The 144,179-nt window shown below is 31.2% G+C and overlaps 10 protein-coding genes, 1 non-coding gene and 1 pseudogene across 16 annotated transcripts in view; 8 read left to right on the forward strand and 4 right to left on the reverse strand.

Annotated features, from left to right (window-relative positions):
- Positions 1 to 15,710: 15,710 nt before the first annotated feature.
- On the forward strand, positions 15,711 to 19,171 carry LOC100803787 (CBL-interacting protein kinase 2). 2 transcript variants are annotated; one of them, XM_003552258.5, is made up of 2 exons: positions 15,711 to 15,867; positions 17,151 to 19,171. In XM_003552258.5, exon 2 carries the CDS (start codon positions 17,595 to 17,597, stop codon positions 18,981 to 18,983), a length of 1,389 nt encoding a protein of 462 aa, XP_003552306.1. In that variant the 5' UTR covers positions 15,711 to 15,867; positions 17,151 to 17,594; the 3' UTR covers positions 18,984 to 19,171. The 2 variants fall into 2 exon arrangements, with proteins under 2 accessions (XP_003552306.1, XP_014626652.1); XM_014771166.2 differs by having other exon boundaries at positions 15,718 to 15,867; positions 17,222 to 19,171.
- Positions 19,172 to 24,121: 4,950 nt separating this feature from the next.
- On the forward strand, positions 24,122 to 28,826 carry LOC100804848 (TATA-box-binding protein). Its single transcript, XM_003552260.5, has 10 exons — positions 24,122 to 24,391; positions 24,743 to 24,867; positions 25,622 to 25,709; positions 26,048 to 26,119; positions 26,765 to 26,815; positions 27,076 to 27,120; positions 27,219 to 27,311; positions 28,044 to 28,145; positions 28,228 to 28,301; positions 28,685 to 28,826. Coding segments are annotated over exons 2-10 (603 nt in total). The 5' UTR covers positions 24,122 to 24,391; positions 24,743 to 24,790; the 3' UTR covers positions 28,686 to 28,826.
- Positions 28,827 to 29,851: 1,025 nt separating this feature from the next.
- TRNAY-GUA (transfer RNA tyrosine (anticodon GUA)) lies at positions 29,852 to 29,945 on the forward strand. Its single transcript has 2 exons — positions 29,852 to 29,888; positions 29,910 to 29,945. It is a non-coding gene; the product is annotated as a tRNA-Tyr (tRNA).
- Positions 29,946 to 32,021: 2,076 nt separating this feature from the next.
- On the reverse strand, positions 32,022 to 38,380 carry LOC100804316 (stress response protein nst1). Of its 2 annotated transcripts, XM_003552259.5 has the most exons (4): positions 38,139 to 38,380; positions 36,285 to 37,912; positions 34,663 to 35,708; positions 32,022 to 32,346 (listed from the first exon to the last, which is right to left on the reverse strand). In XM_003552259.5, the coding sequence occupies exons 2-4, from the start codon at positions 37,758 to 37,760 to the stop codon at positions 32,229 to 32,231; spliced, it is 2,640 nt and encodes an 879-aa protein (XP_003552307.1). In that variant the 5' UTR covers positions 37,761 to 37,912; positions 38,139 to 38,380; the 3' UTR covers positions 32,022 to 32,228. The 2 variants fall into 2 exon arrangements, with proteins under 2 accessions (XP_003552307.1, XP_040867660.1); XM_041011726.1 differs by having other exon boundaries at positions 36,285 to 38,380.
- A 22,585-nt stretch (positions 38,381 to 60,965) lies between these two features.
- LOC100786625 (adenine/guanine permease AZG1) lies at positions 60,966 to 63,400 on the forward strand. Its single transcript, XM_003551555.5, has 2 exons — positions 60,966 to 62,277; positions 62,590 to 63,400. The coding sequence occupies exons 1-2, from the start codon at positions 61,083 to 61,085 to the stop codon at positions 63,153 to 63,155; spliced, it is 1,761 nt and encodes a 586-aa protein (XP_003551603.1). The 5' UTR covers positions 60,966 to 61,082; the 3' UTR covers positions 63,156 to 63,400.
- A 2,132-nt stretch (positions 63,401 to 65,532) lies between these two features.
- LOC106797129 (uncharacterized) lies at positions 65,533 to 66,360 on the reverse strand (annotated as a pseudogene).
- A 1,852-nt stretch (positions 66,361 to 68,212) lies between these two features.
- Positions 68,213 to 74,288, forward strand: LOC100805383 (uncharacterized). Its single transcript, XM_003552261.5, has 10 exons — positions 68,213 to 68,420; positions 69,187 to 69,405; positions 69,929 to 70,309; positions 70,418 to 70,558; positions 70,641 to 70,744; positions 70,826 to 71,050; positions 71,606 to 72,097; positions 72,697 to 73,124; positions 73,626 to 73,719; positions 73,850 to 74,288. Exons 2-10 carry the CDS (start codon positions 69,235 to 69,237, stop codon positions 73,959 to 73,961), a joined length of 2,148 nt encoding a protein of 715 aa, XP_003552309.1. The 5' UTR covers positions 68,213 to 68,420; positions 69,187 to 69,234; the 3' UTR covers positions 73,962 to 74,288.
- An 11,520-nt stretch (positions 74,289 to 85,808) lies between these two features.
- On the reverse strand, positions 85,809 to 87,691 carry LOC100788245 (CBL-interacting serine/threonine-protein kinase 14). The gene has a single exon (XM_006602639.3). It carries the CDS (start codon positions 87,334 to 87,336, stop codon positions 86,005 to 86,007), a length of 1,332 nt encoding a protein of 443 aa, XP_006602702.1. The 5' UTR covers positions 87,337 to 87,691; the 3' UTR covers positions 85,809 to 86,004.
- A 16,552-nt stretch (positions 87,692 to 104,243) lies between these two features.
- Positions 104,244 to 108,167, reverse strand: S6K1B (S6 Kinase 1). The gene is made up of 7 exons (NM_001255082.3): positions 108,091 to 108,167; positions 106,638 to 107,580; positions 106,236 to 106,318; positions 106,026 to 106,146; positions 105,766 to 105,939; positions 105,313 to 105,420; positions 104,244 to 104,871 (listed from the first exon to the last, which is right to left on the reverse strand). The coding sequence occupies exons 2-7, from the start codon at positions 107,289 to 107,291 to the stop codon at positions 104,572 to 104,574; spliced, it is 1,440 nt and encodes a 479-aa protein (NP_001242011.2). The 5' UTR covers positions 107,292 to 107,580; positions 108,091 to 108,167; the 3' UTR covers positions 104,244 to 104,571.
- Positions 108,168 to 111,742: 3,575 nt separating this feature from the next.
- On the forward strand, positions 111,743 to 117,464 carry LOC100806448 (uncharacterized). 2 transcript variants are annotated; one of them, XM_003552263.5, is made up of 7 exons: positions 111,743 to 112,527; positions 112,735 to 112,815; positions 113,184 to 113,258; positions 114,934 to 114,978; positions 115,064 to 115,153; positions 115,979 to 116,080; positions 117,054 to 117,464. In XM_003552263.5, exons 1-7 carry the CDS (start codon positions 111,952 to 111,954, stop codon positions 117,231 to 117,233), a joined length of 1,149 nt encoding a protein of 382 aa, XP_003552311.1. In that variant the 5' UTR covers positions 111,743 to 111,951; the 3' UTR covers positions 117,234 to 117,464. The 2 variants fall into 2 exon arrangements, with proteins under 2 accessions (XP_003552311.1, XP_014626587.1); XM_014771101.3 differs by lacking the exon at positions 117,054 to 117,464 and having other exon boundaries at positions 115,064 to 115,176; positions 115,979 to 116,068.
- Positions 117,465 to 119,020: 1,556 nt separating this feature from the next.
- On the forward strand, positions 119,021 to 120,417 carry LOC100788775 (uncharacterized). Its single transcript, XM_006602640.4, has 3 exons — positions 119,021 to 119,701; positions 119,790 to 119,864; positions 119,968 to 120,417. Exons 1-3 carry the CDS (start codon positions 119,288 to 119,290, stop codon positions 120,106 to 120,108), a joined length of 630 nt encoding a protein of 209 aa, XP_006602703.1. The 5' UTR covers positions 119,021 to 119,287; the 3' UTR covers positions 120,109 to 120,417.
- Positions 120,418 to 136,663: 16,246 nt separating this feature from the next.
- LOC100789830 (phospholipid-transporting ATPase 1) overlaps positions 136,664 to 144,179 on the forward strand; it is a 9,526-nt gene continuing 2,010 nt past the window's right edge. The window contains exons 1-8 of one of the 3 annotated variants that reach the window (XM_006602642.3): positions 136,664 to 136,940; positions 137,055 to 139,033; positions 139,676 to 140,024; positions 140,217 to 141,000; positions 141,178 to 141,301; positions 141,485 to 141,704; positions 142,138 to 142,596; positions 142,702 to 143,015. In XM_006602642.3, the coding sequence (XP_006602705.1) occupies positions 137,278 to 139,033; positions 139,676 to 140,024; positions 140,217 to 141,000; positions 141,178 to 141,301; positions 141,485 to 141,704; positions 142,138 to 142,596; positions 142,702 to 142,900 (3,891 nt within the window). In that variant the 5' untranslated portion in view covers positions 136,664 to 136,940; positions 137,055 to 137,277 and the 3' untranslated portion in view covers positions 142,901 to 143,015. The remainder of the gene's footprint in view (positions 136,941 to 137,054; positions 139,034 to 139,675; positions 140,025 to 140,216; positions 141,001 to 141,177; positions 141,302 to 141,484; positions 141,705 to 142,137; positions 142,597 to 142,701; positions 143,016 to 144,179) is intronic. The other 2 variants (XM_006602641.3, XM_006602643.3) reach the window with 2 other exon arrangements.

Genomic DNA, 144,179 nt, shown 5'->3' on the forward strand with positions numbered 1-144,179 from the left:
ATAAAAATTAGTTTTTGGACTTAGTGAATTCATTTAAGTTTGTCAAGGTGGTCACTTTTTGCTCATTATGGCCTCTGTTTAAATTGTTTTTTAGTTCCACCAATACTTTTTATCTAGATGAGTCCAATAATACAACTATTACAAGTTGAAACTTCCTAAAAAAACCTTCAAAGTCGAGACAAAAAAAACTACAATGTTTTGTCTTGTAGATAAATGAATGATCTTGATTACATCGTGTTTTTTACAACTTGAATTATTTAAAATGTCATTATTAATAGTATTATTTTGCATTGTTTAAGAGGTAGTTATAATTATGTGTTAAGAAAATCAAGAAAGGATTTTGTTTGTGATAGAAAAGCCATATATTGCAAAAGTTTATGTAGCACATTAACAAGAGCAAATTGACATTCATAGTACACAACATTATATTTTACGTACAAAAAATTTGATGTCATTTGTGTCCACCAGTTCCACATCTAAGAGCTTGTTTGTTTCTTATTGGATTTCGACAAACTCGTCCATGTTCAAGTGGTTGAAGTTGTTCATTGGGAGCAACAAGTTGTTCTTTCTAGACAAACTCATTATAATTAGGATTAAAATTTGTTTGATTTGTTGATTGAGAATTAAGATCATTTATAATAGATGTTGAAGAAATTCCAGCAATAGCTAGGTGAAAGGATGCAAATGAAGGAATGTGCATACTTTGCATGTAAGCATAAGCAAATTCCAGTGTTAAGAAATTTGTACCTATGAGGTTGTTCATAAAGTCTTTTCTGTTAACATCAAATAAGTGTGGATTGTACCCAGTCTTGCTGAGGTTGTTGTGGACTAAATTCAAATGATTGAGGAGGTGATTCTAGTCCTTCAGCTTGCATGTTAGCAACAACTAGTGGGCTTTATGGGGGAGGTGTATTGTGATGGAAAGGACGTTGTTTTGTTGTCATCCCTGGATTTGCACGAGATGTGTCAACAACGTGTGAATTACTTGTAAATCGTCTGGGTTGTAATTGTTGTTGGATAGCTAGGCAAACTTTTGAATTTGTTTGGTACCATTTCATGTATTCACTCATTTGTTCAAGATGTCTTTGAATAGATTGGCTAATTTGTGTCATTATGTTCTCCCATGTCCATTTGATGATATTTGTCAAGATTATGTGGTGGATTTGATGTGTCCTACCAAAATCCAAATTGGAGTTTGATCTTGTCGGTTAGATTTCATACTACCACCGACAAACAAATTAAAACGACACGAGCACTCCATATTTTGAAATCCTTGAATGCATGTTTTGGCAAAATTGACTCAAACCCTTGGCAAGGCATCCAATGGAACTGAAAAATAATCTGAGTCAATAATTTATAAAACAATGTAATTGGTGTTTGAATATATAACATAAAAATATAATTTTGAACCTCACATTACACATGTTATCCAATCTTGATCTATAGCCTATAACATCACCACATTAGGTTCCAAAAAATTGTAGCCCTTTGTCACTCCATCTAATAAAATATGTAATACATTAGTGTCAAATACTTGACCTACAAATTTGAGTGAGCAATCTTTATTTACCTAATTACAAGTGGATATGATGGTTAACGCTCGACCTTTAGTCGAATGAATGGCATGCGATACCATGCCCAAGACTACAACAACAATGTACATTCGTCCATTTTAATGTTAATCCAACTAGCACAACCATTTATGGGGGAATGACACCTAGATATTTTGTGCTTTGTTCCCAATCAAAATAAGTTGGGTCACTAATTATTTTTCTATCGACTCATAAACCCAAATGAAGAACAACATCTTCCAAAGTTATTGTGTATTCACCGATTGGAAGATGAAACATGTGTCACTCAGGTCTCCACCTTGCTACCAAAGCATCATCGATTTTAAGTTATCTAAGCTTTGCAACATCAAAAAACCCTGCTTGAACCAACAAAGATTCAATTTTGGGATCTGGAGTAGGCATAGTTTGAGCATATGATTGGATAACATCATTTTGTTGCATGTAGAAATGAAAATAACAAGATATACACTAATATTATGGTATTAATATTTTAAATCATAACATAATTAACATTCAATAAGGCTTAACGTATTACAAATTTGTCTAGATCTATGAATATGTTGTTTTCAAAGAAAATGAGCATTTGCAGATTCCGTGGTTATTGATTGGTACTAACATTAAAAGGATGTTAAAAAGAGATATATCATAACAAATTTAAGTGAGTCTATATATGTATGTAGGACCATTACATGTATTGTATTTATAAGAAAAATTCATGAACAGTAAAACAATTTATATCAAAATGATCATAACAATTTAATTTGTTAGTTTGATCTCAACTGTTCTTTATTAGTGTGCTCCAATCGGTGTTATCATAGGCGTTGATTTTGTCGGTTAGATCTTGACCGTAGCTTTTTAAAGTGTATGTGACAAGTTATTAAACATTATCACATCAATGAATAGGGACTGACATATTAACCGACAAATTAACATGTACCATTGAAAGTGGGAATATCTTAGTGGGTTTTTATTTATTTATGTGATGTACACCACTAGTTTGTCAATATAATCTATAAATATAGTTTGCACTAAGATAGTTTGAAACATCATCTTAATCACAAATACTTTATCGTAAACCTTACTATTACCCAAAACATGGCTTCATCATTAATTATTGTGATTGTGTATTAGAATGGCACCATCACACAACTCAACATGAATCAACATTTGTAAGTAGTGAACTAATGATAATTCAATTTAACAACAACATGTCCCTTGAAGTAAGCTATTGAAAACAAGATTAGTTTATCATATGGTAAAGTGGTGGTGCATATCCACTATTGATGCCCTATATCATTTGTTGATGATTGTTTTCAATATAAGGCATGCATACTGCAAGATGTTAAGAACATAATAATTATGTTTTTTGTATTCAGGAAACTCCACAACCTCACATACAATGAGTTATATGTTACCACTGAGGATACACCCACATAAACATTTGCACAACCACCATCAATTTCTGTAAGCTCTTGGAATCGATGGTTTGGATCAATACCTTGATGAAGCAATGAACCTTGAATCGAGTTTTGAAGAAAAATCCCCCAAATTATTTGATCACTATGTATATTATTTCATGATTTATAGTCTTCATGTGTGTTGCTCATTGTTGTATTACTAAGTGTTGTTAGAGAGTTATGTCAATGTTGTTATTTTCGTTGTTGTTAATTTCTTAAAATGTCATTTTTTTTGTTTTATAAAAAAATAGTTGTCATATTTAAAAAAAAAATTATTTTATAAGTCCGTTAAAGAATTCTTTGCTTTATGTTAGTGATTCAGGGAAATCTCTGCTTTGCTTCAGTGCGTCAGGGAATCTTATGTTTTATGTCAGTGCATTAGCAAATCTTATGCTTTAAGTCAATGCGTTAGGGAACCTTTTGCTTTATGTTGGTGATTCAAGGGATCTTTTGTTTTGTGTTAGGGCATCAGAGAATCTTATGCTTTCTGTCAGTGCATTAGGGAATCCATTACTTTGTGTCAATGTGTCAGGGAATCCTTCACTTTATGTCAATGCGTCAGCAAATCTTATGCTTTGTGTCAGGAAATCCTTTGATTTACATCAATGCATCAAGGAATCCTATGCTTTAATTAAAATTCTAAAATGAAGGATGCAGATTGTATCTTAAAAATAAATGATTCAAATCAAGTCGAAGATTTTCCTTACATATACAAGTCATATTCATCTTCATTTACACATCCCCCAACATTTTCTTTCCCAATTAATTACTTCCAAATTTGTAAACACAATACATGACATGTCTTCCTCATCTGCCAATTGGTTTTTGCACTACAACGGTCATATTATCAAATCAGATGAAGGGGATAGATTTGAATGTCTTAACTCAGTATTCTTTCAGACAAAGTGAGACGTCACGCTTAAGCCTTGAAAAGCAAGATCCACCAAGGCTCAAACTTCGACCACTTGATCGAGTCGATAATATCTTCTTTTAATACCCACAACTAATTGGACGCATAATGCTCAAGTATACAATAGTGAATCTTGTTGACAATGACAACATTACAAGCATGATTGTTGTTTTTCAACAACATAAGGTTCTTACATTCATTAAATTGTATGCAAAATTGAGCTAGATACGCTTCCCACCCAATTCCCCAGCCAATATCTCATAAACACCATTATTATTCATATCTCCAATCCTATTTTTCACATGTATCAGATGCAACCCCATCATATACTTATGTCGATTTGTACCAGCCGACATTAGATTTAACTTAACCACAAGTAAATGAATGACATCCAACCACATTATTTTTTGCACAACTTCTTTCCACACCATTTTCCATCAATCTGTTAGCCTCACAATCATTTGGTCTTATTAAGGATCAACCTCATGCATACTGGAGCAGAGGCTATCCCATCAACTCAACCAAATGAGCCTGAATTTACAAAGTTTGACTTACCCAACAAAGAACTCGATCCCTTTAGTGAGGATTAAGAAGAAATTTTATGCAACCAACCCCATGAAGATCGTGATGAAATGCCCGATCCTATAGCTCCATCAACAACTACACCAACATACTACATGACAATTGTTGACCTAGAATCTAATTTTCAAGATTTTGAATATGGTCATATGTTGGATCGCGAAAAGGTCCAACATGCAGTGGGCACCCTCTTTCAAAGGATGCGTTTGGAAACCAAAGTTCAACATGCTTTGCAACGGTATCATGTGAACAAATGAGCTAATTACAGTACCAAACTATCAAACTCAACATAGCTAATTGTCAAATGTGATGATGATGGATGTGTTTGGAGGTGCAGGACAACATACATCCTTGCAAACAAGAAATGGGAAATCAGAAAGCTCCATGAACCCTATACATGTTCAAATTTTGTCATATCACAAGATTATGCGAAGTTATCTTATATGCTCATCAGTAAAAGTATCCACATGTTGATCGATAATGATTCATCAATTTCAGTGTCAACCTTGATAGCACATGTCGAAAGTACAAAAGGATACACTACGACGTACAGGAAAGTATGATTGACAAAGTAAAAGGTCATTGAAAACATCTATGGCAACTGGGCAAAATCATATCATGATTTACCAAGATTATTGTAAGCTATGCAAAAATATCTTCCTAGTATGGTCATAGAGAAGAAAACACTATCAATGCCCTCTCAACAAGGTCAAATAATAAAGGGTGTCGTGAAATTCCACCGACTTTTTTGGAGTTTCAAACCACATATTGATGGGTTTCAATATTGCAAGCTTGTTGTTCAAGTCGATGGAACTTGGTTGTACAGAAAATACAAAGGGACTTTTCTTGTGGCAATTACATAAGATGGGAACAACAAAATACTTCCAATAACCTTCGTCGTTGTCGAAGGTGAAACAATGAAAGCCTAATTCTTCTTCCTTAACAATTTGAGAAGGCATGTCACACTAGAAAATGGTCTTTGCTTGATTTCAAACAGGCACGAGTCAATCAAAAGTGCCAATCAAGACGGGATGGTGGAAGGACGCCAAAAAATTATGTGCATGTGTTCTACATTTGACATATTATACAAAATTTCATGAGAAAGTTCAAGAATAATGACATAAAAAAACTAATTATTATTATAAGTGAGTGTTAAACTTTTTTCTCTTCACAATAAATATCAATTAATTTTGTATTATTCATAATATTAAAATTTTGTTTATAACTACTCAACATCATATGTAAAAACAATTCCTACGTTATGTTGTTTGTAATTTTAATTGTTAGTCAAAACTATGGTAATTTAAATATTATGTTGTATTTTTTGTAATTCTATTATATTTTATATTAACTTAATCTCTTTTTAGTTCAATTAAAGTTATTGGTTAAATACAATTTTATTAACAACAAATTAATTTAATTTTTTTATAGAAAGACTGAAATAATTTTATAAAAAATATGTAAATGAAAAAAAACAAAAAATATAGAATTAAAAAAACAAATCAAAAACCATAAATAAGTAAATGGCACAATTGAAAACATTAAATAAATAAATAAATAAGTATACAATTAAAAAAAGCAAAAATAAAAACAAAAAGTAAAAAAGCAAAAAATGATAAGATTATAAAAATTAAAAAAAAAACATGTTAAGAAATCATGGGACACCCATTTCCCAACATTGAAAAAAAAATCAATTAGCACTTTGTTTGTGAAATCTGGATGTGGATAAACGATTTCTCACACAAATAATATTTTATATTATTTATGTAAATAATTTAATACTTGTATTAATTGAGTAAATTTTATTTGTTTTACTTTTGGGGTCAAAAACTGGTAGTATTCACTTTCCATTCAAGCCGCTAAAATGCATAAGTAATGCCGAAATTCATGATGCTTATCTAACTTTTTAAAAAAAATGTATTATTTATTCAACAATTTATGCAATAAAGTTATACAATTGAGAATTATGAAATATAATAAATAATTAATAGAGAGAGATTGAAACAATTTAGAGGTCTCTCATCCAAAATAATGTAGTGCGGGCCAATGTCATTAGAAAAACTATATTTCTACATATGTGTGTCTTGTTTTAAAAGAAAATGACATTGTTGTACAAATATGTCGTGTTTTTTTTAAATATTTTTTAGTGCAACTTTACTAAGCCTTCTTTTGACTTATTTTTGTTGTCTAATTTTGGCATTATGAGAATTACAAAGAAGGATTTAGTAGAAATTATTACATGATGATTTTTTTTCCTTTTCTTTAGAAACTAGATAAAGAAAAAAGCTAGTCAAAGAATTTAGATGGAATTATAAAATTATAGCAAGTAATTTACTTTCTATTAATAGCTCCTATCAAATAGCAAATGAATCGTTCATTTGCTGTGTAAAATAGTCAGAACACAATCAACACAGATTGCCATTGTTTTTTTCCAAAGCCATGCATAAAGCGATAAAGTAATAAATCCAACGGTACGATCGCAATATTTTTAATTCATATTGTTTTTAAAAATAAAAAATTAGAATAACCGCGGAGACCTTCATTTTATTTTTAAGAAAAAGTAACCCATCAATCTTATGAAGGGTCACATTAAAATAATGAATATTTTACCAACAAACATCTTGGATTTTAATCCACGACTTATAATTATAAGGAAGGAAAAGCTGACGAGATTAATTAGCTACCATCAGACTTTAGGGTGAAATTGAATAAATAATTATAAAATTTATCAAATAAAAATATTCATATGTTAAATTATAAGTTTTTTTAGAAAAATTTATTAAAATTAATTCAAAACAAGAGTTATATAAACATCATAAATCACTTTCATAGCTTTCAAAAAAAAAATCACTTTCGTGAGTTTAAATAAATTCTTCTAAACATGCACATCATTACTTCCTTTCAAATTTGACACTTGTTTGTCCCATTTTACGGATAAAGATCACTAGGGAGCCTTTTGTTGCCGTCACCAAAGAGATATTTCCGGAAATTAACAATTTCCTTATTCATTCGTTCATATAACATGTTATTAAATTTCACTTAAATAATTTGTCAAGAATATAATGATAGTGAAGTCAACGAGTATTTCTTTACAGAACATGCCAATATTTGGTGTTCATTATGTAATGGTCAGTTTAAGAGGAAGATAAGATTGAATGTTATATATGGTCTTTTAAGATAACAAATATTTTTGGTGTGAAGGGAGCTCTGCATTAATTGTCGTTCTTGTTAAGGAAAATATACTTTTCAGTCCAATGAAGTGGGGTATTCTACAGCATAGAGATAATTACAATAAATAAAACCAATTTGCACGTAAAGAAAATTACAATATCTTATTCGTGACACAACAGCATTCAAAATTTGATCCTAGCTAGTGATCATCCATTATCCACCTTGTCTGATTTGTTTCATAGTGTTTATCCATTAATCGTTTACTATTTATACTAACACAATAATATATTTGAAATGTCTATATATAGTTAAGGTTTAATTTCTATTAACAAATATTATAGCAATGGTGATTAATCTAGCACCCAACCATTAATATATATAACTTTCTTTTTATAATTTCAACACCTTCATACTTTATCAATTCTTTTTTCTAGATCAAAGAACACTAATGTCTAATAATTCACTTCCCTTAAAGACTAATTGGTATATGATGACAGTTGATCTAAGAAAATTTGAAAAACAGAGGAAATTAAATATTAATTTTTTTATTAAATTGATTATTTTTATGCATGTGAATACGTTGGAACCTTATACTAATGTGTATGATTTCACTTTATCAATTCAATAACCAATTTGATTTAAAAATCATCATGTAATCTTGGTTTACCAAATAGAATATATGTAACCTAGCCTGTACGTCCTTTTATGCTAGTGGAACTTTTCCCTTTTATTTAAAAAAATGGGAGATTTTTTTTAAATAAATTTATTTGCATATAATAATTTTTTTTTTTTTTTGCTTTTGAAAGTAAGATAATAACTTTCTTTCTCATATATATAGCCAGTGTTTTTCTCATATATAGCTTGTGTCTTCCTCAATTTGCCATACGTGACTTTTGAGTTCTTTATATCAACTTAGATAAATATTTTGTCTTGAATTATTATTCTTTCAAAAGAAATCTTTACTTTCCTCAATTTCTTTAATTAATGTAAAGTTTTCAATCAATAGTGAAAAATAAGATATTTGCAAATTACTAGTGTAAAATCGTTTTGTCAATTAAATCAATTTTTGATATTTTACAAAACTTAAAGTTACTTTTTAATAATATTATAATTTACGTTTCATTTATTGATAAAAAAAATCTTCTTAAAAAATATCTTATACATATCGCCTAAAAATTGCCTATATATTGATTAAGTTTTTTTTACTGCAAAGTAATTAAGTTATATATGGTTTAAAGTTAACTTAGCATAATTTGATGAGAACACTCATCTACAAACTCATTTGATTGGGAAATATGTACTGAATTTCATTTGATCGTGAGACGGGAAAAAAATTGTGCACAAAACTCAGTACATTTTTGTCATCAACTATTTCTCATATCAGCTAAATCATTATTAAAAGATCCCAATTTTTTGTATTTTTCTATTCTATTTTGTTCTTGCTAATTAACTTCTTGAGTTTCATACAAAACTCTGTTTTCTCCTTCGCACATTAATTATTCTCTGAGAAGCTTCCGCGTACCACTTCGTGCGACATCGAATTTGAATGAATTGTTGATCGGGACACTATAAACATAATCAGGCAAATACTTCACTAAGCAAGCATTATAGGTACATAGTATGTTGTCTTGTTTAAGAATTGTATTGTGTATTCTTAACTTACATAAATAAATAAATAAATATTTATGTTATTTTGTTTAATCAAATAACATTTTGTTTTATGATTTTGAAATGATTTTTATATTACCTGTCAAATATATCAAAACACAACAAAATATAACAAAGATATTAGAATTTTTTAAAGGGCATCATTGTCTATTTAAAGAAGTTAGTTTTTATTTTATATTTAATCAAATAAGTGGAGAGAAAATATAAATTTTCTTTTTCCTCACTTTTTTTATATTTCTTTTATACTATTAAACTTCATAAACTTCTACCTATTTTTTCTTCACCTTGTTTTTACTTAAATTATTTTCTGCATTTTCTTTATCAGACCAATCAGAATGTTTAATGCGCATTTCTTTTAAAATAAAAGGCAAGCATCCTGTATATTATCAGATATTTACAAATATATATATATATATATATATATATTAAATTTTAAAATTTTAAATATTAATTTAATTAATATTTTATTATTATAATCATTAGTCACAAATATGTTATTTAACATTAATTAAACGTATGAGCATTAATTAAATAAACAAGGATACAATTAATTAAAAAACTGATCTTTTTTACTGGAATTAAAAAGCTGACTTGATTTAATATGAAAACTTATAAAACATGAATTATAAAATAAGAATGATACATATTATATGAAAAGAAGAGTATATATAAAATTTTCACCAATGAAGAGTATATATAAAATTTTCACTAATAAACCCCCCATTTTTAAATAGAGGAAACTCATATAATAACTTATCTCTTGCAAATATTATTTCTACAAAGCTTTAATATTAAAAAGTGAATTTACATGTAGTTATTATTGTATATAATTCTTTTTCACTACTTCATATTAGACTACGTCTTGAATCAAATTATAATACAGAAATAATATTTTTGTAATTTTTGAAATTTTAAAAATACATATTTTTAGTAAAGAATATATTCTGGTGCAGAAAAAATATAATAAAAATATTATTATTTAATATAGCTACATTAATTTTGAACTGTCAATTACAAAGTCCAAACAAAACAAAAAATGTCAATTACGAATTTTGAATATTTTTTGAATGATGTGCGTGGGTCACACTTTAACAAACAGCAACTTACGTGTCAACTGTTGCGTGGCATTACCATAAATTGCTACATGAAACGTGACACAACGTAATGTCGTAATCCCAGTAAGTGTAACGTAACTAACGAACAATGTACCTGCATCTGCATCATTGTTCGAGTGATTGACATTTTGAGTTAATTTCGTAAACAAAATATTAATATAATTTATTTTTTAAAAAACAATTCATCGGTATGGGTCTTTTTAACTATTGATCCGTCAAAACGTTACGTTTCGATACATGTTATATTTTCTATCAATTTATTGGTCATACATGTTATTTTGATTGGTTAATAATCAACAATGACCTATATCAATTAATTATTTTTTTTAAAAGAAATACTCATAATGATATTTTGCTTATAAAAATATTCAAAATATCAATCACTCTCATTGTTCAGCTGGGACGAAGCTGCACTGCCACGAGGCGCCTTGTCATGTGTTGTTTTCGTGAATCACAATGCTTCTAGGCATGGCAATACGATCCAAACTAGCTGGATCCCTCTCGGACCCGTCCCAAAAAAAAATTTGAGTTGATTAGGGTTAGAGTCGGGGTTGAGACGGAAAAATCCGATCCCGTCAGAAGTGAGGATGAGATAAATCTACACTTCCGTCGGGTTTCGAGAGCGAGGATATAAAAAATGAAGAGTTGGAGTGGGGATAAGATAAGCAAAACTCAACCTCAACCTGTCTCGTTAATTGATTAATAATAACGGTGGTTTGATGGTTGTAACACGGTTCTAAGTTGGCAAATTAAGGGATTGGTGTGTCCCTAGATAGACCTTTGTTCTTTTTGGTACCATTGCTTCTAAGAATACTATATAGAATACTATAGTACTGCGTTTGATGGTTGTTGCGCAGTGCTCGATCCACTTGCAGCAATTTTATATGGTTTGAAACAAAATATCTTTGCTTGAGCATTATGCACCTAAATTTTTTTAAAGACCCAATAGGCAACAACAACTTGGTCGTTCAGCCACCATTTAAAGGATTTGTACTAATTAATCCTCATCTTTTTTCTAGCCCGCTTTACTTTTGAATTTTTTTAAACTACTTGTTTATTTTAAACTTGACTATAATTAATTTGTGTGCAATTGATTTTGAATCATTAAATATAATTTAGATATTCGTCTATATTAATTTAATAATAAATTTATATTAAAATGAGTATACAATGGAAATAATTGATTTTACAAATAGTAAAGTAAACATTTTAAGTAATTTAACCCTAATTGTGTTATTTGAACGTAATTTAAGTAATCAAAAGATTACTTGTTAGGAGTTATATATAAATTTTCTTCAAAATTTATTAGTAACTTGTTTTGATTCCTTAATTTATGATGTTATTGGGTCAAAAATTATTTAAATTAAAACTAGTTTGAATGATAATGAATTAAAGTTATATATTTATATATATATATATATATATATATATATTATAAATTATAATACACAATCTGAAATTCCCACTTTTGCCACTTTCTCAATTAGAGAAATATTCTTATACTATTTTCTTTATTCTCTCTTTTTGACATGTATTTCAAATATCACACTTACAAATATCAAAAAACAAAAAAAAACAAAAAGTTGTCCCTTAATCATTTCAATCTATCATTTTATTTTTATTTTTATTCATGTACTTGATATTCTTAATCATATATCTCTTTTAATCAACATTTTTCATCTTTGTATCTAAATTAAATTTTTTAAGCAACCTTATATGAAAATTTAAATTATTTATTATAAATTCAAAATATAATTTATATATTTTGAATTTCAATTATATAAAAGTAAACATTTACCTTGAGCAATGCACAAATTGAAATGCTAATTACTTTTAAATTTTTTTAGTGAGAAAAGATCACCATAATTTAATTTAATTTAATTTTACCTTGAGCAATGCATAATTTATCGTATAAATTAAAATACATAACTTAGAAAGTGAGACTCCACTCTCCTCGCCATCAATTAGACATCCTCAATATTTTCTCTTTTCTCTACTTAATTTGGAAGTTCATTTACTACCCTGCTACAACTAGTCCAAAAAAATTATTTTTCAAAAATTTCAAACTACTATTCTTTTACTTTTTACATGTATATTTGATATTTTTAATCATCTATCCATTTTCAATCTACTCTTTTGCATCCTTATCTCAATTTTGAATTTCAATTAATTGTTTTAAAATAAATTATCAATTATTAAAAATAACTTTATCTCACAATTTAAATAATTCATTGTAAATATAAAATATAATTTATATATTACAAAATTTTATGTATTATGAAATTTAATTTCATTAAAATAAACATTTGTCTTGTATAATGCATGGGCTAATTAAAAGAATAATTTATTAAAATTTGCAAAAAGTATATTTGTCATTCTGTATATAATGAATTTTCACAAATGAAATTTTAATTTTTAATTAGTTTTAGCCTGTGATAAAGAATACATTGAAATTAATGTATTAAAAAATGTCCTCTAATTCTAAATTAACATTTATTATTACAAAAAAAATACCCTAAATGTTAATAACAACAAAACCATAATTGCACACATGTTCATTCATTGTAAAAGAAGGAAGAGTGTTTGCTAAAACCCTTGCGACAAAACCAAACCATAGTGTCACAAATTCGTCAATTACTGGCCCCTAAGACTACCAATATTACCCCTGCTTCCTATTCACTCCAACCTGACTGATGTGTCATTGTTACGGACATAATAAGATGAGTCTTATTATTACTTTTTAATAAGAAGATGAGTCTTATTATTACTTTTTCTCCAAATATGAGTGTCAAAGAAATACATAAACTCCAATTAACTATAATAAGATGAGTCTTATTATTACTTTTTAATACTTTTTCTAACACATTTTTTATTGATTAAAATTTATTTGAGTTTTTATTTTACTTATGTTTGATACATTGTTAAGCTCCTTCTTGTGAGAAAGAATTATCCCCCTTCATATCCCCATAATTAGAGCCATAAACGGAGGAGATGACTCTAATCCTTTGAAGATATCATTTCATGATAAACTTCTTGGATCCGAGCATTCGTTGACTTGTCTTAAACATGTGAAACTTATTGGAAGTATTTTGTTTAAAATAGCACTTGGATAGAGATAGGGTGAAGCTTCAATGGTATATTGATGATAACATAATGTTAGAACTTTTCCTCATCATGAAAGATTGACTGAAAGCAATTTGGAGACCATTGAGAGGCATTGATGTGGTTGATATGGGGAAGAATTTTTATATGGTCAAATTTGATTTAACCAAAGATAAAAATTAGGTCATCGGTAAGGATTCTTGGATTATTTTTTTTATTGTTATTTAAGAGAACAAACTTCTCTTTTATGGTTTTTATTCGGTGACTTTAATCATTTATCCATCAAATGCGATGATTAAGAACAATTTTAATGCATTGTTCCGCAAGCATGTGAGCTTTGCAAGCAACGTTGTCTAATAAGCATTTCCCACTACACACACATTAATTACTTTTCTCTTTAACCACCGGTTGCTTACTGTAGCACGAGTGTTATTTATTTTTAAGATATTAAAAAAAATAAAAAATAAACATAAATGAGTGAATGATGTGTATTGGGAAAAGTAAAAGTGAGTGATGTGTATTGTTTTTAATAATAAAATATTTTTTTTGTGGATCCCATTGAAAGCAACGTTGTCTAATAAGCATTTTCCACTACACACACATTAATTACTTTTCTCTTTAACCACCGGTAGCTTACTGTAGCACGAGTGTTATTTATTTTTAAGATATTAAAAAAATAAAAAATAAACATAAATGAGTGAATGATGTGTATTGGAAAAAGTAAAAGTGAGTGATGTGTATTGTTTTTAATAATAAAATAATTTTTTGTGGATCCCATTGAAAGCACTCAAAGAGAGTTGTTTCATTGTGAGAATTAAATGTTCAAAGGTACTTGTATTGGAAAGAGTAAAAGTGAGTGATGTGTACATATGAGTCCCATTTTAAGCACCCTAAGTGAGTTGCTAGGTTGGAGATACTCTAACCCTCTTTAGAGTAGCTTCATCTCAAACGGGGTGTTAGATGCAATTGTTCTTTAAGAGATTATCTATCACATGAATAAATCCCCGAGAAAGAAAGATGATGTTATTTTTAAATTAGATTTAAAAAAGGTCTACAAAAGGGTCAATTGGGAATTTCTACAACACACCCTGAGATTTTTTGGCACCTCATTCACTATTTCCCTCATCATGCATAGTATATCTTCCACGTCAATATCTCTTTTATGGAATGGTAGTAAAAATCATAATTTTACACCAATGAATGAAGAGATCTCATGCAAGGAGTTCCTTTTTCTTTCTACCTTTTTCGTTGTGTATAGAATGTTTAGGTGGAAAGATAACATGAGAAGTTAAACAAAGGTGATGATGACTCATTTTTCATTTCTCAAAAAATTGTCTACACATTTTGCATCTCATGTTCATACATGACGTTCTCATTCGCCAAGGCGAAAGCCTTCTAGGGCTCACCTTACTAATCTATCAAAATAAATTAAATTTGATTGAATATAAGCAATGAGTTTGAATATAAATATATTGATATTTATTGAAAATGAATATTAAAAGAGATATAAATCCTAAAATATTTTTCTTCTTCTTAAATACAAGTATAAAAATAATTACTATAATACTTTAATTCTCATGTTTTTTTAATAAACATGGTATAACAACATTTACATGTACATTTCACTATAATGATTAGTTTAAAATAAGTTTAACAATATGGATTTACGTAGTTTAGCTTATATTATGATTTTATTCAACCTACACACCTTGCTCTTGTGTACTTAAACTCTATCTTATTTGAGTCGAATTGTACTTGAATTAAAAAATTTACTTGATAAAAAAAAAAATCAAGCTGAGTGAAGGATAAGTATTACTCGTTCAAAGGCGTTCCCTCACATGCGCTACTAATCCACTTTCAGCTAGAAGTAGTCCATTCTAACGATATATACTTCTAAATATATATTTTATAAAAATAAGTAATATATTATATTTATGTGATGAGTGCTAATATGTTCCACTATAATATTATACTTTTAAATTTTCTAAAAAAAAATTATAACTTATTAACGTATTAATTAACAAACTAAAATGAAAATGTACCAAAAAAAAATTAAAATGAATACGTAACGTAGCAATCAGATCAAGGGGGAGGGGCCACAGAGAAGAGACAAAGAATTCAAAGTTTATAAGAATCTGCTAAGAGAGAATTCGAGTCTCCCCAAATTTTCTCATCTAACGTTAAAGTGACAACACATGTTGTTTCTCTCATTCGTTGCTGAATTCTCCTTCATCTTCTTCACTGCAATTTGCAGCCACTAACAGATAAACAATCATTCTCAAACCCCTTCACAGGTAAACACCCTTCTCAGTTTTTTTTTCTGCATCATTTTTCTGAGTTTTAAGAAGTAAAAGGATCCTTACTCTTTTTTCTGCATGAAAGTTTGAAGCTTTACTTGGTTGGCTTCAGGTTTGAGATCATTTTTTTAGAGTTTTAACTACATTTTGTTGATTATTTCTCTCTTCATACCCTTTTATGTTCTTATTTATGGGGTGGTGTTGAAGGTGTGCTATTTTCCTTCTTTTTTTTGTATGGGGGTGATGTGTGTGTGGATCGTTTATTTGTTATTACTGGTTTTGTTCTTAGTATATCTCTTGTGTAGAGGGCGTGCTATTTTTATTTTTTTTATTTATGGTGTTGATGGCGGGTGGGAATAGTTTACTTGTTATTACTGATTGACAGTTTCTTAGTTTCTTTGATCATTTTCTGTAAGTTTTTTCCTTTTGTTTTTGCTTCTACTTTGTCTCTTTTCTTCGATTGAATTGTTGTATGTGGTGATAGTTTTGCCAATCTTAAAGCGTGGATACAATTTTTCTCTGCTTCATTGCTACCCTTCAAAACAGGATGTGGCAAGGACCATTGACATGTGAAACAAACACAAAATTAGGTAGACAGGGAGGAATATTATGGAAGTTAGGCCACGATATGATGGAAAATGGAAACACATCCTTGTAGTGCTTATTTACAACCTTGTGGAATTTCCTTTCCCTCTGAAGTTCCACCAAATTCTCCCTACTTTAAGAAAATCCACATGGATATGTGAGCACTGTTTTTATTTGTTTGATTCGCTTGCTTTGGTATAAAATCACTGGTGATCACAGGTTACACGAGTCTTGTTCAAGTCTCAAGCCCATCAGTGTGTGTTGTATTGAAAAATGTCAGTGTGCTTATCTAACTAGTTGAATGATTATTTGATTAAACTGCTTGGGTGGATCTATCAAATTTTGACACCATATAGGCATGTACTTCTTTAGTTGTTCAAACCTGTTTTCTTCTTGTCTGTCAACCACTTATTCCTAATAATTATAGAGGAATCTGTAATTAATCAATTGCCAATTTGTTGTCGAGTCAAATCCTGTAAATTTATGATTAAAAGTCACCTGTTGCTGTTTTGTTTTGGGATTTGATTTCCTTGTCCCTTTTCTTAGTTTGTTTTGCATACATCCAGATTGTTAAACGCTAAAATCTGAAAGATGTAAGTATTGGTGGAAAAAGATTAATTTTTACCTAGCATTTTATAATTCTTAGCTCGATTGGATTGTTTAATGTTGCCTACTAAATTTTGTCTTTTTTTCAGGTGTGCCTTCATTAAATGTTTTGCTCTTGGGAAGTTGAAAGCTAACCAGGTGCTGCTTTATTCCTTGACAGTTCTAGAAGATTTCTAAGGAGTTCATCTTCAATATTCTCCAGTGTCCTTTACCAAAACCAGGGAATGCTGAAAGATGTGGTTGAAAGTAAAGAGTTCCCTCTCTCAAGTTAATGAGGTTGTAGCTCCATCTGAGCTAGCCTTAGAAATCCTTGATGAGATTGGATGTTTAGATCACTGCCAACATCTATTATATGCTCATGTGCCTGAGGTGACTGGAAATCTAAGCAATTGTGTGATGTCAAAACGTGATGTTTGTGAAGATGGCTAAGCTTTGAGCATCTTTGGAATAGTTTACTGCTTTCTGGTCACGTAAGCACCTGTTTTTAGAATATACTTGGTAGCATTGGTTGTATGCAAAAAGAGTTACAATAAATGGAGCAGAAGGGAAGTGTGCTTATGCAAAGATATGAACTTGGGAGATTATTAGGCCAAGGAACCTTTGCTAAGGTCTACCATGCTAGGAACCTTATAACTGGCATGAGTGTGGCCATTAAGGTAATTGATAAAGAAAGGATTTTGAAAGTTGGAATGATTGATCAGATTAAGCGTGAAATTTCAGTGATGAGATTAATCAGACATCCACATGTGGTTGAGCTTTATGAGGTAATGGCCAGTAAAACCAAAATTTACTTTGTCATGGAACATGCAAAAGGTGGTGAGCTCTTCAACAAGGTAGTCAAAGGAAGGCTCAAGGTGGATGTTGCTCGGAAATATTTCCAGCAACTGATCAGTGCTGTTGACTACTGCCATAGCAGGGGTGTGTGTCATCGAGATTTAAAACCTGAAAATCTTTTGTTGGATGAAAATGAGAATTTGAAGGTATCAGACTTTGGGTTGAGTGCTCTTGCTGAATCTAAGTGCCAAGATGGATTGCTCCATACTACATGTGGTACCCCTGCCTATGTTTCTCCGGAAGTGATAAACAGAAAGGGCTATGATGGGATGAAAGCTGATATATGGTCATGTGGGGTAATCTTGTATGTTCTATTGGCTGGTCATCTTCCATTCCATGATTCAAATCTGATGGAGATGTACAGGAAAATTGGTAGAGGGGAATTCAAATTTCCTAAATGGCTTGCACCGGACGTCCGCCGGTTATTGTCCAGAATATTGGATCCAAACCCAAAGGCCAGGATATCAATGGCCAAGATTATGGAAAGTTCCTGGTTTAAAAAGGGGTTGGAGAAGCCTGCAATTACTGTGACCGAAAACGAAGAACTAGTTCCCCTGGATGCTGATGGAATATTTGAAGTGAGCGAGAATGGTGGTCCCATTGCCAAGCCAAAGCAAGAACAGGCCAAGCCATGTAATTTAAATGCTTTTGATATTATCTCCTTCTCAACTGGTTTTGATTTATCTGGTTTGTTCGAGGACACTGTTCTCAGGAAGGAGACGCGGTTCATGTCAAAGAAGCCGGCCTCAATCATAATCTCGAAGTTGGAAGAAGTTTGTAAGCAGCTTCGTTTGAAAGTAAAGAAGAAAGATGGAGGCTTGCTCAAGTTGGAAGGTTCCAAAGAAGGCAGGAAAGGGACTTTGGGTGTTGATGCTGAGATTTTTGAGATTACCCCACACTTCCATATGGTAGAACTTAGAAAGTGCAACGGTGACACCATGGAGTACCAGAAGCTTTTTAAACAGGACATAAGACCATCACTTAAGGACATTGTTTGGACCTGGCAAGGAGAACAACCACATCAAGATCAAGAGCGACAGCAACATGAAGTAGTCCAGGAAGAGCACCAACCTTCTCATAATGCTTAGTTTCATGATCAATACTTCACCCCATGGTTTTTGTATGCACTTTGCTTCTTTTGTCATTGTCTTAGTCAAGTGCTTAATTTGATAGGACTCAGAATAATTTGGCTAGTTCAGCCTCCTCTTGAATGATGGATACTTGAACCATTGTGTACCTAAATTGCAAATTTCACCAATTTGGGTGTTTTATTCCATCCTTCATGATCTTTCTTTATACTTAGTTGCTTTATATTGCTTCACATGTTTTGAACTGGCAATTTGCATTTTGAAGCTTAGGTTAGTATAACTGTGGGATATGATAGCATAGTTTTTACTTAAGAACCCCACCACAATTTCCCCGTGTTCCGTGTCTAAATGAAACTGCTTGGTTTGTGTCATGTTCATAATTTATTTATTTTTGGTTTCCTATACCAATTTGCCTATGAATTGATTTGGACCTGTTACGTTTTATATTATGCATTTTATTTTATTTAAAAGTGCATTATGAAATGCAATTGGGTGAAAGTTAAAAGTGACATCATATATTACTTTTTGACTTTTATTGGCCAATGTGTTCAAGCATGTTTGTGTCTGGGTCTCTGATTAATAGACGTGGAAGCTACAACTTGTAGATAACGCATATGTAGTGATCATATCTAACACGCTACATTAACTGCTTTATCGGGGTTATTCTGAACAACCAGTAATTTTTTATCCTTGTTTTTTCTTTGGATGAACCAACAGTCAACATAGGATACAAATCATATTTGTGTGCACCACGGATTTATTATAGAAATCAGAGTATAATATTGGTCCACCAATACAGTTTTTGGTCAACTTTTATAGATGCTCTCCCATGTAATTTTGTCAAAACTTGAGATGCATGAGTTGATTTAACTTGTGAGAAAAGTGTAATTCATTTTACTGTCTTATTTTTTTCTTCTTCTAAGTGTTTCTAAAATACACTTTTTTTCAACATTTTTAGTGAAATTTATTGTGTCCCAATTTTCGACTTGAAAGGAAGGCTCAATATGGCCCAAAACAATGGTTCACAACATGCAGGGATTTTGTTCTTGCACTTGTCATTTTTCTTCTACACCCAGCAGTGAGAGTGAAAAACCAAAAATACCCTTATGTATATAGCCTATATGGATTGTCAATCCGTAAGGTCATTACGGATTGCCAACCCTCCAAGTCACAAAACCCCTAAGCACTTCATCATGGACCTTACACAAACCACGCCCACTCCCTCTCCCTCCCTGGCCAGCACCGTCACAAGGATCTCAGTAGCCTCGCGTGACTCCGGCGTGGCAATGCCATCGAGCGGGACGAGAGGAAGGGTGATGGCCATGAAGGACACAAGGGAGGAGAGTGCTATGGGGTCCAACCTCGCCTTGGAGGCGTCGAGGGCAGAGATGGTGGCGGCAAAGTATGCGGGTGGCATGAGGGGGAGGCGCTCCGTGGCAAGGTTGGAGCAAAGGGGGACAACGGTGGTGAGGTGGTGGTGCTGCGATGTGGCGAAGTTGGTGTAGCGGTTCATGAGCTGCTAACAGAGGTCCGTGCCATCCTTGAATGGTTTCATGTGTTCATCTTCCATGCATTTGAATGGTTTGGAGAATTTTGTTCCACCGGTGGGTGTGTGGATGGGGAAGGTAAGACCATTACGGATTCGCAATCCATAAGGCCATTATGAATTCGTAATCCATAAGAATCATACGAATTGTTAATCTATATGTTTTGGAATATTTTAAAAAAGGATAATTTTATAATATTTCAAAAAGTGTTGGGTGTAGAAGATTTTCTTATGGTGTAGGAAAAAAATCCCTAACATGCACCTTTTTCCCTTGATTTAGCCCACAAACAATTCAAAGATATACTACAAAGAAACACAAATCACTTATGGTTATATATTAACATAAGATTTCTTTTAAAAAAAAAATTACTATTGATTTTAAAACTTTAAAAGTCTGGAGATAAAAATTGATGGCATAATAACTAAAATTTGATAAAATATAATATTTAAATAAGATTTTAAAAAATAAGATTGTTATTGATTTAATAGTTTAAAATAAAAATGTCAAGAGAGAAAAATAGATTTTATACTAACTAAAATTTAGTCAAATATAATTTTAGATCATATTTCTTGTAAAAAATAGACAATAATCTATTTTTTATAGACAAATTAGATATCGATCCCATGCTCATGCTCCTCCATTGTGATTCTATAATTATATAAAATAAATAGTAAAACAAGACCAATCTACTACCATGCTTACACACGTGTCTAACTTTTTCATTTTTTGGGGGGTACATAATCATTTTCGTTCTAAATATGTAAAACGCTGACAAATTCATCCCCAAAAGATAAAAACTCAAATTTTAGTTTCTAGAAGTAAAAAATAAAATGTGATAAATTCATTCATCTATTTAACTTTTGTTTGTTACTGTTAATGAAAGAATAAAATGTCAACAAATGATTGTCAACATGGCTGTTGAATAAATTAGACCAAAATGTCAGTAAGTTTTCATTGGACCAAAATGTCTGTAAGTTTTCATTGGACTAATTTATCAGACCTCAAATCTCGTTTCATTTAAGGGTAAATATATAATTTAATCTTCATCTTTCATCCCCATTTTTTTTTATCGTTGCAAGCATATATTACAATAAACACATAAAAATAGGAAAACAAGCATAAGTTAGAACAAACATGATAATAAGCATAATATTGATTGATAAGCATAATCTATATGTTGCTATGAAATTTCTAATGTGATACTACCTTGCCCAAAATATAATACTCAAACAAAAATGCATAGCCATTAAGTCAATTCTTACAAATAAAAACATTGTAACAATTGTAATAGTGTAACAATCATTTCATTTTTTATAAGGATTAACTTAATGGTAGTGTCTTTTTGTTTGAGTCTCATATTTTAGGTAAGGTATTGTCACATTAGAAATTTCATAGCAACAAACAGATTATACTTATTAATCAATATTATACTTATTATTATATTTGTTCTAACTTATGTTTGTTTCCCTATATTTTTAAAGTGTTTATTGTAATGTTATGTTTGTAATGATAAAAAGAAGGGAGATGAAAATTAAATTATATTATACTCTTAAATGAAATAAAATTTGGGGTCTGATAAATTAGTAAAATAGAAACCTACTGACATTTTGGTCAAATTTATTCAGCAACCATGTTGACAATTATTTTTGCGACATTTTCGCCCCTCTGTGTCACATATATAAGCTCTTTCATTAACAGTAACGGACAAAAGTTAATGGATGGATTGATTTGTCGTATTTTTTCACTTTCGGGGACTAAAATTTAAATTTTTGTCTTTTGAAAATGAATTTGTCAACACTCTACACATTTAAGGATAAAAATGAGTATTTTTCCTTTTTTTTTACAAACTTTGACTGCGTTTAGCAAAATTAGCTGAAAAATTAAATGATAGTTGAAAAACTAGTTGGTAGTTGAATGTTAGAAGCTAATAGCTGAAAACTAAAAAACTTGTCTATTAAATTATAAGTATTCAATAAAACAATTGTTGAAATAGTTGAAAAGTGTAAAATAACAAAAATTAATATTAAAATCGTGATTTATTTAAAAAGAGTAACAAGGAAATTAGATAATGTATCGAGGATAAAATGAAAGGAAATATAAAAAAGCTAGATGTTAGAAGTTAGCGTTTTAAAAAAATATTACTTCAAGTAATATTTCAAAAAACATTACTTCAAGTAACGTTTCAAAAATTGCTAAAAATCACTAAAAAAAATTTGTTTATTAAACAGTCAAATAAGTTTTTCAGCTAGTAAAAAAATTAACTAAAATACCTTGTCCAACATATTCATACCTAAAGTTGATAAATTTGATATAGGCAATCATTTGAAAATGGAATGTTTGTTAAACCTAGTAAAGATTGATCTCAATAATTATTGAATTAAATTTTTTGAAAAAGTCTCGGGGGCCAAATCCCGAATATTGAACCTTGATCCGACCCTGCTTGGGAGAGAACTTAACTATTGCACAAAGGATGGTAGATAAGGAGATGACACATGCCATTATGATACCACAAACAAACACTAATGAGTATAGTTATCAAACTCTCGAGTTAACTCGCTAATTCTTACAAGTTTAAGTTTATGAGTTCACTTATACTCTGTGGGTTGACTCGTGTGTAAACTTTATTTTAGTAAACTCGATAAATTCTAAGTAAGCTCGATAGACTCTCAAGTTTACCATTGAGTCAGCAAGTTAAAAAATTATACCAAAATATAAGTCATTTTGGGTTATTTTCTGTATGTTTAATGTTCAACATATCTCTATTTAGTGTGTTATTCCCCGAATTAAAAAATCATTACTTTTAATAACACAAAATCCTTAATGAGAATGTTATATCACTAATATGACATCTACAAGTTATTAACTAATAGTGATGCATTACTAAACTTGGTTATTTAAGTATTGTGAAATTTATGATTTACTATTTTGCTTTATTATATTGTTGAAATGTTTAATTGATAAATTATTTATAAATATTTTGTCATTATTTTTATATGAAATAAACTCTTACGAGTTAATAAGTTGAATTCACAAGTTGAGTTTATAAAACTCTCATGAGTGTGCATAAACTCTTGAATTTGATAACCTTTGTTAATTAGTATTATTTGGAATGATTATTTCTTTTAATTCGTACATGACACTAAGGGAAAAAATAATTTTATATTTTTAAAGAATAAAAATAAAAAAAAATGCAAAATCTTATATTTGGAATGATTTCAATAATCCAAACTTTTTTGTTCATATAAGTTGGATTCATCGGATTGTTAGATTGATTTGTACCTATGAAACCCCTAATTAATCATGTATTAGCAGCATTATCATGCAATTTATTTAAACTTTAATAAGAAGAAATTGAAAAAAATGCACTAATTCCCAAATTGATGCTTATAAAATAGCAATGAAGTTTAATAATAAAAACATAAGAGAGTAAAACAACCAAATATCAAAGCAATTTTAGGAAGAAAGTGTTGGAAGAGAGTGTAACATTTCTCTTTTTATAATTTAGATCAGCAACGTGACACATTTCTCACGTGTCCATGTTTCTCTAGGGGCAATATGGGCACCTACAAATTGAGCATGCTCGCCTGAAGATGACAGATCTATCTAAAATCTTGCCGTCTTCTGCTCTCTCTATATTTCTTTTCTCTCTCTATAAATAAGCAACCTTTACCTCATAACCTTTCTTAATCTCATCAAATCAAACCCTTTTTCAACGCTCACATATAAATTTCTGCCACCAAATCCTTCCCACTCTCCTCAATTCTATTCATCTCAACTCAACAATCTCTCAGATCCGTGAAACAAAAACAAAAACAAAAAATTCGAAAACCCTAGTTCTATACATATATTAAGGAAAAAAAGGTCTGATAGATACCCATTGTCAATAAGATCTAACTCGTCACAGACAGATTTCCCCACAATTTCTTCTTAACAATTTTAACCTGATTGCGGGGAAAAAGATTGCCCTTTATTGATTTTTTTTGTCAAATAAAATTGTGTATAAAACCATCTGTGATCTGGGTTCTTTTGCGTATTTTAGTTTTTAAAGGGAAATTGAGGATTTTGGTACTGATTACTGTGGAACATGGTGGTTTTTCGATCTGGGTTCTTTTAAAAATGGGTTCTTTTGCGCATTTTGTTACTTTTTGCAAGGAAAATTGAGGGTTTTGGTACTGATTACTTTGGAACATGGTGGTTTTTGTTGATGGGCAGCTTTTTGCTGGTTTTGAGGCATTGCATTAAATTGGATTTTGATTATTCATGGCTGAACAAGCATTGGAAGGTAGCCAACCTGTGGATTTAACAAAGCACCCTTCTGGAATTGTGCCTACCCTTCAGTGAGTATCACTTTTCTTTGAAGTGAATGCTTCTTTGGATTGCAATTGCAAGCATGAGATGGGTAACTGTGTTGTTTGCAACAATGTGTTTTAGTTGCTTCAAATGATTAAATGAAAGTTTGAAGTTGTGGCCTGTGGGTTTTTTCTCACGAGTAATAAACAGGTTTCGTCCAAATCCAAGTGATCCCCCGTGTATGATATTGGGATTACTATTTGCAATGATGATAAAATTAACTCTTTTTTTGATGGGTTATACTGTTATCCAAATTAACCTCGTGTGGATCAGATGGGTTTACCAGTGTTTGGGCTAAAGATTCGTAGTTGGTCAATGTACCATTTACTTGTATTCCAATGGCAACTATTACTTCAAAACAGAAAATGTTTTGCTTGAGATTTACCTGTAAATGATCAGTCCTATTTTCTATATATGTCAGCATTCAAGTTCAAATTCAAATTCAAATCTGATATATATTACTATATGGGAATTCTTAGCTCAATTCAAAATTTCAGCCATCAGAACTAAGTGAATGAGGTTTGAGGGGCATTTCCATTATAGATGGAAGTTATACTCTAATGTGGAATTCCTTGTAGAGTTGTTGTGTATTCCATGATCCTTCAAAGATGAGCTCAAAATATATGCAGATTATGCTCAATACATTTGTTATGTAAATTTTATGTTAAGTACTTAGACTGGATAATGATTGCTTATGTCTGCATTGGAATATCTAAAATCGTTTACTATTTATACTGCCAGAAATATTGTGTCAACGGTCAGTTTGGACTGTAAGTTGGAGCTTAAATCAATTGCACTTCAAGCTCGTAATGCAGAATACAATCCCAAGGTAAATTTTGCCTGTTGGTTGTGAATTCCTCCCATCTCTGTGTGTGTACGTGCATGTGTACACTGTGTTGCTTTTTGCCTTGCAATTACAGCAAAGGTTGGCTTGGTTTTGGTTCAGTTCCGAAATTGTCTCTTGCTTCTAAAATATTACAGTTTTCTATTTGTTCCGGTAAAGGATAGGTTGATCTATGATTTCTGTTAATGTTTCTATTGATTCAAACCACTTATCACTACACTTTTGCTATCTGAAATCAATAATTAATTTGCATGCTAGATATGTCTTTATGCTGATTGGTCATTTGTCTGCAATGCTAAAGTCTATGGTTTGAATCTTTGTAGCGTTTTGCTGCTGTTATTATGAGGATCAGGGAACCAAAAACTACTGCACTCATTTTTGCATCTGGCAAGATGGTATGTTCTATTCGTTGAATCTGGTACTTCTGTCCGATTTAGTTGGAGTTGCATGAATTATTGAAATTAATGTGAGTTCACAACTAACTGATAGAAATCAGTTGATGATTTGCACACAAAAAAGTATATAAAGAAACTATTCTTTTTTTCTTTTTACAAGAATAAAGAAACCATTCTATTTATATAAATATTCTGCAATTCGTAATTTGACAACTGTGCCTTTGTCATGGTAGCTTATTTTATTGTGGTTTTCATTGTTTGTCTAAAAATTCGTGCAGGTGAAGTTGTACGTTTAGTTCTAGTTGTCTGGTTCTGTTATTGAATTCCCTTGTCCTGTGTTTTAGTTAACTATGCTGAGAAGTTTGATGGGCAGGCATTTGGACACTAGTTCCAAGGGAATGCTATATTTATACAATTCATAGTTGTCCATTTTCCACTAGTTTACCATTATAGGTGCTTGTAATGTGGCTGCAGAGTTAACATTACGAAGGATCCCACCCCTCTCCCCTCACCAACACCTTTTTTTTAAGGGCTTCTGTTCATTCACTCACAAAAACAAACCGATTCATCAAGTTGCTTCACTTGCTTGTGATGGGCTTCTATTTCTTATGCTTTTTCCCCTCTAAATTTAAATGGCATGGTTAGGTCTGTACTGGAGCTAAGAGCGAGCAACAGTCTAAATTGGCGGCAAGGAAGGTATGCTAATGCTCCTCCTCTCATCTTGTAAGCTCATTCATACTGTATATTATTGAAATTTCTCAAGTGGAGGTTGATTGACCGGAGAATCTTGCCATTATTTTAGCTTGGCTTGGAGCTTATTCTTTCTGTAGTTTGTAGAAAAATAAGCTCCTTAAACCAATGGAGGGGGTGGATGCTTTTGTTGTTCTCTTCACTTAGTAGAAGCATGACCCTCACATTTTATTCTTGAAAATTTATTGAATTTTCTCTCTTTTCAGTATGCTAGAATTATCCAAAAGCTTGGTTTCCCAGCTAAATTTAAGGTACAACATCCGCTCTGAAAATTGTCAGTTGTTTTCCACTCTACAGAAGTAGTTTGTGATCATTGACTTATTCCTTTTTTTTCTTTTTTGTGCTTTAGGATTTTAAGATTCAGAATATTGTTGGCTCTTGTGATGTAAAGTTCCCCATTCGACTGGAGGGTCTTGCCTATTCCCATGGTGCTTTCTCAAGTGTAAGTGTGAAATGTTATAATCTTCTGTTCTTCCTGGTGAATTTCTTGGAAAAATGGTCTACAAATTCCTGTCCTAGTTATCAGTACTATATATGGTCCTCTTAACATGGGTTATTCTATATGATGTTGTACATGAGTTGATGAATTGTCTTTTGTTTTTCCTTAATTAATATTTCTTATTCTTCCGGTGAGTCTTATTTGAAAAACGGTTATCATTGCTCAATTGTTATTTGTTGTTAGGCAATCACATCTTGGTGTTTGGTATCATATTACATAATTTCTATGTTGTTTCCTTGAACTATATACCTGATGTCAGTGGTGTGAAATATTCTATACTGAAAAACTGTATTCCATAACAGGTGTAAACTTTGCAAAACATGGATTTAATTAGTACAAACGCAAAACCATTCTTGATTTCCATGTTAGCCAAAGGACCACAAATCTGGTTTTATTAATTTTCAATAATCAGAGGTTGTGTTAACCCTATGATATCCATTTCAACTTCACTTTTGCAGATACTTATATGTTTTAAAAGTGTTGGAAGTTTTTATAATTATAACCGGAAGAATTGAGTGGGGAAGTATTTTTTTGCCATGGTGTTTGTGTTGTAAAGAGCATAGATGATGGAAATAGCCATTTTAAGTTGTGTTTCTGCTTTCCTGGCTTCTTTCTACATAATAAATGTTTAAGGAATGATTAGCATGTGTTGAACTTGTTTGTTCTTGTTGGTAGTATGAACCAGAGTTGTTTCCTGGACTAATCTATCGCATGAAGCAACCCAAGATAGTCTTGCTTATATTTGTCTCTGGAAAAATTGTTCTGACGGGAGCCAAGGTATAATAATGGTCTTGGATCTTCCCATGTAATTTTACATTTTGGCATTTTCCGGCTGATGTTTTCATTTTGGTTTCTTTAGGTTAGAGATGAGACTTACACAGCCTTTGAGAACATATATCCAGTGCTTACTGAGTTCAGGAAAAACCAACAATGGTATGGAAGCGGCTCTTTTTCAGTTGTTATAGGATATACATGTTGTAATCCCTGGACTAGGAATATAATGAATCAATATCATTGTCTCTATTATTTTGTTTTCTTCCTTCAGCTATCAGAATATGATTGCATCAGATGTAGGGCTGAGGTTTTCTTAATTGAAATGAAGAAACCCTTAATGCAGTTTTTGTTCTGGGTCATACATATATTTGTAGAAGTGTTGATGTTACATGTGATTTAACTACAAAAAGAAACTGAAATCTTAGTTTCTTGTGACTGCATTTTCTTGGTGTTGTGTTTGGAGGTACTCAGTGTGATTAGTAGTGTGTCTGAAGTTTATCTTGTTAGTTCTGATTTCTTGGAATATTTGCTATTAATGGCAGATTACTGTCAAGAGAGCAGGAGCAAGGTTTCCTGGTAGAGAAGATTGCGGAACACCGGCTTGAATTGATTGAACTGTAAATATGAAGACAAGAGATATCTGTAATCTGGATTGAGTTTTAATAAGACATCCCTTTTTGTTCTTGTCTTTTTCTCTCTTTAAAAAAAAAAGGATCCTGCTTTAGTAAAGTGGAAGGAAAAAAAACTGTGTATTGAATTTGACACTGAAAAAAAAAGAGATTTAGAAGAGGCAGAATAGAAAAGAAAAAGTGAGAAATTCTAAGCTTGTTTAGGTATGGTTAACTCAAGTAAGCAAGATCTCTCACCATTAGTGCGATGCAAATCATTAATATCTTTCAGTGTCACTGGAAAAATTATGTGTGGTTCATTTCAACTTTGAGCAACTTCGTTTTTATTGCTAATATAAAGTTTTAAAGTTCAAGTATTGTGTCTTCATCTAGAGTTCAAAACAGCATGGCGAGTTTAATCTACTATGGTTTATGAAGCAAGCAACATTTATCTGTCTTAATTTCATGTTGGAAATTTTTAGACGTTATGATAAATAAAACAGTACATTTGATAATTATGTTTCATGTACGTTGCAATTGAACAAAGGAATTTTTTTCCCAACTTGTTATTTTAGTCTAGTTACTAGTATACTGGACATCTTCGTTGAAACTACTTATTCACTACATAATATATTAGTGGTGAAAATTTATCACAAGAATAATATGGAAATGAAACTATCCCTTTTTTATTTATATTTTATACACCAAAAAATTATTAAAAAAAGTTAGAAACAATTATTACTATATGATCTGAATATTTCGAGGATTCTTCTAACCCTAAAAACTGTTCAATATTGATCAAAATGTTAAAATATTTGTATGTAAAGTATTACCTGAGTAAAATGATCCAAATGGATTTTTTTTTTCAAATTTTTTAAATGAGAGTAAAATTTAAATTAATATTCGAAATAGATAAGTTGTAGGATGATTTACGACTTATGAATTGTCATAAACTATTTTATGACTTCTTTTTATTTTAAGATTTTAATTTTTTAAACATGACTTTAAAATGGTGAGATTTTTTTGCCTAAAAATAGTTGTATGAACTGAATTTAGAGTTTAGTTGAAAATAGAAAAATTAGTCAAATGCTTCAGTACAATCCGACCTTAGCTCAGTTGGTAGAGCGGAGGACTGTAGTTGGTAACGTGCCAAATGGATATCCTTAGGTCGCTGGTTCGAATCCGGCAGGTCGGATTTTTTTATATGTAAACTTTCTTTTTTTTTTTTCCAATGTTTGGTTCTTTTTGCCCTTTCTTTCTCGGTTAATTTTTTAGTTATACAACTTTGAAACGCAATCTAATCAAAAATCATTTTCTACATTGAACAGAGAATAAATTAGATGTATGGTTATAAATCCCCTCCCGCTTTCAGGTCCATTTTTTAAAAAAATTTAGATTTAGTTTACAAGTTTGCAATCAAATGATATTTTGACTTTTTAATAACATTAAAAACTAATAACTAAAATCATTATAAAATACTTTAATATGTAAAGGAAATTACAAAATTGTTGAAATTTTAATCGTTAAACTATAATGTGAATGGTTAACTTTAACTGTAAATTTTAATCAAAATTAATTAGAGTAAATATTTATTCAACCCCTTAAAAAATTTATTTAATCCAATCTAATCTCTAGAAAAGGTTGCAAAACAATCCTTCAAAATAGAAACCTAAGTAGGTTAAGCTTTGTGAACCCGTCAAATTGTTACATTTTTATGGATTGAACTGGATCATTAGATTAGATTGAATTTATTTTAGCGAACTCAATTAAAATTAAATTTGATAATAAATTTAGAGTTTTGAATACGACTAAATCCAACTCAACCCAAATATATAATAATTATATTATAAAAAATATTAATTGTCTACAAGTATAAAAAAATCTTAAACACTTAAAATAAATTAATACCTCCATCAGTTTCATACTCACTCTCATAAGTCTAAATTGTGGTGGAAATAACTTTTTCCTAAAATTATGTTGTTTAACAAGTTACAATATTACAAGTTTATGTTTTATCATTATGATTTTATAAAAGTATTTACTATTAATTTTTCAATTAATAATTATTTTGTATTTCATACACTAAATTATAATGTAAACTATCAAAAAATAGAATCTAAAGGCTATCGGATTCATTATCTTCTCTTTTATGTTCTTGTTCAAATATACATCAATAACTTGTCATAATCTGTCCGAAACCTAGACAAACGAAGAGGGTTGTGTTACGTTCTCATAGCCAGCATAAACTTATTAAAATACTAAATATGAATTATTCATGATAGATTTTGTGTTAATGTTAAGTGGCTATAGAACTTTAAAATTGAAATTATTTACAATTTGCCAACAATATTACAAACCGACCTTAGCTTAGTTGGTAGAGTGGAGGACTGTAGTTGGTAGGTCGGAATTTTTTCTTTTTTTCTCTCTGATTCGTAGACTGAATATTAAAATTAATTAAAGATGCGAATATCCGTTTATCATTTGTTCGAAGTAATCTGCACTCGTATTAATTTAGCTGTATATGCGACAAAGTTAACAGCTGATGTTTATAGTATAATTTTATATGGAATAATTTATTTTAACAATTATCACGCTCAAATAATTCTGCTCTCTTTGCAAAACATTTAATTTTTTTAAAGCACCTTGGAGAGATAAATAAATAAATTGAAGGTGAAATACCAATTAAAAAAAGATGACAATTCAATTTAGGTGGTTTGAATACATAGAAATAAGACCATGGGAAGCAAAAGTAAAAAGGATTTCAAAAGAAATTGTCGAAAAAAATCTCATGATAAATAATATCAAGTGTGATCCACATAACCAACCTCACTCAAATAAAGTTTATTGTTGTTAATGTTTCAATTGTCAATACTATATTAATTATAAATTCCGAGTAATTGAAATCCTTGGGAAACTATTACGGGGTGCCCCCAACGCAAACCAAACCCAAGCTACATCTGCGCAACTAAGCCATTTAAGCTAGAAAATCTGATGCATACAAAATAACTTTTGACCCTTTTTCAACATTTTTTTTCTGTTAATTCGTCAACACTTTGACAACTTTGTGCACGTGATTAAAGATGCAGCTGGATTCATAATAATGAGACGTTACAGAAACACGACTATATTCCATTGGCAGCGGGTCATGTAAGTTAGTATCAGTTCATTTCTCATTAAGACATCATCATGACACAAGTGGGAATGTGAAGCACCATTCTCCAAAGGACAAAATGGGGGCACCTCTCTTTGTTTGTTGTTGCCTTGCTCAGAATGCATCCAACAACATGTATTCCTATTGTGACGCTAACGTTAAGTAAACATCAAATCTTCCTTCACAAAAGAAGAAAGGAAGAAGATACAATGGGTGGATTCAGTATTCTAAACTCTTCCCCCAAAGGAGGCTATTTGCCTCAAGAGAACAGTTGTTTGTTTTTAGATCAAGTTCCTCATCATAACCTGTCTGTCACTATCATCTTTTTTAATCAAAAGACCAAAACGACTGTACATCGGAGGTTGGGTGTAGACCTCCACTATAAGGCCTTGAAACAGCAGACTTTCCAATGCTTTCCACAGAACCATGTACAGGCCATTCCTTTCTGCAATGTAAACAAAAAAACAAGGTCAAAACAACACTTCCAATAGTCCATATTAACACCACAAAATTATGTAAGAGGGGGAGAACCACAAGTTACATAATCAAGCAGAAAGAACAAATACAAGACAAGGTCAGAACAAGCATCATGCCATAAGCAGTCAAAAGGGTCACCAAAAGCCCAAGTGTTTTGAAGCATGTAGAGTTTTTTTACAAAGAGATTCTTTTCTTACTGTCACTTCAATTGTGATAGTTCATTTCTTTTATTTATTTAATTTTGGTTCAACTAGTTTGTTTCTTTATTTTCAGGTTCAACAAGTCAGCAGTTTGACAATTTAGTTGCTGGCATATTTATAAAGCTATATTTAGAAAGGATCATCAAATTGATTACAGCTAGTGCTTATCAACGAACACACTCACATACCATTTCATGACTCAATCAAGCAGAATAGATGAGAAAAGATCAGGGCATGAAAGTATACTGTCCAACACCAACAACTGAATCACTTTTTGTACCATACCAATGCATATCCATTCATTTCATAAAGAAATAAATCAGCATATGACAACACAACAGATGAATCCACAAAATCAATTGACAATCAAGTAAATCCACTTTAGTTAAATGAAACAGAATAAAGATGGTACATTTGGAACTAAATACATTTTATTTGGTTATATGCCATGCATCCAAATATGTCCTACAGCATAGGATCCCATTTGGAACTAAATTTGTCTTTTCTGTTGTCCATAGTATTGGAGTACAAGTGTGAGGTAAAGTCTCACATCGGGTAGAAGTGAAAAAGTTGAGCACCATATAAGTGGAGAGAAGACCCATAAACTAAGCCTTAAGGTTTTTAGTTAAAGTGTGGTGTCAAGTTTCCTTATATAGTTGCTCATGACTCATTGGTGTAAATTTCTCTGGTGTTTACTCCCCTCGAATTCCCCAACAACTGGTATCAGAGCCGATGATTTGACTTGGTGACCGGCTCAGACAAGTAAGATGGCGGCAATGGATCTTGGCCTTGGGGATCCCTTGTATCGAAAGTCTTCCTGGTGATGAGTCCAGGCGATGTGTCCTGTGGATGGAGCGGCAGTGCAAGTACCGCAAGTAGCTAGAGCATGTGGGCTCTAATGGCCTACACTCGTGGATGATAATGACTTCCGCTCGAGGGGGAGACTACTATGTGGAAGAGACCCACACTTGAGGGGAAAATTGTTGGAGTACAAGTGTAAAGAAAAGTTTCACATCGAATAGAAGTGAAAAAGTTGAACACCATATAAGTGGAGAAAAGACCCATAAACCTAAGCCTTAAGGTTTTGGGTTAAAGTGTGATGTCCAGTTCCCTTATATAGTTGTTCATAACACATTGGTGTAAATCTCCCCAGTATTTACTTCCCTCGAATTTTCCAACACATAGGTCACATAGTGATGTCACTATCTGACCTATGGATAACAGAAAAAACAAATTTATGAAAATCTGACAAAAGCAATGATGCTATATTCCCACATAGAAGGCATCCATGTCAATTTATTTTATCTCATATTCTCATATTTATTTTTAATTTTCTATTTTCTATTCCCGATTCTTCTCTGATGAAACACATTTGGAGATGACAACACAGTTTTGAAGCATATACCTCGAGTCAAACAGCCAAATTATTACCATTAAGCATCAAAGACAATTCATCTTCGTTTGAAACATATATAAATTTCTTCTTTTTATAAGCTAGTTTTCTACAAGGTTGAATTATAATTTGATCTGTTGAAAATGCCCTAAGAATGAGTACTCCACCGAATTAGTAATTATGTTTTGATTCACTGAGGCAAAGTATCATCAATAAGCAACCCACAATTCAAGAAACAGACTACAGAGCAAAATTAAGATAAATACAGCACATTAATACAAATATCACTATAGGGTGAAATACTAAATCCATTGCTTATAGATAGAAATTAGAAACCAAGTGTTCTTGTATAACAGTTCCATCACTTGTTACAAGTAAATTAAAAAATGAATCTTCACCACTGAAACAAAATATTTTCCCCACAAAGTATCACTACCTAGATAACATGACTCAGTCTCAATAGAAATAGAAAGAGGCAAAGCATTCCCACAAAAAGTCACATTACCAATCGATGTTTATAGATCTATAATTCATTTTGAAAAATAAAATGAGGGAATAGTTTTTCTCATCTTTAAGCCAAACAAGTTTCATCAGATTAAAATGGTCAACAGTATAGATACATATACAAGCAGAAATTCCAAACTAGACATCCATTACAAGGCAAAAAATAAGCCAAACAGTTAATACTTACTTGGACCAACAGTTAGCTGGAGAACCATCAAGCCCATGGCTACTAGCAGATCCACTTGGGCTACCATATATAGTTTCATTTTGAGTGGCTCCCTCCTGAGCTGAAGGGCCACCTGACAATGGTGGGAAGAGAGCACTTTGTAACCAAGGATCATAACCACTTGAACCTGTAACAGGGCTGAAGTTCTCACCACTTTGGCCATTAGGAAGAAAAACATTTTGTGGAGAATGGGTACTGGAAATTATGTTATCTTCTTTGTTAAAAAGAGAAGCCATAGTCTTCTGAGATGAAGAAAGCACAAAATCATCCTTGTTTGGTATGTTCCTTTGTGAGGATAACAGCCAGCTTCCTGCGCCACCAACTAAACCTAAACCTTCTTGCCCAAGTGGAGAAGTACTCCACATCTGCCATGTTCCCTTCTCATTTGCAGCTGCATCATCCAGAGGAAAACCATGCTTGTCTTGGCCATTCGGGGTACTTGGAAACCAATTAGAACAGCTATGCTTTTCTCGGGATGATGGGGATTCAATCAGAGATGGCTTATTAACATCAGAACCAGCAGATATGCTTTTCAAAGAGTGAGGTTTTGTCATTTCATTGTCTGTTCCAAAGCCAATTCCCAAGTCCAACTGAAAATTATCAAGTGACTCAGAAACAGGCCCAAGCAAGGATACTGGATCTGGAACATAACAGGGATCTTCAAAAAGCTCTTGCTCATCTTGTCTAAAGTCATGTGATGTATTTCCAACTGGAGGAAAAAATGGTTCAATAGCAGGAGAAAAACCTAGACTACTACTGGTTGGTCCACTTGCATGGGTGGAAATATTAAATGGTGATGGAAGACCAAACTGAATAGGATTAGTAAATGACTGTGTAACTGGTGACTGGGCAGACAACTGAGGGCTTTTGACTTCTGCTTGAATTTTGGAATTTGGCCTGCATATTACATTTGAATTTGAAGATTGAGGAGCAGGTGAAGATCGAGTAAATAATTGCTGCCATGACTTTTTAGGTGCTGCTGTCCATGGTTGTGGTTCAGGGAGTACCTGCAGGGAACAATTATCATGCCAATACTGTTTATTAGTATTTTTTTTCAATGCACCCAAGATAATCATACCAAGTATAACATAAGCAATTAATCTTAACTAGAGCATCATATAATTTTTTTATAAATCTCAGACTGTTTTTAAATTGTGAACAAACAAAATGGAAGTTAGTGACAAGAGAGAAATTTGAATATAATACAACAACAAAAGCCTTATTCAGACCATGGTTTTAAATTGTGGTTGGGGTTTCGTTATGATCCTTGATGTTGTCGGAAATTGCGGGAAAAAGAAGCTGATGTGGCCACAACTGCAGTCGCAATGTGGTTGCAGTGATTAAAAAAACACCTTTACTTTGTGGCCACAATTGTAGTTGCAGCCACAATTGCAGTTGCAGATTGCAATTTAAAACTATGATCCACACATTAGAATATAATACTAATTTGTAAAACCCACAATGCTTTTTGATAAGAAAAAAAAAGTAACTAGTATTCCATCACGAATAAACCTTTGACAAAACCTGCAAGAACAGTATCATAAGAAGGCAAAGAAAAGGGGATAGAAAGCAAGACAACTTACAGGGTGATTGATATTCCTATCATCTCCATTTACATTGGATTTTGCAGCTGGACGCTCAGGAGGACATATTTCTCTCCTGCTATGAACATGATCTACAGAACTATTAAACTTGTTTTCTTTCACCACAGTGCTAGGAACATTAATACCCCTACCAAAACCAAATGCTTTTGAAGAGGACAAAATTGTGCCCCGCATGCGGTCAAGATACCTTGTTCCAGTACCTCCTCGGTTATAATTGTTTGCAGTGACATTTTTATTTTGTGCATTGTTGGTATTCTGTCCCTTGCCACTCTCTAACCCAGATTTCTGATGCTCCCTACGATCCATTTCACTCTTTTTGTCGAAATCCCGCTTCCGTTCACTTTCCTTGCCAGCTCTTCTTTCCAATTCTTCAACATCAGAGTTGCTCTTACTAGACCCCTTATCTTTCTCTTTTCTTTTTTCCTGACGCTTCTTTTCAGCTTCCTTCTGACGGTCCTTCTCCTTACTGAGATTTGATGATCTGCTGTGATCTTTTTCAGCTTCCACTTTTTCATCTCTCAGTTTCCTACGCTCCTCCACTAACCTTGAAACCTCCTCCCTCTGTTTTCTCTCTTCCTCCTCCAATAGTTCTTTCTCTAGCCTAGCCTGCCTTTTCTCCTCAGCTTTCCTACGTGCTTTTTCCCCTCTACTTTCATTGAGGCTTGCCTCATTTTCACCCCTTTTAGCTAAGAGTGCCTCAGCATCAGAAGGGCATTCTTCCCTTGAACTAACTGTAAAAGCCTTTCCCCAGAGCCATCTAATGCTCTTGAAGAAAGATGTCAAAAGCTTGCAAACCAAAAACAAAAGACCACAATAAGACCTCTCCGTCAAACAATGCTCATCTCCTCCAAAAACACCAGCATTCTCACTCGTCCTCCAGTTGCTAGGATTACCTGGAACAGACCCACCAACCCAATTTCCATTCTCCAACCAGTCCTGACCGCACATCCATCCATTTTCAGACCAAACCTTGCTATTCAATATTTTGCCACCTTTTCCAACCAAGTCCTTAACTATACTGGAATTAGAAATCCCCAACCCCGGCGGCACAGGCAAGTCTAGAACCGGTCTCTTAGATACATGGCCACAGTTAAAACACATAAACCTACCCCCACCAGGGTTCTGATCCCTATAGGGACTCAAGCAGTTGCGGCACCGCCTCGTAGCTGTCTTCCTCAACTTCTGCATTTCTATGGCCTCAAACCTCTTCCTCTCCCTAATCCTAGCATTCCTCCGCACACGCCAAGCTGACAGCCAAGGCATCAAAATCTCATACCAAAAGAGAGTAACCAACAAGACAAAGACACAAGCAAGACGAGGCGAAGTAATCTCGAATCGAAAAGCGGGCGGCAGAAGCTGAGAGAGCGCCCAGAGACCAATTAACGGAATAACCAACCAAGGCAGCATTGTAGCAACCCGGCGAGACCACTTCTGAATCACACACAGTATACACATTATCCTCTAACCCTAACCCTCTTTCCAGTCCCAAATATATCCTATCTTTTTTCCCTCCCAGAAAACCCTAATCCTGTACCTTACCCCCCCTCCTCCAAATATATATCCACCAGAGTCAGACGCAGAAACTTCAGAACCCTAAAATCTCAAACCTAAAAAAACAAGCAAAAAAATATATATATTCAGAATCATTTTGAAATTGACATTGACATTGAAATAGAAATTGAAATTACCCTATTTGTAGCAACCAAGGTCACACAATATAGTTCAAAAAAATACAATTCGAAATTGAAGCGACAGAAAAAAAAGAGAGAGAACGATTGGGAGCTTCGTCCAGGGCGATTGCGGCATCAATCGAAAGGGAAATGGAGGACTCACAGATTCGGCGTCAATGGCTAAAACGAGAAGAAGAAAAATCGGCGAAAATGGGAGCGAAATGCGATTGGCGCACAAGCACCTGAAAGTGTTCGGAGCTGGAGTCGACTCGTCCGATTCGGGTCGGAGCCTCCGTCGCGGGTTGTTCGGTCTGTTTAAGAGAGAGAAACAATGCGCGAGAAGAGAGAAAAACAAGATAAGAAGAAAAGAAGAGAGAGACAGAGAGAGAGAGCGGAATGAAGAAGGAAAAAAACAAAATCGGAATAAGTAATGTCACTGAACCGTGGTGATGTGGGATAGACGCTGAACCGGACCGGGTCTGACCATGGTATTTTTTTTGTGTGAATTTTTTTCTCTCCATAATATTAGTACGAAATGTATGTGAAAAGTAAATGTTACTATTCATCAACATCGCAAGAGGATAAGATAGTATTTTTCTTTCAATTTAATTTATTTATGTATTAATATTTGAATTCTAATAGTGTATTTGGATGGAGCAATTAAGTAGCGAGATTTATTTTTTTAAAGACTTTAAAAGGATTCATGATTAAATAGTTTGTTTGAATAAAATATTTGAAAGGAGATTTAATTTTTGGTATTTTTATTAATCATTTTGATTGACTAAAACAGTGAGATTTCAAATTTTCTCAAAATATAGAATTTGAAATTCTTTTTTCGGAGATGCTCACTCTAACTCATGTTCTTGCTCGCAACTCTTTCTCGTTCAACACTCACAACTACGGGTGACCAAATTTTTTATGACCAACATCGACATAAGTTGTTGTTTTTCACTAATGTTGGCCAAGGTTTTTTCGGTCAAAATTTTTTTGTATGATGTCAACCAAAGCTATTTTTTGTCGATATCGACTAAGATTTTTTTTAGATAATGTTGGCTAGAATTATTTTCTTACTGATATCAGTCATAGGAGTTTTTTGCTGACGTCGGTCAAAGATTTTTTTAGTCGTTGTCATCCAAGTTTTTTAAGTTGATGTTGACCATTGATTTTTTTTGCCGACGTTGGCTAGATTTTTTCTACTGGCATCAGTCATGACTAACTTTTAAGTAAACGCCTGCCAGGATTTTTCAGCTGACGTCAACTAGGATTTTTCAACCAACATCAGCCAAAGATATTTTTTAGCCAATATCTGCTAGGGTTATTTTTCAGCCGATGTTAGCTAGGGTGTTTTGGTTAATGTCAACTAGATTTTCATAGCCGACATCAGTTAGGATTTTTTTTACTAACATCGACTAAGGTTTTTTTGCTGACATCAGCTAGAGCTATTTCTTAACCACATTAGCTAGGTTTTTAGGTTGATGTTGGCTAGGTTTTTTTCTGCTAACACCACCTAGGTATTTTTGACCGACATCGGGCATGACTATTTTTAATTGACATCGACTAGGTTCTTACAGTCGACATCCACTAGAGTTTTTTCGGTCGACATCGGTTAGAGTTATTTTTTAGCCAACATCAACCAAGGCTATTTTATAGTCGATGTTGGGTAGAGTTTTTTGTCCGATATTGGTCAGGGTTATTTTTTAGCCAACTTCGACTAGGAATTTTTCGGTCGACATCGGATAGGTTTTATTGGTCGACATCAACCAAGCTATTTTTTAGTCGATATTGGGTAAATTTTTTTGTCAATGCCTACTAGGATTTTTTAGGTCGATGTTGGCTAAAAATAACCTTTGTCAATGTCGTTCGAAAAGACCCTAACCGGTGTCGGCCAAACATACCCTAGTCGACATTGGTAAAAAAAACCTAGCCAACATCGACTAAAAAATAGACTCAACCAACGTTAGCCAAAAAATAGTCTCGGCTGACGTCAGCTAACAAATATTTCCAACATACTTTGACAAAAAAATCATATTTGATGTCGACCGAAAAATAGTCTTAATTGATGTCAGTTTAAAAACATCACTAGTTATAGTCAGACAAAACAACCCTAATTAAAATTATCAATATTTTGTATTTTTAAATTGTTAAAAATTAAAAAATATTTTTTAATTAATATTTCAAAATTAGATTGTGTTTGTTTTCTATAAAGTTTAATATTGAAATTGCATCTATTTAAAATATAAAATTAAAATTTTGCATATGCAGGAAATTAAATTGCCATATCCAAACAAATTCAAAATTGAAGAAATTTGAATTGATTTATCCAAACAAAACATTTCAAAAAATAAAGAAAATTAAAATCAAAACAATTCAAATTCTAGTCATTTTAAATTCCCTGCAGTTTTGAAATTCCTGATCCAAACACTAGGTAAGTTACTTGTTTAAGGATTTGTTTAATTTTCTTACATTTACTTTTTTTCTTTCTTGTACAATTTTGTTATCAATCAATGGATTAATAAGAGTGGAGCTATTCCAATTTGATCGGGAGTTTTGAGTTTAAATTATATATATATATATATATATATATATATATATATATATATAATCATATTAATTAAACAGAAGAAAATTTTGTAATTCATATTAGTGTTTTTCAATTCAAATAGAATTAATTCTAATGAAATACACGTGATCTTATAAAAATATTTTTTTTTTAGACTAACATGAAATATTTCTGCCAATGAAAATTCAATTTTTGTGTTAGGAAAGACTAACTCATTTTGCTAGACTTAACCATTGTTTGTTATTAGGCTGTTGCTAGATGCACCCAGCAGTTTATGTGAAAATACGTAAATACTCCTGTGCTTTTTTAAAAAAAATTGTGCACCCAACGCCTATTCCTCTTCTTTTCCGCGTTCCTATTCTTCTCTTCTGCAAGCTCAGTTCGTCTTCTTCTTCTGCGTTTCTCTCGTCTTCTCTTGCGCTTTGCTGCTTCCGCGACCACTGGTGTTGTTGCTTCCGGCGAAGTGGTGGTGTTGTTGTTCACCATTGTTGACAGCGTCGTGGTGGTACTTTCGTTCTTTTTCTTCTTCGTTGGTGCTTCTCCGTCGAGGTAAGCGTTTCGTGCCTTTTGCTTTCGTGCTTCCATTGTTGTCTGTTTAGTGTAGTTGGTAGTTTGTAGGCATTATCCGCATCTTAGATGATGGTAGGCTTCCATTGTTGTTGGTTTCGTGCTTCCATTGCTTCGTCTTCTTCGTTGTGTATAGATGATCCACAACCGTAAAAAACATGATCCGCATTTGAGTTATGCGACGCACGAAACATGCGGATCAAGTTGATCTGCGCATGCTTTCGCGAATCAACTTGATCCGCATGTATCCCGCGGATCAACTTGATCTGCGTGAAACATGCAGATCAACTTGATCTACGTGAATTTTTTTAGTTTTTAATAATTGAAATTATAATGTTTAACAAATTTTTTTGGTTTGTATTAATGTATGAGATTTATATTTTGTTTAAGATGGGTTTGTTTAACTAAAGCATGAGGTATGATGCGGTAACATGGGTTTGTTTAAGATATTTTGTTTGGTGTGAATTTATATTTTGAAGGTTTCAATGGTTTATTACTTTATTTATGTCTTGTATGGTAGTGAATATGCAATTGAAAATAGGAACACAAACTAATAGTTGTAGCTTTACCTTGAACACAAACTATTAAGTTTTGCTCAAGTTTAGTGACTCATTAGAATCCCAAAAGGATGCTTAAAAAATTTGAACCCTATAATCCCTTTTAATGACTTTCTAGAGCATTCCTACATCCCTTGTTTGAACTTAAAAAAGTGTACATGTACATGGATTACTTTATTTTTCCTTCAAAACAACCTATAATCAAAATCCTAACTGAGAAATTAAAAACAAAAAAAACACTCAAATACGTTTGTGGTAGAGATTTATAGATCATGGTTAAGACTAGAGGATTAGGTTGTGCGTTAGGTAGGGTTGTTGCCAGAGGTCTAGGGAGAAGAGGGGATGGTGATGATTCTGACGGTGCTCCCCAGCATTGAAGGCCGACCGCATCGGCACACAGGCGACGGGTACCTGTCATTGTTGATGATCATGTGCCTACAATACCTACGGACTCACCTGTTGTACCTGCGGACTCAGCTACAGTACCAGAGGACTCGCCTACAGTACCAGAGGATACCAATGCGCCTATGGTAGATGCTGACGCACAGGACACCGGTCCAAAGACTGACGCACATGATATTGGTGCACAGGATGCTGCAAATGAGCCTGAGGGATTTCCTGGTGGACCTAGGGACCCATCAGTGATTACAAAGTATGCTGACCATGTTGCGGCCATCGTATGATCTGGACAAGTATTTATAATATTCAAGTCTGTTAAGTATTTTTTTTATTGAGTTTTTGGTTACTTATTGACGTTATTTGAACAAATTGTGTGTTCCTTTGTACTTTAATTCAGGAACGTCCTGAGTTGAAGTTATCCTCCCATGGAAAGAAGGTGCATAAATTGGGCAGGCCTGTTCCTGCAATTGAGGACATGGTTGTGGGACAGGATTAAGTCCTTTGATCGCGTGTTCGATAGACATCGGCGATCGGGGACTTATATCCTCCTTTGTCGAGAGGTGGCACTAGGAGACTTCTAGTTTCCATCTTCTTGTAGGGGAGGTTTTGATCACGCTGGACGATGTTGTGTCTCTTCTCCATCTACCGATCGTTGGCTCATTCCATGACTTCTAGTCTCTACGCACCGACGAGGCGGTGTTGCTGTTGGTTGAGTTACTGATGGTCTGAGTAGAGGTGGCCATGGCCGAGACAGGCCAATGTGATGGACCATACGTACTCCTGCAGTGGTTGTGAGATGTATACCAGCGCAGATGCCAGACGCAGCACTGGAGAGCTACTGCTCGCGCTTATGTTTTGCATCTTTTGGGTTGCACTCTTTTTGCTAATAAGAGTACAACCCATGTTCATGTCATACACTTATAGGCCCTGCGTGACCTCACTCTTACTAGGCGGTATGCATGGGGAGCTGCTGGCCTCGTCCATATGTACGATCAGCTTAATGATGCCAATCTCAGCACCAGTCGACAGCTTGCTGGTTACATCACCTTGTTACAAGTAATTAACATGTATTTCATAATTTAATTACAACAATGTTTTAATGAGTGTATATTTAATTAACATGTATGATTTTCGTGTAAACCCTGTAGTGTTGGATATACAAGCACTTTCCGTCAGTTGCAGAGTGCAATGTTGATCCGAACTATGACGAGGTGTCACCACATGCGTGTCGATGGATTGTGACAAAGAAGATTGTGAAGAATGTATCTACAGTGACGTACAGGCAACGCCTGGATCGTCTGAGGATCCCAGATGTCTATTGGATGCCATATGCGGAGCACCGACCTGTGCAGGACTTTCATTCGATTTCGTGCTTCTCGGGACAGCTCCGTTGGGGGCCTGTTGTTGTCAGATACAGACTAGAAAGGGTTATGCGCCAGTTCGGCTATGTCCAGTGCATTCCTGGACACCTTGTCCATTCATGGGTGTCATATGATGACATGGACGATACATGGACGCACTACTCAGACCATCTGGCGGCAGCAGATGATCTATGTGTTGTGCCAGGTCAGTGTGCGCCTGACTACATAGACTGGTTCTTTGCCATATCGCATTCATTCATGACTGTGCCACAAAATGATCCTCCTCGAGATGCATATGAGACGCAGCCCAATCATATCCCTCATAAGGCAGCACTGACATCGACACATGCGGATCCTGACGCGAATGAGCCTAAACATGCAGTGGTAAGTGTTACTATTTGGTTAGATGTATGTCATTTACTTCAATTATTTTAATACTAATTTGTATAATTCGTTTGTTTTCTATTTAACAGGAGGCTTGCCATGCAATCACAGAGGTGTTGGAGCAGCATCTAAATGCGCCAAGCACATCGACACATGAAGAGGTCATCCAAAAATGCCTCAGGATTGCTAGGGGTGTCACAGAAGATCGTAATATGTATGTGAGGTCTCGACTTATGCGGTGCACGGATCAACAATAGTTTATTCACACTTTAGATATCATTAGTTTTTGATGATGTATTTGACTTAACATTTTGTATATTTTAAGTTATTTTGATTAATAATATTAGTTTATAATATTAGTGTTATTTTGTCAATTATGTTTAAATTACTTGATTCGAAATTTATACCAAATTCATTTGAAATTCATCGACATATTATGAATGGAAGTAAGTAAATTAGAAATGTTAAACTAATATTATAAATGTCATTTAAAATTAAGTTTCAATAAAGTTAAACTTTTTTAAAAATTTCAGTCTCCTGCGGATCAAGTTGATCCATGGAAAACTTGCGGATCAACTTGATCCGTGTAAGACTAGCGGATCAACTTGATCTGCGTTTGGTCTGCGAGTCTTACACCGATTAACTTGATCCGCATGAGACTTTCGCGGGTCAAGTTGATCCACGGATCTTTTACGGATCAACTTGATCCGCACAATGAAACATTGGAGGGGCATTTCTGGCATTAAGTGGTGCACCAGCAATAACGCTGGGTGCACCTAGCAACACCTTAGTTATTAGTATGGTTTTAGAATCAAGGACAAAGTCAGACCATGATGACAGAGGCCATCGATTATTATAAAAATTAAATTCATCCAATAGATGTTACAACAAATTGCATACATTCTTTTTTTATAATTATATATATCCCAAAATAAATTATGGTAGACCTTTAATGCATCCTGGTCTAATTTGCTTCTCTAAAATTTAATGCAAAGTGCATTTTTAAATTATTTATTTTTTAGAGAATTTGAAATCTCACTGTTTTAATCAATCAAAATGATTTATAAAAATACCAAAAATTAAATCTCTTTTCAAATATTATATCCAAATAAGTTATTTTATCATGAATCCTTTTAAATTTCTTAAAAAATAAATGAATTCTCCAACTGAATTACTCCATCCAAATATACTGTAAAAGATATGGAAAGTAATGTTAAGGAGAATATAGATCGGTGTGTCTTAAAACTTTAATTAACAATATCTGATATGTGTTTATAAGATGTGTTCAACCACTCAGAATGATTCGTCTTTAGCTTTCAAACAAATTATAAAAAAAAAATTTAATGAATACTTTAAATCCCTATAAAATATCTAGAAAGAGAATAAAAAATATAGATTTAATAAAATTTATAATATGATACGAAAAAAGAAATAACATGTTGGTGGAATGTTTAAAATATTAGAATAATTATATATCATTAGTCAAATTATAATCAAAACATATAAAGGAAATATTAATAAAAGCATTTGATTACAAATGCAATTATTTATAGTATTTAATATAACAATAACAAATTATAAAAGGAAAAATATTTAAAAAGAAAATAAATTATACTAAAAAATTTATCTAAAAATTGCAATTATCTTTATAACAAAATTATAAAAAGGGAAATAGAATGATTATCTAAAAATATATAATCATTATATCCATAACTAGATCTCCAAACTAAAATATTTTACGCACATATATATATTATTTTTTTTTTAAAAAAAACTATTAGGAGCCAAGGCCTCACCAATGATCCATGTAGTTCTTAACTCGTCTATGATAACGATAAATGTTCACTATGAAGTTATTGAGGTGGAAAAAAATATTCAATACTTTTTTTATCCTTTTTCTGTCTCCTTGTTGTACTATTTTTTTTGGTTTTGCAAAGAAAATTCTCTTTTTTTCTGTCTAAAATAAAATATAAAATACTTATTTTATATTTATTTTTTAAAATGAGTTAAATCCAATTTTGTATTCAGAGCCTCCGTGCAAATATTACTCAAGATATATTTGGAATAGCTTGCAACCACGTTGAATGAAAAAATTACGCGTTCCAAAGCAAATTTTTAAAAATAACTATGTTGTGACTTTTATTTAAAAGTCTTGACATTAGATTCAATTGTTTTCCAAAACACACACTCAGTCGTGTGAGCCTAGAGAATCCCAATGGTACAGATTTAACTGTCCAAGAATCACACGAATGCCCAATGGGCTCGAGAAAATATTCCATAAGGCCTCTTTCCATTTTCAGCTCCTCATTTGCTAAGTACACCTCTTTCTCTTCTCTTTATATTTTTCATTGCCAATTATGCCATTTTAACGTTATTTTTACACCCCTCATGTTAAACCTTAGTTTACACCATATCTTTATTACTTGCTTTGGTCCTTATTATGAGGTACTTTAGACATAATCACACAAACCAATAAAAAGAGTTACTACAGTTGATTTTTTTTGAATGTTACTAATGTGTCAATTTTATCCTTATTAATAATCATTAACTTGTTATGAATGATGTAAAAATATTAAAGTTTAAGAGTATTATACACTACTATCAATGAAAAATACAAATACTTAGATTATTTAATAAGGACAACTAGTGGAAAAAAATTACATGTTGCATAGAAATTGTAAAATCCCTTATAAAAGGATCATCAATTCCTTTTAAATAGTGTCTTATAATAAAGACTAAAGGAAGTATTATTTAAATCCTAGTTTAGAACCCAGCATCTTCACCCCTAATCATTATTCTTTTAATCTTGTTTACATAATATCGTGTTTGTGCAAGCACCATTAACAAAATGATAGCAGCGTCAACAATGTTGCCAAACCCAAGACTTTTCCCCTTGTTTGTTGCCACTTGTGTATCCTAATGCAAATGGAAACAACAACTTTGGCTTCTGTTCCCAGGATCCTTAAACAACGTCGATATCAAGAGAAATGTGGTGATATGCAACATAGGGGAAAGGGGAAGAGGTATGTTAGGGTTAGACAAAGGGAAAGGGTATTTTTGTCCATTTCGCATGTTTTAAGTTTCCTATATAGAATGCATGAAGCAAAAAATGGATGTAGGAAGCAATTGTTCAGTTTGTAATGATGATTTGGGCATTTATATGCTAATTAGGCCTAGACCTTAAACTAAGTCCAAAATAGTATCAATTGAAAAATAAATTAAAAATAGACTTAAATATATTTTTAGTTATTATAATTTAGTATTTTTTTTATTTTTAATCTTTATAAATTATGTTTGTTTTCATCCCTATAATATTTTAAATAATATTTTTTATATTCAAAGTATTATCCAAATTACTATAATCACGAAAATAAAATAAAATTAATTTATAAGGATTAAAAACAAAAAGCACTAAAATGTAAGGAGTAAAAATGTGTTTTAACTTTGAAAATATAATGGTATTTTAGTAAGTTTCACATGGTAAACTTCATAATTTATTTATTTATTGTCAAAAAAATTATGTTAATTTTTTAAATTATTAAAAATTTGAACTACACTAATTGGCACTATTGTTTTTAACTTTTTATTATTCCAAAATATGGTTTTCAACATCCATATTTTCTCCCTGTATATTTATTAAAGATAAATGGGAGGAAATTTCTCTTTTCGACGTTTCAAAGGTCAATTTTGACTTTGAGATCGAAAACATTTGTTTTGATAAGCAATTATGAAATTATTTCATTAGATTTTTGTTTCATATATTTTTAATTTTGAATTTTTGTCTAAGCTATTTTTAGCATCTGTTATATAATTATTGAACAATAAATCATGTGAAAAATGTCATGCTTTTAAAATTATTTGTCCAAATATAGAAAACATACAAATAAAAATATTTTTTTCAAACTCCATAACTCAATAATGTTTGGTTACAATGGAAATAAATTATAACTGTGGGCGAACTTTACTTAAGAGTTTTAAATCTTAAAGTTGTCATTTTAAAAAAGACTTTACTTAACCATCACTTCAGACATATGACTATTGGTCTCACGACTATGCTTATGAAAAATGCTCAATTGACAAGAAAAGAAAAAAAGCCTAAATAAGTCCTAACTTTCTTCTTTTTAATTTTATTTATTTAGGCTCAAATGATTAAATGTATAAATATCACAAGCTACAGCAGCAGCTATATAAAGTATAAACTTCAAATCAAAATATGTAAAAGAATAATAATCCATCAAATAAATTGATGAGCGGATAAAATTAAAATTTTCTCAGGAACGCCAAGCCTGTCATATTTGTATAATAACAAAACGATCAATTTTCGGTAATATTTTCAAGATACATTTATTTCATTTTAATATGCTTTTTTCATAAGGGTTTAAAAAAAATCAGCACTGAACATATATGAAACAAAGAGGACCCCTCTAGCCCCCCAATCCCCCAATAAAAGTTTGCAATAAAAGAAAAAAGTATAGAATATTACTTCACCAATTAAGGTAATAATAAAATAATTTCCTTTGTACTTTGGTCAAGTAATAAATATCAACTTACATGGTACATGTCAATATGCTTTTGCCTACTCCGTCCGCACTATAGAAATAGCCAATAGGTAACATTTCCATTTACTTTTGCACTTTTAAGCGAATAAGAAGACCAGAGAAAAAAACTTAGTCACTTTTTTCTCCAAAATAATTATGATAATTTATATTTACGTGTTTGAAATTATCCTCAACTTTTAGAACATTTCAGAGACAGCGTAAATCCCACTAAAAAATGTCTGGCATATTCAGAGTAAGTGAGAGGCAACCAAACAACCATATGCAAGAGATTGAGCTTTGACATAAATTGCTCGGATCTGTAATTAAAAGTCAAAGTTCATGCATGTATCATGCAATTTTCACTAGTCTTTGTGTATGTAGTAGTTGTGATAAGATAACTAGTACTACTAGTTAATTATCATGGTAGGTTTTGAATTTTAACCAGGCAAAATGATGATCATATCCAATGAATTGGCAAAAAAATCTGAGTTGCGTACTGCGTGAAGGAAATTTATAATATACTTAGAGGTGCATGATCATGTAGATATATTGTAGTATTGTGTTTTTGTTGGTGTTAATTTATAATTTTCTCTTTGAAATGAAATGTCATTTTGAGTTTAGTCAAATTTTAATTTCTTCAAAGATTATGTTTTGGAGTTGATTTGAATTATGTTAAAAGAAATATACATGAATTAGAGAAAAATTTGATTTGAATTCTAAATGAGAACAAAAAACTTGAGAGAGATAAAAATGACCAAGTGCAAGAGAGACAATTATGAGTAGTTATCAGATGTTAAACGAATTAAGAAATATGTGAAGATCTTAAATAATCAATTTTAGGCATTTCAACAAGTGTTTGTATCTCCTTTAAAAAAATACATCTTTGTATAAAATTTAATAACTATTAGACGAAGAAATCTATAAATAGAACTCTACCTAGATTATAGGACTTAACGACGGAAAATAAATTGTATGTATTGAATGGATAAGGGATGGCAGGATTTTTTTTACAAATCATTCGAGCAAAAATTAATTATTGTTGCTATATAGTTCAAACTATTTATGGGGTTTTAGGGATCAAGTTTAGATATTTTTAAAATATTTTTTTTATTCTTTATCTTAAATGTCCTATATTTTTTTTAGAAAACAGAAAAATGAAAAACCATTCAATTTTTATAAGATTAAATCCACTAAAAAAATTAAATTAATTCTTTCATATTGATAGTATTTCTATGCTTAGTGTGTGACACGTTAGTTTTTTAGAAGGTTCAAATTTAACAAATTTATATACGAGTTCATAGTATAAATTAATTAAAAAAGAAGTAATAACCATCACATCGTTTCACATTATGTAAATTTTAAAAAAACTAGTCAAAACAAAAAAAAATCTAGAAAAAGATATATATATATATATATATATATATATATATATATATATATATATATATATATATATATATAGCAATTGAACTATTGTGAGGCATAAAAGAACAAAAAAATATTATTTAGTTGTAAAGTAATAAAAATATATAGATAAATGAAGAGGTGAAAGAATGAGAGAAAAATATATCAATTAACTTAGATAATATTATTAAATTATCAGACTTATAAAATTATTAAAATTGTAAATTTAAAAATAAAGAGAATAAAATTGTGAATTACAAATTATAAAAAAAATTAAAATTAAAATTTACTCTGAATAAAACTAACAAAACATAAATTTTATTTTATGCAAAAAGTTAAGCATAAAGCTAATAAATTTTTTATTTTAGAAGCTCAGTTTGCATAATAAATTTTCATCATTAATTTAAAGAGTAATTTATCAACTATCCCTTGAAGAAATGATAGGTTGATAGTTTCATTTGTTATATTAGAAAAGGGAAAAATAATACAAATTAGTCAAGTTTATATAAAGGAAAGCTATCTTGAGCATTACGCTTCATATAAAACATAAGTTTTGGGTTTTAAAGATAAGTTAGACTTTGCAAAATATTATAACCTTAATTATTATATAAAGAAAAAATTTATTTATTTAAGTACATAATATATGAATTGTCTAACACACAGTAAGTGCTCACACCTATCAACACTTTGAAAGGATGTGGATCGTCTACCCAGATAAATCGATTGAACATAACAAGCGTTCATGCTTTTTAGGCTTAACACTTGAGGGTTTATGACTCGTACGATCACATAGATCGACAAAATATATTAAGCACATGCACGCCTTTAGTCTCAACACTTTTGGGGTTGTGAATCGTTGGATCAGGTAGATTAATTAAAAATAATGCACTGATCATAATGAGATAATTAGGTTTTTAATATTCATAAATAAGGATGATCTCATCTCTTTTGTCACTCTAGGATCACCCAAACTTTAAAATTTTGTTAGACATGCTAGAATTTTGAGTGTATATAGAATTACCAAGATCTATACTGAACACATAACTTTTTGGATTAACAAAACAAATTTATTAGAAGGTACCAATAGTATCAATTGAGGATACAAAGTTAAGAATATTATATGATGACTCTATCAAATTTCCATGATCCGGTATATTAATAATCCCTGCATAATTAATAAATACTATGACCCAAATTACTCATCAAATTCAAAATCCTCTTTAATGGGACACATAGTAATAAATAAATCAAGCAAATACATGAAACACATATCTTATATTTAAAAAACAAGTGAGAACATGCCTTTGTTTAGCTTCTTCAATAATTTTTTTTATCTCAATGCATAGACGTAAATAAAAAAAATCAAATAATATGGAGAAACAATAGTAATTCATACCAAATACATTGACAACGAGAGAACACTAAAAAATTCTTAGAAACTCTTGCATTGTCTTATTGGAGAACACATTTAACAAAGTGTCGGCCATAACTTTTACAAGTTAAATGTCCCATCGTTTTCTCATTCTTTTTCGTAAAGGTTTAAGTAACTAGCAGTCTTGCACTAATAATACATCAAACGCCGAGTACGAAAGAAATTAGTTTACACAAAAGATACATCAAATGCAAACAAGTACAGAAAAAAACATAGCATGTTTCTATAGAATAATATAATGTTGTCTTTTGTAATTTAATTTTGGTCACCAAGTAATATAAATCAACCATATTGCATATTCTAAATGCCAAAGTGCTTTCTGCCTACTCCACACTATAGGGATATATATATATGGCAATTTTATACTCCACGGCACCCTAATTTTGCTTTTCTAAGATTAACTATTTACCCTTATCCGTGTATTTCACGTGTTGTTTGATTCAAATACTTAGAACCCAGCTTTCTTTTTTGTTTTTTTTTAATGAAAAAACTGTATATTTTGAATTGATATATCTTTTAAGACAATATTATTGTCAAAATATTTTGAAGATAATATTTAGATAAAATATTCAACATATATACTTATATCATAATAGCCATTAATTAGCAGCAATTCAAAACTCATGTATTAATTTTCTTTGTGCGCGGATGAGCATTCTCTGTGCTTCATCTATTTGTATCTCTATTAATAAAGTTGTTTGCTTAACAAAAAAAATGAAATGAAACTTATATCTCATAATAAAATATAATAAAGAGACGGTTGTATTTACAATTTATAAGTATATACTATTCTTCAGTTGTGTTGCATTTGTTTACAATAATATTTAGATATATATTAACTTTGCATAAGTTTAGTGAACAAAGTCATTGTAGTTATTTTGACAAATTAAACAAATTCTTTTAAAAATGAAAAAATATGTATTTCGTTACTCTCTGTCTTCCTTTATGTTGTCGTGTCTCCCACACACACGTTTTAACGCCTCTTGTTTGTTTTTTTACGGCATTAAACGCCTCTTATGATAATAATAAATTAGCATTAAAAAATATCATCAATGAATTAAAATTATCATATTAATTGAATATTCGTTTTATTTGCTCAACAAATTCAGGATCTGACGTTAAAAAAAACCAATTGAGGACCGAACACATAGCTACACAAGTGAATCTTGATCAAGCTCGTGGTCGTGTAATTGTGTGTTTGATCCTTAATTGCTGGAAAATCACGTACTCATTAATTATATATGTCTCACTATTTTATTAACAAAGAAGTAGTCTCATGCAAACTTATTAAAATATTTTTGCCATTATAATATGTATGTAATATTATTAAAATACCCATTTTTAAATTTTGTCTGATTAAGTTTTAAATCGAAGATAAGATTCCCAATAGTTCAAAGCACCAAAGTTTTATGGGTCTCATTGGAAAGAAAAAAATAATCCAATTACAGTCATTAAAAAAAATACATGTTAACGAGGAAAGAACTAAAGTAAAATTAAAGGTAAAAAAGATTAAAAAAAAAGTCAGTAAAAATATAATGGGAAAATAAAAGGATGTAAACTGAAAAATATTAAAGTAAAATTTTAAAAATTATCATAAGACAAAAGTAGTGAAAGAATTTTTTATATTATATATATATATATATATATATATATATATATATAATAATTTAATATTTACTAATAACAATAACTTGTTTGAAATGATCTTCACCTTTTTGAAGGTTGTAGAGACATATCCCCACCAAAAAGTTGATAGTCATATTCATAGTGAGTGAAAACCAACCAAACAACCATAATAGGTTGAGGTTTGACAAAAATTGCTTAAATTGTTGTTACAAGTCAAAGTTCATGAGCAAATTTTGGACGGTCCATATAAAGAAGTTGTGATAATATAATTAATACTATAGTTAATTCTCTGCTCGGTTATGAACTTTAAATAGATAATTGGATAAATAATTATTTTTATCTTTAAATATGTAATTCGTTGACTAATGTATCCTCTTTGAAAGATAAAAATACAAAATTTAGTCCCAAAAAGTATAAAAAGTGTGACAAATATATTCTGTCGTTAAATTCCGTCCGTTGTCGTTAATAAAATAACTTACGTGGCACATAAGGACGAATTTGTCAGTAAAATGATTGCCAACGTGGTCATATTGACTGTATTGGACAAAAATGTCAGCTATTTCCTATTAGATGAAAATGTTAATATTTTTTATTGGAGAAAGATGTCAATAATTTTTTTTGGACATAAATGTCAGTATGTTTCATTGGACAAAAAATGTTAATAAGTTATCATTATTGGACGAAAATGTCCATAATTTTTTATTATACCTAAATATTAGTATGCTTTTATTGAACTAATTTGTTAGACTTGAAAATTCGTTTCATTTAAGGGTAAAATATAATTTTAGGATAAATTTTTGCTATTTTTTTTATCATTACAAGCATAGCATTATAATAATCACTTAAAAAAATATATTGACCAACATAATAATAACAATAGTATTGATTATCAACCATAATTTGTCTATCACAATAGAAATTATTCAAAATAAATATTGTACCAATTTACCAAAATAAAATATTGTAACAATGTACTAATCATTATAAATTTTTCCAAATTACCCTAAAAGATAAATATATCTCATATTTCACTTCTTCGAATTTTAGTTATTTTATTAATAGTGACAAACGGAAGTTAACGGCCAGATATATTTGTTGTACTTTTTACAATTTTGAGGACTAAATTTTGTATTTTCATCTTTTAGGGACATATTTGTCAGGGAGTTACACATCCAGAGACAAAAGTAACTATTTACCCATGTATATTCCTAAAGAGTTAAAAGACGAAAAGTTAAGAAAATATTATATGAAAAATATGTTCATATGTTGACAATTAACGATCATTTTAGTGACAAATTTGTCTCTTTGTACCACGTAGACTATTTTATTAACGATGACTAGAGAAAGTTAACAACTAAATATATTTGTCGCACTTTTTATACTTTCAGAGGACTAAAATTTGTATTTTCATTTTTCAGGGACGCATTTATCAGCGAATTACACGTTTAGGAACAAAATTGACTATTTACCCTAGATAATATGTGGATCATTCAATTGAAAGACAAATCCTAACTATGTTGCATTAACGTGTAATCCATTATTAACAATGTTGAACAAACCAACAAGTAACTACATGCAACTGTTCAAGCAATGAAAGTTAATACATTTATTTATCTCATGTATCTTGGGCGTAATTAAGGGAATATAAATATATTTTTGTAATATTTAAAGTTTAATAAATAAAATTTAATGCTCATGCATCTATAGTGTAAAACATTTTTATATTGTTGAATGATTAAATTATTGTTAATATGACTTTTAAAATCATCATCATAAAAGTTAACAAACTTATCATATATGATAAGTTATGATTGTATGACAATGCAAAACTTTTTACATTATCAATCAATTAAAAATTATATTTATTATAATTTTTTAATGATTATCATGAAACACACAATCCATTTGATTCAAGAAAGGAAAATAAAGGGGGGAATTTTAATGAAGGCGAGGGAAATGGAAGAACATGGAGGGAGGAAAAAAAATCATTAGACATTATGTTTAATTGATGGGAGGAGAGGAGAGATAATCATTTTCTTATTTGGTTCATAAAGAGAGATAAGCGATTTTAAAAATAAATTTATTTTTGTAATTTTAATTGAAATATTTTAAATCACATTATCCTCTCCTTCCCTCCAAATCTCAAAATTGGAGGGGAGCAAAAATTAGATGAGGAAGAATTTCATACACATACATTTTATAACTCATAGGATTGGTAGAGTGGTGTGAGGTTGCATTGCATTCACATGTGAAAACAACATGAGAATCCAAGTCCAATTTCCTTTGTGTACAAATTTTTTTGGAATAGTGACAATCAGGTAGGTACCGCAAGTGAGATTAATAACTGACCTAGTAGATTGAGAGATACATGTGATCTCTAAACGAAGATAAAAAAAAATACATATATTTTTTTTATATAATATTTAAAGTTTTATCAATATACATTTTCAGTGTAAGTTTTTACATTATCTATCGATTAGAAATCATATTTATTATAACCTTTAAAATAATTATTATCAGAGTGACAAAAGTATCATATATAATAATTTTTAATTGAATAAAATGGTAAAGCTTTATATTACCAATGCATATACTATTTTTTTCAAATATTTATTATATAATAAATATAAAGGTTATTGAATATTTAATTTTTTAAATAATTGAAAATATTTTATAGGATATATTAAACATTTTTGTCAGTAATTAGTCTAAAGGGTTGAGTTAAAGAGATGAAAATATGTATTATTTAAAAAAGTCATTTTTTATTTCCTAATAAAAAATATATATGGTATTGTCAATATCAGTCTCTTAAGAGTCGAGATTAAAGTGATAATTGATAAAAAATAGAGTAAAGTTTTCAATAGAAAATAAAAAATGAATTTATATTTTAAAATAATACACATTTTTATCACAAATAAATAAAACAAGAAAAAATCCAAATTCACAAGTCAACAATTTTATCTTAGTACAAAAATTTAGTTGTATAACTTTGTGATTTGATGATAGTATAAAATTCTTTACATTGTAAGCTTATAAATAAATATTTTTGAATATTTAAATTATATTTTAAATTTGTGATAAATAATTTATAATATGATATACTGTTATTTTCAACTATTGATAATTTTAAAAAAATATTGAAATTCAGTTTATAAGTAAAGATGAAAATGATAGCTCTTAATAACTCTTGAAAACACTCTCATTGAATAATAGCTCAAAAAAACGTTTATATTTAAGATAATTTATAAAAATTTTACACTATCATCTAATCATAAACAATCAAATATATGATAAGTTAATTAAATTTTTTAATAATTACCTCCCAAGTCATATCAACAATGTATTTTGACGTGTGATAGTGTATTTTTTTTTTTGCATTAACAGTGTGTAGAGATTAAATTCTTTATTTATTATAATATAATTTTTTTATATTTAACAATATTTATTTATTAAAAATTTTAGAAGTATTTCTTAAGCATGTGTTTAGAAATTTGATCTCAAAATTGTGCATATGGAAAAAATTTGTTGGAAGAAGTCATCTCTTTTAATAGATATAGAGTAAATTACACTAATCTCTCTTGAGGTTTAAGAAAATGACACATGTTTCCCATAAGTTTTTATAACCTATAGAAATTCTCTAATGTCGCATTTGATAGTAACAAGTCATATGCATTGTATGTGACATTTAATGAGTATTTTTTTCTTCTGAATTTTGATAAAAAAAAATAGGTTGTAGAAAATTCAATCAAGCTACCATACTAGTAAACCAATAAGTCAAATGAATACCATGGTGAGCAACGTAACCATTAAACCAATCCCATTCCAACAAACTTATAAGTCAAATGAATAGTTATAAGTTTTAGAAATCAAATGAATTTATCTTAACCAACTCATGATTTAACGCACAAAATCAGCTGAACCAACTCTATACCAACAATAATAACATTAAATCTAGATATATTTTAAAAATGAAAGGAAGGTGAGTTTAATTTTCTCAAACCTTAGGGGAGGTTTGTGTAGGTTAAAAATAAGGGGAGAAATGTGTAATTTCTTTAAAACTCGAGAAATTTGTGTAAGTTTTTAAAAAAGAGGAAAGACATGCACAATTTTTTAAAATCTCATTGGAAGGTTTGCATAATTTACTCATAGATATAAGTATTTTGAACAATTAGTGATCAGCTTTCTACTAAAGGACCCCTCTTATTCACCTAAAATTTTAATTTTTTAATCAGTTGAAGTCGAAGACAAATACTAGAGAATTTACAATATATTCATACACTTTTTTCAATTAAGTGAGTTATTCCCTCTTAGTACCTAAAATTTCAATATAATATAATAGAGTATTTATTATTAATAATTAATGAAAGATTGAAAGTATCTATTATTATTCTTTTTAATCTATAAAATTGACCTAAATTGAATTATATTTGTGAGCTTGTTAATAAGCTTGAAAAACAACAGTACTTTTTGGTGAAAATATTTGAAAAGGATAAATTTTAGTCAATGCAAGGGGAAAAAAAGGGTGTGCGCCCACCATACCTAAAAGTTGCACTTCTGACCTAACAGAGAAAAAAGGAAAAGGAAGGAGAAAGGAAGAGGGAGGGAGGTGGGGAGGTGGAATTGAGTGGCATACAGAGAGCTTAATTAATTAATTACCACTACTTATTGGTTGGGATCATAGATCCTGGAAACCAACATATGAGTGAGTTCAGCATCAACAAGTGCAGAGAGACAAGGGTCTACAAATTCCATAAGCATACTAACCTTTATCTCGTGTTCGTGTTCTCAATCAATTAGTTCCTATTTTTTCCACTTAAGTAACAATATTGCTTCAAGAATTTTATGTGGTTATCAATGCAGAACAAGATTCTGTAATTAATGGAATCTGCGTTGCTTGTGTCTGTGTTTATAAAAGAATTAGATAGAAATTTATGTCGTCGTCATATGTTCCAACTTGTATAAGTTAATTTTTCCAAATCCAATATAATATGATATAATTTTTTTTTTGTACAAAGGGCTAATAAGATTTTTTTCACTTATGATATTAAGTGTTTATTATTTATAAAAAAATTAATAATTAATTTTTATCAAAAAATTTGATTGATCATTTTTAATAAAATATTCTCTTTTAATTACATTTATTTCATGCACAAAATTTTGAACACAAATCTTATATAATAAGACCGACTCGTGTACTATTCATGTTAACAACTTATTCCTAAGTAGTTGTAAGATTTGAATATAAGATCTTGGGCCAAATTATCCAAAAGGGTTCCGCGTCCTACTTATTGTAACTTTCTTTCTTCCCACAAAAGGGTTTCATCATTCCTTCATACTTTCCCCTTATTAACATCATTATTTCTTCCCTTTATATTGTCTATGGTTGTAGTTTCTTCTTTTATTTATTGGATAAAAAGCTAGCTTGCACTTTGATATTTAGGATTAGAAGAATGCATGTTAAACAAAATTGATTACGATAATTTGATAGGAAATTTGGTGTCTAAAAAAATTTGAAAAATAAAATTTAATATTTTTGTTAATTTAAAAAACTCATCTTAAAAGTTACTTTAAATCTTAATATATAAATATCAACAAGTCATTAATCTGTATGGCATTGAACTTGGATCTTTTGTGTAGGATCTCAACTTCAAGTTTGATTGATAAAAAAAATGAATTATACAAAAGATCATTAAAAACAATCAATCAGTTATTTTAAAAGTAATTAATTATTAAATACTTTACACTAATATCATAATAACAAAAACAAAATATAAGTATATAAATGTTTGACTAATCCTGATTTAAATAATAGCATATTTGAAAAGAAAAAGTATGAAAAAGAACCTTACCTATGAAAACGGGACTCTTTGCAAAAAGCATTCTCAATTTTTGGAGGGAATACGGTTGTCAATAGACAACATGATGTTACTAGATTGTGGTCACTCATGGGAAGGAACCTTGGCTGCTATTGTAGTTTGTAATGCCATCCACGTACAAATATTTTCCCTTCACACGTTCAACCTCACGCAGACGCAGTTATATATTCTTCCAATTAATTCCAACCTTCAAAAGTGCACTGATTACTCGTCCTCGTCCTTATCCTTCTTTGATTTCATATTTCTAGCAAACCCTTTCATTACAGGCAACAATCAGCTACTGTCATCAATTATCGTATATGTTTTTCTTCTTTTGATGAATTATATGCGAAGCATGACGTGAATTCTTAGTACCCACGAACAATAACTAGTCCAAACTTTAATTATTAACATGAAAAAAAATACTATTGTGGAAAGATGCTACCCATCCAAAATTCAATGACTTTTGGTTTTCTAATTTCATAGAAAAATAAATTTGGATTTCCTATATTTATTTTTCCACGCATTTATTAATTAACTCAGATATGTTTGATGAAAATTGAACGGTTTCATATTTTTCTAAATGTTTGATTTTTTTTTTTCAAAATTACTAGAAGAAATAATAAAATAAGTTTGTCTCATAAGCTGAAATTAGCTTATCTTAAATAAGCTTTTGTAGAAATTAACATGGGAGAGCTGAACTTATGTATACACTATTTTTTTTTTATGAAAGTATGGATTCCTATGATCAAAGTCCTGTTGTTGATCTTCAAAATGTAGAGATCATTAAAATATATTTTATCTCTTAATAATTTTTTTTTTCATTTGCATGATTAGAGAATCAAAACTCTACCAATATACTTAAGCTAGGAATTCATCCATCTATCAACTATTTTGGTTGTATAAACTAATTTTAACTCATGCAAGAAGCCTACATCTTATTTTTCACTCATATAAATGGTTGTTGGAAAATTTATCCAAACATAGCTTAAATTATAACTAAAACATATGCCTCAACAATTATAAATATGTAGATTATCCTCTTTTTATACTTGATTATATATTATTTTGAATCACTATATTATTGATGTAAAGTATCCAATAATTTTATTAATGATTAAATTTTTATTAAAAAATTTGACTGATCATCTTTAATAAAAAATTTCATTTTAATTATGTTATTTTTCATTTTCTATTCTTGAACTTTATTATCCCTTTTATTAATTACCGTCCCTCCTTTAGATATTGATGGTACAATTGTGAGCCTGTGTCTCTGGATCTCTACTTTAGTGTCATTATTCCTTCTTCTGCTACTATATAGGTTTGCTGCTTTATCCTATATGGGAAACGACATTCATTCATGAATGGTTATATAACGAAAATCCATATGAAGCGCTTATAGTACACTTCTCACTTGGTGTAATTTGCTACATGGGTTGAGTGGGAACCTAGTTTTTGTCTAGTATATATACGTTCATTTCTAAAGAATCTAACATACAGCCTGTTTGGATATAAGGCTAAAAGTTCTTTTAAAAATTTCTCTATAGAAGGAAAAACTCTATATTTTTAATAGAAAAGATCTCAAAAACACTTGTGACTTTATCCAAATAGGCCTATACCTTATTATGTGTGTTGGTGGAATTACTTAAAAGAGGTTGATTGACCACACTGAAACACCTTTTGAAATTAAATGGATTTGTTTTTAATTATTAATTAAATTATGTTATTAGCATGTGACTGTTTTGACTGTTAATTGAGTAAGTTTGTTAATGAAACTACTTAGTTGATTCAGTTAATGATAAAAAAAACCTCATATTAATATTTAAAACAATCCAATTTTGATATTTAATTTTTAAAAGCGCTTTAATTTGAAAAAGAAAAAAGCTCTTAATAAGATAGAGAAAGAAAAAAAAAATAGATCCAACATTAAGGAACCCAATAGCGGCGAGGAATATAATTAAATAAGATAGCCACATAATAAGATGAAAATAGATGCTCATAAAATGGAATATATACACATTTTTTTTCAATATCCCAAAAATAGAGATAAACCAAAACACTTATATTTTTGTTTCTATCCCCATAAAAACAAGCGGCCAATTTTAGCCATATATAAAATCGTAACATAACACAATATATCTTGCTTTTATTTAATTTTCTCATAACTTCATATATGTTTTTCCTTTTTAGTAGGAGTATATGATAATCCGAAAAAACAAGAATTAAGAAAAGAAAAAGAAAAAATGGACCCAACGGAGACGAGGTCCAATAGTACTAACAAGGAATATAAATATGATAGCCACATAATAGGATGAAAATGGATCCCCATAAGTAACCTTCAACCTTCCTTCCTTGATTCTTAATGAATTTTTTTTTCCCACTTTAGTCCACGTTCCTTATCCACACTCACATACACATTCTTTCATGGCTCAACTACAGCTACCACCACTCTCGAGTCGCAGTTCTTCAACTGTGACTCGAATTAATTTGGTGGTGGCTCAAAGTTGCATCGGCAAATATTTTAAGCTTGTCGAGCGCAACACCACCTTCACCACTGAGCTCCGTGCTGGTACCGCCACGTTTCTCACAATGGCCTACATTCTTGCTGTCAACGCCACCATTATTGCTGACTCGGGTGGCACATGCAGCGTCTCCGATTGCACCCCTCTCTGCTCTGACCCGAAAACCTCACCCTCCCATTGCCCGACCCATCTTTTAACCCGACCCGACTCCTCATGCAAGTACCCGCCTGTCAACCCGGGCTACGCGGCGTGCGTGGAACGCACGCGCCGTGACCTCATCGTGGCCACCGTGGCCTCCTCCCTCATGGGCTCCGCCGTAATGGGCCTCTTAGCGAACCTCCCCTTAGCCCTAGCGCCCGGCATGGGCGCCAACGCGTACTTCGCCTACTCCGTGGTCGGGTTCCACGGGTCGGGTTCCGTACCCTACAAAACCGCATTAACCGCCATCTTCTTGGAAGGCCTAATCTTCCTCGTAATCTCAGCCGTCGGATTCCGCGCCAAATTGGCCAAACTCGTTCCCAAACCCGTCCGAGTCTCCTCCGCCGCCGGAATCGGTCTCTTCTTAGCCTTCATTGGGCTTCAAAGCAACGAAGGCATTGGACTCATCGGATTCAGCCCATCAACACTAGTCACTCTCGGAGGCTGCCCGAGGAACAAACTAACGGCGTTAGCTCCGGTCATCACAATTAACGGCACCGTTAGTTTAATCCCCGGCGCCACCGTCTCCGACAAGATACTATGTTCCGGGAACCGCATGGAGAGCCCAACCCTATGGCTTGGTTTGGTCGGGTTTTTCATTATTGCTTACTGTTTAATGAAGAACATAAAGGGGGCTATGATATACGGCATCGTTTTCGTAACCGTGATCTCGTGGTTCAGGAACACGCCGGTTACGGTGTTCCCGAATACCGAACTCGGTGACGCGGGGTATGAGTATTTTAAAAAGGTGGTTGACGTGCACGTGATAAAAACCACCGCAGGAGCGTTGAGTTTTGATAGCATGTGGAAAGGTGCATTCTGGGAAGCTTTGTTCACGTTTCTGTACGTTGATATATTGGACACCACGGGGACGCTGTATTCCATGGCCAGATTTGCAGGTACGGTGCTCGTGGTTTGATTATTTAAATAATCAAATCATAACAATAATTTATTATCAGGATCCAAACATACAAATTATAAATGCTTTTCTTGTATAAAGGAAAAGAACTTACTTGAACCATTCATGATATATATAATAATTCAGCATAATTTTCAAAATTACTCACAATCGTTAAGACACAGGACATGTAGTACCTGTTTTTCAACTGGTTAATAAATAATTGGATTACAAATTCACAAGCGGTTATAATAATTGTTAGCTATTGTTATTTTTTTTCAAAATTAGTTTTTTTGAGCAGTCTTATTTGCAGGGTTTGTTGACGCCAACGGTGATTTCGAGGGGCAATATTTCGCGTTCATGGCGGACGCGTCGTCGATCGTGGTGGGGTCGCTGCTGGGGACATCGCCGGTGACGGCGTTTATCGAGTCGTCGACGGGGATACGGGAGGGGGGGAGGACGGGGCTGACGGCGGTGACGGTGGCGGGGTATTTCTTGATGGCGTTTTTTTTCACGCCGTTGCTGGCGTCGATTCCGGCGTGGGCGGTGGGGCCGCCGCTGATAGTGGTGGGGGTGATGATGGTGAGGTGTGTGGTGGAGATTGATTGGGAGGATATGAGAGAAGCGATACCGGCGTTTGTGACGATTGTGTTGATGCCGCTGACGTATTCTATTGCTTATGGGTTGATAGGGGGCATTGGGACGTACCTTGTGTTGCATGCGTGGGACTGGGGAAAGGAGGTGGTGAAGAATTTTTTTACTAAGGAGAACTTTAAGGATAATAATAATAATAATAATATACCTAATTCAAATATAAATGTAAATGCAAATAGTCGTGTTGTTGATCATGAAGAAGGATATGATGATAACAAGGTGTAGAAGTATTATAGTTTCTTTTTTAAGGTGAATATTGGCAAGGAAAATTAAGAGACGTAGTATGGACTGATCGGGGTTTAGCAAAAACTAATAAGGAATTGATCAGATTTGTGTAAATTTTAAAATATTAGTGTGTGTACAAGGTGTTTTTCATACAAAGGGTGTTCGTTTGTTGAACGAAAAGGACATCTAATTATTGGGTCTTGATCCGGAATTAACATGAATTTTTTCTGGGTATTTGTGATAAATTTTGTGTAAGAGGGGATGTAATAATTCAGGTAAAAGAATGGCACTTGCTCTATTCTTGTTAGCTTGCTTGTAAAGGGGGTGGTGAAGGGAGCGTCCCAATTGGTAGAAAAAAACCCTGGGTGCGGGGGTCCAAAGATTTCATCAGTTTGCATATGAGAAATACTTTACATAGGGTTAAGAATAAACCCATATTTTATACTAAATAGATTATTCTTTTTTACCTATGAATGCAATTGAACCTTAACTCTGTGTTAATCTTATGGGTTAAACAATGACAATGTGACCATACAAGTTATGTTTTTTTAATTATTTTATAATATATTTTAAGAGGCTTGTATGTAAAAAAAAATTTAAAAAATAGATGGAGACAATTTAATATAATATTAAAAATCTTAAGGTTTATGTTCTCTGGTAAGCAACAAGCAATGTAGAATCAGATCAAGTATGAAAGCAAAGTTTGTTTAACTAAAATTATCTGAGAAAATTAAAATGGCATTGCATATTTAAGGAAGTAAAATGTGAATGTGATATACTTAAATCTAACTCTTTTTTTTGTCGCGTCAAAATTGATTTACCTTATTTCTGTTAGTATAGGACTTACACAAGCTCAATGCAGCATCAGACTTTGCCTTATTTCTTTCAACAACAGGGGTCTCTCTTCACATCCATCAATTGTTGCACCTTGCACGGTATCAAATCAAAGCTTTAAATAAGATTACCAAAACGCAGATAATTAAATGGTTTTTCTTTAGAGAACCATATATGTAAGCAAATCAGATTCCATTTTATACGAGGAGATAGATAGCAAGCACAGCCTAATTGAATTGAAGCAAAAAGAAAATTTTAAAGAAATATGCAAACGTATGAAGAATTTTGTGAAAGCATACACCATATATTTTTTCTTAAGCTGCACTGCAAAAATAATTTTTGATACATCACAAATAAATAATATTTACCCAGTCAAAATCACATGCTAATAGCTAATTCCTTGTTATATTACTAGTATACGTCACTCAATAAAAATGGTTTAAGTTTAACTTATGAAAGGAGGTGTCAGATGCGTATACCCAAAGAGTAAACCTTTTTGGGTATAAAGGCACCCAAGTCCATAAATGGTCCCACAAAATTTGTAATTTATCAATTTAGCATTAAGAATTAAGAATTAATTTTAGCATTGCATATTCTGTTTCTTGATCAGAAACAAAATCTAGTCTATAATCTATTTCGGCTAAGGGAATCAACAATACTTTACATCCATCCCCAAAAAGATATGAGAATCGTAAAGGAAAGAGGGAAGCTACGTCTATAAATTATTCCAAATTAAAAGTCCAAAATGAACTGAATCATGGATGTGAACTACTGAATTAAGTCAAACTAAGGTTTGGCCTTGTTCCCACAATATATATAGCTGGAAATGGCATCCATATGCTCAGAGTCATTTCCCATTGCCTCCAAAATCTCACAAGGAAGGTACACTTCAATGTCAATTGAGCCTTCTTCAGCGCCAGTAAACATAGTAATACCATTACCTTTTTTTTGCACCACCACTATTCTTAGTTCTTACTACAACAGGCTAACCTGAAGTTTAAAGGGTAGTATTATTTTTCCTCATGATTTTTATGAGTAAGAAACTTTTCCTTCTCCATTTTTGCGGGTTTGAAGCAATGACACTAACTTTATTATTTATAAAGTATGCATTAATTTTCTTTCCTTTTTCTATTCTCAACCCGTCATAATTGATCAAGAAGTAGAGAAGTCTTCTCTAACCAACATATATATAAAGAGCAATTAATATGTTAGAAAAATATTATTAAATGGTGTAGAAGTATCATAATTTATATTAACTTTCACATGATATGTAATCATGTATCATTAATTATTTCTAGTAACTTAAAAAATTTAAATATGTGGCTCATACAAATTGGTCAGGACCATATAGATAAATGATAGTGTCTCCCTAATTATCTAATAATTTTTCCTTTTCGGTGGAGCTGAAATGAGTAAAACGGTCCTGATTATGTAATTGATTAATAACATTGCCAAAGTTTTTATACAAGAAAGTCCAATACAACTCATTAGATACAAACTCTTTTTTTCGGGATCCATTCTAATAATGAGAAAAATTTCGGCATATCCCCTTGGACTGCTGTGAAGAAGTCCGAACATACAACGTAAGTAAGGCCACAACGTGAATTGCATGAATTTTTTTTTTTTAATTTATGCAAGGGTTTCAATCCCTACATTTATCTAAATCTTCCTTGAGCATTTCAATCATGTTGTCCTTCTCATATAATACTCCTAAGAGCCTCATATTTTCTTCTTTGAGTGCCTCAAATTGGCAAATTATCCTTGCAATTTGAGCTTCAATGGCCTCATCACTCAACTCAAAGACACACTCCACAACTCTAATTAATGACACGCCTCAAACTCACCACAACCAACAAACCACCCCCTTTCCTCACCAAAAAGCTAGGCTTCCAAAAATATAGCCCCTATGGCCACAACTCCATCAATAACATACCCCACATGCTTGAAAAATGAAGAGCCTATCCCTACTAGCAAAGCCATTGTCTTAGGTAAAAGAAAACTCAGAATGCCAATTCCAATCCTATGGAAACATTGTTCTGCTATGCTATTCATCGCGTTTCGCCCACACGAAACTAGAGAGGAAGATAGCTCAAGGATTGTGATGATGAGGTCTACAATGAGCAATGAGATTGTAAACACACAAACCCATGTTGAATCAAGGAAATTGGCCAAATGGGTACGCCATAATGCTCTATTATTCAAATCGATCTTCTTGGCTGGATGTGGTGAATAGCTGCAACCATCTTTGCCTTCTCTGCCATGATTTCACTAAACTTTGGACAGATGAATCTAATATTTGCATGGAAAAAGAATTGGTGCGGGCTTGTGTTTGATTGGTTTCTGAGGAAACACATGGACAGATATTTCAAGGTGTTCATTGATGAGAAATATTGCGAGGTGCAGATTATTTGGTGATAATTTCATGATTTTAATACAAGAGAGTTATGATGATGATTAACTTTGACGTATTACTCTATCTGACATTTTAATACAAGATTATTAGTAGATAAGTAAGCTTTGAAGGTTTTGCTAACTTTAGCTTTGGGGTCTCGTAATTAGACGGCCACATTATTTGCAGTTAGGTTGTCGTCATGAGAATTAATATCTTATGAGAGACTCAATATATCTTCCTTTTATTGGATTTTACTCACGTATAGCATTATTAATTATATATAGTACGTAATTTATTTAATATTTTCTTTTAAATTTAATCATATTTTTTCTTGCATCCTCTATCAAAGGTCATTGACCAGTAGGTGAAAATTAAAAGTAATCACAAAACTGAAGGTTCGTCTCCCTTAAGGCCTAAACCAAAAGTAGAATCAGACATGTTGAATCTATGCAAGAAAAATAAGTCTTTTGAAGTCATGGTTCGACTTCTCTATGCTTTTGTTTTGATTTTCACTCTTTCTCTTTTTATGTAACATGGGAAGAACGTGTATATCAGTAAATGAGTTTTTTTTAGATAAATAAATGTTAATTTTTATTAGTAGAAAAATTCGAATCCATGACTTTTTTTTTTCCTTTGCTATTAGACCAATCTTATATTTCCATTGAAATACTTATCTAACATATTGGTAGAAACACTATTATAATTCAGATGTTGACTCTCCATGCTTTACCCATGTCATGGAATGTTCATATTAGGAAAATGCTGCATTGCTCAAGTTCGATTTCGGGTGAGTTTAAACCAATTGATGATTGAGTTCACTCGTATGATAATTGTGGGTACTATTAGCTGATATTTACTTACAAGTTTAAATAAATACATTTATTAAAATTCAGCTGTATATATTTATTTGAATGATAACCTTATGTAATTATCTAGATGTTAGGATTATAAACACATTTAAGAATCACAAGTGTTCTCATTATTATAGGTACTAACTTTTGAATATGCATGATTTGTTTTTACCCAAACTTATGCTCTTGATTTATCTTTTGGCAGTAAGTTTGTTAATAAATTTATTGTACCTAGTAAGAAAGGAGAATGTCAAACACACACATCTCACATCATAATTGTACTACCCATGCATATATATATATATATATATACAAAGAGATGAAAATCAAGCAAATAATAATCAATCATTTTCTAGTGGGAAATGAATTTTGTTGATGTTGTATTGCCTCCGATCCCTTGCAAGTTGTAACCAATATTTTTCATTGTTTTTGTTGATTCTTGGTTTGAGGCACATTATAATTATATTTGTAGCATAAGATACAAGGGAAATTAATTGTGCACTATAATCAACTCTCCTAGGATCGCTTTGGAACCTTGAATTATTTCAAGGCCATTGATTGTCACATTCACATGCACCATGACATTGACTACCTTCAGGACTTACAATTTTATTTAGTCCTAACAATAATGATTAAAGTACCTGTTAATATAGTATATTTTGAATTATTAAAGCTTACCATTTGTTGCAATCTGCATTAGTATATCTTTATCATACATAAATGAGCAAATTAATGCAATCTTTCGTTAGATTTATTCTAATTACTAGTGTATTCTAATTACAATCCCCTTATCCCAAACGGTATATTTTACTAACAGAATTTTGCATGTGATCGATTAGCAGGTGATGTTTCAAAGATTTTTTCTTCTCAGCGCCGTTGCCCTCCACTAGCCAGCAGCTCCATAGCAGATGAAAATTGGGATTAGGGTTAGGTCTGTGTTTGGAACAGAGGAGAGGGACATTTTTGGGTTTTCAGTAAAAGATCATGACGTTAAATAATTTGCTCAATAAAATAAAACAAGGGCAAGTTCAATTTTATTTTATTTTGGTTTTCTTGTCTTTAGCGTTTTCGTTCTCTATCAGACTCTCACAGAAACAGGCCTCGCAGTTTCCGCTCCAGCCAAATTCTCACTTCCGCTTCTCCGCCCCATTTCGCCGCCCTCTACGGCGGTGCATCATCGAAGCTCAGGTATCTATCTCTCTCTTTGCAGTTGCATGTACAGAGATCGTGCCAGTTTAAATTACTTCATTCTCTCTTTGTTTTTCCTTGCAATGCTTTTAGCCTTGCTAGTTGCAACCACCGTTTTAGAGCAATCTAAGATCCTTAGTGGAGTGTTACCTCACGCAGCTTCAGTAATTGCCCTAGTGCCGATCTATTATTCCGGTTTTCTTGATTAATTGTTTGCGTAATGTTGTCGTCAAAATGAAGAATTCTGGAGTACACACTATGTAAGAACATAATTGGGAGATTCTACTATATTATGGACAGATTTTTTACCTATTTTTTACTCTATCTGCCGATGACCCGTACCTCTTCCTAAGATGATAAGAATTCTGTTGTATTTGTCAAGTGTATTATCTTGTTTTATGTACTAAATTTTCTTATTAGGAAGTATTGCACTGTAAATTTGGGATCTTCAGTGTTACATTTGTGTGAAAAAAAGTTACCGGGAAACTTACTGTGTCCAGTCCAATAGATTTCAGAGATAGTTTCTGTGTTGATTGACATTATTTCTTGATATCATGAGGTGTAATTCTTGATGTAATGTTCCTTTATAAAGTTAAAAAAAGGAAAGTACAGCATATACTATGACCTATACTTTCATCTAAATCTTCTTCAAGTTTTTATTAATTTATTACATAAATTGTTTTTTAATTTGCATATTGTTTTCTTTTTTTGTGTCTAACGATTTTTAATGAAGTAAATACATGCTTGCCTCTGTCTAATATTGCAGGGACTTCATGAATAGTAGCTTAGTTTATGTGAAGATCATAAGAGGAAGATGAGAAGACATTGTAGGCTTTGGTGGCCAATGCAACTTTTATCAAATGAAGAATCGTCATCCAGTATTTTGTTGGGGTGGTTTGTCACCTGCTCACCATCATCCCTTGACATTATTGTAGCCTTTACTTGCAGTGAAGTTTTGCTTTCTAGTTATAGTCCTGGCATTGAGGTATAAAACTAAATTTGAGTTCACGATCCCTTTTCCTTGCATGCAGTTTAGAGTAAAGCAAATGAAATAACAATAGTAGCAATGAATTTATTGGTTGTATGTTTGTTACAGCTATTAATTGCAGAGGAAATTTTGAGTTTCCTTTTTTGTGATATTAAAAAAAGTTCCTGCAAGAGTTGTCAAGTTTAAATAAAAATGAACTTTTTCCTCTTAGAATTATTCAGTAATATATGTATAAAATTTATTGCTAGATATTCACAAATTTTTGGAAAAAACATATAAAGTTTAATGGGAAAATAAATTGATTTGGATTGGCATCAATTCACACTTGAAATGATGCATAACTACTTTGAGTTAGTTATGAAAATCTTGGTTCTATGACAATATGTGGTGATAGTGGTTGGGAAAAATCCCACTGATAAGTTCTTTTAATGATTTTTTCATACAACTTGTCTTGGGTGGTTTCTGGAACAATCCAGTTTAATGAGGATAACTGACATGATTAACTTCTACTCTCTATCAGGGAATCATTCATGGCACATGTGGGAGCATGCCTTCAGTTCTTGAGGATAAGTCCAAGTTCTCTGTGCTTGGTCTGTGTGTCACTGACCCTACTACTAGTAATGGCTTGATGAATGGGGCGGAAGATGACAAAAAGAAGTTCTCTGAGTTTGGCAATGCTTTGCAAGAGGGAGATACGGATAGAAAGAATAACTCTAGGAGTTGTTGTTGCTTCCAGTTAGATGGTTCATTGAGGAAAAGTAGCCAATATGTTCTTGGAAGAAGTAATTGGGTTCTGCTCATGTTTGATTCTCCTGAACAGACTGATGTAGGAATACACAGGCTTCCAAAATTGCATCACATTCATTGGAATGGACTAACTGTGTCACAATATGATGTTCACGTATGTAAGTCATTATTTCTTATACTTGCCTTTCTGCAAGTACTTGTGATTTCTCAAGACTTTTATCCCTCTCTCAAACAGATATATATGATATTTAACCACTTGTAGGTTATAATTTATGAAACACCCTCTTATGGTGCCCATCATTTCTCATTATGTCATCCGGGTTCAAATGAGAAAGCTAAAACTTCCATTAAAAATCCTAAATGGGTCGATGAGCTTCATAAAAAGCAACAATTCATTGAATTGGTAATGCAATTTTTCTTAGTCATATTTGTGTATGCAGATTTTGTCCTCATTGCTAATCCTCCTTTTCAAAATTTCACCTCAGGATACAATTACTCTGGCAATTAATTGCACAGCTGCTGCTAAAAGAATTTTTGAGACACACCTGGTCCCAAGAAGATCATTGAGCCAGCTCTCCATATTTCCCATGTACACACTTTAACTATTGATGCACCATCTCTTGCTCAGTTGACTTTCATGCTCTGATGGATCTATATTGTGACTTTTCAGGCTTTATGTTGTCACAGGGCACCTGTTTTCCAAATTTTGGGCATCGATCTCCACCATGCTCTATATTGTTCTTCAGTTTTTCCAAACACATTTTAATTACGAATCAGAATCATGGGTCTATGGGACATCAACAAATGTATTCATTAAGACTGCTTGGATAAATATGCGAATCCGTTGTTGTCAGATATTATATTGGCCAATCTTTCTTTGGGAGAATGACCTCAGGTAATACGAACTTTTAGGTAAAACATATTACTCTGTCTGATATGTGGCAGGTTTCCAATTTTGTAAGCTTTAATATTTAATAAAGTCCATGTAATTTATTTTCTTTCAAAGGACAAGTTTTGGTGGGGCTGTTAAAGAAACTAAACCAAACCCAACTAAACTTGTTAAACTGAATTAAACTGTGGTTCAGTTAAGTTTCTTTGCCTTGAACAAGTTTTGGAGATTTATTGACTTGAATTTGAGATTGAATTGAGCATCATTCTGTTTCCTCCCTCCATGTCTATTCCTTCCCTTCTACTTTGCTTTTCCCTTCCTCTACCTTTATATCTCAACATCAATGTAATCATATACAGGATTTTATTTACATTACAATTACACATATATTACTGATGGTGATAGTTTCTGATGAGTGTAACTTCAACTTATCTTCTAAAATTAAATGTTTACTTTTTTTTCTTTTTTGAGGCAATTGTTTACTATTTTTAACCTTGTGTAATTTATTTTATATTGATTTTATGTTTTCTCCATGTTTAACACCATTCTTTTGTGTGCAAGGTCACAATCATGTGTTGAATATGTAGAGAAAGCTGCAATGCATAGGCATTCTATGTGGTCTACTTTGGTTGTTGATGTTCTCCTGGGAAACTTGGTTGGTTGGGCATTATTATATCACGCAGAATCAGTTTGCCTTTCAGTTTTGAACTTTATGCATGGGTTTTCCTCATTTTTGCGCTCTGGGTGTGTGTGGTTAATGGGAAACCCTGCAGGCTTCAAATTGAATGCTGAGTTGGCTGGAGTACTTGGCATGGCTTCTTTGAATGCAGTCCAGATATGGTCAACACTCTGGATCTTTGTGGGTTACATCTTCAATTATATTATTCAAGGGCTTTCTGTCTTAGGAATCCTTTGTGGATTCACTGTTCCTGCTGCTTTGGTCATAGACATGATTGCACTGGCAACTTTACACATTTCAACTCTTCATTGGTTTATTTCACTTGTATATTCATCACAGATACAGGCATTAGCTGCCTTGTGGCGGCTTTTCAGGTAATGAATTCTGGTTCAGTTTTAGATGATTGCCATGAGTAAGGAAGTGATTTGAATGAGAATTGAATGCCCTAATTTGGTATTTTGTTTCATAAATGGAACTTTCTAATTTAAATAGTTTTAGACAATTCAATAAGTTATTCACATTAGAGGTCCTTGTCTGCTGATAAAATTGACAATTTTTTTAAATAATTACATTGAGAGACATATACTCACCAAATAGATGCTAGTGAGGTGATCTCATCTGTCAAATTTTCCCTTTTTCTTGTGGATAACTATACTTTTTATGTAGATAATCCTTCATACGTAAGCTATAATGTACCTCTGAAAACATTGGCAATGAGTTTAAGGAACAAGAGCCAATTACAGCTAGCTATTTAGAAGTTGAAGGTTTAGTAATTTTGAAGATAACTTATGATATCGTAAAAGTGGAGATCATAAGAGTCCCTTGTATTTTCTGAAAACCATCATATTTGCTGCACATATTTATTTTTGATTCAGTATCCTTTAGAAGAATAATTATTATAGATACACAAATATTTTGCACACATGCTCTTCTTTCTCGCATATTTTCATGATGTTGCTGTTTATTTTGGCAGGGGTCGGAAATGGAATCCTCTGAGGCAGCGGTTAGATAGCTTTGACTATACTGTGAAGCAACACATTGTTGGATCACTTTTATTTACACCACTTCTACTTCTTTTACCAACTACTTCTGTTTTCTATATATTCTTTAGTATCATGGACACAACCATTAACCTTGTCTGTCTACTGATTGAAGTCACTATTTCGGTAATTCATGTTACCCCTTATACCAAGATATTTCTTTGGTTGGTAAGACCAAGAAGATTCCCTTCTGGAATATGGCTTGAAATTATTGGTTGTCAGAGTAATAGTACTGCTTCTCCAAGTGCTGATATTACTGATGAAATGACCTCATACAAGGAGTCATTGCATCTAAAGGATTTCAATAGAGAAAAATCTAGTAATCTAGTTTCTGCTCTCCACAGCAACTACTTGAGCTTAGGTGAGGCCCGAAGCTTTTACTTGTGGGTTCAGACTGATGCTTGTATTCGGTTGTCAAGATATGTCTCTATGTTAATTAATAGGGAAACTGAATGTGATATCATGTGGTAAATGTACAACTTTGTTTTATGAAAATGTGTAGACTTGCTCTATTTATTTATGTGGCTTTTACTTGAAGAATTTGGATATATATTGTGAATTATCTTTGATGTGTATTATAGTAAATCCAACAGTGATGATGATCTGTCTATTTAGTTTTGTTTGGTAATTTTCTTTCTGCCTGATTGCATGTCAAGATAAAAGCAGTATATCATAGATCCAGACAATATTGAACATTCTTTAAGAAATGTAATTGAAAACTTGATTGAAATTTTGATTGTGATATCAGACTCTTCCTCTTGATATTTTGATTGCTGTGACCTGGGAGTGGTGGCAATTTGCATTATATGCCACTGCTGTATATTTGCATGGACAAACATTACTGAGGTGGATTAAATTTCAGGAAAAATTATCTCACCTCACTACAAACATGTTTTTTTGGGAGTTTCTGGGTCAACCATCTCCACAGTGGCTCATGGAATACTCATTGGACAAAGGTGTGATATCCTGGTGCCAAGTGCTCTTATGGTTTTTATGATTTGATAATCCTGTTTCTCTGATTTTTTGTTTGGTTTTTATGTAATAACACTTTTTATATTTTTTTCCTTTTACTCCCTCATTTACCAGAATGCCATCTATGCGTGGCACCCTTCTACCTTCACCAATGCCATGGACGTCTATGCACTACAAAGAGTATTGGCGTGTTTGTCATGATTCACTTATTGCATGCTTCAGATGACAATGGGCTTTGGCTCAGGTTTTATTATTTCTATTATAACTCGGGATTGAATTACACACTCAGTTTCATCCATCTTGCTCTACTCTCGTGTTAGTGGTTTTTTCTCTTTTCAATGGGTAGAATGCTTTAAATTGTTCTTCCATAGTTTAGTAAGTTCCTACTCGAGTATGGTACAGTTGGCATTTTTTTTTTTTTGCTTTTCCCATGCTGAGAATGGTGTGTGCTATAGAAAAGTAACATTTTTTTTTACTGATTTTGTAAATATATTGTTTAACTCTTATGCTTGGGCGCATATATATGATTCATTGTTTATTCTTTCTTTTTTAATTGTGGGTGAAAAATTGAAAATCAGTGTGTTATACTGCTTCCCTACTGGGAACCAGAGAAAGTTTGCTGGTCTGGAATCTGGATCCTGCATCCAAGTGATGTCCAATTATTTAGTACCCGAATACATATACGATAATACGAAGGGATTTACTTCTTTCAAGAATAAGCTTAGTCTAACTTGATAACTTTTAATAAATATTGAATTTTATTAATTCAACTGTTAGTTTGAAAATTCTTTTTAAGTAGATTAAGTTTATATATATATTTTTTATAATTTAAAGGTTCTTTTACACTTTATCAATTAATTTTATTTTTATGTATGGTTTAATTTTTTTTTAAATGTAAGCAAATTTTTTGAATGTTCAATTATTTAAAGTCTGACATGTATAATTACCAAAAAGATATTAAATGATTTAAAGGTTGAATTTGCTAAGTTTGTATTCTATAAGTTAATAAAGAGTAAACGAACTCGGCGAGTAAATGTCCCTTTTCTTTTATGTATATAATGAAACGAAACCACAAAATTCACAGCGGAAGCATTATCTCGCCGTAGTGCATGGAGTGCAATATATACGGAAATATGTTTCTGTTTTGTACTTTGTACACATTCCTTATACTACTCCGAAAACATATTTTTGTTGTAGATTTTGTACGAAATTCTCATACTACAATGGAAATGTAATGTATTTGTTGTATGCAAAATGTGTACAAAATACTCAATAGAAACATTTTTGTGTACAAAATCTGAAATGGAAATAATTTTGTTTCATATTTTATATGCTGAAACATGTTTTTATTAAGTATTTATTTTAGCTAAAAAAATACATAGAAATCATAATTTTGTTATTTGATTTCAGTTAAAAAAAATAAAATGGAATTATAATTTTGTTGTGATAACCTTCACAATAAAATTACGATTCCGTTGAACTTAAAACACATGAGGATAGTGCCAATTATGAGAGAAAAGGAAAAATGTTAATTTGGTCTTTTCATGCATATGGTAGGGGCCAATAGTTATGAGGAGGGGTCCAATATCAATTCCCTTACATATATCATAATTGGGGCTGTTGCTTCCTGCACTCCCAACCCAATTGTTACAAATTCATTCAATCGTGAAATGCACACAGCCACGTGAATGCACACATATGTTCCGGCCATTGTTTCTCAATCAAAAGTTTAGGCCCCTTTGCACTTTGCAGCAATAGATTAGGTGACATCCAACGACACAATAGGCTTCAATATTCTGGCTGTTAGATATTTTCTTGGTGTAGATTCTGCCTGTTAGATTTGTGAAAGAAAAGAGTCTATCTGCCACCCAATATTAGCACAAATTATTGTATGATTTGCACCACCATATGTTTACCATTAATCTGTAACTATTTTACATAAATTATGAAACTGAAGTATATTTGCATAAAGATTAAAAAGTGGGGGAGAGGATTAGGGTTTGGAAGGGTTTAAATACGAGGGATTGTTTGATTTTAGTACTTATGAGATGCTTATTTCATGAAATTTTTTAGAACTTTTGAGAATGTGAAGATGAAAATGTGTATTCTCACGTTTATTTGAAGGTATTCAAAAAATATTTTTAGGTATCTTTTATTTCCTAAAAAGTAAGATGTTCATGCTTATGTTGATTTTGTATTGAGATGATTTTCATGAAAAGAAAGTGGAAATATGAATTCCGGGTGAGAATCATATTAATTATGTAAATTTTTTATTATAGCTCAATATCAATACCTATATTAATAACAAAGACAAAAGACAAATATGTTGTAATTGATTTTGAAATTTAATTGTTGATATGAAGGCTGATGTGATTTGCTTTCTTGTTTACTTGAGGTGTGGTTAAAGTTTTCTTATGTGTATTTTTGTGTTACTTGTTCTTTACAAGACTAAAAGATATTTTGGTATTGCATTTCTTTAATAATAAGATATAGTTTAGGAATTTATGGAAAAATTTGTAAACTGCATTGTCTAATCTTGTGTCTTATTGTGTTGGTGTATATAATAATTTCCTTAATATAAAAATGATTTTTAGTAATATAGCATACATTCCTAGAAAAAATTATAATGAACTAAACACATTTTTAAATATTTCTAAGAATATAAAAAAGATTCTCAACCAATTTTAATAGCTAAACAAATATTTTTTTTTTTGAAATACCCATGCATATCATTTCCATCTAATATTCTTGAGAATAATATTCTCCAAAATGAAAAAAGATTTCGTGAAACAAATATCTCCTTCCAATTTTGAATAGTGGATTTAGTGGTTTGTGATTTTTTTTTATTCTTGCTAATTTTGTATACTGAGGGAGGATGGTTTTGCTTATTGTATCTCTTTCTCGGAATTTTGTTTTTCAAATTTTCAAACCCTACTTTGGCAGTTTTACACAAATAGGAAATTTGTAGTGTCTTAAAATTGCTAAAACAGGAGGTATAAAAACAATGAGAAATATAGTTATGGAATAAGATCGGTAAAAAAATTGTTTAGAACTAAAAGTAAATTTCGAGAAAAAAATAATGGACCAAGATGGGTCAAAAAATGTTAAAATACTAAAAGTGAGTTTTGTGAAAAGTAAGAAGTTAAAAACATAATTTACTAAAAAATTTAAACATTAATATCATAACAAACTAGTTTATGAAATAACAACTCGCGTAACTATTAGCTACCAATGGTAATAGTGTAATATTTGACGTCAAAAGACTAAAATTATTAACAGAGGGGGGAACAATTCAGAAGATCGATCAAAAAATTTGATTAGAGATGTAAAACAAAAAAGTTAAGGTCGAAGAGATAGAATTAAATCCTTATTTTTATTATAATTTCTTTTGAAATAAAATACATTAAAATAAAAATTTAAAGCATAGGCGTGCTAATATGACTGCTGATAATAATTACGGTTGAAATTGCACGATCTTAATGTTTCCTTTGTAGTCACATATTTATATTCACGCTTAAACAACAAGTGGCGTCTAATCATTGTTTCTCTTTGGGATTGCATGTGGAGGATCCTTACGTCTAATCTAAATCTAATGATTGATTCCTACGAGATCTGTTATGAAGAGATTGCGACCCATTATTGATATATGTATCAATTACATATTTTATAAAAGTATATTTAATATATATATTATGTATTCAAATTTATTTTGATATTAATGAGTTTCTTATTATTTATCACTTTAATTCAATCTATTATCAATTGTACAAATTCACAATAATATATTAACAAAAAATATAAATTCTTAAAACTAATAATAAGTGAATTAGACTAAACATTGTGAAAGTTTCATGAAATTACATAAATTCTCTTGCAACTTTTGACATTGACAACAATATTCTTTATAAAAAAAGCACAATATAAACAATTAAGGACAAAAGCGGATGGAAAGGGGTGGGCAGAGATCCGATCTCTCCTCCCTTAACATTTCTTTTATATATATAAAAGTTAATTAATGTAAAATAGTTAAAATTAGTTACTTATGTTATTATTATAATAATGATTAAGATTTTTTTAAGGTAATGATTAAAGTTACTTAGTGTAAAATTAGTAGTATTTTTTATTATTATTGTAATGGTTAATTAAGGTGATAATTAGAATAAAATTGTGTAAAATTAATTGTGTGTTTATTTTTTTATGATAATGATTAAAATTATTATTATTTAAAATAAAAATTAGTTTCCTTTTTAAAAAAAAACAGTAAATATTTATTAAAAAAGTATTACTTATTAAAAGTTAGATATTTAAATAATTATAAAGAAAGAAAAAAATTTAGTCCCCTCCTTAATAGGTTTCTGGATTTTTCCCAGGGTAAGGAGAGATAATATAATGTATTAAAGGTCCTCTACATAATGTTTTTAACAATTAAGAGAGGTTGGGATAGAAAAAGCAATAGGGTTTGTGTATTTTAATAAAACTCGATGAATGTGAGCGTAATTTATTTTAAAATAATTAAGTTTATGTTTCATCTTCTAAACTTTAAAGGAAATAACAAAAAAAAATTATTATTAGTTACAGGAAAATTTTGGATTCATAAAATGAAGAAAATATCACTTAATAAATATATTTATAATTACTCACCTAAAAATTTACATGCAAATAGAGTGAATCACTAATTTAATCATTAAAATCTTAATAGTTAGTTAAATTGGTTTTTAAAATCAACAAAATGATAAAACAGTTCCTAAATTTATAAATTACTAACCAATGGTCCCTAAAATTGCAATGGTCTATTAAATTAGGCTCCAAAATAATAATAAAAAATAGTTCTTAAAATTATAAATATTGAATTAGTTTAGTTCCTTTATTATTATTTGATATCATCTAGCATTGTTAAAAAGGTTGAATTGATGTGTTAAGTCCTTGAGTAATTGAGTTATAGCCAACTAGACACGTCGATATGTGATTGTCATATTCGACGAATGAAAATGTCTCAAACGCTGGTGGAATGATAATCTAATCTTCTCTTCCCAACGTTTAGTTTTTGCCTTAGTCTTCTGATTTGTTCATTGAGAAAATATAATAGTTAGTTTATTTTTATTTACCCATTGAGAAAATGTCATTACATTAACCCTTAAAATCATAACGTGAAACATGCATAATAAAATGAATGGACTCAACATTTCTAATCTCATTAAAAATAACTAAAAATATAATGCGATTTTAGCCGCCATTATCTGTAAATGAAATTGTTGGAATTGGTATCCTAACAAGGTCAACATCAATTTGATCAAAATGACCTAAATGAGATATTTTAAAAAATTAGAGAAACTAATTGGAATGCTTAAAAATTTAGGAATCAAATTAATGTATTTTAAATAATTTAGAGACTAAATTAATTATTAAACCTTAAAAAATAAACCAGTCATTTAGTCATCATTAAGTTTAGAATCACAAGTCTAAGATGTATATGAGTTGGCCTAAAACTTAAAGAGTATACTGTCATTCAGCTTAAAAGATCGTATAAAAAAAAACATGGCCGATATATGATTCAACCTAAAAGCGGAAAGGTACAATATCAAAATAAATTAGAACTTTTATTTAACATGAAATATATTAAAGGTAATAATTTTTTAGTCTGTATTTGCGTATCCATTCCATCCATCTGAATGTCAATCTAACTCTCCCTTCTTTCCAAGTTCTTTCATTGAAATGTGGGAGCATTTCAAACGCTAATCAAAATCATCCGTCTCAAATGTTGTCACGTCATTTAATGATTACAGTTTACTAATAATGAATAATTAATAATGTAATTAAGTCTCAATCATGATCTTTCATTTTAGGGTTAGTACTCAATTGTTCTTTCTCCGTCAGGATACATCACAATTTCATTCTCCTTTACCTGTTCGGTTGTTCCATTTTGTTGAGTTCTATTTTTACAACAAACTATTAGGTAGCATAACTGTGTTATGTTTTGTTAGTTTTCTGTTTTTGTACAACTAGCTTAGTAGTTTGTTAGTTTTTTGTTTTGTTTTTTTTTTTCTGTTACTTGTACAGCTGGCTTAGTAGTTTGTTAGCTTAGCTAGTTAACTTTATATATCTAGTCCCTTTGTATTTTTGTGAGAGTGGAATAATGAGAATTTATGAGCACAATGCTCTTTCTCTTCGAAACTTATTTTCTTCACATGGTATCAGTTGAAATCTTCCCTTTCGTTGTGATCTTTGATTGATCCTTCTTGCAATCATTGTTGTTGTTGCACTTTCTTGGTCTTGAATCATAATTCTTCAAGCTTCTTCCTCGGTTAATCATAGCTGAAAATGTTGACCCAATTGCAAACAATGTTGTTGTTAATAATGCAACTCTTAGAAACTTGATGAATCCCTATTATACTCATCCAAATGAGAATCCCGGTGTGGCGATTGTTGCTCATGTTCTCAATGGTGAAAATTACCACTCATGGTTGCGTGCTATGCTCCTTGCTTTGAAGACCAAGAAAAAGCTCAAATTTGTGGATGGTTCTTTGGCTCGTCTTGCTCTTAATGATCCCAATTTCACTCTATGGGATCATTGTAATACCTTGGTGGTTTCATGGGTTCATCATTCTCTTGATCCATAAATCTTGCAAACTATCATGTGGATGGAGAATGCATCGGATATCTGGAATACTTTCAAGAAATGTTATTATCAAGGAGATGTATTTCGAATCAGTGACTTACAAGAAGAAATTTATCTACTTAAACAAGGTGATGCTAATATCACTACTTAGTTTACAAAATTGAAAGGTTTAATCCAAGAATTGGACAACTTTTTCCCTATTCCTTCATGCACTTGTGTTGTTGTTTGTTCCTATGAACTTATTCCTATTGTTAAGAGTTACAGAGAAGGTGATTATGTGATTAGATTGTTAAGGGGCCTCAATGAACAATACTCTACAGTTAGGTCCAATATAATGATGATGGACCCCCCTCCCTGATTTAGACAAAGTTTTTTCTATCCTTATTCAACAAGAGAGGCAATTGGTTATTCAATTTGATGATTATAGAGTTTTTGCTCAATTGGATACCAACAATGGTACTTATGGCAGAGGCAGAGGTCGTGGAGGCCATACATCTGGTGGAAAAGGTAGAGGCAGAAGCACAAAAATATGCACTTATTGTAACAAATCAAGTCATATGGTAGACACTTGCTACAAGAAACATGGTTACCTTCCTCACTTGCATAGAGGAGGTCCTATCAACCAGTATTCTATGGATGATCAAGAAATTAAAGATGATCTACAATCTCTAGGAAAAAAAGAGGTATCTGCAGATGCTTCATCTGTAGCTTTCACACCAGAGCAACATAAGACTATTCTTTCCTTGTTACAGCAAACCTCTCAAGCCTCTCCTTCTCACGCCACTAATCAATTAGTTAGTTCTCATAAGAATGGTAATTCAGGTATAATTTGTGCTACTCTTCATGCGTATAGTTCCAATATAAACTCTTAGGTTCTTGATAGTGGAGCTACTGATCATGTGTGTTTTTCCAAAACTAATTTTCAATGTCTCAAACAAATCAGACCTATACTTGTTAAACTACCTGATGGATCTCAAATTCAAACCAACTTGGCAGGAACCATACATTTTAGTGATCAATTTTACCTTACTAATGTTTTGTATATTCCCTCTTTCACATTTAATTTGATTTCAGTTTCAAAACTAATTGCCAACCTTTATTATTGTCTAAACTTTCACCCTACTGGTTGTTCCATATAGGACAACTCCTCCACGAGGATAATTGGAGCAACTGAATTGAGAGCTGGCTTATACATCCTATCTTCACCAATAACTCAGTTCTCCTATAATTGTAACATCAATACCATTCCTTCTAATAAATGCAATGTTTGGCATAATAGGTTAGGACATCTCTTTCATGATAAACTTGTCCAAATGAATAAATTGTACTCTTCCATTGATTGTACAACCTCTTGTAACCCTTGTGACACTTGTCATTTTGCAAAACAAAAAAGGTTGCCTTTTCCTGACAGCATCACTATTTCCTCACAATGTTTTGATTTGTTGCACATGGATATATGGGGTCCTTATGCTCACCCTTCATTGCTTGGTCATAAATATTTTCTTACCATTGTTGATGACAAAAGCAGATACACATGGATTATTTTTCTGAAATTAAAATCAGAAGTTTCAAACCATATTAAACACTTTATATCTATGGTTGAAACTCAGTTTTCTGATAAAGTTAAAGGCATTAGATCCGACAATGACCCTGAATTTGCCTTGCAAAATTTCTATGATTCTCAAGGTATTCTCCATCAAACTTCTTATGTGGAGACACCCCAACAAAATGAGGTTGTAGAGAGAAAACACCAACACCTTCTTGCTGTGGCTAAAGCATTACTTTTTCATGCCAATTTGCCTAATTTTTTTTGGACACAAGCTGTCTCATTGGGTGTTCATATAATAAACAAATTGTCAACTAAATTTCTAAATCAGAAATCTCCACATGAGGTTCTGTTCAATTGCACACCATCCATCAACACTTTAAGAGTATTTGGATGTTTATGGTATGCCTCAACACTAAAGGCTAACAGAAAGAAGTTTGATGCCAGAGCAAGAAAATGTGTCTATCTAGGTGTAAGAGCAGGTGTCAAAGGTCATTTACTTTTTGATCTCAAAACAAGAGAACTTATTGTCTCCAGGGATGTTATTTTTTATGAAAATATATTTCCTTACTTGAATAGTCACTCACCACCATCCGTTGACTCCACACAACCTATTAAGCCTGTTCCTTCATCATCTTATATGATTTTCTGCTTGATATGCTTCATCCACCAGACCCTTCCCCACCTGAGATACCAATATCAAACCCTCCACTTGATTCACACCATCAATCAACCTTACCTCAACCATCTCCCAGCAGATCACAAAAACAGAAACAACCTCCTTCATACCTTAAAGACTACCATAGTTCTCTAACTTCTACAACAGCTCACAATTCAGTCTCTCCAATTTCCTCTGCCATCAGGTATTCTATTTCTATCTACATTTCTTACCACAGACTTTCACACCATCACAAACATTTCACACTTAATATATCTTCACAATCTGAACCTACTAGTTTTAAGGAAGTTATATGTCATGAAAGTTAGAAATAGGCTATCCAATCTGAATTATCTTCTCTTATTAAGACTAACACTTAACAGCTTACTCCTTTACCTCCCAATAAAAAGCCATTGGCTAGCTATTAGCTAGCATAGTTATGTTCTATTTTCTATTAGTTTTTTGTTTTTGCACAATTGACTTAGTAGTTTGTTAGTTTTCTATTTTTTTTTATTACTTGTACAACTGACTTAATAGTTTGTTAGCTTATCTAGTTAGTTTTATATATCTAGTCCCTTTGTATTTTTGTGAGAGTAGAATATTGAGAATTTATGAGCATAATATTCTTTCTATTCCAAACTTATTCTCTTCACACATTTTGTCTTCTACACATTCATCGCAATTCACGTGAGATTCAATGCATGAGACGATTAGGATATTAAATGTCGGGGCATTGATTATTTCTTAATATTAGGGAAACATGCTAGCATTTTTTTTTACGTCGGTATGTTTCGTGTGCACTGTGCAATGTTCGAACACATTGCGGACAAAAATGTATTGCTTCATCCACTTCCTTCTCAAGTTGTTACAAGTTAGCCTAGCCTCTTGGTATAAATTTGTTTTCCACTTCATCAAAGAAATTGAAGTTATGACGTCCACTCAAGTACTACAAATAATTGATTTGAATCCCATCATGATTCATGAAAGCTAATTAAGGGTATTATATAAGGCATGAAATATGGTGCGAGGGACCCTTTCCTTTACCCCCAAACCATGCAACCATCGTTTTGTCAATAAGAATGATTGATGTCTGAAGATAGAACGCATCCACGTTTGTCTTCATTCTCTCTAATGTAAAGGCTCGGCCATCCAATCTCTAACACTACAAAAAAAATCGTTATTTTTGCCGAAATATTTTCCACCAAAATATAATCTTGATTTTACATTTTTCCTGTTTAACGTGCACCATTGCCTAACCTCGAATGATTTCATTCATTTTGCCAACTTAGGAAAGTGGAATGACCAGTACCTTCTGTCTGCCTAAGCATTTTTATTTTATCTTAAAATGATTATTACTTTAAAAAAGTCTTGAAAAATATTTTTAATAGTATTTTTATTTATTAATATTTTACTTAAATATTTAGTGGTGGTTTAAACATAAATTTTTAAAAGCTAAATTACACTTTTAGTCATTTATATGTTTTTTTTATTTAGATTCAATTTAGTTATTTATCTTTTAATTTTGATTTAGTTTGGTTCTTTTACTAATTATGACAAAATATTAAGCATATTAACATACATAAATTTATATGTCTTTTAATTTTAATTAAGTTATACTCGATTCTTATAAAGTCTAACTACCTATTCTTGTCTCTATCTCGTGCCTTTAGTAGTAGTGATTTTAATTTTGAAAGTTTAGAATGTGTTTTACATAAAACTTTTTTCCTATTAGTGGATTAATTAGTCTATTTAGGGATATGTCCTATCTATTTAGTAGATTTAATATGAAATAGACTTTTAAATAAACTAACAAGTAAACTTTAAAAAAGGACAGGGCAAATCTAAAAAACAATAGGCTATGCCCGATAATTGGTTAGATTTAATCATTGAACTTCTTTAAACAAATTAGTTGTACAAACTGTTCTTTTCATTTCCTAATCTTTCTATTTTTCAAACTAACTTTTTATTTTTTTTTCTTATTTAAAAATTGTCTAATGTTTACTTTTTGCAAAATTATAATTCTAATCCTCAGACTTTTAAATAAATATTTAAAAATTACATATGATAAAAACTAAATTAATGTATTAATACAAAGATATATATATATATATATATATATATATATATATATATATATATATATATATATATATATATAAAGTTGAATTATTTTATCAGAACAAGTATTTTAAGAATGAAAAATAATAATTGAAAAATTAAATTCAAACATATTTAAAATATTTTAGAATATCAAAACTCAGGAGCAACAAAATAAAATTTTAGCCATAATTACTAAAAAAAAAGCAAAGAGTTTGAAGCATCAACAACTTTGGATTCCTGTTTCTTATATCTAGAAATTCAAGTGGATTATCAAACTTTATTCTTATCTTTTTTCATGGTGAATATAACTCAAGTGACTGTTAACTCATAGATACTGTACTTAAAAGTAAGATTTACAAAATTGTGATTTTTTTTGTAAATTTTTGTCAATAAGATATATTATAATAGAAAAGAGTGTTAAGAGAATATCTCACTCACATTGTATAATAAGTTGAAATGTTTCACAAAATTTTAAAATCAATTTTAATGCTATTGGTTATGTACAGTAAGGAATTAAACTAAATAAAGTTTAAATAAAATAATATAATATCAATGTTCACTCTCTCGTTAGAGGGAAAAAACTTATACCGAACCCAAACCAGGAACGATTCAAGGAATTAAATATTTTTTTAGTTTATATTTTTACTATGTTTTGTTCACCTATTTGTGACTGTAATTAGTAAAACAGATATTTTATCTTATAAATAAGACTATTTTCCCTAATAATTACTAGTATTAAAATTTTCAATTAAATTATTATTGTTTTTTTAAAGCAAATTAAATTATTATTATTCAACCGAAAGATTGAAAAAAAAAATATATTTGATTCTATTAATGAATCTTAAACTGAGTTGTCACTATCTTCTTTTGCTGAATTCTTAAACTGAGTTGTCTTTTTTTGCTGAATTCTTAAACAACTGAGGTGTCTTTTTTTGCTGAATTCTTAAACTGAGTTGTCACTACTTTTTCTTAAGGAAATAGTTCTAACTTACATATTAAACAGCCAACTTAACTATGTTTTTACCTTCCGTAAAAAAAAAAAAATCATGTTTTCACCTGACAAGAATTCATTACATGAGAGTACAGTACATAAGTATTAATTCTGCTTTATTCACATAAATTCACAGTAGGAAAATTTATTGCAAAGATTATCTAATAAATTAAACTTATGAAAAAGAGTCCAAAAGTATCTTTAAATTCTAGTAGTATTAAACATGTTCATTTCTTTACTATATACTTATATAAGTTCCTTAAAACATTACCTAAACCTTCACCAATCCATAAAAACAATGGTTTACGGTTGTTACCCAAAACAAAAAACATAGATACCAAATTATATTCTATAGAAATCACCGAGAGACCGGCTCTTCCAATTCACTTGCCAATTCAAGAAGCAGTGGCCGCAGTTTATCTTTCCAAAACTGCCCCCCAAACCCCCCTCCCTTTTCACTTCTTTTCATTTCAACCACCACCAGCTCATCGGTTAATTGGTAAACCACAACAATACCAATCAAATTACCATCCTGCCCTTCTAGCTTTGCTCCACCACCATTCTTCTCCCTTCTCACCACCACCCTTCCCTCCTCCGTCATTGCCTCCACTCTCTCCATAATTTTCTCTGGCACCACTGTCGAAACAACCCGTTCAACCGAATTCGATCCGGTCGGGTCCTCGAAAAGACCCGACATATCCAACCCGGTCGAGAAAGAAATTAAGTCGAAAGCATTCAAAGACTTGAATCCGGTTCGACCCAATTGCTTTTCACACTCACTCTCCTTGACCAAAACCCGGTTGAACCGATACTCGCCATCCGCATTGAACCACGTGTCCTTATAGATCTCATCGACGGTTATCCTTGTCTTGGGATTCGTGTCCAAAAGTCGTGATAAGAGGAATCTCAGATCATGTGATATCCACCTCGGGAACCGGAATTGACCGCGGTAAATCTTCCTATACAGAACGGAGGGATTGTAATCATTGAAGGGTAAATAGCCAGCAATGAGCGCGAACAAAACGACGCCGCACGACCAAAGATCCACCTTGGCGCCATCGTAGCCTCTCTTCGCAAGAATCTCGGGCGCCACGTAGGTAGGGGTTCCACAAACCGTGTGCAACAGCCCGTCGGGTCGGATCTGACCTGTGACCGCACTCAACCCGAAATCGGAGACCTTAAGGTTCCCATCCTCGTCGAGTAAGAGGTTGTCGAGCTTGAGGTCGCGGTGGAAGACGCCGCGGGAGTGGCAGTGCTTCACGGCGGAGATCAGCTGCCGGAAGTAAAATCTGGCGGTTTCCTCCGTGAGCCGTCCCTTCCCGGCGACCTCGTGGAAGAGCTCCCCGCCGGCGGCGAACTCCATGACGAAGTAGATTTTTGTTTTGGTCGCGAGTACTTCGAAGAGGTTAATGATGTTGGGGTGGTGGAGGCGGCGCATGATGGAGATCTCGCGCTCCACGTTGGCGGCGAAGCCTCCGTTCAGGACCTTGTTCTTGCTCACGGCCTTCAACGCCACGCTCTGGTGCGTGTCGTCCACGCTCGTCGCGTGGTACACCTTCGCGAATGCGCCAACTCCCAGCAACCTTCGCAACTCGTACTTCCCGAACAAAACGACGCCGGACGGAACCTCCTCGTCGTTTGTTGTCGTTGCGAATTCTGTTGCAACGATGTCGTTCTGCGCCTCTCTCATGGTTCGGTTCAGGTGACGAGTTGTTGAAGGAATATGAAGTGAAATGGATTTGGGTTTGGCGCAATTATTGGATATTGGAGATTTTCTGAAGGGATTTGCATAAATCTTATCTAATAAGGAACTTCAAGACTCAAGAGCCACTAAAAGGAAATGAGTGGAGTTGAAGTGTGTTTGGGACAAAGAAAAAGAGGAGCAATCGATGTGGTCTTGTCGAGTCTCTAAAGAGTATGGCTATTTAAAGATGCTGGCCACCATTTCCGTGAAGGAGACAATTGCCTTTTTTTTTTATAGCAATATATTTCTTCCTACTAATTATAATTGTTGATTAAGAAAAAAATATTTATTCTAAAATATTTATTATTTTAATTTTTTAATGTAATATTAATTACTTTATTTCAATTATATCTCTTGTGTACTAGGACATTGATTAAGAAAATATTTATTAAGAAGAACATAAGAGAGACTAAAACAATCATGAAGAACATAATTTTATATATTCTAATAAAAATCTCTCTTTTTTCTCTTTAACCAATGTCCACTAATTAGCATTTGCCTTAATGACATGGGCTATACTAAAAATATATATATAATTAATGATGGTAAGATTAATTCTGTTTACTGGTTTTTCTTAATATGCATAAAACAACCTAGTGCAATCATTACAATGAGACGAAAATAATATTTCCTAATATATTCTTTTTTATTGCATGAAATTTTTTAAAAATTATAGAATTATATAATTATGTTGGTCTCAATCTTTATTTAAATAATGATATTTTTTTATATGCTCCATCAATATCATTATGGAAGGCAACAAAACTTTTACTATTTAAATATTTAACACAGTTATGTAACACAACACAAATTTAAGAATATTGATTAAGGTAGACCACTCGTATATCAATTGATCTATAATAAAGGTTATTTATAACTTTTGGTTTTTCACTAGATTTAACTAATAAGAAAAGTGTATTAAAAGAACTATATTAGAGAGTGGATTCATTGTTAATTAGTACTCCAATTTTATATATTTTTTAATGAAAACAGAGTTAGTGGTGTTGGTATAATTAATAATCACTATCATATACAGTAGGGGGTTAAGGAACTGCGTTATGAACAAGAATGATAGTACGGTTTGAATCTAAAGTTTGGTGTTTATGGTAGCCAAACAAACTTTAATGATGTGAAGCGAGTGCGAGACAAGGCGTGATTACTAGAGAAAATTATCAAAGGTGAATGGACACAAAAACGATTAGTATAGGTATGGTAGGATGGTACGGCGCTATCTCTTGTCTGTACATGAACCTGAAGTATATCAACCGTAGTAATTACAGTATTCTACGTGCTCATTATTGTAACAAATTGATAAAAAAAAACAATTTATATATATATATATATATAATGCGTGATGAAGCTTACTGCTATCTAGATATTTCTTTAAAGTAGCGAATTTTTGTATATGTAAGTAATTCATTATAGAGGAAGTGGTACAATAGGAAAAAACATAGATGATGAATTGGTGCGGTTTTTTTGTGTGTTTAATTATCGTAAAATTTCAATGTTGGGAATGGAGAATTCACGATAGTAGCACTGTCTTATCTGATTGCTGATTTATAAATTGACATGGTGTGATTTCAGACGAATTTTACATGCATGTGATTTCAACATCAAGTTCTCTGTTTATCTCGGATTTGGTTTTCACAATCTCTAGTGACATTCTGAAACGAGTAATTTTACAAGAGTTTCTTACCTCAGCTTCTTAGAATTAGTATCAGTTACTTGTAGATACGGTAATTGGATTCGCATTATACTTTTTACTTCTATTTGAAGAGAAAGTTGGTGAGTGAGAAAAGCAACCGTTGAATAGTTTTTTTTTTTTTTTCCCTATTGTTTGAAATCGACTGTTGCATCATGCATGGTTAAAATTGCTGGTTTTAATCTTGGAGCTTTCATTTAATAAAAATTGAATGTTGTCTCGTTGAATTTATTATCTATACAAAAATAAAGATCAACGTTAAAAGCATTTGTTCATTCAATGTGGACTAAGTTAAAAATTACAGCATAAGATGATGATTTTTGCACCAAGAATACTAATGACTAGTATACAGCGCGATAAATTATAGACGAAAAACGTAGGGGGGGCATTTGTTTGAATGTATTTCTCAAGGGAAAATTTTCTTTAATTTTTTTTAAAAAAAGTATGGAAATTACGTAAATTAAAAGAAACAAAAGATGTTAAAAGAAATTATTTTAGTGCTTTATCATACATTAAAAAAAGCAGTTTAAAAAAATATCTCAAAACAGTATCTTAAAAGTAATTTTTTTAATACTCAAACAAACGGGGAAACAATAAGTTATTTTCTTTTTTTTTAATCTCATTTAATTAGCAATATGTGCTCAATATGTTTGGATGAAGTAGCATTGCACCGACTAATATAGATGCCTCAAAAACTTCATGGTTGGTTACGTAAAGTCGTAAACTATACTATATAATGTATCAGAGAGAAGAAAATGTTCACGTAATTAACATTTTGTTGAAGCATCCAATGATTCTTGCTAATCTCTCCAGTTAAAATACATAAATTTGTAAATACAGTTATCGAGTTTCAGACTTTCAGTTAAAATACAAAAAATTGTAATTAAAAAATATCTAAAGATATGATACATCGACATCAATATTTTCAAAACAGAAAGAAAATATATATTTCGAGATATGAAAACTCTGGACATTCAAACTTGAGTGGTCCTTGGCCTTTAGCTTTAGGAGCCCTCATTACCGTACTACAATTGTTCTACATATGTTACTCAACGTAGTTTCCTGGAAGATAGTATACGGGAAAAAAACAAGTGGAGGGTTCACAAGTCATCAAAAGGCAAGTCATTATCATGCATAAATCCAAACAGAGTCCATACGTTAAACTTTTTCTGAACCACAAATTAATTACACCAATTGAAGTGGTTCTTCATTAAATATGAAAAAGGAAACTAAAAAATAAACAAACTACAATAAGGAAAGAATATCCTTTTTTCCCTGTATATCTTGTGTGTTTACATATTTTTTGTTTTATCCATCAAAATTATTCATTAATGTTGCTTGGCATATGGAAGTAATTAATATGAAAACTACACAGATAATTTTCCACAAGTATCCCCCCCCCCCCCCCCTAAAGTTTAAAACAAAGGAATGCTCCAAAAATTATTTATTTTGAAGAAACAACCTACATACATACATGGATGAATCATCAATTTGGCTAGTAAAGGAAAATAGAAGGTAAGTTGAATGATGAAGGAAAAAAGAAATAAAGAAAAGATTGCGGGTTCGATATCCTCAATTAACAAAACTAACGCTAATACAAAAAATTAATTGACACATAGATTGATCGGATAAAAATGTAAAACGTGCTCAAAACTAGAAAAGTCACATCAGACAAATGTAATTAAGTTTGATGAGTTAAAATTTGAGAAAATAAATTTTAACATAAAAAATGAAAATAATTAAGAGAAATGCTAACAACATACTTTCTAACATGTTGAGAATGAAACTACTTACACACTTAATAAGGAAGAAGATAGATGAAAGAAGAAGTAGTTTTTTTATTGATTACTTAATTGCACATACATTCACTTTCTATCTTGCAACACTCATACACAAGTGCCCTTTTATACATCACACATATAGACGCATATATCTAACTAACATTAATTGATTGGACGACACTCAGTGTATAATTCCAAGCCTTGGACTGGACAACACTCCTCTTGTGTCCATCAAATTAACTACTACTACTCCTTATCTTGAATGACTCAAAGAGATAACTCCTAACATATCTTTTAGATTTATGAATTTTTCTCCCTTTAAGGTCTTAGTAAAAATGTCTGCAACTTGTAGTTTTGTCTTGCAGTACTCCAAGATTAGTTTCCCTTTATTCACTTGATCTCTTAGAAAATGAAATTGTGTTTCTATGTGTTTGCTCCTTCCATGTGCAGCAGGATGTTTAGCTAAGTTTATTGTTGATTTGTTATCCATAAATAACTTGACTTCTCCTGATTTCTTCACCTTGATTTCTTGCATCAATGTATCAAGCCATATAGCTTGACAAGCACTCACTCAAGCTGTGATATGCTCAACTTCACATAAGGATAAAACCACTACAAATTCCTTCTTCAAACACCAAGAGATTGGTGTTCCTTCGCACATAAAAACATAACTTGCAGTACTCTTTTGATCGGATTTGTCACCACACCAATCTGAATAAGAGTACCCAAGCAAATAAACTTTTGAGTTGTCACTCCCTATAGGAAATAGAATTCCATAGTCTAAAGTCCCTTTCACATAGTGAATTATTCTCTTGGCTATTAGTAAGTGAGGCATTCTTGGTGTCTCCATAAATATGCTTATTAATCCAACACTAAATTCTAAATTAGGTCTGGTGTTACATCGATATCTAAGTGATCCAACGATCTTCTTGAAGTAGGTAGGATTTATAAGTTCCTCATCCCCTTCCTTCTCAAGTGCCATTCTAGTTTCAACTGCTATAACAATTGAGTTACACTTGAACATGTTGAATTTTTTCAACAAATCAATTGCTTACTTGGTTTGGTGCATCATAGTACCATTATCTATTGTTTTGAATTCAATCCCAAGAAAGTAGGACAAGAGCCTTAGATCACTTATCTCAAACTCCTTTTTCATTTTCTTCTTGAACTCTTCAATCTCCCCTTCATTACTTCCAGTCACTTGTAAGTCATCTACATAGAGATAGACTATAAGCAAATTTGTACCGGTGACCACTTTCAAGACCTTTAGATACACTCCATGCTTAAATGCGCATTTAACAAAGCCTATTTGGTTTAGAAAATTGTCAATTCTTTTGTTCCAAGCACGTAGAGCTTGCTTGTCATAAGGTAGGTTGACAAGTTCCTATGTTTAATTCTTCTCAATAGAATTTAGCTCTTCTTCGTATTCACCCATTTGGGCTTGTGCATTGCTTCATCAAAGCTAATTGAGTCTGATGTAGAAAATAATGCATAATGCACCAATTCTCTTTTTGAGTTTAGTATAGAATTTGACACTACATCAAAGTCATGTAGGGTTGATGAAATTTGTTTGGTTCTGGTTGATCTCCTAAAACCAGTAACAACACTTGTGCTGGTTTTAACTTCATAAGCTTTATTAAGATCTATCAACTTTTTGGTTGAACCCTTCTTACTTTTTGTGTTCCAATCCCAACTCTTTGATTCATCAATCACGTATCTACTGATTACAATTTGTTTATGTCTTGGGTCATACAACTTGTAACCACCTGTAGAATGATATGCTACAAGAACCATCTGCTTACCCTTGTCGTCCAGCTTTCTCCTTAATTGATTTGGCACACATCTGAAGCATATAGAGCCAAACACTCTAAAGTGAGTCACATTTGATTTGGTGCATGCCCATGCTTGTTCTTGTGTCTTTCCACTTAACCTCTTAGTTGGACTTCTATTTGTAATATGAGTAGTAGTGGATGATGTTTCTCCCCATAAATAATTAGGAACTTTCTTACTCTTGAGTATGCTCCTTACCATATTCGTAATGGTTCTGCTCTTTCTCTCATCAGTGCCATTATGTTGCGGAGTGTACGATGGTGTTACTTCATGCATTATCCCTTCTGCCTCACAAAATTTTTGTAACACATCTGACACATACTCACCACCTCCATTTGTTCTTAACACTTTTATATGTTTGCCACTTTGTTTCTCAACCATCCTTTTAAACTTTTTGAACACATCAAATACATCACTCTTCCTTTTAATCAAGTAGATCCACACTTTTCTAGTTAAATCATCGATGAAGGAAACAAAATACCTATTTCCACCAAGAGATTTAGTTTGAATAGGGCCACAGACATCTGAATAGATCACCTCGAACTTATCCATTGATCTGGTTGAAACATTTTGCTTGAAGGTATTTCTAGTATGCTTGCACTCCAAAAATTCCTCACATACTTCACTTGATACTTGAATGTGTGACAACCCGTGCACTATATTATCCCATGTTCCAAAACATCAATTCCCACCTTAAAGGTTATGTTCCTTGAGTGAGGAGTCTTTAGAACCAGTCTTTTCTTCCTATCATACACCTTTATCACATTATCCCTCATTTTCATCACAAATCTTTTCTCCAACAATTGGCTAAGGCTTTGAAGATTACTCTTCATTCTTGACACAATAGTACATTAGAAATGAAAGATTATTTTTCAATGAAACATTAATTACTTTTTTCACTTATATTATTTATAATATTAATGATAGATAACAAAATCTATAAATGAATTAATGATGTTACTACTCATTTTCATCTACCTATTGCTTTTTCTTGATATGTGTAAAACAACCTAGGACAACTATTATTTTGAGATGGGGGAGTAATAGATAAGAAGTTTATTATTTTACTATTTTTTATTTTTATTCTTCTATAAATGAATATTAATTATTTATATTAATTAAAATTAGATATTATTTTACTAAACTTAAATGTCTTCACACATGTGAAATTTGAGTTGTTAAACGTGAGAGAATGAGAGACACCCCTAATAATACGGAGTAGGACATTAACAATATATTAAGACTGTCAGTAAATGACTATGGATCTAGAAAATTATCATATAATTCTTAAAGATAAATAGTTTCATCTAGTTATAATTACTCAACTAAACATTAGGCTTTTGGTGATCTTTCTCGTGAAGATTGTCTACTTAATGGAATTTGAATCTAACACCTATAAAAAAGATGATACTTCATACCAGATCTTTAACTACTTGTCAATTTGTATCTGTTGTAGCACACATATGTTGTGAAAGTAATTCAATGACTCTCATGATTAATAGAGACCCCTTAACAATCATCTTTATAAATATTTAAACTTCATTTTTCTGAGCTTAATTAGGTTACTACCATAACCAACCTTAATTAATTTGTAGTGGTGAGAACTTTATGCCCCCGTTTCATTAGCATTGCTGTTATAGTGCATGTTTTTAATTACGTAAGCCACCTAATGTATGAAACATAAATTTTTATATGCAATATTTATACTTTGGACTCCAGCGTTTGTCATGCAGTAAGACAGACAACATCGATATTGGCTAATAAGATAAACAACAGAGTAAAATAGAAGGTTAGACGAACTTTCAATTTTGACTTCGAAAATTGTCCCAATCTACTCATCAAGAGCCTCTTTATTCTCAAGGGCCACATACTGTTTAAGCCTACGATTAAATCGTTAGATTCCAAATGCTTGCTACTAATATTAACATATTTTTTTAACCGAAGGAAATATATAAAATACTAATTAAATGCATTAAGCATCACTACCCCTTAATTAGTACAGTACAAGTTTTGCTACGTTCAAGTAAAGCCTAAAAGGACATGTTCCGGAATGGCATCTATAGAAAATTTATGGTGTTTGTTTTCTATTTTTGAAAATTATATTTTCCTACAAACAAAAGAAAATATTTGAAAATAATAGTTTAAAAAATCTATTTTTAAAACCAATATCTCTTTTTGAGTTTTTTAAATAAAAATAGAACATCTTTATATTTTTGTTTATTAATTACGTTCTTTCCTTACACGGTCTCCTCTTCTGTTTTCTTTTTTTTTTTTTGCTAAATCTCCTCTTCTTCTCCTACTCTTACTCTTCAAGAGTTAATTTTTGAAAATTATTTTCTATTTTTTAAAAAAAACTAACAATTAAAAAATACAATTAAGCGCACCCTCAATCTTGATGGTTTGTCTCTTTAATTAATTTAAAACTAGAAGTAACCATTCTGACGTGCAAGTGCTTGACATGGCAAGTATAAAAATAGTAAAAACAATAAATAATTACTTTTTATTACTAAAATAAAATGATTATTTATTAAATAAAAAATACTAAAAATGAAAAACTAAATGCACTTCTAGTTCTTTCTGTAATCGGCCAATTTTAATACACTAATATCATTTTTATCTGACAGTATGCATTGTTATATATTATTTTGTTTTTTTTTTGTCATTATGTATATAGAGACTAGAGTTATGTTTTTATATTCATACTTAGAGTGACATAATATTTTTAAAAGAGTTTAATAGTGATGTAATCTTAAACAGTTGTTCAATCATAATTAATTATAAATATGGCTTTTAAAATAAATATTATAAAAATCAATAAATTTATCATATATAATAAAGAATAAATAATAAATGATGATTAGATGATGATTTGTATAATCTTTTTTCTCTTTTTAAAATTCCTAAGTACTTGTCTTCGAGGATCTTCGAAGACTAGGGAGTGCAATAACTACGAGGGATTGATTCCTTTAATAATCAGTATCTTAATTCTTCAAAGATGGAATAACAAATCACAAAAAGGAAACAACTACACGAAAATGACGAAACCTTCTCCCTAGATTCCATTCCACATTAGTGGAATCCCTCCCATTCCTTTAAGGTCAATATAGAAGGGATGCTATAAACCGTTAAAGCTAGCCAAGTATTTTGATTATTAATTAATTCCACAAGAATCCAAATGTCTACTAAAAATGTGCCATGTGGGATCAAAAACTTTAAAATACAATAGTGACGATTTATTTTGTCTTGTGCAACGTGCATATGTTAGATTGGAGAACATTTATTAAGAAAAAAAAAGTATTGATTATATTAAAAGTACAAGAATTATTTAATATTTATTTATTTTTAAATAATTAAAAGTTTTTAAAAGAATGGATTTATAATATCCCTTAGTTCATCTATGTCGTGCATATGGTTGAAAAAAAATTATTGTTCTGGATAGGTCTTATAGTCTTATACCCAAATAATCTTGTTAATGGCCAAACGCCTATCAAATATAATTATAATAATAATAATAATAATAATAATAATAATAATTATTATTATTATTATTATTATTATCTCTTACTTTCTTAATTCTTTTTAATAAATATGCATATTAAAATTTAAAAATAAACTTCAATTTTTTTTAAAAAAATGTTATTTTATTTTGATGTTCATAAATTTATTTTTTACTTAAAAAGAACGTGGGGCTGCGTACATTATATAAAATCAATTCTACTTGCAGCGATATTTTATGCTTGAAGATTTTTATTTTTTTTTTGAGGAAATTTTATGCTTGAAGATGTTACCCCTATTTTGTGCTTTTATAATTTCTCTAAACTTTAATGTAGTTTATTGAAATTAATTTTGTCATAAGTTAACTAAACGTGAAGGACTTAGTATAGATTTAAAATACAATGTGACAATGACAATAAATGAATAAAAATAATGATGATGTCAATGAGTATGACACTGCCCTCTTTTCAAATTTGGAACGTTAATTAGGAGTCACAAGTTTATGATTTTAAATTCAAAACATCATTTGAAATTCGGGCCCTACACTATGATTACAACAGCAATTCATTGTTTTATGGTGAAGCATTTGTGAAAATAACATTACTAATTTATTCCTTGTTTTATGAATATTATAACATCACCAACTCATGCCAGCACACCAACAATAGTTGATATGAAAGAAATAGATTCTTCTTTCATTTCGTTGAGGATTTAGATTTGGGGCCCCAATAAATTTGGGCCATTCAGTATATGAAATGGATTTAATGCTAGACAGTGATAGATTTGCAAGCCTCTTTACTATCAAAGTGAGTGGGTGGTTGTTGGCCCCTCACTTTGTAATACTAATATAGTGAAAGATGAGCATACACTTAAATTTTAGATGGAGGGATGATAGGGAACACTCTCTAATTGTTTTTATAGAGATAAAATCTTATATTACTTAAAGAGTTTGAGATTTAGAATAATTTATATATATTTTTCTCTCTTAACCTACTACTGAGGTATCTTTTAATCGGACCAAAATTATGACAAGTTTTTTATCCATGTCAAAACACTAACACAATTTTATTGTTGATTAAAAATTATTAAAAGATATAAACTTAGGATAAAGATTTATTAAGAAGTGAGATTTATTAAAATTTGACAAGAGTGTATTAGAGGAAAATTACTAGGTACTCTGAGACTACCAAGTGTTAGTGGTCTCAACTAGTTTTTACATGACATGTATTTTAGTTTTTTGATTAAAAAAAAATCAACAACACTTGACTGCACCTCATGTATCGATTAATTAGAGACGGAGTGATCTAAGACTACATATAATTTTTTGTGTCAGAAAATATTTTTCTAGTATTTCTCTTTTAATGTATTAATTGTTAATTTTTTTTATATCTTTAATTTATTTGAAATTCTACTAATTAATAAGATATCCCCTTATTTTTCATGCAAGTGGATGTATATATTGGTCTATATATTAACAATATTATAAGTCACATTTATTGATGAGAAAAAGTATCCATTAAATTATGAGTAGTGTTATGAAATATAAACATCACTTAATCACTTAATTTGGAATATTTCTAGAAAAAAAATGAATTTATGACTTTATTAATTAAAATTAACTGATTTAACAATTTTTGTTGATGTTGATAAATTAATTATTATTTTTTATATAGGATAAGAGGTAATAATATTAATGACACCTCCATCAACCGAAATGGAGACAGCATGTAACCCGAATCACTTTTTCTTAGCCAAATTAAGTTCTATAAGATATTTCAGCTGAATATATCTCCTATAAGATAAGATTTTATTAAATATGTGCAACACTTAGGGATCAATGGACCACCTATATTGCCTTGCTCGATGTAATTTTTGTGCCAAATTGGAACACTTCAAACATTAATATATTAAGTCTTAAAAAATTAATATATTTAGAGGTCTACTCCATGAGAAATAAAAATAGAAATAGATTAGGTTAAGTCAATTTTTATTTTAAGGATGTATTTGGATAAAAAATTAATTAAGAACTTATTTAATAAACTCTTATTTATGTTATAAATTTAATCATAAAATTTATTGAAATATATATATTTTTTTAAAAGAAGCAAAACAAGCAATTCTTTCATAGCAATAGGAGATCCATCACAACTAGGAAGCACATAATTAAAAAGCAAACAATCAAGTAATCAATAAATGTTTTGTTCTCTCACAAATTAACAACTAGACATTTCACATCCTCACATAACATATCAATTATATTCAAGACATTTAAGAATCTCATAGGCCGATTTTTCTCATTATTAACTCAACCCACAACCAGAAAGAATCACTTTCAATTATGTTCTAGGTCACTACTAAACTCACATCGTCTCATAAATCAAATAAAACAAAGCAAAGCAAAATATGTTAGCCTAAAAACAACAAGACCCAACAGATAACTCCCCAATGTCAGCCTAACATCCTTTCCTACTTGAGAACCTTTTTTACATTTTAAGGGTTTATATAGGTGTGAAGCACCAAAATACAACAAAAAGTCATTACCAACAAGTACTCCCGAATCAAGGGATTTGATGTGAAGGTGTCTTTCACACACAATCACACAGGAAACACTATGCTCAAACAGAGCCATATATGAGTAAGTCTAGCAAACATAAGATACACACACTCTCAATTCCTCACCTACTTCATCATTTCCTACAAACATTGACTAAGGCATTGGAGTTCATGGAAATGAGCACGCCAGAGCTTGGCTTATAGAGATTCTAATTTTTTTTTATTGTATATTCTTCTTTTTAGGCTAATACAAAACAAATTATAATAAGAAAAATATGTTTTTTTCCTTTAAAATAATAAATTTAATTTTCGTCTCTCCAAAAACTTTCATTTGATTAGTGGATTGTTGACATCCCTTACGAAATGTCACATCAGCATTGCACCTTTGAACATTTTGGTGACATGGCTGCCAAGTGTGATTCACACGTCACCCTGTGGGGGATGTGGAGTGCTAATGTCATGGAGGAATAAGAGGGTGAAGTGGTTGTGGTACTTATATCTTTGGTGGGTGTGAACCTGATCGGAATGTATTCTTAGGGGTTTTATTCACTTAGCATAAGGCATGCTCTTATGTACTTGTTTTTTCCGTTTGAATCTCAGTCCATGCTCTTCCTTTAGGAGTATATGCTATGATTCATGCTTGTATCCTATCTTCTTTGCACTTCTTGTGCTTATATATAATTAATTATTTGGTCGATTAAAAAAAATGATTGCTCCATGACAAATGAATTCATTTTTTTCCTAAGAAAAATTAAAAATTCGACTTTAGTTCATATAAAACTTAAAATTTTCATTTTAATCCTTATAAAATTTATAAGTTTGATTTCAGTCCTCGTAAAATTCAAAAAAAAAATATTATAGTCCTCATAAAATTAAAAGTTTAATTTTTAGTCCTTATAAAATATTATCTTTTCATTTTAATATAACATATTAAACAATATTAAATAAAAATAACATAATATTCATAACTTAATAATACTATTGGTTCTGTAAAAAAAAAAACTTAAAAATATTATTGGTAGAGTGAGGGGTGTCAATCAATTTATTTTTATTCTTACACAACCTATAATTTTGTTAAAGTGAGTTATGTGAACTCAAAACTATTGTGATCAAGACCCAAAAATACATAAGATAATATTGGCCCAACTCAATTTATTAACATAATATATAATATTTACATTACGTATAATCTTGTTAAAAATATTATGTATCTAATATACTTTTGACCAAATTTGAGAGTTAAATATTATCATGGCAATTGCTAAATACAATTCCCTTATTTGCCAAAAATGTACCTTTTTTTTCCTTCTCAAAATTAACCCTTTTCCATAAACTAAATTCTGGAAAGTGAAATTTTAGCACTTTTGGAAACTACTTTTTTGAAGTGTTATAACACTTTTTGGAAACTATTTTTCGAAAGTCTACCAACGAATCCTTTCTCACAGTACACCACCGTCGAGTATCATGGTCGTCAATACCGCCACGGTGTCCCAATGTTTCTCTTTGTTGTTGATATGTGCATAACTAAAGAAGAGCAAGTTTCATCTAAGTTGTTGAGGTAAGTGAAATCCCATATCAAGTAGAAGTGAGAAAGTTAAGAACCATATATAAGTGAAGAGAAAATTCATAAACTTTAATCTTGAGGTTTTGGGTTAAAGTGTAGTGCCAAATCCTCTAGTTGATCTAATTCAATTAAGACCTTTATTTTAACATTTTTTTAATTAATTATCATATTGAAATTTTAACTTCACATATATGATTTAATGAGATTTATCATTAATGGAAGATTATTAATTTTTAAAACTTAATATTTTTATATTTTTTAATAAAAGATAATTATAATTAAACTTGAACCTTAAGGTTTTGGATTAAAGTATGGTGTCAAATTCTCTAGTTGATCTAATCTAATTATGACCTTTATTTTAACATTTTTTTAATTAATTATCATGTTGAAATTTTAACTTCAAATATATGATTCAATGAGATTTATCATTAATGGAAGATTATTAATTTTTAAAACTTAATATTTTATATTTTTATAAAAGATAATTATAATTAAATATCATTTGATTTACTATTTTTATTAAATAGGCATAAAGAAAACTAATAAAATAAGAGATAATATAATATAATTATTCCAAAATAGTAATTGTTCTCAGTTATTTATTGATATTGCTCTAGTGTTCTTGTTCTCTAGACAACAACAACAATGATAATAATAATTATGATATACAATTTTAATTATACTAGATGAGAGTGTTCAATATAATGCCATTAAGTTAATCAATTGAAATCTTCAATAATATCACCAAATTAAAATTAATATTTTTAAATCATTAAAAATATTATCTTAAAATAATTAACAACTATATCTATTTAATAAAAATTACAACATTTCAACAAATTTAAAATAAATTTTAATTTTGATAATAAATACAATTAAAAATTACTACATATTAACATTATATCAACAATGAATAAAATAAACAATAAATTCTTATAATTATATATTGTTATATATTCATATTTATTATTTTTATATTCTTTTTGAATTTATATTTTTCATATAAGAAAAATAGACTTGAAAATGAAAAATAAATGCTTAATCATTTTTTCTCTTATTTCATATTAATTATGTTAGTGAGAAATTATATAAGTGTGAAACTACTTGCACCATTATTGAAAAAAATTCATAACGATTGTTACGATTATGTTGTATAAAATTAGACTTATATCTTTAATAATTTTAGAGTTAAGTTAATAATTTAATATTATTATTATTTTTCTCTTATTTAAATGTTAAAAAATATGAAATATATAGTTTATAAGAAAATATTTGATAAATTACTTTAATAATCTATAATGTTTGACAAAATTGAGAATTAATATGCTTAATTTAAAAAAAATCCTACAATACTTCAAAATTTCATTTACAATTTACAAATAAGATTGTTATCAGTTTATAATTTATTTTATAAACATCTTATGACACACAAGAGCAATAAATTTTAATTTAAATAAGTATAAATTTATATTTACTATTTTTCTTTTGAATTTATACATTTCATATATGTATTACATCACTATTATTACTTACTTAGAGTCTTGGAGAAAGAATAAATCATGATAAATTTTATCTGGCTTAATATTTTTAAAGATAATTTCTGTTCAATTAAAAGTACTGTTAATTTTTTTTGTTCAATTTAATGATATTGAGTATTTAAAAATGATAAATCTATTTATTTACATTTTTTTTAAAATAATACTAGATACAACTAACATTAAGTACAAACTCGTGTATCACCCGGTATAATAGTTAGTGTGAATATACATTAATCTGAAATGGTCAAACTAATTGACCTAAAAAAAATAAAAATGGATGACTTTGAATAAACGAGTGTTTTAATTCAATTTCTCTTCTTGATTTCTAATTTTGGTGAATTTGTCATTGGACATGTTGCTGACGGGGAAGATTAGCATGGTTAAGAAGCAAGAGAGCGATGAGATTGGACAAAGCAGGGACAGATTAAGGACTTAAGAGGCCTAAAATAAATTTAAGACTGAGACCTTTTATTTACTCATAAAACAGTTTATTAAAATTATCATTATTTTATTTAAAATTAATTTTTTGAGCTTTTTGTGATGCAAAATTATTAATTAAATTATCGTAATTAATTTCATTTAACATTTCAACTCACATTGTTACTCATTAATTGTTACGTACGGTACCAATAAAAAAATAACAGTAACTTATAATATTTTAATTAAAATTTATTTTTAAATATAATCTTACAATAATTTTTTTTGAGGTATATTAGTACTTAAAAAAAATTGAGGCCTTTTTTTTAGGGTCTAAAACCCTTGCTTGGGCCTTAAGCCGGCCCTAGAACAAGGAAAAAAAATGAAGAAAATGATGAATGAAAAACAAGATATTGTACGATATGGATAAGATATTATACACGTACGCGCAAATAAAATAAGACATTGTAGACGATTAAGATACACATGTCCAAAATAATCCTAATTTCTAACAAATTAAAGGAGAGATACTAGTTTACTACACTTCCCCTCCAAAGTTGTTTTAAGTAGAATTTGATGTTTAAAATCCAAGATGTGTTTTAAGTCGTGCTCGCATTGCTCTTTGTTTAAGATATCTGTTTGGCATTTGAAGACTCCACGTTGCTCTCAAAACACGAAGCCTAAGTAAGGTGTGAAGCTCTTACTGATTTCCATGGTCGTGTGCGCAGTTATTCCAATTCACGAATGCGATGCTCGATGGGATGAAGCTTGCTTTTCCATTCGGCAATGAACTTGTGAATGTGGAGTTCAAGGATGCGCTGCAGGAGACGTTGCTGGCAGAACTCAACGCGATCAAGAAAAAATCGGAGAGTGAGAATTGAGAAATTAATTGGCCTAGGTTATGACCCAAATGAGGGTAATTTCATTTGGAATTTAACAAATGGGGTGACTTTTGAATTAATTCCAAAGTGGGGGTAAGTCTTAAGAATCCCCACGACTTTGGAGTAAGTAGAAATTTTATTATATTTTTAAATTTTTTTATGTATAGTCATAATTCTCACAACTTCAAAGTTATGCAACATTTTTTTTATTTATTTTTAACTAAATTTTCATCAACTCTAAAGTCATTTTTAATTATGTGACTTCTCTATTTTTAATTTTTTTAATGTTTTTATATTTTTGTTACTCATATTAACAAATAATATTAACACATTCATCAAATAATATTAAAGTCATTTTTAATATTTTTAATGTTTGTTACATTTATCAATTAAGTAAACTAATAATTTGTGTGATTTGATAGTATTATTAATTAATTTTATTTAATAAAATTACTTTAATATTAACAACATAAAATAATTTAATAATAAAAATATTGTTCAAATGAAAACAACATAATATATTAATATAAATTAATATAAATTGAGCAATACAAATTAAACAAACATAACATTGAAAATTAGACATCAATTTATTTGTTTGGATAATTATTATGATTGTCATTTAGTTTTACATAATAAGTATTTTTAGGCCTATTTGAAATTGTTTTGTACCTCTACCTATTTGAAATTAGGAAATTCGTTTGTAAAAAAATATTAAAGTCATTTTTCTTAGCTCTCAAGAAAATGGAATGAAAATAATGTTGATAAACTTTGTAAATCCAAACTCTCGTTATTAATATTTTTTTCTTAAACAAATCTATTTGTAATACTGTTTTATTTAAATTTAAGTAAATTTAAGTCTTTTATTTCCATCATTCTTTTCTAATTTGCACCCTCATCTTCTTCATTCTTTAACGACATGTGTGTCTTTATTTGTTTATTAAATTCTTATTCGATCCAAAAACCTTAAATCTGATCTCCGAAGTAAATTTAAAAATTTAATCAGTCATTAAAGAAACAAAAAGCATGGGAAGAGTATTAATTGTTCCTTTCATTGATGCCCAAGACAGCAGAGCTTGCCAAAACAGTTGTAAGAGGAGAAATTACTTAAAATTTAAAGTAATTGCAATTATCTTTTCAATCTTCATTTCCAAATCATAAAGCTGGTTATTTGCAAAAAATTCTTAATTCCTATGGCAAATAATGCTATGCAAATCATGTTATGTCCCTAATAGAAGATACCACTTATAAATAAAGTAATTTATTTTCTGCATACATGACAGCTCAATACATTTGCAGAGAGCCGCAGCAAGGTGCACATAATAAGTGAATGAACCCACAACCTGCAAAGTTCACACAAGTCAAGGGCACATGAAAATGTTTCATGTTGGCATCTTAAGCCAACGCCATTTCAAGCTGGCTAGTAAGCAGGGTTATTCCTTTGAAGAAAAGAGGCTGCAGGCCTCACATAAGAGAAATCCTTAAAGGGGTTTCCACCATTTGGGCTGGCAGCTGGTGAGTCCACAACAGGCATATCAGTCCAGCGCTTCTCAAAGTTGGCAACACAGTGCACACCAGCTACTTCTGGCCTAAAGCTTGGTTGGATTTCTCTTGCTTCCAACTTTCTCCAATTGATTGGTTTAAACCACTTGTGGCTTTTAATTTCCTCAACACCCCGAGGTCCACAACCTAAGCGCCTAGCTTGTTCCTTCTGTAGCAGCTGTAACAGGGATAACCGTCTTAGATTAACTTCTGTTAACTACTAAAGTAGCAATAGTAGAAAAGCTCAAAATAGAATGCAAATCAAGGAATTGACATCTCTTGTAAAGAAAAAAAATTATGAATTTTTCGACAGCATTTCAAGAAAAGATAAATTCATCTTTGGATATGATAAAAAAAAAAAAAAATCAATCCTTTTAAAGTCAATGAAGAAAAAGCTCATAACATGTGCATTAGTGATCATGCTCCAAAGAAACACTAATTATTCTAAGACCCTTCAAGGTAGGGCAATTAAACATCTCATAGGCATGCCTCTATTGACAATAGTATTTTAAAACGGAAAAGTTATCTAGAGCTTATTATGTGCCAAATAATCATGAGATTTAGATGAACTGTTCCAGAACAATCAATGGAAATATCTTCTTTGTGGACTACTGATTACCCCTTTCAACAGTGAATGTGCTTCACTTGACAAAAATGCTGGCAGCTTAATCTTGTCTTTAACTATCTTCTGCTGAATTTTGTCACGGTTTCCACCACAGAAAGGCGGCTGCAAAGGAGGTGAAACAACATAAACAACTATTTTAGCAACTCCAAAAGGACCTAGCAGTTATTCAGTTCCCAAGCCATTACAACTTACAAGCATAACAAACTCTTAAATTACAACTTCTAAGCTTGAAAGCAATTAGTTAAATTCAATAAATTGAATATTTATACAGTTAAACTTTAAAGATATGAGCATTGTATTAATGAATAAAAAAATGCTTTAGCATATACAATCAACCAAGAAGGTACACTATTATCCTATAGCCAATTAAACATTTAAAAAACCTTGCGATCATAACTCTATCAGAAAAACCAGTCTTACAAATTAACAAGGAACAAAGAGGCAAACCTTTCCAGTAAGCATCTCAAACAGTAGAACACCTACACTCCACCAATCAGCAGCCTTATCATGGCCTTTGCCAAGAATAATTTCAGGTGCCATGTACTCTAATGTACCACACATCGAATTTGATCTTGTACTCTCTTCAAATTGTTTAGCTAAGCCAAAATCAGTCAACATAACCTAGTAGATCAACAAAGAAATAACTGTTCAGTTACTACAGGTTTCTCAGTCACAATGAAAAACATGAGGGAGGGAGGACAGAGTACATGGCCATCAGCATCCAGTAGGATATTTTCAGGCTTTAGATCCCTATGCATTATTCCATTTGCATGGAGATGGGAAACTGCAGAAACAATCTCAGCTGTATATATGCGTGCTAGATCCTCTCTGAACATTCAACAAAAGAGAACCAGAGATTAATCCTGCAGATTAAAAACAAAAACAGAAGAAACAAAAAACCTTAAAGTTAAACTCACCTGAAAAGGCCTTGGTGATAAAGCTGGAAAAAGAGATGGCCCCCATTTACAAAATCCAGCACAAGATACAGTCTGTATTTTGTCTGAAAGAGCATAAAGAAGGAACACATCACTTTTAATTTCTATGAATGAGGACTATTTTGTTTTATATGCCAATTAACAAGAGAAAGCACTTTACTTACAAAGAAAACAATTCTGGATACAGAAGTAATTAAAAAATATATCCATTACTTAAACTAACACTGTTCATTTGGATTTTGGGTAACATACAATTATAGATACTATAGCCGGAAGAAATGAAATGAAAATGGCATTGCATATGGAAAGCTACATCACAAAAGACAGATCACCGTACAAAGACAAGCAGTTAAAAACCGTTATTACACATTCGAAATTAAGTACCTGAAAAGAGTATCTGAGTTGAACAACAAATGGGTGTTCTATCTTTGTCCAAATATCCCTCTCAGCTTTCATGTATTCAGCATGGTTCTTCTCCATAATCTTGTCCTTCCGCATAACCTTCATAGCATATATTTCAGAAGTACCCTTTTTCCTCACCTGATAAACTTTTGCAAATGCACCCTGCCCAACAACCTTCAAAATCTCGAAATCGTCAATGCTAACTCTGTGGATCTTCATGAGATTCCCATCTTCATCTTTCAATGATTCCTCAACAAAGGAAGATTCTTTGATGTCTTTAATGGCCTCTCCATTGACATGCTCCACTAGTTCCAATGAATCCTCAGTCTCATGTATGGTGAGTTTGCCAAGCTTAAGTGATTGACTAACACAAGTTGAAGGGCCAACCAGAGAATGTGAGCGAGTGTAAATCACTGGTGGGTCATCATAAACCAGCTCGTTCACTTCTTCCATAGGCTCACTGGTAGTGGAATCAATGTTATTCAAATCTAACGTAACAGGACCAAAGACATCAGAGAAATCCAGCTCAATATGCTCTGTGTTCACAGTATCAACAAGCTTTGCAGGAAAGAGTAACTGAGTCTGAGACGGTTTGTAGCCAGCCAAAGTAAAAGCAGAAAACTGAGAGGACACCATTTCTCACACCACTCAACAATAAGGGATCTAAATATGCTGCTGCTGACGACCAAACTAATAAAGACTATAGGTTAACCACCCCGAAGTTTCCCAAAACCTCCACCGCCGATGGATTCCTGTCAATGGCCTGAATCAAGAGAAAGTTGATGTAGGCAAATGGAGTTCCCAAAAATTTTGGCAGCAAGCAGAGCAAAACCCAGCAGAAGAGGTCGTTGTTCTTGTTTCCCGCAACACAGGAAACGAAGTATGCTCCAGTGGTTGTTGAACTCATGAAGATCCAATTGACAATCTGCTTGTCAACTCACCCGGAAACAGAACAAAATTGAAAAAACCAAGTCACAACCACAAAAAGCTTTGTTACCATAAGCTAACCTAATCACAATATATAGCAGAAACAGCACTTCCATAAATTACACATCACAATTCGCAACACCTAAATAAGACATTCAAATTCCAAATTCATTTCAATTTCCATTTCCAATTTATAATATTTATAACATCAGAAATGAAAAATAAAGTAAATATCGATTCTTGCATCATCCAAGAAAGCTATTTAGAATTAAATAACTGAAATCGATATAAACGGGAGCAGATAGCGAGATCTAACTGAAAATTCCGAAACACTGAATCACGGAGCGGTCACAAAGCGCGAAATTAGGTTAGGGTTATAAACTTATCATCAAACAAAAGAGTAACAGAACAAACAATTAACAAACAGAATTGAAATTGAAGGAGATCTAACCGATGAAATCAAAATTAAAAACAAAAAGAAAATGTTTGAGAGAGAGAGGGTTAGTACCAGGGAAGGGAATTGGGAAGGGGCAGTGAAAGGAATGCGTTGTTTTGAGGAATATTTGACTCCGCCGTGAGGGACTCGTGTCGCCACTTATAGCATCGTTGAACAATTTATGGTTGTCTTTCTGTTGTTCTTGGACACGTGGCGTTATGTGAGTGGGTTGTGACAGAGTGGATTTTGGAGAAGGTGGGTGCGTGGACCGTGGGCTCGCCTCGCTCGTAGGGGATGCGAATATACTCTTCCTTGAGCTACTATTGGGCTCTGGAGATGGCGCTAGGCCCACTTGTTTTTTTGTTTCGCTTTTTTAGGGAATTTAAATGATTTGCAACAATTCTGAAGAAAAACAAAATTCAGCAACGAAAACCGATAGATTGAATGTTGAAACATGTGAGTGCTGTTGACTTGTTATTGTTGTGATAAAAGTCGTAATAACATTAGGCTTAGCAAATAAGTAAATGTTAATCAGTATCCTAATAATAAAAGTTGATAACTTATTATTGTTGTACCGTATGTGAACTAAGTGATAAATAAATGAAATTATAATTAATATATGGTGAGAAGCTAAAATATATTTGAAAAATGATTGTAAATATAAAGTATGCTGCATTATTAGAATTATCCTTTAATGATTTAAAATACAAAAATGAAATTTTATCCTAATAACCCCAAATAGAGCACCTAGGAAGAAAATTCTCACACATCAACAATATAAAACCAACATTTCCTGCTTCATTTGGTTGAGAAATGGTAGAAATAGGACGGGGGGAGAGAGAGAGAGAGAGAGAGAGAGAGAGAGAGAGAGAGAGAGAGAGAGAGAGAGAGAGAGAGAGAGAGAGAGAGAGAGAGAGAGTAAAAAAAGAAAAAAAAATGAATGTATTTAATAGTGGAGGAACGAAGGAGGAGAGAAATAAAAATATTTGGATCTCTAACTTTATGTTTCTTTGAGAGTTATAATGTTAACATGATGATCAAAGGAAAAAGCATGAATTTAAGAAATTTTGAGTTTGAATTTTTTCTCCTCATAAAAACTAACAAATTACATTTATTAGGTGAAAAAATATTTGTATATTTCTCTCCAAAACAGTAAACAGGAAAATGCAGCAGAAAAACTATTCAATGACGAGAGAAACATAATCAAGATTGTCTACAAGCTATTAACCGAAATGATATTTATATGTGAAGATAATTGATTATGGTACAATAAAAAAAAAAGAGATTTTTTATTAAATAAATAATTTAATTTTTTTTATTTCTCTTCTACTTATTTCTTTTTTATTTTCTCTAAAATTAAACACTTTAATTTTCATAACTATTTTTATTCACTTTATTTCTCTGTTCTGTGTTTCTATATCTATCTTATTTCTCTTATTTTCTTACAAAGACACTAACAATTGAAATTTACCACCATGTTGTCACACTTCATTCCCACCTTGATAAAAATGAAACAGAAATTTAGCACAGCTGGCTCTTCTGCTGTGGGTCCTCTCAAGTGAGGAACTTGAGAAATTGTGAGAAATGAGTGGAAATTTGGGTTGAGTCCATGCTAAAAAGATAATGAAATTAAAGAGAGTCACGGTGGCATCCTTTCCCTTCTACACCAAGCAACACCTGGAATTTACATTCCCTGGTTCCTCAAAATGGATCAAATCCAATCCCTGGATTTCAAGCAAAAGATGGAGAATGATAAGACATGAGCTCTTGGGCACAACCAAACCAATTTGAAGTAGAGAAGGAAAAAAAAAAAAAAAAAGAACAAAGCATTATTAGTATGGGCTAGACAAAAGAAGAAAACAATAGCTTCGTTATTTATTCCCACCTTCTCTATTTTGTTACGTTCACGTCTTATCTTTGTTGTCTTTTTTGGTTTTTTACAAAAATTTCCCTATCGAAAACATGTGTCTGTTGAGATAAATAAACAACGAAAACGTATTTTCGTTAACACAAATACAAATACGCCATAGAAATAAATGTATATAAGATGTTTGAATAAAACCAAAAGGAATTTTATAGATACACACATTGTTATTAGTTTGAATATTGTACATGGTTGTCTGCAGAAACAATTAGTAAACTATTAAATAGTGATTACACACACTTGGCTCATACCAAATCAATTAAATTGGTTTAAGTTTGACCTAAACCAAACTAGTAATCTAACATTCATTGGTTCAAGTATCATCTGTATGTTTTACAACCTGACACGTGACTTAGTTGCATACTTTTATTTCTAGTATTGCTTGTCTTTCATCATTGCTTTTTTTTTCTTTTTCTTTTTTACTCACTATAAACTCTGATCGTAGATTCAAATATTTTAAAATCTTGGTTTTGAATTAGATTTTGATTGTTGGAAAACAAATTAAAATTTAAAGGAATTTCATGTTTTTAAAATAATTTTTAAAATTTTATTATGATTGTGGACTTGAAGGACCCAAATCCAACCGGTATGATTTGGTTCAAAAGTTACTTCAATAAATTTATGGGTTTAATGAAAAAATTGTCGAAGTCAAATCAAACTAAAACAAATAACTTTGATTAGTTCGATTTCTACTCTCTCCTAAAATCAAACCAAATTGACCTCCTTTAAAATACCTGCAAACCAATGATAATTGTTGTTATAAAAAAAAAACATTTTAATTTTCAACATGAAAATCATTTCTAGAATCACAATCAACCATAAAGTGAATACATTTCTAAACAGAAAATCACATGAAACCAAATCAACCTTTAACATTAATACCCAAAATGGCAACATGTAAATAATAATTAATTCTAAACAGATATCATATCGGTACATTTCAAAGTCTTAACTCTGTGTGTCAAGAGAACAAACAAACCTAATCTTTAGCGTTCACCACCAACCAAATACTGAAAATCTCCCTCCCTAATTTTTTTGCACAAATGTTGCAACATTAGCATATCATTTTTTTATCTATAAAAATAAAGGATAAGCATCACAAGATTTACAATAGTTCACGCACTCTATTCCATATTAAGTTAAACTACCTTAATGTATATGTTATGCAAACATAACATGTAACAATGATAAAAAATCTAATTATTTGGGTCCTTTTTAATCATATCCGAGTAAAGTATTTTTGAAGAAGAATTATGAATTACTATATAAGAGAAAGAAGATAATTAATGTGCCAATTTTATAATTGGGAGACATTTGGCTCAAGAAATTGAAAAAGATTCCTAAAATGTGAATTTGAGAACATCATGTTGACATGTTCTGGTACAAGTTTTTATAAAATCTAAGAATAATTGAATCATAGGAATATAAAATGATCATATTTGTGTTGCTTTTTTTTCTATGTTGAAAATTGGATTTTTATATTTTTATGAGAATGAAAGCTATTTTTTATAATAACTATTTCTCTCCACTTTATTGTTCCCAAAAATACAATTTTATCACTTGAAACAAACATTGCCTTAACATTTTTCAAAAAAATCTTTAATAATAGGGACTAACATAACAAAAGAAGGTGAAACTTCATAAATAAAATTGATGATTGACTTGATTGTTTGTATGAAAGGTCAAATGTAAGAAAAAAAAAATACTAAGTTAGCATCTAATAAAAAAAGGTATTTGATAAATTGATAGAAAATTTTAATAATGATATATATAATAAATAATCGCACAAAGCACAATCCTTTTTATCTACGAGAATAATTTTCCACGTCCATTACCATTACTCAGCAGTTTTCTACTTTTCTTCTACACCCACTCCATACATTACTCAACTCATATCCGTTCTGCTTCAACACCGCACATCATTTTCTAATGCTGTAAAATTTGTACCATGCAGCAAGGGGCTCTGTTTCTGCTTTTGTGCGTGGTCTCTCTGTTCCCCCTCACTCACTATGCCTGACTTTCTTGCCACAAACCCCCTTACCATTTCAGCTGCAGAATCTCCAAGATTCCCCTTCCTCCATTCATGCCCAACTCTTACACCAAGACCCCAACTCAACCCGAATTTCCGTATCCCCTTTTCTCCCAAACCATCTAAAAACAAGAGCGTCTCTTTGGCACTGAGCTCCAGGTCGAATGAAGGGTCATCAAGGGGTTATGGCTTTTACAACGAGCTTGAGTTTGAGGACAGAAAGGACAAGACTTTTGGGTTGGAGATGAACCCTGTTGTTGGTGAAGATTCCCAGAGTGAAACTGGGTCAATCCCCTTTGATGGGGTGGAGGGTGGTGATGATAAGGGAGAGGATGATTTGGTTCGGGCTCAGGGGGATGCAGATGGGGATGGGGATGGTTTGAAGAAAGGTTATGATGATGAAGAAGGTGAGAATGAGAAATTTGGAGGTAAACTTAGAGTCAGAAGAGGTAAAGAGGTAATTAGAAGGTCGAATTTGTTGGCCAAGCAAGTGATCAGCATTCACTCTGCCCTTAGTTTGGGATTCGTCTCGCAGCTTTGGGTGGACACAAGCTCTGTGAGTCTTGAAAATAGTTACTGAGTCTTAGTTTTGGGCAGTTTGTTTGTTCGGTTTGCTAGCACGTGTCTAGAATGAATGCAAGTTTTTTTTATTAGAATTTGTTAATGGTATTTGTTTGTTTTCTTGATAAGATGATGTCTTATTTGTGGAACTAAGAAATTAATTTGTTTATGTATTTAATCTTTTGATGGATTCCATTTTCAGTGGATGGTGTTATTTGTGGAGGTGAGGCCAAACTTGCTTTCTGGGGATTCAGAGAAATTCCTTCTGGATGATATTAGTCAGGTATAAGAAGTTTGGATTCAGGAGGGATTGACCCCTTTCTCTGTTGAATGTGTATATGCTTGCTTCAAACACACTTAGCCTTAGAATTGCCTTTATATCACTTTTGGGGATTTTTTGGATTTTTGGCCTGCAATAATATGAAAGACATTACTTGGGAATTTCCCCAGGAGAAGGGGGGTTCTAAACCTTTTTGTCAAAAGTTTCCAATGCACTGTATGTTCTGATGGCAAATCCCAGCTTGGCTTTGTACTTTGACTTGTGGCCATATTGAACTCCTAATAATAAATATGGTGTACCATGTTATCTTGCCAGCAAGTGACTTCTCGGGCATTTCACTATATCTAGTATTCTGCCTGTTCCTTTTTCAGGTTGGAGATGTTGTCCTTGTCCAGGATGAAAGTGTGACAGACAATGAATTTAAAATGGTTGGCTTGGAGACACTGGTATGTTTTACTGTGTTATACAACTCAAACTTGTGAATTATTTTCTTTTACATTATTTAGTTGAGTTCATTATCTGGCAGAATATGGATAAGAACTAGTCTTTAACAATATGTATTATGTGGTACTCAAAATCTGATGTGCTGCTGAAACTGTGCAGATTGATTATGTTTTGTGCAAAGACTGGAATCTTGCCTTACATGGAAATATTTAGATTGTTTAAAGTATTCAGGAATATACCAGTGAATTTTTTTCCATGGTTTGTAAATTATGTGAACATAACCTCTGATAATTTCATGTTGTCAGATGTTTATTTATGGATTTGGTTAGGAGAAATGGAGAATTTGATCTCTCCTCTTTTGAATACTCTTTCGTTTTCACTGAAGAGTAAATTTTTCTATTTGAATATTTATGATTGTGGATCTCAAAAACTTTTATTTGAATGTGTTCTATATATCCTCACATGGGTTATCCAGTTGTAATATAAGATTTTATTTTATAGCTAACAGTAGTGGATTTAGGTGACAATGCACGCTTAGCGTACATCTTAAGCCTATCCAAGTACCTATCAGACTAGTTAAAGCAGTAATTTGCAAACCTTATTAGGTTTGATTCAAATTTCTTTATTAGTTATCACAAATCATATTTAAATAAGGCCAAACCTACTACTAAAGGTGGATTGGAATAAAGAATTTCTTTGTGACTTTGGTTCTTTGAGAACTACGAACTTAGTTGATTCTCTCAGTGGTGTTCAATCAGAGTAAGAAGACCACGACTTGTTGCTTAGCAAAGTAAAAACCTTGGTATAGGGCATGGATAGTCAACACCACAACTAGATAAAATTACCTAGTTGATAAGTTGGATGAACATACCATTGAAAGAATTGGATAAGTTCATACCTCTTGGATTCACATCACTAGTGTGCTTCACCGCTTGACACTAGGTAATTGCAATGAATTTTTCTTTAAATTTTTTTCAAAATGAATTTGGCATTTAAATTGCCAGCTGGGTGGCTTGAATTTTTTATTTTTATTATTTTCAGTGAAGAGGGAAATCATCAAGCCATTAAACTAACATTGGTAGTTTAGTAGATGTGACTTACAAAGTATGTTAAATCTCATAATCAATGTTTTGAGCTATCTTAAGCAAGAGAGATAGAGATAGAAGCAAGACATGATTCAAAGTTTCAGACAGCTGAAAAAATAAGGGGCAATAATATAAAGAAGTTGGAATCAATTATTAAAAATTTAAAAGTTAAAAACAATAACTGGTTCTTGGTAATTGGTTAAGTTTAATGAGACAGAAGGTATAAAAAAAATGTTGGTGATAGAGCATTTTCCAGATTTTGTTATTTTTTTATAATTATTTATCATGTTGAAAATGATAGTTGATTCAATTACTTAATAGTAAACCTTAGATCAATGACTTGTTGTGATCAATTATATTCTATCAATTTGAAAATTGAAAAGTGCTCTTTTATGGAAATTCTGGTTTTCCACACTTTTATCTAGAATTCTAGTACCTTTATATGTCTTTTCCCCTAACCTCCTCTGTTACCCTTTTCAACTAGTACATAGGAAGTGATCCCGCAGATTTTTGGCATCAATCTAGGCTTGTTTACCATGTCTCTCAAATTGATATAAGTTAGGGGATATCTTAATTTGTTTGTATTTGCTAGGTTGGATACAAAGTTGTAACACCCTCTCGACGGAATATTGGAAAGGTGACTATATATCTCTTGCACTTTGTTGTTTTCACCAAATTATTCATCTCCATTATTATGTAATTAAGGAAGTCTTGAATTTTAGGTGCGTGGGTACACTTTCGGCATCAATTCAGGTGCTGTTGAAGAACTTGAACTTGATTCATTTGGACTATCCATCATTCCGTCAAGTTTGGTAAGGGGTGGCTTCTTTGTACGGTAAATAGTACAAGTACAGAACTATTGATTGCATGCAAGTTTTGTGAATTTAACTGGAAACATGTATCTTATGCACTGGTGGAGGTTTCCTACTACCAGTTTTCACTTGAATAGTAACAAAAAAAATTAAGCAAAACCTTATTATTAGAATATATGAAAAATGTCTCATAATATTAATATTATATCTTGGAATATTTTTGAGTTATTGTTGCTTATCTCTTAGAATTAGTTTCCCTATTTCCTTGTTATCTCATGACTTGTCCGGTTGTCCCACCACCACTCTTCTATAAAGTTCTGTAAAATCAGCAGCTCTACTTTATTTTCACTATTTATTTCAATTTAGTGTCTCCCGCTCCAGTTTCCAATCTCCCTTGGTGTCTTCGTTTTTTGCCATTAGCTGATGTCATTTCCTGCCAGTCACCCACAGATAAGTCTCCATCTTCTCCCGGACCATCCTTAGCTTTCATTTTGAACCTAGTCTTGACAAGCCTGCACAGCCTTCTCTCTTGCTCGTATTCTCTCTCCTTGCCGCCACTTCACTTTTATTTATTAGTCTTCGCCCCACTAGGATCAAAGTCCTGGAGCCACCCTGATCTTATGTTACCAATCTTGGCCACAATTACTTAACCTTAATAACATAGTGCTCCTAAGGATTTACTCTTCAAACTTATAATATTTAGAGCATGTTAGGATTTTGATTATTTCTAGGGATTTTTTTCAAAAGTTCTCTCACAAAGCTTTCAATTGCAAGTTGTTTTGAACACAAAAATAAGATTATCCAAACACACTTGTTACCTTTTAGGTGAGTACCTACTCTTTGCTGGTTGAGGACGTGCTGGAAGTAGTATCTGACGCAGTTGTTGTGCATGAAGCTGCAGCTTTACGAATTCAAAGGCTTTCTAAGGTACCTTTAGTTCAAGAATAAAACTGCCACCAGGTTTTCTTGGTGATATACATCGCTTCTGTTTGTTAGCTGCTGAAATCGTTGCTTCTGAGATTCTACTGACTCTAAATCCAGATTACTTCTAGTTGTCTTGTTGGATACATAAATATACACTCATGCTTTTTATGGATAATGCATAGAAGCATACAATTCTGATAAATGCGTTCGATTTATCCTGCATATGGCATATTAATTATTAGGTTCATGCTTTAAGTAGAGTCATCTAATTATATTTGGTACTTTTGGCTTTGTCCAATTTTATCTGAGATAGTTGATGCCATCTTTGCCATAGTTTTAAAAACTAGACTGGACTGGGTCAGTTTGATTGATCGGGGCCGGGAACCAGTTTGGATCAAGATCTAATCAAGTCACCAGTCCAGATAACCCAAAAAATCAGGAAAGTAAAAAAGCAGTAAAAAAAAACAAGTCAAACCAATCATGAATCGACCAAAAGTGGGCAAGAACAGGCCCAGAAACCAGTTTGAACCAGTTTTTAAAAATGTATTTTGTTGTTTTATTTTATTTTATTTTTAAAATTTAATTCTAAAACTTGTTTTAAAATATAAAAAAAAAGACCTATATATGAGATTTTCATATGGTTTGCTATTATTTAACTATTTATTATGAATGTTTTATCTTGTAAGACATGTAAAATGATTCTTTTATAGTAATTTAAAATTTTAGTTGTATAATTTATTACTAAATAAATTATATATTTAATTATTACCTATATGGTCCATGTTTAACTATGGTTGAATAAATATCTTCTCAATTACCGGTTTAGTTTTAAAATCATTGATCTTTCTAGGACCTTTCTCATTAAAATAAATACAAATATTCGGGCTTCCTTTTATTGTTGTTTGTAATACTAACTAATAAGCCATTCATTTATTTTGTCCTATTGATCATAAAGCAACGTATTTGTTTGTGATAGGGTTTTTTGGGCAATCAGAATGTGAGAGTTTCAGTGGATGATTTTGAAGATTTTGACTCTGAACAATCTGACACATACGGTCCTATTTCAAGGAGAAGAAAAAGTTTCGGAAGAAAGAAACCCAGTCATAGAGATTGGGATGATGAAGATAATTGGGAGCTTCCAATGGACTATCTCTGATTCTAATGGATTTTCTGCAAAATTTCATGTAAAACATGTTTTTTACATTATTAAAAAGAATGAAAGTTTAAACAAACCTATTAAAAACACCGGAAGGAAATTCTTTTCACTTTTGGCTATAAGTAGGCTTTCATTTATTTGTACAGTTAGTTTCATTGAATTTCTTTAGATTTTCCTACCTCACTGACTATATGTTCGATATGTAATGATAAACAATTTCCCATAGTTTGATAAAGATGGTGTTTCTTCTTTTGATAAGCAATTAAATATTTATATTGAAAAAAAAAAAGTGCGCACTTTACATCTGTAATGGTTTCAATCATCATTAAAACATACAAGTGATTAATTACTGACGGTGCATAAAATTTTATACTATCAAAAAATTTAAAAAAAAATTATTGATAGTTAAAATCAGAATATAAAATTTTAATTTTTAGTTATTGTAAAAGTTAATAAATTTATTATTGAATAAGGTTAAAAATCTATCAATCTCTTATAGAAAAAATAATGCTTGTATCGAAAGATTGAAATTAAAGAATAAATATTTTTTCCGCCCAATGACATTCATGTAATTTTATTGCAAAATATAAACATTTTATTTTGACTTTTTTTGTTTTCCATTTAAATTCACAAGGCCGTATTTAATAAACATGCGAATTTTTTCTTTAAAAAAAGCAAAGTTAGTGCTTCGTCATATTTTAGAAAATTAATTAATTTCTACCGATCAGCTAAAATCTAAAATGATGCTTTTACAAAAAAATCAAAATATAAAAAAAAAACATCCACAATTCGTTTTAAATTAGAGAAAAAACATTTCCTGAAGAATGATCATAATATATTTATAACATGTCATGTTACAAAATATAAAATTACCAATTCACTTTAACTTGGGACGAATTTAGAGGGAGTTAGAAGAAGCTCGAGTCCTTCTCTTCAAACTTTTCATGTATATACATATTTATTATTTATTTTTTAAGTTAATTAGTATAAAATTATATAAAATTAATTTTGTATGTTGTTATTATAATAATGGTTAATATTAATTAGTATAAAGTTGTGTAAAATTAGTTGCATTTGTAATTTTATTACAATGATTAAAATGACCACTAATATAAAATTCCGTAAAACTAGTCATGCACATGTTGTTATTATTATAACAATTAAGGTTATTATTATTTAATATAAAAATTAATTTCAATTTTATGTATAGAAATATTAATTTTGTTAAAAATTATTATTTATTAAAAGTTAGAAATTTAAATAATTATAATAATAAAGGAAGAAAAAAAATTGATCTCCCCTTTAGGACATTTCTAGATTCATCTCAACCAATCACTTAAAATATAACACTTTTTAGGTAACAACTAAAACTACATAAAATTTAGTTAAAGTGTGTTAACACATGAGGGGTTATAAGCATGATTTGAGGGATGATTTGGCGGTAAATGGAGAAAGAAGGATGAGAAATATCTCAAAGGATGGGGGTTAATTATTATTTTTTACATAATTATTTAAATATGTAAGTTGTAATAAATAATTATTTAATCAATAATAAGTTTTAAAAAATATTTATTATTAATTTTAGAATAAAAATATGATTTATTATTAGAAAATTTTAAAACAAATATAAATTCAAAAACATACTTTTTTTTTTACGTATTTTTCTTTATTTATATTTTGTTTCATATATATACACAAATGGTCCTAAGAGAGAGAACAAATATCAATTCAAAAACATACTTTTCTTACATATTTTTCTTTATACATATTTTTTTTCTTATATACACAAAGGGTCTAAAAATTAGGCGAGAATCCACTGTAGTAAACTTTTTTAAAAGCAAAAATCATTGTTTGTTAGAAGCCCTACCCCAAGTCAAAAAAAAAGAAGGAAAAAAAAAAACGCACTAGCCGTTAGCGCCTGTCTGGTTTCAAATTCAAAACCGGCCTCATGCTTATGTCGTCTCCACCTCTTTTATTCATCCCTTCCTTTCACTTCTCCTTCAAACCACAATCCCAAACCAATAGCAAACAAACCAAACACGACATAAACGCAAATGCTAACTCCGACCACCGGAGTACCGAAGCGCCGGCCGCGATCTGGCCGGACGCCGCTTCAGCTCAAGAACACTCCTGCCGATCCCATTCATCCTTCCGCGAAGCCCAAGCCCAAGCCCAAGCCGTATTTCGAGATTTCATTGATCGACAAAGAGAACAATCCGGTTGCCGCCGTCGCGGTTCTGGTGGCGCAGCCGCCGGAGACGTCGCTGGCGGAGGAGCTCAGCGCGGTCAAGAAGAAGCTGGAGAGAATGAGAGCGGACAAAGAAAAAACGGAGAAAATGCTGAACGAGAAACACGCAATACTGGACGCGAAGATGAAGGAGATGGAAGAGCGAGGTGAGATTCAGAAGAACCTCGAGATCGAGGTTGACCGGTTGTTCCGGTTGAAGGAACTCAAGTATCGCTGCATGGTTCGCGCAACAACTACATCACATTTTCTGTTCGATTCGTTTTTCAAGTTCGATTTCTCGATGCTGATATTTTTATTCATTGGAACAGAGAGTTTCTCCGATGAGAACGCTTAGGGAGAAGGAACAAGGAAAGATCGTGAACGAAGCGCCATCGCAATCGGAGGTAAGTGGATGTGGTGAATTTAATTTTGTAATTTTTTGCATGCACTAATCGATTGAAGAGAGTGAGAATTTGAGAAATGTACCTTTGATTTGGCGTTGAGAAGGTGAAAACGGAGGAAACAGTGGCGTCGGAATCTGAATCGGAATCGGAATCGGAATCTGTTGGAGGCGAATGCCAAGTTCTGCAGAGTCCAGGTTCAGCTTGTTCACAAACTCATACTCCACATACAAAATCAGATAGTTGAAACTGAGTATCTTGATGGAATTTTCCATACATAATTGCTCGTTATGTTTGTTTTTTTCTTAAAAAAAGTATGTAAATTTCACATTGCAATTAATTTGTACCTTTATTTCATTATTATTACTATTTCTTGTTAAGAAAGAAAATGGCTCAAAGTATTATATTGCCGATAAACTTGAGCATTCTTTGTAACTTTATTATACTTCTCTCGTGTTTTGCTATTGTTCGACGATCACAGCGTATATATGTAATTTGAATGATAAAAAAAATATAAATGGTTTTGTTCCGAAAGCATTGATTCTTAGTGCAAAAAGGGAATTGTGAAGTATTTAAATTTGAAAATTGAAATCTATGCCTATAATGCAAGACATTTACCCATCCAAATAATGCAAGACATTTAATTGCAAGTTTTATAGATAGCTGCTTTTCACACACACAAAAAAAAAAGTATACATTTTATTGTTCAAATTCAAAGTAAAAAGTAAAGATATTTTCTAGAAATTCCGTTAATCTGGTGGAAAAGTTTATTTCCGGTTTCTGGTTTAAATTTAGGGAAGAGAGTTTTTTCCCCCCTCAAATTCTGTAAGTATAAATTTGAATAAAAATATATTATAAATTTAAGTTTGATATAGAAAAAATAGTTTATTTACTATCATCTATGTTTGAATATTTTGTTTTTTTAAAAGTATGTTGAGAAAAAAAAAACTATTTGGATAATATTAATAAAAGTATTTTTACTTAATGTTACTCTTGAATAATAGAAAAATAAGTTTCAAGGAATGGATGTTCGCCATCAGATCTCCCCTTCCTTCTACGAACCGTCGTTGGATAGGTCTCGCAAAACGTACTTTTGCAAATCCAACGGAAAAACAAACACGGCCTTGAACATAATAACGAATTGAGAGTATAGTGAGACAAAAGTGGGTTAGATTAGTCTAAAAGGGTATCTAAACATGGATTATCCAGGGTGGGAGACCTTCCAATATGAGGAGAAATTATATGCTAATGGGAATCAGCTTGTAGAAGGTTAATGCCATTAAAACATAACCACGAGAAAGGAAATTTAAAGTCTGATATCTCAATTTAACCACATATCTTGGAGAAATTTAAAATTTGGTTAACTGCGTATCTGTTAAAAATTTCAAAAATAATTGCTCTATTATTAATTGTTTAACATTTTTTTTGAAAAAGAATTGTGTTGGATTTTTTAAAATATTTTTTCTTTTAAAAAAATTATGATGGTCAACCCATTAACCCACTAATTGGTGATAGATTCAATCGGACTAATATTTTATAAATTCTCCAAAAAATAAGTCAAGTTAAATTGATATACTTATTAAGTGAGTTAAGGAGAGAGTGCGTGAAAGAGAAAAAATTAGTAATAAAATTTATTTATTTATTGTATTGTCCAGTAATACTTGATGACAACCGAGCATTTTTTATATTATTATGTCTAGCGAAATTTTGTCCATAATTTATATATTTATAGGCATTACAAACTGTTAATTTAAAGCAATAATAAGAATAGGACATGTGTATAATTGTATAAAGCCTAAAGTGGGCTATCCTTAGAGATTGATACTTGTTTTTATAATTTTGTTACATACTTTGCTGTCAGCTCCTTTTTGGAGGATGATCCATCAGTGGTGGACCTGCATTATTATTTTGAGGGTGTGCATCTCCTATTTTTTAAAATTCATTAAATTTGTAAATAAAATCTTATATTTTTATAATTTACATTTACTGACTTGGTCTTGAATCCGTCGGTGTGATCAATTTAATTCTTATTAATTAATCTGTGTCTGGGGTGTTTTTTCCCCATGCCATTCAGAAAAATTTTTAAAAAAACACTTATCAAATTATTCAAGTTCTACATATTTGTCTGAAATTGACTAATAGCTGTTTTTAAAACCCAATGGCCACATGGTACATAATTTGGCTTGATCTTCGAATGGGATCCTTAGTCAATGTTGCCATGTTCTATTGTTCTTAACGTGTTGATTGCTTACCAGCACCAAGGAAAAAAAGGCACTTTAATTTGATTGCTTAACTCCAATAAAATCTTCATCAATCAAGAACTTGTGGCATGATGTGCATGATGTTGGATCTTTCTTAGATGATACACTTGACAAAAATTAACATTTCTTTTACTTCGATCATAGTTTTTAAAGGTAAGAATTGACCAAAACTTCAAAAAGGAAAACTGAAAACCTTCACCCCAAATGGAGCGGATGAAAGAAAGATAGGAAGAAACAAAATAGATTAATAATAAAAAAATATTTTCAATTACCATTGGTTTTAAAAAAATTATAAACATGTATTCATTTTTTTCTATTTCATTTTCACTTCATGTGCTTTTCATCTCTTTTGTTATTTCTTGGCATATTATTTATTACATTTATCATTTCTTTTCACATTTTTTCTATTGTTTTTCTCTCTTTTTTTACCTCAATTCATCCTAAAACGAGGTAAACATTTTCTATTTTTCCAAAAATATGACTATCCAAACTTTTCACACATTAATTAAATTAGATAATATTTAGTTTTAGCTAACCAAAACATACTTATCTCTATTAAAAAAATATGTTTTTTATATCGGTTATTAAGAACTTTTAAACTATCAATATTAAAGTATCAACGTTAACATCCGTTGTTTAAAAATCGATGTTGTTTTACTGGTTGATGTTGTTGTTGTTTACTGACAACATTATTTTTTTATATAAAAAAATCAATGTTATTTTTTGGATTTTTTTAATATCTTATATGTTTTTTTAATTACCAACCTGTAGTTATTCATATCACAACTGATTATTCAAAGTTGTAAAAAAAACTCATAAAATAAGTCATGCACCAAAAGTTATAAACAAAGTATATCATGCACCAAGAGTAGTTATAAACATTTATAAACAAAATATACCACAAATGTATTCAAGATGTTCCAATATTACTCACAAAATATATCACCAAGACTTATAAACAAAAATTTATAGATTGATAATAGCATAGTAGTAATGTATTTTAATTACAAACAAATCCAAAATAAAACAAAGTTAGAAGTTGCATCTGAGAGCTCAAATATAATTTGAGTTCCAGTTTGCAAGTTCTATGATTGAGCAAAATTATCCATTTCCAATTTTTGTAGTCTTCCTCTAATAATTATAAACTATTATACACTCTGTAGTTCCTTCCAAGTTCAGATGGGTGAATCCTACCGCTTTCATAAATGAGTAAATGATAATTTACACAACTTGAAATTAACATGAAATTCATATTAAATATGTATATGATTTTAAAATTTGACATACAGATGAGTGCTTAATTACTCACCAAGCTGTTGCAAGTCACTTTGTACTCAATTATCATAACTTTAAAAGTGACTGAGCTAGGAACTTAGTGATACAAGGAGTGTCATTTAGAGTAGGCCTTTTGTTCAAATCTGTTTTTGAAGATGGTGAGGAGGAAAATACTCTATCCAAAGTGGGTCAAGGTCACTTGATAATTTCTAGTGAGCCCATAAAACTCTTTGAGTTTTGTGCATCCAGCTAGTATAGTTGGATTCACCAAATCTTGGTTGTATGTAACAAAGTGCATGCATGTTGTCACTAGAGTGGAGTAGATGTTAAGTATGCTTTAGTTTATCCTTCCATCTTACACAACACATGACTTACTAACTTTACCATAAGGCTAAATTTAACAAGCAAAGTAATATAAGTAAATGTGTTATATCATGTCATGTTCATTTGAGAATAGTCTTGAAATTTTTAACCTGATCCATAACATGAACAATGTTGAACATTTCCTCTGCTTTTTTGTTAACTTTCGTCATTGTGTTAGCCATTTCCTTCCAATTTTGTTGATATTCATCCATCGTTTCTAAAATCCATTTATAATATAAACATGACATTAAGTAGATTTTGTCAAACCAACTAAATCCACTAAGTGATCCATGCACAAACTGACTATGCACCATGCTTATCTAGGAGCTTATTCCGTGCAACTAATATAATATGATACATTTGACATAACAATATGATATCAATAAATTTGCAAAACTAAGAATTCTCACACCAACAAAAAGTCTATGGTAGAATGATATTCCTATTTTGAAAATCAAGAATGATATTCTTATTTTTGGGGCCTAGGATTGTGGCAGAATTTTGACACCAACACAAAGTCTCATTAACAAGCATTTTCGTGTTAGTAATACGCACAAAGTCTCAATATCAGTATTTGTATATCCAAAAAATAACACATGTTTTTAGCAACATACACAGAAACAAGCACATCAAACAAAAACTGAAAATCATCAAAACCAAGAGCGAGCCCTAACTTCTCGCTTACCATCACCATCAAAACCAAACACAGAAAGAAGCATTTATAGAAGACTAACCTTTCGTGAGTAAGTAAGAGTGCGAGAGTGATTACAAGAACGAGATCGCGAGTGCGAGTGCGAGAACGAGATCATAGCGAGAGAGAGGCCAGTGTGGTCGCATCGCCATAGAGAGTGCGTGAGAGTGAGAGTGAGAAAGAAAGCGCAAGAGATGAATGAGCGAGCGAGAGAGATGAATGACAATTAGAACGAGAGTGCGAGAGTGAAAGATGGATCAGAATAAGTGCGAGAAGAGGAAGAGACAAATTTAATTTAACAAACACAACATTGATTTTCCAAAAAATCGATGTTAACATGAGTTTGTTAACGTCAGCTTTTGGAAAAACCGATGTTAACATGAATTTGTTAACATCAGTTTTTAAAAAATTGATATTAACGAACTAATGTTAACATTGGTTTTTGAAAGAACTGATGTTAACCAACTCATGTTAACATCATTTTTTCTAAAAATCAACTTTAACGAACTTGTGTTATTTACAAATATGCCATCACATTTTTGTTAACATCAATTTTCTAAAAAACCAATGTTAACGCAATGATGTTATATCCATTCTTTCTACTTGTGTGCATAATCTTAGGCTTAAATAAGCTTGTAGTCCTTATAAAATAAGAATTTTTTTAGTCCTTTAAAGAACTGATCTTGGTGCATGATGTTAACGCATTTTCATGTTAGTAATACGCACAAAGTCCCAATATCAGTATTTGTATATCCAGGAAATAACACATGTTTTTAGCAACATACACAAAAACAAGCATTTTCGTGTTAGTAATACGCACATTAACAAGAAGCAATACACACATCAAACAAGAACTGAAAATCATCAAAACCAAGAACGAGCCCTAGCTTCTCACTTACCATCATCATCAAAACCGAACACAGAAACAAGCATTTATAGAAAACTAACCTTTCATGAGTGAGTGAGAGCGCGAGAGTGATTATGAGAACGAGAGTGCGAGTGCGAGAATGAGATGATAGCGAGAGAGAGGCCAGTGTGGTTGCATTGCCATAAAGAGTGCGTGAGAGTGAGAGTGAGAAAGAAAGCGCAGGAGATGAGTGAGCAAGTGAGAATGAGAGCGCGAGAGATAAATGACAATGAGAACGAGAGTGAGAGATAGTTCATAATAAGCGCAAGAAGAGGAAGAGACAAATTTAATTTAACAAACACAACATTGATTTTCCAAAAAATCGATGTTAACATGAGTTTGTTAACGTCAGCTTTTGGAAAAATCGATGTTAACAAATTCATGTTAACATCGGTTTTTGAAAAATCAATACTAGCGAACTGATGTTAACAATAGTTTTTGAAAAAACTGATGTTAACCAACTCATGTTAACATCATTTTTTCTAAAAATCAACGTTAACGAATTCGTGTTATTTACGAATATGTCATCATATCTTTGTTAACATCAATTTTTAAAAAAATCAATGTTAACGCAATGATGTTATATCCATTCTTTCTACTTGTGTGCATAATCTTAGGCTTAAATAAGCTTGTAGTCCTTATAAAATAAGAATTTTTTTTAGTCCTTTAAAATTAAATTATTTTTTAGTTATTTAGAGATTTAATTTTTTTTAATTTTATTCTTTGTTGTTAAATAATAATATTGATTCACACCACATAGGCAACACAATGACTTGCCATGTCCACAAAACAACCATGTACATTTTTTTTTAAAAAAATTGAGTTAAATCTCTCTTAAACTAATTTTATTATCATAAATTATGTATAAAAATTACTATAAAATGAGAGAAGCCAAAGAATATAAAAATGGATTTAACTGAGAAAATGTGAAGATTGAAATTACCCATTTAGAGTTGAATCTCTTTGTAATGAATATTAAAGTTTATAATATAAAAAAAAAATTTACCAATTTAGAGTGTGTTTTGTAATAAATTTTAGTTAATTTTTAAAATATTTATTAAATTAATTTTAATCTTTTTTATTTAAGGTAAAATTTTATTATTTTTTGTTTTATATAATTTTATATTTTTAAGTTATTTTAATAAATAATTTTATCAAATAATTATAATTCAATAAGATAACTTTTCAATTTTTAACTATCAATCATTTTTTCAATTCCCAATTAACTTTTAAGTTAGCTTTTGTCAAATATATTCTTAGTAAAATAAAATGTATTGTATTTATTATTTAACACTTAACAATATTTATGGATTATTGTCACCAAAAGATGGTATTTATGGTTTAATTTTTAAATGTCCTAAAATTCATGACATGAGGAAAACTAAAAATTTGTGTCCAAAATATAAGTTGGGGTTCTAAAAATTAAAGTAAATAAAAATTGAAAGAAAAGCTGCAGCAGTGTAATACAAAAAGAAAGATGATTTAGTTCACTGATTAGGTCAATTGACCAGGAAATTGTTATTGTAGCAAAAAAAAAAATGAGGAAGTTGTTATGTATTATGATTGAAGTACAGGCAATTATGGTAAGACAAGTTTGGTTTTGAAAAGGACAAAAAAAGTACATGCAGCATGCAGGTGCAAGAGCAGGTGCGTTGCATGCATGCAAGTTGAATGCTAAGGCAACAAGACACATGTCTCATTCAACCTTCATCTGCAAACTCTTATCCTGCTATAGTGCTATTTACTTATATATATTTCATCTACATTTTAACAAAATTATGTTTAAGAGCTCATGAAAATTAGACAAGATTAAAATTTTGTCTTACTATTAAGTAAGTAGTAGTCTAGTAGATAGTCTATCTTAAAATATTTTCTCCAATTAAAGCAAATTAATGCTAGAAATTAAAAATATTTTTTCACTACATGAATTTTATTTCTGATATAAAGTTTAAAGCTTCAACTCTTAACGAAATGTAATAACGTACTTAAGAGATGCTTTTTCTTCTTCTTATTTTCAATTTTAATTTTTATAATTTATTATTAGGTATTAGTCATGGGAATGTGATATTCTATTTAGAATTGCATGTTTAATATATAATTGAATGTTTATGTTTATATTTTTTCATGTATTCTTATTCTCTATATTTGATTCTTTAGTTTAAAAAAGCGAAAGAAAAAAATATTTTTTATCTGACAAATTTATGTTTTTTTATAAAAGAAAATCAATATTTTTATTGGGTCCATATAGTAGCCTGTTTAATTGTGGGTTTTGCTGGACACAAACCCAAAATTAAAGTTAATTTAATTTGTGGACCAAACTTAATTGGATTTGTAAAAATGCATGCTTCATGACGCGAGCCTTAAAGAGGTTAACCCGGGCAAAATCATCAAATTGGATCCCTTTTATAAATTAATTACCAGAATGGGTCTGTTTCATTATTATTTATCAAGGGGGTCTCTTACTTTACTACAAAGTGCTTACCTGAGGGGCGCGTTCCACCAGAAGGCGACACATGGTGTGACTTGACAAGTTGACAGGGGACGATGGGACAAGGGAGAAGTGATGGCCTGTCAGGCGTTACTAGTAGTGGTGGCCTGCCAGGCGCTACCAGTAGTGGTGGCCTGCCAGGCGCGACCACTAGTGGTAGCCTGTCAGGTGCGTCCACTAGTGGTGGGCCCCAGACACTTCCCTCTTCCCTATAAAATCCCCTTCCCCTCCGTTTTATTTTCATTACGAAATCGTTGAAGTGAGCTGAGTTGAATCTAACTTGTTGCTGTTATATGCATTAGTGTTAAAGCGCTTTATACCGGTTAGAAATTTTGCTCAAAACTAGTAAATATTTTTTATCTTCGATACATTATAGCATTAATTAATATTTATTTTGTTGATGATAATAATGATTATATTTTGTATGTGCATAAACAGATTGACACGAACTATAAAATGAAATAGTAATTTTGTTAATTTTTTGTGTGATAATTAGTAATTTTTGGTAACTTAGTAATTTAATTTTTGGTTATAATTATGTTATATTTGTTTGTTGATGACAATAATTATTTATTCTAGTAGTTTTTATGTCCAGCACATTATTATTATTATTAGTTAAGCTCATAATTATTGATGTTGTTGGTATATTTTTTTAATAGCCAAAATTTATACATAGACATTAAAAATAAATGCCGATTGTTTTGCGTCATGAGTGTGCGAAGTAGGAAATTGTTGTGACAGTAATTTAATTTATTTAGAGTAATTTGTTGTTGTTAATTTATTTTAGGTTAATAATTTATGTTATGTTAATATATTTTTTATATTATTGTTTGTTGACAACATTAATTATTTATTGTAGGACATAATTTGTGTCAGACATTTCAAACGGTTCGATCAAACGGACAGCTTCATCATCTGTGTCAGACATTTCATCAATATCCTCATCCTCATCTAATGAGTCCTCAATGTATGAATGAGATATTAAATAATCATTATCATCAAAATCTTCTTCTGAATTTGTTCTACCAACTGTTTGTAATTTTACCTTGTCGTGTATCTTTTTTTTTTAACTCTCAAACTAATACCACACTTTATTTGAATAGCATTTTTAGGGCCTTCAAAGGTGATACTATCATCAGTTTCGTACATCTTACCATTTAAATAGACGAGTATTACATCTTACCATTTAAATAGACGAGAGTAATAATTGAATTCATTTTTCAAAAATATACCTACAATAAATAATTAATGTCGTCAACAAACAATAATATAAAAAATATATTAACATAACATAAATTATTAACCTAAAATAAATTAACAACAACAAATTACTCTAAATAAATTAAATTAATGTCACAACAATTTCCTACTTCGCACACTCATGACGCAAAACAATCGGCATTTATTTTTAATGTTTATGTATAAATTTTGGCTATTAAAAAAATATACCAACAACATCAATAATTATGAGCTTAACTAATAATAATAATAATGTGCTGGACATAAAAACTACTACAATAAATCACTATTGTCATCAACAAACAAATATAACATAATTATAACCAAAAATTAAATTATTAAGTTACCAAAAATTACTAATTATCACACAAAAAATATTAACAAAATTACTATTTCATTTTATAGTTCGTGTCAATTTGTTTATGCACCTACAAAATATAATCATTATTATCATCAACAAAATAAATATTAATTAATGCTATAATGTATCGAAGATAAAAAAAATATTTACTAGTTTTGAGCAAAATTTCTAACCGTTATAAAGCGCTTCAACACTAGGTCACGCCTGGCAAGCCACCACTACTGGTAGCGCCTGGCAGGCCACCACTAGTGGTCGTGCCCGGCAGGCCACCACTTCTCCTCCCCCCCCCCCCGTCCCATCGTCCCCTGTCAACTTGTCAAGTCACGCCACGTGTCGCTTTCTGGTGGAACGCACCCCTCAGGTAAGCGCTTTGTAGTAAAATAATAGACCCCCTTGATAAATAATAATGAAACAGACCCATTCTGATAATTAATTTGTAAAAGAGACCCAATTTGTTGATTTTGCCGACTAACCCGTCCTTTATACTTAGACTTAACTATGGCGATTAAAAAAATATGGGATATTTGTGTAATTTCACTGACATCAGGAATGATTAGTGTAATTTTATGTAAGAGATAATTATTAGGGACACATTGACATAATTAACAAATTTTGTTTAGTATTTTTTAGATATATTTTTTACTGAATAAAACTTACATTATTCTTTTTAAATATATAAGCATCATTTCTTATTTAATGAAACATATTCTCAATCTAGATATATATAAAAAATTTAACCCATAAAATAAGTTAGATTGAGAAGAGAATTTTTATTTTGACAAATTGAGAAGAGAATGTTAAAAAAAATTGTTAACACTCTTCAAAAAAATTATAAAGAGCAAATATTTAAAATTAGTAATAACTAATAAAAATGCATTTCCTTACTTGGAGTTTTACCATTTTTCACTTTTCACGATAAATAATGTATGCTAGAAAAACAAAGAGTCAGTTTTATATATATATAAAGAGTCAATTTTCTTAAACTTAAAAAATATATCTTTTTAAATAGATTGAAGTTTCTTTTTTTTAAGTAATTTTTTTTTAAAACAAATACATAAACATAGAAAATTATTTATTTTATTAAAAAGTGTTTTTAAAAAAAAAATAAAAACTTAAACAAACAGGTTCAAGATAAGTTTGTACCTTTTTAGTTAGCAGATAAGTATGTACCTAAAAATGAAAAAAAAAAAAAAGATGTGATTAGGTGAAGTAACATTAATTAAAATAATCTATCCAGCTTTCTTTATAATCAAATTTATTTATGAAAATAATAAAAATAAGAATAGTTGTTAAAATAATTTTTAAATAACAGTTTATTTCATGAATTTTTATTATGTGTATGAATTAGCATTTGAATTTACAAAACTCAGCATTAAATTTTAAAAAATCATAAATAATAAAAAGTAAATTCAGAAATTAAACTGTAAGGAAAAATGTTGTCCTCAATTTTATTTTTATAAATTTATATATCCCATTCTTATAGATCAGGTGTGAATAATATTAAAAAACTTAGTACCCGCAGAGCCAGGGAGAGACAAAGCCTCTACTTGCCGTGTTCCTTGTTTCATTTCATTCACAGGTTATAGCACGATGGCATGGACACATCTACCAACCGTATCAAATCTATTTTTTCATTAATAATATAATATTATTTCCCTATCTTATATCTCTATTTTATATTTATAAATTAAGAAATATCAAATATAATTTCTAAATAATTTTATAATTTTACGAACATTTTTTTTAAATATGTTTTCCTATTTCCTCAATAAATTATGATATTAAAAATCTAAATAAGTCATATAAGTTATAAGTTTTGAGTTTAATTTGCTTCGGTGTATTTTGACACAAAAGAAGTTGGTGTAATAGTCTAATAGAAGTGCAGAAAAAGAAGAAAAACAACGTGCTTCTATTTCATGAGGGCAAGAAAAACAAAATGGTACATACAACATACTATTATTATCATATGAACAATTAGAATTCAACATGTAATCGCAACTACCCAATTACATGAGTAGAATTCTAGCAATTGAATTATATCCCTCATATCAGTAATCACAAGAAAAGTTTCACTTTTTCGATAATTTCCTTGCACTAGCAAAGATTTAGGATGAAAAAATGGTCTTAATTTTTGCACATTCTTCTCAAATCTCAATATTCTTCCCAGCTACCTTGCATAAACGTTTTTACAAATAAGTATTATCATAATTTTTTTTTATTTGCTGTCTGATCAAATAAGAAAATGCAATAAAAAGTTTTTCGTCTTTTGTTTTTATTTTTATGAGTAGTATTTTATTTTACTATTTAAACTTAACAGCTTTAAATTTATTTAATTATTTATTTACATATTTCTTTGTTCTTTATTTCATTCTCCCTTGCTTCTGATCCGTCCAAACGTAACAGAGTTTTATCTTGCCGGTCCCTTTCCAACATGCAACTTGACATTATAGTCATGTATTTTGAATAAAAGAATAAATTTTATACAAAAAATAAAATAATATCTTGTTAGGAGTATGTCTTTTCTTCTTCTTCCTCCAATTACTAATTTCCAGCTAAAACATAAATTGCAAAACAACAAGCCTTATACTACTAACACCAAAAAGGTTTAACTCAATTGATTGAAGTGTGTGAATATTGTAAATTTTTTATAATATTTTTTATTCTTACAGATAAAAAAAAGTTTAATATTAATATAAAAAAGCACTGTTTAGCAATCCAATATTTAATGTATCCTATAATCGAGTTGCTAATTTTTAACTTGTTGAAAGATCAGTTTATTATTTTCAATATATACTTTATTATAATTGAAATTTATTAAAAATTATAGAATTTTATAAATCTCGTGTTTTATTTAATGCGTCTTCTAATAGTATTTATCTATTACTAATAAAAAAATTCCTTAAAAAAATACTAACAAAAAGTTACGTTAGAAAGTATTACTAACATGCACTCCTCTTATTTTAATTTTCATAAAAATACAGTTGAAAGGAAAACATTAATTAGGTATTGCATTTCTAAAACACCGATTGTAGTAGTAAATTTGAAACATGATTAAAAAAAATCAAGACATCAATAAACATAACGCTGAAGGAATGTTTATTTTGTCTTAATCTGAAAAAACGTAGAGATAAAAATATGACAGTGTCTTCCCTTCAACACAAATAAATTTGAGATTGTATGAAGCCGTAGTTTCAAAGCTAACTAGGAGTGTATTTATGGAAAAGAAAGAGTGAGTTAATATATCTTGAAAAAGAAAGAAAGAGAAAACACTGAAAGCAATACCCGTGCAAAAACAGGAGAAGAGAAGGTAAAAGCACCTATCGTATTAATCTGTCCCCAACCCCCCTCATACGCAACTATCCTCGTTTGTGGTTACTGACTTCTTGGAACATGATGAAACATCAACTTATATATGGCCATGGATGATGGAGTACCCTGACAGGACTTGGCCTTATCCCTTAACACATGGTGACCTAGTATATAAGTATATTTAATTCTTTGTAAAGAAATATTATTTATGCATGCACAACAAATTTTATGAAAAAAAATACTATAAAATATAAGAAATGATGCACTAGAAAGAACAATAGGTAACCCAAAGGATTATCATCCCGATATAAGATTTAACTTTGTTCGTAAGGGGAAAATAATTTATCTAGTGGAGAACTCGTCAAAAGATTAACATTATGGTGTAAGGTTCAATATATGTAAAATTTCCTTGAATCAACATGAGTGGTACCATGATTGAAATTAGTATTTAATTTAATGGATTGAGAGAAAGAAAACAAAAACTACAATCGATCACCTCACTATGAATCATAAATTTGAGTTGTTAGATGAATCTCCTGTTGGAATAATCGAGACTCTAGAAGGGAAAATTGAATAGATTATTTTCAAAAAATTTACTTAATCATTATTTAAATTTAATTAACACATATTCATTCATGTAATCAAGTTTTCTAAAAAACTTTGTTAGGAAAGATTATTAAATAATGAATGCAAGAACATATGAAAAATAAAATTTGATGCCCATTTCACATCGATTTTATCACCAAAGTTGGTTTACAAAACTAAAGTTTAAAAAAAAAGAATCACACAAAAATTATATTACTTCAATTCTCAAGAATTTTAATTGTTCTAAGATTCCTTAAAACTTTCACTAATAGAGAAACAAATACAAATATTATGCACACTAAAATTCTACTCTTCCCTTGAATCTTAGAAGAGAAATAATGACTAAGAGTTGAAATCCTATCAACTCACACAAATCTCTTATAATCCTAACCAAGATCAAAATCTAGAAAGAAATCAAAATCCTATTGAATACACATTGAGGTACATATTGCAACATCTTGAAGCTTTTCTTTTGATTATCAACTTTTAATAAAGAACGAATGAATCTTGATTACTTGAATCTCTTGAAGAAATATAAAATAATTTTCTTAAATAATTCTTAGGGTTTATTTGATTTGCAAAAAAGTGTGATTCTGAATCAAATAAATTTAATTCTTTTCTGTTTGATTTTAAAGAATACAACTGAGATAACACACCATAAATGTTGATGAACAAAACAAATATTTCATCATTTATCATACTCAATTAATCATGAGATAATTTGTTATTTATAGGACAGACTACTTAAAAAACCAAAATATCCAATTTTTTTCTTCTGTTTTCTTTGCCCCCACTCCCTCTTTCCTTTTTTTTTTTTTTTTTTCAAAACCGTAACTTTCTCTTTCAATCAAAATAAATGCACGAATTGTCTCAGCCTCAGTTTTATTTAGAGTAATATGGCCTAACCCATTTGACAAAGCTCCTCACATACGTTGCACACCCACCATCTAGTATAATATAACAATATTTTATTTTATGTTCAAATAATAATATAATATAATTAATACTACTATATATAAAATAAAATACTATATATAGTATATATTATTATGTGTATAATATATATATATATATATATATATATATATATATAAATATTATTTTATAATAATAAGAAGCAAAATAATATGAATTGTATTATAAAAAATAAAATATATTTCATATATTTTATTTTACAACAACATTAATAATAATAGTAATAAAAATATAAATATAAATTGCATTAATATAATTAATAATAAAAAAGTATTTTGGTGAATTTTATATTCTTTTGCTTGTGATATTTATTGTTCACCAAACAATGCACCAGACAAATAGTTGTCTCGTATTTTAAGTGTTTATTTTTGTTGTTACCCTTGTGTTGTATTTCAATGCTCATCAAATGGATCCTTAAAATGTATCTTCTAAAAGATAATATGATATAAAGAGTCACTAATGAGAAAGAACAAATGAATTTATTTATAATTTTAATAGTCAAAACTAATTTAATCGATTAATTTGTTCAAATCTCTCTTTGTTTTGCATTTCTAGAAACGTGTAATTGATTGCAAAATTTGGTAATTCATTATCTCATTTTATAGAGTTTATAGATATGGTAATCATTATCTCGAGTCACATAGACTTTTTCTGAGACTGGTTTATGTAATCAGTTATTAAAACTAGTATTTGATAATTCTTGTCAAATTTCAAATAGAAGTGAGTTCTACTAATTGTTTTAACACTTTGTAATTGATTACAAAACTTTGTAATCGATTAGACTGTGTTAAACTTATTGTTTCTAAAAAACTTTGAGATCAATTTATTAATCTACCATGTTTGATTTCTACTAAGCATAGATATAAGAAAATTAAGGTTAAATCACTCATCATGTCTCGTCTAAAAATATCCAATACAAATATCACATGTTTTAACCTTATTTGACATTGTAAAATGATTAAAAACAAAAACGCAAAACTAATCTTTCCCCTTAGTCAAATTTAAACTTTATTTTGATTTGTATAAATAAATAAGTCAAATTTAAACAACTTTTCTTTTCACAAGTTAAACTATAACTTCAAATGCTTAATTGAATTGGTTTATACCCCTAATTAAAATATTTGTTTAATAACCTAAATGAGTAGATCTTTTAAAAAAGTATAAGAATAAAAAGATAGTAATTTAAAACTACTTACAAATTTAATTTCAATGTCGGTATAAACTTTTTGAGTGAAATATATTTTTATCTCTCATTTTTTTAATTCAATTTTAGTTTCTATAAAAAATTAATGTTTTTAATCACTACATTTATCAAAAGTAACGTGATTTTAGTTCCTCATTACAAAATCACGTGTTTATGTTAAAATATGAAGACTAAAAACATATTAATTTCTTATAGGACTAAAATAATTTTTTGAGATATATTAAGGGATTTGATCTTAAGATTTTCATATGGTTAATAAATTCAAAATACCCTAAATGTAACTTTTAAATTAGTTATTAAAAAAGTCAACAATCTTATTATATATTAACGTATGAAACTAAACAATATATTTTTTTAGTTGAACAACACAACAATAATAGAAGTAAGAATTCAACTAGAATAGCTATAATGTAAATCTTTTATTGACTTTTGAAATAATAAATTTAAATATTATATCTAAAATAATTTCTGAGTAGTTATAACTTATAACAATAAATAATAAAACTTATTTTTTTCAAATATAGGGGCAAACACATTAGTGGTTAAAACTTAAAAGAAATATTACTACTACATTCTCCAATATTAGATAAATTTGTGTCAGGCCCCGAGTCAATTTGAAGTAAAATGCATATCAGTTAGTAAGTGAAACTCTTTAAATTAGTACTAAAACCCCTGCTATTTTGGTATCCCCTCTACCAATCTTAATATAATTTAACCAATAATGTATTACTACCAATTTTTTCTTAATGTATTTAAGATAAATTATTTTACAAAAGAATTTAAAATTGTCTTCAAAGAATAGAAATAATGATAATAATAATAATAACTATTTTTTCAAAGGGAAGAGAAAGGATAATAAATAAGCTATCAAATTATCAAACAAACTTTTTAATTAATAAAATATAAACCAGAAGCTATCTGAAATTATTTCAAAAGTTAGAACAATAGTGTATAAGTTATACACATGCTGATAGATAGACTTTTTATTTTTTATTTTTTTTATACAATGACGTTAATGAAGGTCGAAATTGATTATAAGTTTCTTAATAATTAACTACTAATATTTTATTAATAAAAAAAAATTAGTCTTGGAAAAAAATAATAATGATATATATTTTTTACTGTGAAAGAAAAAGGAAGAGAAAGGAGAGTAATGGCATTAGATGGTGGTGGCCAGAAGAAGAGAAAAGCAAAGAAGCATTGGATTGCTATTGCCCATTGGTGGTTCAGCGCTCCTCTCTCTCTCTCTCTCTCTCTCCTCGAACTCCGACGCACCCTTCCATCTCTCCCTTTCACTCCAACCCAAACCTGAATCTCTGATCCCTTCTCCCTCTCCTTTCTCTTTCCTCTCCTCCCTTTGCTGTACTACATCCCAGCCACATTTCCTTTTCACTCCGATTTTCACCCCCAATTTTCACCAGGTACTTCATTTTCGCTCCATCATCATCATCATCATCATCATCTCTTCTTTTTTCTTTTTTACGATGTAGGGTTAACCATTTCCTTCAAATTTTGTTTCCTGATTCATTCAACAGGTTTTTAACCTTTTAATTCAATTCCAGGGAATCCACCGTTAATTTTCGCTTAACTGTTGAACTAGGTTTTTGTTTATTGTTCTTGTTGTGTCAATCGAGAATGCCTCGGGGGTGATTCCGATTCGTGTCTTAGATCTCGTTACTGTTGCGTCCGTGGATTGAATTTGGGGGGAGTTTATCGATCCCTTAGCGGTGTTTATACAATGTGGTTGGAGAAGTATTTATGAGTTCGGATGAGTCCTTGCTTTTGGAATCGTCGGATTCTCGTCCAGTGATTCATCACCGCCGCGGGAAATCGGGTTCCCGGAGCTACCTCTCCGGCAATGGTTCCTTCTCATCTTCGGCCTTTGATGATGCTTTCGCTGAGAGCATCGTTTTGGATGTGAAGGAACGAGACGGTGGCGACGTTGTGTTGTCCAGAGATTGTAGTCTCCACACTGCAGCGTTTGGGAATAATAGTGGTTCTGAGAGTTGTGTTGAGGCCCAGTTCCCGTGGCAGTTTCCCTTGGAATGCCCCCCGCGCGAGAGGAGGAGCTTGGCATCGTGGGGTGCAATGGAACTGGGTGATGCCGATAGCCGGAGTGTGCCATTTGAGATATCTGGAGCTTCATCCCAGGTGCAGGACAGCAGGTTGAATAGTAAATCACAGAGAATTCGGCACAAAAGTGTGCAATTTGATGATGCTGCCTTACATGAGGACAGTGCCAGGTTGATCCATATCAATGATCCGAGGAGGACGAATGGTAAGTATGAGTTCACTGGAAATGAGATCCGGACTAGCAGATACACCTTTGTTACCTTTTTGCCCAAGAATCTGTTCATTCAGTTTCATCGGGTGGCTTATCTGTATTTCCTTGCTATTGCTGCGCTCAATCAGCTTCCTCCACTGGCTGTGTTTGGGAGGACAGTGTCTCTTTTCCCGCTTTTGTTTGTGCTTTGTGTCACAGCTATTAAGGATGGCTATGAGGATTGGCGGAGGCACAGGTCAGATCGCAATGAGAACAACCGGGAGTCTCTGGTGCTTCAGTCTGGTGATTTCCGATCAAAGAAATGGAAAAAAATACAAGCTGGTGAGGTTGTTAAGATCTTTGCGGATGAGACCATTCCGGCTGACATGGTCTTGTTGGGGACGAGTGATCAAAGTGGGCTTGCCTATATTCAGACAATGAATTTGGATGGAGAATCAAATTTGAAGACAAGGTATGCTAGGCAGGAAACAGCTATGGTAGTTGCATCCGAAGCTTGTGATGTTTTTGGTGTAATTAGATGTGAGCAACCCAACCGGAATATTTATGAGTTCACGGCCAACATGGAGTTCAATGGACTAAAGTTTTCCCTTAGCCAGTCAAACATTGTTCTGCGTGGCTGCCAACTGAAGAACACAGATTGGATAATTGGTGTTGTAGTTTATGCAGGACAAGAAACAAAAGCAATGTTGAACAGTGCAGCTTCTCCTTCCAAGAGAAGCAGACTAGAAACTTACATGAACCGAGAAACCCTTTGGTTGTCAATTTTTCTTTTTATCATGTGTTTGGTTGTGGCTGTTGGGATGGGTCTTTGGCTGGTACGGCACAAGAACCAGCTTGATACCTTGCCTTACTACAGAAAAAGATACTTCACCAATGGATCAGATAATGGAAAGAAATATAAGTATTATGGGATACCAATGGAAGCATTTTTCTCCTTTTTGAGTTCTGTTATAGTGTTTCAGATAATGATACCAATATCTCTTTACATCACAATGGAGTTAGTTCGATTGGGTCAGTCATATTTCATGATTGAAGACAGGGATATGTATGATGCCAGCTCTGGGTCAAGGTTTCAGTGTAGATCATTAAATATAAATGAGGATTTGGGTCAAATACGCTATGTATTTTCAGACAAGACAGGAACACTAACAGAAAACAAAATGGAATTCCAGAGGGCTAGTGTGCATGGGAAGAATTACGGGAGCTCCTTGCCTATGGTTGATAATACAGGTATTCAGTCTCCTCTTGATATTGTTATCTAAGTTTGGACTGCTTAATAATGTGGTACAGTACCATTATTTCTTACCTTGCTACTGTAGTTTTTAGTCCCTTAACAATTATTTATTGTGCAAGTCTGAGAAATGCATTCATTAGTTTTGCTTTTTGATAGCCTTGGTTTATGATAATCCCTGTTAAGGAACTGACACTAAGGATGGAAAAAAAGTTAAGGGACTAAAAGTAAGGACAAATAAAAAGTTAAGGGACATTGACTCATCAAAATAAAGTTTAGGGACTATAAAGATAGTAAACCCTTTATTCAATTACTTATAATTGATCCTAGGATAGCCCTTGCAAAAAAGCTTTGAATATTTATAACTCTGTAGTTATTGTATGAGAGGAAGAGCTTCCTGTGAGTTAGCTGATATTTTTCATTCCATTGTTCAATCTCTTCTTACTGGTTTGCTTATTGGATGAAATGGTTATGCTCTTCAATTATTTTTCTATTACAAACTTAGGATCAATTATATATCTTGATCTAAGGTAGAAGGTGTCATCTGTGTGAGTTCTCATCAGAAACCATTTGTAAGCTTATGATGAATTGACAAATTTGCTGGTGCATATATATCACAAGACTTTTGTTAATGATTGCAGCAGCGGAAGATGTTATTCCTAAACGGAAATGGAAGCTCAAATCTGAAATTGCAGTTGATTCTGAACTGATGACATTGTTGCAGAAAGACTCAAATAGAGAAGAAAAAATTGCTGCAAATGAGTTTTTTCTTACATTGGCTGCTTGTAACACTGTAATCCCTATACTTAGTGATGATGGATTTTCCAGTCTTGGAACTAATGAATTAAATGAAGATACTAGACGCATTGATTACCAGGGAGAATCTCCTGATGAACAAGCTCTAGTTTCTGCAGCCTCTGCATATGGATATACTCTTTTTGAACGCACATCTGGACATATTGTTATTGACGTCAACGGTGAGAAACTCAGGTAGATTGTGACTTCCTTTTGGTGGGGGACTACTTGTTTTACTTTGTTTTAACAATGTTTTACACACACACACACACATATTTAATAAAATTGTATTATGTACTTGAATATTCTACTTCAGTGTTGCACTTTGTATGTAACCTAAATCATATCTAGATTATTAAATAACTTCATTATCTCTGTGGTATATAGATTGGACGTATTGGGTCTGCATGAGTTTGATAGTGTGCGAAAAAGAATGTCTGTTGTTATTCGGTTTCCTGACAACGCGGTAAAGGTGTTAGTCAAAGGTGCTGATACTTCAATGTTTAGCATTTTGGAAAATGGCAGTGAGAGTAACATATGGCATGCAACTGAAAGCCATTTGAATGAATATTCTTCACAAGGTTTGCGCACTCTTGTAGTTGCCTCCAGGGATCTTTCTGATGCTGAACTTGAGGAGTGGCAAAGCAAGTATGAAGAGGCAAGCACTTCATTGACTGACAGAGCTACTAAACTACGGCAAACAGCAGCTCTTATAGAAAGCAATTTAAAGTTACTTGGAGCAACTGGAATTGAGGACAAGCTACAAGAGGGTGTACCAGAAGCAATTGAGGCTCTACGGCAAGCTGGAATCAAGGTCTGGGTTCTTACTGGTGATAAGCAAGAGACGGCAATTTCAATTGGTCTTTCTTGCAAACTTCTTAGTGGAGACATGCAGCAGATTACTATAAATGGCACTTCAGAGGTCGAATGTAGAAATCTTTTGGCCGATGCTAAAGCCAAATATGGCGTGAAACCATCAAGTGGAGGGCATCGGAATCTGAAGCACAAAACCAATGCTGGACATGGTGATCTGGATATTCCCAATGGTTCAAAGTCTTTGAGCTTTCCCAAATGGAATCCTGGAAATGAAGAAGGAACTAATGCTCCATTGGCACTCATAATTGATGGAAACAGTTTGGTTTATATTTTGGAGAAGGAACTGGAGTCAGAGGTAAAATTGTCCTTCCTCATTTGAATTTGTTGTTTGAAATATTTATGCATATTGAACATCTAAAACTTGCTTTTTCTCTCAGTGATGTAGTAGGTTAATATACCACTGCTTTAGATTGGAGTTGTTAAATAAAACTTAACGGTAAATATTTATCAGTTTCCTTTTTCCTTTCAACAGCTTTTCGACCTTGCAACTTCCTGTAGGGTTGTGCTGTGTTGTCGAGTTGCACCCTTGCAAAAGGCAGGAATTGTTGATTTGATAAAGAGCCGCACAGATGATATGACACTGGCCATAGGTGATGGTAAGTTATTTATAATATGAAATTGCACTTAATTTGCATTTGGGTGTTGTTGTGAGGCCTGGTTGATGGTTGATAGTAATTTGTATGGCAGTCCAGGCTTCAGCTAGTGTTTCCAGATGGATTTTGATGTAAGATTTGATTTAATATGAACTTAATCTTTTTTGTTTTGATTACTTTTGACAGGGGCCAATGACGTGTCAATGATCCAAATGGCAGATGTTGGTGTAGGGATATGTGGGCAGGAAGGGCGCCAAGCAGTGATGGCATCAGATTTTGCTATGGGACAGTTTCAGTTCTTGAAAAAATTACTTCTGGTTCATGGGCACTGGAATTATCAGCGTGTTGGTTATTTAGTTCTGTACAACTTCTACCGCAATGCTGTCTTTGTAATGATGTTGTTTTGGTATGTATGGTTGTCCTTGGATATCACATAAGTTACTCTTGTGTTTATATAAGTTGGTCTCTCTTTCCTTATTTCTTTTGTTATCCCCTGATGTTTCAGACATGTGGACAAAAACTTGAATTAGAAACATGTGATTTTCAATATTTGGCTATGATATTATTAATAGGCTATGTGCAGATAATTGGCAAAAGGATTTTTCCATATTTAGACGTTAACTTTTGTTATTACAACTCTTATCTTGTTATATTCTGGTGCCAATATTTCTGGAAATAATATATTTCTTCCCTCTGTATGCTATCCTTGTTGATATGTGCAATATGTAGGGTGTATCATAAATTATGGGTTCAAAGATTGAAGTTACTTCATTTTAATAATAGTTGAAGGTTTTAATGAGATATTGAACATTCTGATGTGTTGTGTTCCTTGTCTTTAGGTACATATTATGCACGGCTTTTTCTACAACTTCTGCTTTGACAGATTGGAGTAGTGTTTTCTATTCTGTGATATACACATCTATACCTACTATTATTGTTGGTATTCAGGACAAGGACTTGAGTCATAGGACACTATTGCAGTATCCAAAACTGTATGGTTCAGGTCATAGGCAAGAAGCTTATAATATGCAATTATTTTGGATCACAATGATGGACACAGTATGGCAGAGCCTTGTTCTTTTCTACATCCCATTGTTCACCTATAAGGACAGTTCAATTGATATATGGAGCATGGGCAGTTTGTGGACAATTGCAGTTGTTATCCTTGTAAATGTACACCTTGCTATGGACATCAACCGTTGGGTATTAATTACTCATGTTGCTATCTGGGGATCAATAATCATTACATATGGTTGCATGGTGGTATTGGATTCTATACCTGTCTTTCCCAATTACTGGTTAGTTATTGTGTCCTTCAATAAGTATTCTGTAATGTGTATTGTGGATGAAGCAGTACTGTAGGGTATAATATACAGCTAACCTGTCCCTTGAAATCATTGCAGGACTATTTATCATCTGGCAAGGTCCCCTACATATTGGATAACAATTTTGCTTATAATTATTGTGGCATTGCTCCCACGCTTTACTTGCAAAGTTGTTTATCAAATTTTTTGGCCTTCGGATATTCAGATAGCCAGAGAAGCTAAGTTAATGAGAAAATGGCAAGATAATTTGCAGCCAAGGCAACAAGTTTCCAGTTAACTTGTGTTACTGTTCCGCGTCTTATAGAAACTACAGAAATCTCAAATGAAATGGCTTCCCTTGTATTTGTCCGTCACAATGCATTCTTATGGCAGTTGGTTGTGCAAGTGACCAAGTAAGGGCATGTTTTCTATATTTTCTTCTCCTGTTGTTGTTATTACTATTATTATCCTCCTCATTATTATTACTATGATGATGCCTTTTTTTTTATTCTTTCTAATATTATTTTCTGCACTAGTGTCCTTGGGCTTAGTGGTTGGCACAATCCAAGAATAACTTCCTTTTATATTGCAAATTGTCCAACACCTGTTCATATTAGTGCAGTTTTCTGAGGGCATCCGTGTCTTCATTAAAGTTGTAATTTTGAACCAGATATAGATCCAGAAAACGTCTGAGGAGGGATAGAAGGCTTAGATATGCATAATTGCATGTAGAAGTCAAAATAATGGAGTTGAAGGCTAAAGACTATATATATATATATATATATATATATTCTAAAGATAAAAAAATGGAGCACCCCTCCTTCCCTCTGGATCCGTATTCTGCCTTTTCCCTGAACATAAATCTGCTAATAGAGATACTAATAGATAGTTGATTTATTGAGTGAAAAATTGTTCATTGTTGTAGAGATAATATACAACAATTAAAGCACAAGGGTTGGTACTTGGTTGAATAATGAAGTGTCACGTTTGCTCTTCTGCCCTCACCCTCCTCATTTTGTTCGTATTATGGGGTGTGAACATTGGGCATACACTAATTGTATGTGGAATAGAAAGAGGTAAGAAGTCGGATAATGGGAGTGTTTAACAGATGGGAAAGTGGTGAGAGAATAGGAGTTTATTTAAATTTGGGTCTCTTTTAGAAAGTAATTGGCTTTGTCTAAGAAACTAATTGATTTTATTTAAGTTTGTGCTTCTTTTCTTGGAATGATGAACAGACACTTGAACTGGCTTTGTCTAAGAAACTAATTGATTTTATTTAAGTTTGTGCTTCTTTTCTTAGAATGATGAACAAACACTTGAACTAGATAAGGTCTTGTTAAACAATGAAGACGGAGAATTGTTTGTTGTTAAAGAGCTCTTGTTGCATGTTGCAAATCAACATAAGTTACATAACTCTTATAACTGTTACGATGTATACTCAACGAAGCAGATAGATGAATCAATCTTTATAATTGGCTGGGGCTCATAGTTTTGTTTATGTAGATGGTGATAGATTTGGTGATGAATAATGAACGTCTTCCTCCAACTATGTATGCATGTTTTAATTTGGTAGGTTG

This window comes from Glycine max, chromosome 18 (genome assembly GCF_000004515.6).
Source record: "Glycine max cultivar Williams 82 chromosome 18, Glycine_max_v4.0, whole genome shotgun sequence".
Classification (NCBI taxonomy): domain Eukaryota; kingdom Viridiplantae; phylum Streptophyta; class Magnoliopsida; order Fabales; family Fabaceae; genus Glycine; species Glycine max.

What these genes read in the sequence shown, in the direction of transcription:
- LOC100788245 (XM_006602639.3), bottom strand. Translation starts at nt 87,336, where the DNA reads ATGAGAGAGGCGCAGAACGACATCGTTGCAACAGAATTCGCAACGACA.
- LOC100803787 (XM_003552258.5), top strand. Translation starts at nt 17,595, where the DNA reads ATGGAGCAGAAGGGAAGTGTGCTTATGCAAAGATATGAACTTGGGAGA.
- LOC100788775 (XM_006602640.4), top strand. Translation starts at nt 119,288, where the DNA reads ATGCTAACTCCGACCACCGGAGTACCGAAGCGCCGGCCGCGATCTGGC. An exon ending in AACTCAAGTATCGCTGCATG is followed by an intron (nt 119,702 to 119,789) that starts GTTCGCGCAACA and finishes TCATTGGAACAG; the next exon opens with AGAGTTTCTCCGATGAGAAC. An exon ending in AAGCGCCATCGCAATCGGAG is followed by an intron (nt 119,865 to 119,967) that starts GTAAGTGGATGT and finishes GGCGTTGAGAAG; the next exon opens with GTGAAAACGGAGGAAACAGT.
- LOC100804848 (XM_003552260.5), top strand. Translation starts at nt 24,791, where the DNA reads ATGGCTGAACAAGCATTGGAAGGTAGCCAACCTGTGGATTTAACAAAG. An exon ending in ATGCAGAATACAATCCCAAG is followed by an intron (nt 25,710 to 26,047) that starts GTAAATTTTGCC and finishes GAATCTTTGTAG; the next exon opens with CGTTTTGCTGCTGTTATTAT. An exon ending in GTTTCCCAGCTAAATTTAAG is followed by an intron (nt 27,121 to 27,218) that starts GTACAACATCCG and finishes TTTGTGCTTTAG; the next exon opens with GATTTTAAGATTCAGAATAT.
- LOC100806448 (XM_003552263.5), top strand. Translation starts at nt 111,952, where the DNA reads ATGCCTGACTTTCTTGCCACAAACCCCCTTACCATTTCAGCTGCAGAA. An exon ending in TTTGGGTGGACACAAGCTCT is followed by an intron (nt 112,528 to 112,734) that starts GTGAGTCTTGAA and finishes TTCCATTTTCAG; the next exon opens with TGGATGGTGTTATTTGTGGA. An exon ending in GAATTCAAAGGCTTTCTAAG is followed by an intron (nt 116,081 to 117,053) that starts GTACCTTTAGTT and finishes TGTTTGTGATAG; the next exon opens with GGTTTTTTGGGCAATCAGAA.
- LOC100804316 (XM_003552259.5), bottom strand. Translation starts at nt 37,760, where the DNA reads ATGTGTATACTGTGTGTGATTCAGAAGTGGTCTCGCCGGGTTGCTACA. An exon ending in ATAGGAATATCAATCACCCT is followed by an intron (nt 35,709 to 36,284) that starts GTAAGTTGTCTT and finishes TGTTCCCTGCAG; the next exon opens with GTACTCCCTGAACCACAACC. An exon ending in CCAGCTAACTGTTGGTCCAA is followed by an intron (nt 32,347 to 34,662) that starts GTAAGTATTAAC and finishes TTTACATTGCAG; the next exon opens with AAAGGAATGGCCTGTACATG.
- S6K1B (NM_001255082.3), bottom strand. Translation starts at nt 107,291, where the DNA reads ATGGTGTCCTCTCAGTTTTCTGCTTTTACTTTGGCTGGCTACAAACCG. An exon ending in AACTCAGATACTCTTTTCAG is followed by an intron (nt 106,319 to 106,637) that starts GTACTTAATTTC and finishes ATGCTCTTTCAG; the next exon opens with ACAAAATACAGACTGTATCT. An exon ending in CACATTCACTGTTGAAAGGG is followed by an intron (nt 104,872 to 105,312) that starts GTAATCAGTAGT and finishes TCCCTGTTACAG; the next exon opens with CTGCTACAGAAGGAACAAGC.
- LOC100805383 (XM_003552261.5), top strand. Translation starts at nt 69,235, where the DNA reads ATGAGAAGACATTGTAGGCTTTGGTGGCCAATGCAACTTTTATCAAAT. An exon ending in CAGCTCTCCATATTTCCCAT is followed by an intron (nt 70,745 to 70,825) that starts GTACACACTTTA and finishes GTGACTTTTCAG; the next exon opens with GCTTTATGTTGTCACAGGGC. An exon ending in GGAATACTCATTGGACAAAG is followed by an intron (nt 73,720 to 73,849) that starts GTGTGATATCCT and finishes CTCATTTACCAG; the next exon opens with AATGCCATCTATGCGTGGCA.
- LOC100786625 (XM_003551555.5), top strand. Translation starts at nt 61,083, where the DNA reads ATGGCTCAACTACAGCTACCACCACTCTCGAGTCGCAGTTCTTCAACT. An exon ending in TTCCATGGCCAGATTTGCAG is followed by an intron (nt 62,278 to 62,589) that starts GTACGGTGCTCG and finishes TCTTATTTGCAG; the next exon opens with GGTTTGTTGACGCCAACGGT.